The 144,179-nt window shown below is 43.0% G+C and overlaps 1 protein-coding gene and 1 long non-coding RNA gene across 2 annotated transcripts; one reads left to right on the top strand and one right to left on the bottom strand.

The window, feature by feature from the left end:
• Positions 1 to 55,893: 55,893 nt before the first annotated feature.
• Positions 55,894 to 119,039, bottom strand: LOC120028475 (chloride channel protein 2-like). The gene is made up of 24 exons (XM_038973680.1): positions 118,995 to 119,039; positions 110,081 to 110,234; positions 103,916 to 104,047; positions 100,030 to 100,158; positions 99,712 to 99,845; positions 98,442 to 98,519; positions 97,005 to 97,083; positions 96,282 to 96,407; positions 87,982 to 88,066; positions 85,414 to 85,515; positions 84,274 to 84,358; positions 82,119 to 82,274; positions 74,018 to 74,087; positions 72,853 to 72,963; positions 69,827 to 70,040; positions 68,574 to 68,707; positions 67,715 to 67,902; positions 65,496 to 65,613; positions 65,137 to 65,207; positions 64,771 to 64,866; positions 63,486 to 63,524; positions 59,413 to 59,517; positions 58,594 to 58,680; positions 55,894 to 56,126 (listed from the first exon to the last, which is right to left on the bottom strand). The coding sequence occupies exons 1-24, from the start codon at positions 119,037 to 119,039 to the stop codon at positions 55,920 to 55,922; spliced, it is 2,745 nt and encodes a 914-aa protein (XP_038829608.1). The 3' UTR covers positions 55,894 to 55,919.
• Positions 76,129 to 78,024, top strand: LOC120028766. Its single transcript, XR_005473529.1, has 3 exons — positions 76,129 to 76,455; positions 76,755 to 76,887; positions 76,997 to 78,024. It is a non-coding gene; the product is annotated as an uncharacterized LOC120028766 (long non-coding RNA).
• Positions 119,040 to 144,179: the final 25,140 nt, after the last annotated feature.

The raw sequence follows: 144,179 nt of genomic DNA, 5'->3' as shown, positions 1-144,179 counted from the left end.
CTAAAACGGAACCTTGAGGAACACCGAAATGTACAGTTGATTTGTCAGAGGACATACCATTCACAGAGACAAACTGATATCTTTCCGACAGATAAGATCTAAACCAGGCCAGAACTTGTCCGTGTAGACCAATTTGGGTTTCCAATCTCTCCAAAGAATGTGGTGATCGATGGTATCAAAGGCAGCACTAAGGTCTAGGAGCACGAGTACAGATGCAGAGCCTCGGTCTGACGCCATTAAAAGGTAATTTACCACCTTCACAAGTGCAGTCTCAGTGCTATGATGGGGTCTAAAACCAGACTGAAGCATTTCCTATACATTGTTTGTCTTCAGGAAGGCAGTGAGTTGCTGCGCAACAGCTTTTTCCCAAAAAAATGAGAGGAATGGAAGATTCGATATAGGCCAATAGTTTTTTATATTTTCTGGGTCAAAGTTTGGCTTTTTCAAGAGAGGCTTTATTACTGCCACTTTTAGTGAGTTTGGTACTGTAACGGCTTTCCTCCTCCTCTTCATCCGAAGAGGAGGAGCAGGGATTGAACCAAAATGCAGCTTCTTGATATGACATGATTTATTAAATAAAAGACGAAAAAACACGAAAACACTAACAAACTACAAAACAACAAACGATGTAGACGCACCTGAACATAAGAACTTACATGACACGAAGAACGCATGAAACAGGAACAGACTACATAAACCGAACAAACAAACCGAAAACAGTCCCGTGTGGCGCAACGTACATAGACACAGACACAGGAGACAACCACCCACAAACAAACAGTGTGAAAACACCTACCTTAATATGACTCTCAATCAGAGGAAATGAAAACCACCTGCCTCTAATTGAGAGCCATATCAGGTCACCCTTTAAACCAACATAGAAACAGAAAACATAGACTGCCCACCCAAACTCACGTCCTGACCAACTAACACATACAAAACTAACAGAAAACAGGTTAGGAACGTGACAGGTACACATCCGGTGGATAGAGAGACGTTTATTATGTTCAACATAGGAGGGCCGAGCACAGGAAGCAGCTCTTTCAGTAGTTTAGTTGGAATAGGGTCCAGTATGCAGCTTGAAGGTTTAGAGGCCATGATTATTTTCATCATTGTGTCAAGAGATATAGTACTAAAACACTTGAGTGTCTCTCTTGATCCTAGGTCCTGGCAGAGTTGTGCAGACTCAGGACAGCTGAGCTTTGGAGGAATATGCAGATTTAAAGAGGAGTCCGTAATTTGCTTTCTAATGATCATGATCTTTTCCTCAAAGAAGTTCATGAATTTATTACTGCTGAAGTGAAAGTGATCGTCACTTGGGGAATGCTGCTTTTTAGTTAGCTTTGCGACAGTATCAAAAATAAATTTTGGATTGTTCTTATTTTCCTCAATTAAGTTGGAAAAATAGGATGATCGAGCAGCAGTGAGGGCTCTTCGATACTGCACGCTACTGTCTTTCCAAGCTAGTCGGAAGACTTCCAGTTTGGTGTGGCGCCATTTCCGTTCCAATTTTCTGGAAGCTTGCTTCAGAGCTCGGGTATTTTCTGTATACCAGGGAACTAGTTTCTTATGACAAATGTTTTTAGTTTTTAGGGGTGCAATTGCATCTAGGGTATTGCTCAAGGTTAAATTGAGTTCCTCAGTTAGGTGGTTAACTGATTTTTGTCCTCTGGCGTCCATGGGTAGGCAGAGGGAGTCTGGAAGGGCATCAAGGAATCTTTGTGTTGTCTGAGAATTTATAGCACGACTTTTGATGCTCCTTGGTTGGGGTCTGAGCAGATTATTTGTTGCGATTGCAAACGTAATAAAATGGTGGTCCGATAGTCCAGGATTATGAGGAAAAACATTAAGATCTACAACATTTATTCCATGGGACAAAACTAGATCCAGAGTATGACTGTGGCAGTGAGTAGGTCCAGAGACATGTTGGACAAAACCCACTGAGTCGATGAGTTGATGAAAGCCTTTTGGAGTGGGTCTGTGGACTTTTCCATGTGAATATTAAAATCACTAAAAATTAGAATATTATCTGCTATGACTACAAAGCCTGATAGGAATTCAGGGAACTCAGTGAGGAATGCTGTATATGGCCCAGGAGGCCTGTAAACAGTAGCTATAAAAAAGTGATTGAGTAGGCTGCATAGATTTCATGACTAGAAGCTCAAAAGACGAAAACGTCATTTTTTTTTTTGTAAATTGAAATTTGCTATCGTAAATGTTAGCAACACCTCCGCCTTTGCAGGATGCATGGGGGATATGGTCACTAGTGTAACCAGGAGGTGAGGCCTCATTTAACACAATAAATTAATCAGGCTTAAGCCATGTTTCAGTCAGGCCAATCACATCAAGATTATGATCAGTGATTAGTTCATTGACTATAACTGCCTTTTAAGTGAGGGATCTAACATTAAGTAGCCCTATTTTGAGATGTGAGGTATCACGATCTCTTTCAATAATGGCAGGAATGGAGGAGGTCTTTATCCTAGTGAGATTGCTAAAGCGAACACCGCCATGTTTAGTTTTGCCCAACCTAGGTCGAGGCACAGACACAGTCTCAATGGGGATAGCTGAGCTGACTACACTGACTGTGCTAGTGGCAGACTCCACTAAGCTGGCAGGCTGGCTAACAGCCAGAATTGGTTTCCAGTTGACCAACTATGCAGGAAGTGGATTTCCCCAGTGTCTGCTGTAACGTTAAAAGCAGGATATAAAGCATCCTCTAAAACTAGACCCAAAAGAGCCCTACTCCATAGTTCTGCAGACCTGTTTTATACATGGAGATCCTGTAGTAATGTTCTATTTATTAATGTGGTTTTTATCTGTTCAGATGCAGGGTCTTGTGGTGGACACATCTTGTTTTAGGCTGATCATTGACACTTGTTTATTCATTATAAGACATGAGAAATATTGGTTACAGTATTAAAAACAGAAAAGAAACTGGAGATGTTAGTTTAGTTGAGTTTTAATATGAAATAGATTTAAACAATAACAGACATATACACATAACCATTGCAACACATTGTCAGGACAAATGATAGAAATCAGGTAATTTAAATGCTGCATGTATGCTGTTTGGCCTGTGTAAATCTCCCGAATGGAACAATACATTCAATCCCACATAAATCTTACCTCACCATTACAATAAATAATCCTTAATTTCTCCCCAGAAGCATCACACATTCATCCACAGTACATAGTAATAAATGCTAATTTAGACTTAATTCAACATCAAGTGTCACGCCCTGACCATAGAGAGCTTTTTATTCTCTATGTTGGTTAGGTCGGGGTGTGACTAGGGTGGGTCATCTAGGTGATTATATATCTATGTTGGCCTGGTAAGGTTCCCAATCAGAGGCAGGTGTTTATCGTTGTCTCTGATTGGGGATCATATTTAGGCAGCCATTTCCCCATTGTGCTTTGTGGGATCTTGTCTAGGTATAGTTGCCTGCGAGCACTACATTGAGCTTCACGTTTAATTTTGCGCTTTATTGTTTTTTTTCTTTGTTTTCTCTTCCAAATAAAGAGGATGGAAACATACTACGCTGCATCTTGGTCCACTTATTATAACGAACGTGACATCAACGTATTATGGTGTTTCTAACCTAGAGTTTTCTGGTCGCACTTTATTACAGAACAAAAATCTAACATCAATCTAGAATTCACAACATCTGTATCGTACCTCTAAAACTACAACAAATATACTGAATACATAGGTCATTTCCTTGATTAAAACATTTGTTATAACAATAAGGTCAGCAAAGATTGCATTTGGCTTTCACTACAGTCTTCTCATCACAACGAATTGATTAGCATTCAGTTAGCCCAACATTACAACAATTATGCCACGTTTTTACACTCTCACATTTAATCTTCAAGAGAACACTCTTCATTGGCTGGTGGCCTGAGATGTGTGGGTCCAGTATCTGATCTGAGCATCATCATTGGTCAACATAGGATGGGGGAAGGAGAGGATGGAGTGGGAAGGTCCTCTTCATAGCATACTGCTCTTCACCCTCTCAAAGATCTGTCGAACCTTGATAGCCGGTACACAGCCCTCCCTCACGATGCTAATCGTACCTGGGGGAGACGGAAACAATTCTGACTAAGTGATCATTGACACACAAGGAACCATTGGGTGGGACTAGGGTTGCAAAGTCTCAGTAACTTTAACTAAAATCCTGGTTGGAGGATTTTGGAAATTCCTTCTGAAATCCAGGAATCTTCCAACTAGGATATCTGGAAAACCTGGGAATTTGGGGAAAGTTATTGGAATCTTGCAACCCTAGGTGGGACAACACACAGCCTAAGAGGCTTTAGTTATGACTTATTGTAGTGGGCTTCTGTACTGTACTGTGACATCATACCTTCATCTATCTTGAGGCAGTTGACCACTGTGGAGGCTACGACCTCGTTGGACTCCCCGTCACACAAAACACCCTGGAGCTTATGGCCCAGACGACTGAAACACACACAGATAGAGGAGACAGTGTCACTATCAGTATTAGGAAGACAGTTTGAGAGTAAGTTCAGGTATAGGTTCAGGTTCAGAACAGCATCAAGAGTAAAGAACATCATCTACATTATGACCCAATAACTAGTAGAGGACTAACACAGATACATTAGCATAACTGTACATTTACACAGCAGGCTGACTGATACTGATGACATGTTATAAATGGTGATCATTTACCACTATAATGTTTTATGAATAACCACCAACACGCTTGAGTACAGGTGAGTATTATGCTAGACTGTTACCTGATGACCATGTCGTGGTGCGTGCTGTCGGGTTCTCCGCTGGGATTGGCTGAGGTGATGGCGAGTGGGCCGGTGATGTCACACAGGTGTCCGGTAACGGTGTGGTCAGGGACTCGGATCATAATGCTGTCCTTGGTCCCCACGCGGTCGTAGGCCGGACCCACACCTGGACAACACATGTAGACCATCACCTCAGCCAAAGTTGACCGACACAGGTGCGAACACAACGATTAAAAACACTATTTTAGTTTAGATAAACCCCCAAAAGTCAACATGTAATTCAAATAATTTCTGTTAACCTATCCCAGTGCAGCAGAAATAAAATAACTGTAATTTGCAGTGGAGGCTGCTGAGGGGAGAACGGCTCATAATAATGGCTGGAATGGAGTCAATGGAATGGTATCAACCACATGTTTGACACCATTCCATTCACTCCATGCCATCTATTACACTCCATTCAAAATATTATTATGAGCCATCTTCCCCTCAGCAGCCTCCACTGGTAATTTGCCACCATGGTACTGACCCAGTCTGAGTAGCCAATCTCCCTTGCAGACGATGCAGCTGATTCCTCCAGGGTAGACGTTCCTCATGAACTCCCAGAGTAGAGGACTGAAGGGGGGCTTGGCAGCCACCAGCTGCTCCACACTGGAAATACAGATACAGATCGGCTTCTCTGCTGGGCGGTCCTGGTTAGGGGTCAGAGAGACAGGTCAGGGGTTAGAGGTCAGGGGTCAAGGGGCTTGGCCCAGCTGCTCTACACTGGAGATATAGATTGGCTTCTCTGCTGGGCAGTCCTAAAAGGGGTCAAAGAGAGGTTAGAGGTCAAAGATCAAGTGTTATCTAGTTTCATCCAAAAACAAAATGTTGTGAGCCAGTGCATGACAATTCACAGTATAACATTAGGATTGTTCCAGGACAATTGTTCATATCAGGCTCTAAGGACCAGTAGCCTACTTGCTGGAGTAACATTGGCTTGTTTAAGAGTATGAGGACAGTATGTTACTGATAATGTGAGTGTTACCTTGATGTTGTAGATGCTCTCGATGGCGTGAGGGTTCTTGCAGGAGGCAGCCAGGGCGTAGACAGTGTCGGTGGGGATTCCACAGACCCCACCGTCGTCTAGCAGTCTGTTGATTTTCAGGAGTCCACTAGTCAGCCTGGAGTCTGCTACGGGACAGGGCGAGTCAGGCGACAACGCCTTCCTCTGCTTCACATCCTGAGACACAACACAGAGAGAGAAGATATGGAGCAGAACAGAATGGAGTAGGACATAATGGTATGGAATGAAATGTACCAGAACAGAAACAAATGGAATGGAACGAGAACCGAATGGAATAGAATAGAATGGAACGGAATGGAATGGAGTAGAATGAAACGGAACGGAATGGAATGGAGTAGACTGAAACGGAACGGAATGGAATGGAGTAGAATGAAATGGAACGGAATGGAATGGAACAGAATGAAATACGGAATGGAGTGTATTGTTCTCACCTTGAACAGTGGCGGGCCGAGGGGCAGCAGTCTCTGAGAGAAGGTACAGTTGACCAGCGATGCCAGGGCTCCATACACACAGATGATAGAGAACACAGCTAGCATGGCAACTGTAGGAAGAGCGCAAGAGCAATGTTAGAACAGTGACATTCAACTGACATCTAGGTCTCAAAACAATGTGTACATGATGCAATGTTTTGAACAGAAAGCGTACATGTTCACTATGGTAGAGATACTGTGCAGTAGGTCTGAGACCGTAAGGGTAGTGAGGTGAGAAGCAGGTTCCTTTTACTCTCCAACTGGTAGGGGAGCTGTTGGAGGGTGGACAGGAGGAAACAGACCAGGACTACCTCCATGACTGTGGTCAGAGACAAGAGGACCAGGTTCCCATACGCAGCTGGAGGGTGGACACATGGAAATATGGAGAGATATAGAAATGGAGAGGTGGAGGGGAGAAGACATGGAGAAAGTTAGCAATACAGGATGAATACACTGCATGTGTCCCTAATGCTCACCTATGACCTATATCAGGCTTCCTCAACGGCGGCCCGCGGACACATTTATTTGGCATATACATTTTTCTGAGCAAAAACAATTGTTGGATATAAAAGACTGTAAAAACACCAGCAAATCAGCTCTAATTGATTTTAATTTTGGATATCTGTTCCAAGGTATTCCCACGCATAATAGAGAGATATATGTGATTGTGTAGAAATGTAAACAATGTTTGAAATTACTATGTTTTAGTCAAATGTTATATCTGTTCGGGCTTCTTGCGGTTCATTTGCAGTCTACAAATGATTTGTATTTTGCCCTCGGCTGAATATAGTTGATGATCCCTGCACTATGGTGAAGCACTACTTGTGACCAGGGCCCATAGGGCTACATAAGGAATAGGGTGCCAAACACAACCTCCGTTTTTCACTCTCTTTATCTGTTGAAGCAGGTGAACAGGTAGATTTTGGTCATTTCATGAAGAGACTGACCGATGAGCATGAGGAAAGCGTTGATGACCAGGAAAGCGATGGTTCCAGCTGTGAACCCTAAGGACCCTGCTGGAGAGATCTGTAGCATGAGGCCTGAGAATAGAACAGAGAGTACTGGTTACTAAACAGGTCACAGAGCATGGAGACAACAACAACAGTAACACTGACTAACTGTCCTACAAGACTCCTCTGGACATTATTGTATGATTTAGGCTAAACTTAAAGGCACATTCTTCCTGTTAGGATCTGTCAATGTGTGAAATGTGTAAAATTCTATATGTATGTCAGCACCAAAGCCAAATTTCCATTTTGCGTAAACCTAATGGATAATAAAGTCTTCTAATCTAATCCTTCAGGGTACATCCCAAATGGTACCCTATTCCCTATATAGTGCACTACTTTTGACAAGAGCCCTGTATAAGGAATAAGGTGTCATTTAGGAGGCAGCACAAGTCAACCATGTACCTGCGAAGCGGTACCATGTCCATGTAGCCCAGACAACCATGTAGAAGGATGGGATGACGGACCCAAATCTCTGTCCTCCCCTGACCTGCAGTCTGCTGACCAATCCCTGTACCAACGCTCCTGACACCAGCACCCACGGAACGCTCAGCCGCAGGAACACCCCACTCTGACTGGACGAGGCCGAGTGGAGTGCCGAGAGAGCTGCCACCCCGTTGGTCAGGTAGAATAGGGTGTCAGTGATCTGAATTGTCGGTGGTGATGATGACAGCGCCCCCTGGAGTTTCCCCGGGGAACAGCAGCAGCACAGGATGGAGCGGAGGCGGTCAGAGGAGACGAGCTGAGAACCCACAGGGATCAGAATCTTCTCAGCAATGGAGTTGATGAGGCGGCAGAATGTCCCGTAAAGCGAGGCAGCGGCAAACAGGGAGCAGGACACCCCGAAGAACATGTAGTACCCCTGGAGGGGGATCTGGGGGACCGTGGACACGGACAGCAGCAGGAACAATGCATTGTGGGCCACCTCCAGGGTGTCATTACTGAAACTAACCAATAAAAGGAGCAGCGCTGCCGTCACAAAGAACCAATCACCAACCATTGCCTGTCTCCCAGCAGCCACCTCTACCTTCGGCTCCGACACGATCAGGGGCGACAACACAAACTCCTCCCACGCCTTGGTCAGCCAGTAAGTGGCATGCAGCCCGGCCTTGATGGCCAGGTAGCCATCATGCCGCAGGTGAGCATAGTAGCTGGAGAGGAGCTGAGCAGCAGAGATGATGGACACCCACACGGCCCCCAGGGAGAAGGATGTGACGTAGCCGAAGCTGTAGAACAACAGGATGAATGGAGACACGGTGTCGCAAAAAAAGCAGAGCGCTTGGGGTTCAGCGTACTTCGTGTTCTTCTTCTTTTCCTGTCCCAGGCTCTGAGCGCTGGCCGTGGGAGTTTGATTGGTCCCCAGTAGGAGCACGTTAAACAGGGGGTTGCCGAACCCCTTCAAGACGTAGCGCTGTGCCAGGCCTTTCACCAGCAGGGCTGCGCTGCCGTACACGGCGAAAAGAAGGATGAGGAGTTCTAGAATACCGGAGACGATCAGTGGCCAGGCGGAGGACACTCCCAATATCACGGCCTCGAACAGCAGCGTCAGCGTGATGGCGCCGAACACAAAGGGCATGATGACGTTTACCGTGGCCGAGCAGAAGGCCAATAGGAAGGAGAGGAGGATGTACGGGACCAATCCCGCGATGGCAGTCTGGGGAATGTGCAGGAAGAACAGCCAATCAGGGCTCCGCGAGGTGCCGTTGATGAGTTCCGCTGACAGGGATAGGTTGGTTATGAGGGAAGTGTGCATTGTCATGTTGCTCATCAGGTCATGTGACAGGGTCAAGTTGGTTGTGATTTGTTGGGAGGCACCCTGGAAGATGCGTGTGGCGCCATAGCTCCCCCAGAGCGCTGCGTAGCCGATGAAGGCAGTGCTGCTTAGGTGGTCGTATTTGCGGAACGACAGGAGGCCGGCGATCAGCTGACACACACCACCTATCAGAATCAGGTGAACACCTGCAAGCACACAACACAGTTAGTGATGTTGAACAACCACCTACAAACACACAACACTGTTACTGATGCTAAACAACCAACTGAAACACAACAGCAAGAACATACAGTAGAGTTAGATAGTGATCATGATGAATGGATGGATTGATTAGCGTACCTGCCAGAATGTTTTCCACCCCCTGTACCGGTACTCCGGTTCTAGCGGTGTTGAAGTTCTGCAGTAGAACCAGGAACGCACTGATCCCATTGGATAACATGCCCAACACCCCTGGCTCACCATAGAAACTGGCGGGAAAACCATCCACGGTTGCCATGGCGTCTGTCGTTTCAGCTACAGCTGTAAAATACTAGCAAAAGTAATAATATTATATGAACATGAGAGAGAGGACAGCGAAGAAAAAAATTATGAGAAAATAAATGATGAAAATACAAGCTATTCAGTAGCATATTATTCCAGCATCAGTCTGGGGCGAAGTGTTTAACTATAAGGTTCTAGCTGGGGTCCCAAATGGCACCCTATTCCCTATGGGCCCAGGTCAAAAGTAGTGCACTATATAGGGAATAGAGAGCCATTTGGGACACAACCCTAGACTGGTGTGGTTGGCTGGTCTGTCTGTCAACAGTCTCCTCCAACCCAGGGCTAAGACTTCCTCTTGCTCTAAATTTAAACCCAATATTGGCTCATTCATGTCCTGCCTGTTTCTTTATTCTGTGGAATGGAAATAAAGTATGACTGTGTTTCTAGTATAAATGTGTTTTGGACAATAAACAAGCAGAGGATATATTTGCAGAGTTTATGATGTCACTGGCCCAGTCATGGAGGATAAATGTTATGTTGACTGGGACAGATGAGTTGAAACAGGTCATCACCAGAGAAACAGGTGGCATTGGAGCTTACTGTCTAGAACGGGCTCTGGTTAAGATTCACCTCAGTACTTATCACTGAACATAAAGATCCCATCGCCCTCTACAGTGGGGCAAAAAAGTATTTAGTCAGCCACCAATTGTGCAAGTTCTCCCACTTAAAAAGATGAGAGAGGCCTGTAATTTTCATCATAGGTACACTTCAACTATGACAGACAAAATGAGAAGGAAAAAAATCCAGAAAATCACATTGTAGGATTTTTTATGAATTTATTTGCAAATTATGGTGGAAAATAAGTATTTGGTCAATAACAAAAGTTTCTCAATACTTTGTTATATACCCTTTGTTGGCAATGACAGAGGTCAAACGTTTTCTGTAAGTCTTCACAAGGTTTTCACACACTGTTGCTGGTATTTTGGCCCATTCCTCCATGCAGATCTCCTCTAGAGCAGTGATGTTTTGGGGCTGTTGCTGGGCAACACGGACTTTCAACTCCCTCCAAAGATTTTCTATGGGGTTGAGATCTGGAGACTGGCTAGGCCACTCCAGGACCTTGAAATGCTTCTTACGAAGCCACTCCTTCGTTGCCCGGGCGGTGTGTTTGGGATCATTGTCATGCTGAAAGACCCAGCCACGTTTCATCTTCAATGCCCTTGCTGATGGAAGGAGGTTTTCACTCAAAATCTCACGATACATGGCCCCATTCATTCTTTCCTTTACATGGATCAGTCGTCCTGGTCCCTTTGCAGAAAAACAGCCCCAAAGCATGATGTTTCCACCCCCATGCTTCACAGTAGGTATGGTGTTCTTTGGATGCAACTCAGCATTCTTTGTCCTCCAAACACGACGAGTTGAGTTTTTACCAAAAAGGTCTATTTTGGTTTCATCTGACCATATGACATTCTCCCAATCTTCTTCTGGATCATCCAAATGCTCTCTAGCAAACTTCAGACGGGCCTGGACATGTACTAGCTTAAGCAGGGGGACACGTCTGGCACTGCAGGATTTGAGTCCCTGGCGGCGTAGTGTGTTACTGATGGTAGGCTTCGTTACTTTGGTCCCAGCTCTCTGCAGGTCATTCACTAGGTCCCCCCGTCTGGTTCTGGGATTTTTGCTCACCGTTCTTGTGATCATTTTGACCCCACGGGGTGAGATCTTGCGTGAAGCCCCAGATCGAGGGAGATTATCAGTGGTCTTGTATGTCTTCCATTTCCTAATAATTGCTCCCACAGTTGATTTCTTCAAACCAAGCTGCTTACCTATTGCAGATTCAGTCTTCCCAGCCTGGTGCAGGTCTACAATTTTGTTTCTGGTGTCCTTTGACAGCTCTTTGGTCTTGGCCATAGTGGAGTGTGACTGTTTGAGGTTGTGGACAGGTGTCTTTTATACTGATAACAAGTTCAAACAGGTGCCATTAATACAGGTAACGAACGGAGGACAGAGGAGCCTCTTAAAGAAGAAGTTACAGGTCTGTGAGAGCCAGAAATCTTGCTTGTTTGTAGGTGACCAAATACTTATTTTCCACCATAATTTGCAAATAAATTCATTAAAAATCTTACAATGTGATTTTCTGGATTTTTTTTCCTCATTTTGTCTGTCATAGTTGAAGTGTACCTATGATGAAAATTACAGGCCTCTCTCATCTTTTTAAGTGGGAGAACTTGCACAATTGGTGGCTGACTAAATACTTTTTTGCCCCACTGTATATGTAAAACACTAACCTACACTTTTTTGAATCAAAACACATTTGTGAATTACCACATCGCTCCCTGCCTTTCTCTCTCTCACTCACTCTTCCCCTCCCTCTCACTCCCTCTCTCTCCCACCTCCCCTACCTTATTCAGCAAAGTAACCTCTCTCAGAGAGCCCATCAGTGCCTCTCTACTCCCTGTCTTGCTTAGTGCCAGATAAACGCTGAGATAGGAGAGATAGGAGGCTGGTGCCTCGAGAGATAGGAGGCGGGTGCCTAGATTGATAGGAGGCTGGTGCCTAGAGAGATAGGAGGCTGGTGCCTAGAGAGATAGGAGGCTGGTGCCTAGATTGATAGGAGGCTGGTGCCTAGAGAGATAGGAGGCGAATGCTTAGAGAAATAGGAGGCTGATGCCTAGAGATATAGGAGGCTGGTGCCTAGAAAGATAGGAGGCTGATGCTTAGAGATATAGGAGGCTGGTGCCTAGAAAGATAGGAGGCTGATGCCTAGAGAGATAGGCTGCTGCCTAGCCAATCTTATTTTCTTCCTCGCTCTCTCCTTCTTCTCTCTCTCCCTCTTTCGCTGAGTCAGTGACAGGAGACAGAGCAGAGCACACTTACTTACCCTGTATATGTCAGCCTGTCTATCATCATATACAGTCTATCACATATATCTATTAGACTTCCATACATATGTGTTTACACGTCTATTATCAAGCAGCTGATTCTAGTAAGTAATATCAGACCTCTCTCTCTCCATCACTATCTTACCATCACAACACTAATAGCCTCCTCTAACTGTTCAGACAACTTCTCCACAGTATCATAAGCTGCTCTTTACAAGACAAATATTTACATAAGATACCAGTTATTTCTGCCATGAATGTCATGCCATGAATGTTTGAGTATAATATTCTGCTGTCCTGAAACTAGCCTACACAGTGCATTAACACAGAGAGGAGAAGAGATGGATACAGCACGCAGTTAAAAGAGGAGTATTTACCTTCTGATGATGAGGACAATGATGATGATCCTCAGACAAAGAAAGAGAAGGCGAGATGATCGGACAGAGAGAGAAGACGTTGTTTGACATATGTTTTGGAGGAATGTCCTGAGAGTGGGAGGACTTCCAGATGTCCCCCCCCTCACCCCTCCAGAGGTGACATCAGACCTTACCTGGGTTGTTCCATGAAATTAGTACCTTTTGCTTCCCTTTGATATTTTAAAGGTCCAATGCGGCTGTTTTTATCTGAATATCAAATCATTTCTGGGTAACAATTACATACTTTACTGTGATTGTTTTCAATTAAAATATTGGATTATTTTTTTTTTGCTTCTTAGCAAAGAACCATTTCTGAAGCAAAAATGTTGCTGGGACTATATGGGAGTGGTCTGAATTGAAAGGGGGAAAATGACAATGTGTTATTGGCAGAGAGGTTTGGAACTCTCTTTCTTATTTGTCTATTAACTAATTTATCGATTGATGATGTCAACAGGTAGGCCAAAACTATATCCCGTTAAAACTCCATCTCACCAAAACATTTTTCAAACAGCTCTTACACTAAAAGGGCATTATCATCATTTTCACAATTTCACAGTATTATTCCAACCTCAGTGTGGAACACCTTCTTAATATTGAGTTGCACCCCCTTTAGCCATTAGAGCAGTCTCAATTTGTCAGGGCATGGGCTCTACAAGGTGTCGTAAGCGTTACACAGTGATGCTGGCCCATGTTGACTAAAATGCTTTTCACAGTTGAGTCAAGTTGGCTGGATGTCCTTTGGGTGGTGGACCATTCTTGATACACACAGGGAAACTGCTGAGCGTGAAAAACCCAGCAGCGTTGCAGTACAGGTGACATCAGTAAGGGATCATAGCTTTCACCTGGTTTCACCTGGTCAGTCTATGTCATGGAAAGAATTATGTACACTCAGGGAATATAAAACACAGGGAAATCATGTTTTTGATTGCAATGAGCCTTTAAGTAGAAAATCTACACCAATATTGCATTTTAAAAGCCTTTCATATTTAATGACATGCCCTTTAATATAGACCACATGGAAAATTCAATAAATCTGATATTTTTATATGAATAGACTCCAGAATTTTACAAGTCCCTCTCTGCACAGGAAGAGTTTAACCCACTTGACACCAACATTTCTCAAAATGTTCACTATCATTGTAAAACCTTTTTGTTGCTTTGACAATGTAAGATTCTGAAGATTAGTGAATATCCATTTTTTTTTTTTTTTAAGATCAACCCTGTTACCTGAACTGAACTCTTGTTTTAATATGGTGGAACTATTCCTTTTAAATATTTACTTCAAAAGAAACACTGAACATCTATTAGTGAAATCCTAGTGTAAAAGCAGGTGGGTTGGTTCTACTCTTTTTGGCCTTTTTGTGGTGTAATACTGGGTGGGTCGAGTATAACACGTCAACCCTGTTGCCCATAGATAGACAGGCTAGACATGTTTTAACAATTTAAATTATTTTTGGTGAAACTTGCATTCAATTGCCCCTCCCTGTTGCACACAACAAGCTTCCAGGGGATTTACGGACGATTTAAGGTGAAATCGTCAACCCTGTTACAGTCAAACCTGTTACTTTAATTGGCACTTAATAGGCAGTTACTATAGACATTTTTTATTTAACCTCTTGAGAGGTTATTATAGGTTGAACATGTGCTTTTTATGACAGAATGTTCAAATTAGGTGAAATCAAAAGCTTTTTTTCACCAAGTTACACATCTCAAAAGGCACTGAATTAGTGGAACGTCCGCAACTAAGAATGACTTCCTGTCCCTCTGTTCTGTATAAGGGATCTTTGTCTCTCTGGAGGATAACATCACACCTTACCTAAGAAGAAAATACCTTCCTCCTGATGATGATGATGATGATGATGATGATGGTGATGATGAGGGAAAATCCCAGCATGTGATGGGAGTAGAGGTTCATGTTTTGGAATTTCCTCCCTCTCCCTGCCTCTCACTGTTTCATGATTCATGATATATTGATATATGTGGGCCTCTCTCTATTCAACTGTCAGTCAGTGTGTGAGGTTAGAAGCCCAGAGAGAATGTAGTTGTCTTTCTTTCTGTCTGTCTGTCTGTCTGTCTGTCTGTCTGTCTGTCTGTCTGTCTGTCTGTCTGTCTGTCTGTCTGTCTGTCTGTCTGTCTGTCTGTCTGTCTGTCTGTCTGTCTGTCTGTCTGTCTGTCTGTCTGTCTGTCTGTCTGTCTGTCTGTCTGTCTGTAAGATTAATTGATGTGTCAAATAAGCTTATTGACCTCTCAGGACTTGAATATTACTGCCAGTCACAAAATAATTTAACAAGTAGACCTACATAAAATGTTTACGTAGTGATAACACTATCACTCGTAATTCATACGTCACAATGATTAACTGGTACGTATGCCAGAGGTGGCACCACAGGTCCCTGAGTGGTTGGCCAATTTTTTTCACCTGATGGTAACCAGGTATAACTTTGGAACCTAGTTGTAGCAGGGACTGTAAGGGTTGCCCTACTGCCTGGGCAAGTGAACTGAGCAGTCTGGCAAGTTGAGCCTGCTCTAAAGTTTCCCCAGGTGATTTTTCTTTAGTGAGAACAACAAACTGTAAGGAATTCCCCTAGGCCTAAAACTGAAGAAAAACTAGAGTATGATAAAGAACATTTCATGGTTTTGCTGTTTAATGTTTTCATTCTTTCTCTCTATCTGTCCCTCAGGACTGTTTTACTGACATACTCTACTGTCCGTCTGTTTGTGTGTTTGTCAGAGATCTTTCAGACCCATGTCTGCTACACTGAGAGGACTCCACCAGTCTGCCCTGGACAGTAAGCTCTGCTCAGCACTCTACTCTGTACTGTGTACTCTCTGCTGTCTCCTTCCTGTGTTAAGATTTTCCTTTACCACAATATCAAAACACACACACATATATACTGTACACAAGCACATTGGCTAAGTGTTTCTTTCTGGCTTGGATATGAGGAAGCTGATGTTTGACATGAGTAAATATTGGTCTGATCTGTTCTATTCATACAGGCTGTCTTGTTGAGGTCTACAGTATACTGTATATAGACCTACATTGACACAGGCTGTCTGTGTTGGTTGTCTACCTCTCCTCTGGTTCTTCGTCTCAGTTCAGACATGAGTAAACTGAGCTAAGAACATACTGAGGAGGTTTTAAACATTCCTGTCTCCTCTTGTCCTCGTCTCCCTTCTTCTCCCCTCCCCTCGTCCTCTTCAACACTCCTCTCCCCTCTCCCTCCTCTCCCCCCTCCTATCCTCCTATCCTCCTTCCCATTCCCTCCTCTCCTCATTCCCTCCAGTGACAGACCATCCAGGCTCAGAGGACAGTGTGACAGACAGTTTTGGACAGTTCATCCAGGGTGTCCAGTCCTACCAAATTCCCCCATCCTGCTCCCCCGGAGCAAGAGGATGGTTCTGGACTCCATCGGAGTGGGACTACTGGGCAGCACCACACACATCTTCCAGTTGGCCCTACAACACTGTCAGGTGAGATAATCGAATATATACTTTATTGTCCATTGGTTACAATGTATACTTGTCTTCTGCCTTTCCCAACACCCCTAGATATACACACACACACCCATTGAGAGGCACAGGGTCAGCCGCACAGAGCGCCCCTGGATGGAGAGCAATTGTGAGGGGTTAAGTGCCATGCTCAAGGGCCCAACGCCAGGGGATGGTATATGGGATCAGAGACCAGCAGCCTTTCATCTACTAGTTCAGTTCCATTCCCATTTTTGTGTCACCTGGGACTTGAACCAGCACCTTTCAGCTTCCTTTTCTCCTCGTCTCCTTCCCTTCACACTACCGCTAATTGATGTGAAAGCAGATAGCTTGTAGTGATATCAATCTACCAAGTTGGCAGAACAGTGCAGATGAAGGAGAAGACACAAGGAAACGAGGCAAGGGCTTTTCTCCGACTGACAACTCTATGAATCCAGTCGAGTGCTGTAACAGTCTGTAAGAGGCAGAGACAGCCTGCAGACAAAACACAGTAACTGGACGCAGGGTTAAGGTTAGACAGAGACAGTTGACAGACTACATAACTGTTAGAGGCAGACACTCTGTCATCCATTAAATAGTCAGGACAGGAATGGAGGAATAGAGTGTACTCTGTAAAGATTGGTCACTCACAGTCCCCATGGTGACAGTTCCTGTGTAGATGTGTGGAAACACATTGTGATATGGACACAGTGTTGTTAGGAAGAGGAGAAAAATTGGTTGTTTTAACAGTTATGTTGTCTCCGTTCTGTCTCTCTAATGCCCCCTACTGTCGATCCTCTGTCCTGCAACATATGTACGCTCCGGATGACATCAGTTCTGTGTACAGATGCAGAGGAACCAGACTCTCCCCAACCCTCGCTGCCTTTATTCAAGAGAGTGGCTGTGAGTAGATGCATCTACAGTAGATCTGCATACACATAAGTCTAGATATGCAGTACCAGTCAAGAGTTAGGACACACTTCCTCATTCAAGGGTTTTTCTTTATTTTTACTATTTTCTACATTGTAGAAAAAGAATGAAGACATCAAATCTATGAAATAACACATATGGAATCATGTAGTAACCAAAAAAGTGTTAAAGAAATCAAAATATATTTTATATTTGAGATTCTTCAAAGTAGCCACCCTTTGCCTTGATGACAGCTTGGAACACCGTTGGCATTCTCTCAACCAGCTTAACCTGGAATTATTTTCCAAAAGTCTTGAAGGAGTTCCCACATATGCTGAGCACTTGTTGGCTGCTCTTTTCATGAATGAGTAGGTGTGTCTAAACCTTTGACTGGTACTGATGTGGACACTATGTGGCTCCTATTACCACAGACAGAAAGACAGACAGACAAAGATACATATAGAGAAATACAGAGAGACAGACAGAGAGACAGAGAGACAGACAGAGAGACAGACAGAGAGACAGACAGAGAGACAGACAGACAGAGTGACAGAGACAGACAGAGAAACAGACAGACAGGTCATAAAGACAGAAAAAACATCCAGCAACAGACATATAATTGTCAGTATTTGTCACTATTTACTGTCTCGTGGTAAACCAACTGTGTACACCTACTGTCTTCATTTGAATTGTAATAAACATAACATTTGAATCTTTAAAGCAATGAGTCTGTTAATAACTGTGGTCTTTCCAGTGTCTGTCTCCATTGTATGTCTGTTGTCCAAGAAAACTACTGTGTGCCTGTTGTGTGTCGGTTGTCCTGTCCAGGCCCACTCCATGGACTTTGACGACGCCTGGCACCCTGCCATTTACCCGTCGGGGGCGGTCCTTCCCGCTCTACCGGCGGTCAGCGACATACTGCCCAATAACAGAAAGCCTAGTGGGTGGGACTTTCTGTTGGCCTTCAACATTGGAATAGAGTTCCAGGGATGACTGATGAAGTTCTCCAACGAGGCTCACAACATCTCCAAGAGGTGAGGACTGGACCATTGCTCTGGTGCTCTCTATGGGGCTGTGACATAAGTATTATAAATGTTTATAGGTCTGTTTGTGTGGTATTCTACCAGCCTGTCTTTGGGATAGGAGAGGCTCAGTGGCTAGTCTAATTAGTTTACTTTAAACAGTGGATTCCCTCAGAAGTCGGAAGTTTACGTACACTTAGGTTGGAGTCATTAAAACTTGTTTTTCAATACTCTACAAATGAATTGTTAACAAACTATAGTTTTGGCAAGTCGGTTAAGACATCTACTTTGTGCATGACACAAGTAATTTTTCCAACAATTGTTTACAGACAGATTATTTCACTTATAATTCACTGTATCACAATTCCAGTGGGTCAGAAGTTTACATACACTAAGTTGACAGTGCCTTTAAACAGCTTGGAAAATTCCAGAAAATGATGTCATGGCTTTAGAAGCTTCTGATAGGCAAATTTACATAATTTGAGTCAATTAGAGGTGTACCTGTGGATGTATTTCAAGGCCTACCTTCAAACTCAGTGCCTCTTTGCTTGACATCATGGGAAAATCAAAAGAGATCAGCCAAAACCTCAGAAAAAAAATTGTAGACCTTCACAAGTCGGGTTCATCCTTGGGAGCAATTTCCAAACGCCTGAAGGTACCACGTTCATCTGTACAAACAATAGTACGCAAGTATAAACACCATGGGACCACGCAGCCGTCATACCACTCAGGAAGGAGACGCGTTCTGTCTCCTAGAGATGAATGTACTTTGGTGCGAAAAGTGCAAATCAATCCCAGAACAACAACAAAGGATCTTGTGAAGATGCTGGAGGAAACAGGTACAAAGTACCTATATCTACAGTAAAACGAGTACTATATCGACATAACCTGAAAGGCCGCTCAGCAAGGAAGAAGCCACTGCTCCAAAACCGCCATAAAAAAGTCAGACTACGGTTTGCAACTGCACATGGGGACAAAGATCTTACTTTTTGGAGAAATGTCCTCTGGTCTGATGTAACAAAAATAGAACTGTTTGGCCATAATGACCATAGTTATGTTTGGAGAAAAAAGGGGGAGGCTTGCAAGCCGAAGAACACCATCCCAAACGTGAAGCACGGGGGTGGCATCATCATGTTGTGGGGGTGCTTTGCTGCAGGAGGGACTAATGCACTTCACAAAATAGATGGCATCATGAGGTAGGAAAATTATGTGGATATATTGAAGCAACATCTTAAGACATCAGTCAGGATGTTAAAGCTTGGTCACAAATGGGTCTTCCAAATGGACAATGAAACCAAGCATACTTCCAAAGTTGTGGCAAAATGGCTTAAGGACAACAAAGTCAAGGTATTGGAGTGGCCATCACAAAGCCCTGACCTCAATCCTGAATAATTCAGGGTGTTGTGGAGGCAAAAGGGGGCCCTACCCAGTACTAGATAGATGTACCTAATAAAGTGGCCGAAGAGTGTACAGTAATGTCAAATCTGAAAACATGGTCTGGAAAAGTGGTACATGGGACCATAGAAACAGCGTCTGATAAAGAATGATGATGAAATATTACATCCATAGATAATGTAGTCCACTTGGTTCATGTTCCACGGTAATTGGTGTCAATGGATCTCGTTATCCTGAAAGTTTAATGATCTAAACATAGAATATTGTTTGTCAGTTTCCATAAAACTGCATTAAGAGTAATGCAACAGTTACTTATCATTTTGAGCAGTTGTATCAATTGATACTTAGATCATTGTAATGAAATGAATAGACAGTCATGTAATGTGTGAATTGCATTTTGAAATGGTAATGCATTTAGGTTAAGTTGTGTCACTTTGAACAGGTGATTTTAGTTCAATGAACAAATGATCTTAGCTTTATGTGTATTGTATCCAAACAATTGGAAAAAGTGTTAAGAGTTTTGAAAAATGTGCATTTTGATCATCGGTTGTGAGTTTTGTGTCTAGAGTTTTGAAAAATGACATCAAGGTTCTGACATTAGTGCCAAAGTGATCGTATTTTTTATTTATTTACCACAGGTGGACTCCAAACAAGTTGTAGAAACATCTCAAGGATTTTCAATGGAAACAGGATGCACCTGAGCTCAATTTTGAGTCTCATAGCAAAGGATCTGAATAATATACATTTTTTCAATCATTTTTATTAAATAATTTTTTCTCCCCTTTTTTCTCCCCATTTTCATGATTTCCAATTGCGATCCAATTACGATCTTGTCTCATCGCTGCAACTGCCCAACGCTCTCAGGAGAGGTGAAGGTCAAGTCATGCGTCCTCCTAAACATGTCCCGCCAAACCGCTTCTTAACATCCGCCCGATTACCCCGGAAGCCAGCTGCACCAATATGTTGGAGAAAATACTGTTCAACTGACAACCGAATTAAGCCTGCAGGCGCCCGGCCCGCCACAAGGAGTCGCTAGAGCACGATGAGAAAGTAAATACTTTCCGAATGCACTGTATTTCTCTGTCTGTCTGTTGTAACAGATATTGCATTTGCACAAGCAGGATGCAGTTCCTACACTTTGGAGAAAAAACTATTGAGCGTTTTATGTGATGCTGTAGACTATCTTTATAGTTGCTGCCATATCGTACTTCTTGAAAAAAGAACACTACTTGACTGCCCCCTGTGCGGCTTAGCCAATGTTTGCAATAATGACGGACAAATATATTTCAATCGCTAATTAGACTGCATGTCTGTAAGCAGGTTTTCATCCAACCTTTTTATGGGAGTATAGTACTACATGTCGGATAAAAAATGCCATGACAGGCCTGATGGAAACAGAAGCATTTTCGGTAACATTTCCAAATGTTGACGAAACAAAATACATTAGATGAGGTGGGATCTTTTTGTGTCAGTAAAATTAATTATGCAAAAAATGTCGGTAGAAATGAATGCTGTTATGCACAAATATTGATATAATAACCATCAAAGTACACTTTCAATCATGCAATAACGTATGTGTGGTGTAATCAAACTTGTCTGTATGTGAATAAAATAACTACTATCTACTAACTAGAGGTCGACCGATTATGATTTTTCAACGCCGATACCGATACCCATTATTGGAGGACCAAAAAAATAATATATATATTTGTAATGAAGACAATTACAACAATACTGAATGAACACTTCTTTTTAACTTAATATAACACATAAATAAAATCTATTTAGTCTCAAATAAATAATGAAACATGTTCAATTTGGTTTAAATAATGCAGAAACACAGTGTTGGAGAAGAAAGTAAAAGTGCAATATGTGCCATGTAAAAAAGCTAAAGTTTAAGTTCCTTGCTCAGAACATGAGAACATATGAAAGCTGGTGGTTCCTTTTAACATGAGTCTTCAATATTCCCAGTTAAGAAGTTTTAGGTTGTAGTTATTATAGGAATTATAGGACTATTTCTCTCTTTACCATTTGTATTTCATATACCTTTGACTATTGGATGTTCTTATAGGCACTTTAGTATTTCCAGCCTAATCTCGGGAGTTGATAAGCTTGAAGTCATAAACAGCGCAATGCTTGAAGCACAGCGAAGAGCTGCTGGCAAACGCAGGAAAGGGCTGTTTGAATGAATGCTTACGAGCATGCTGCTACCTACCACCGTTCAGTCAGACTGCTCTATCAAATCATAGACTTAATTATAATATTATAACACACAGAAATACGAGCCTTAGGTCATTAATATGGTCAAATCCGGAAACTATCATTTCGAAAACAAAACGTTTATTCTTTCAGTGAAATATGGAACCGTTCCGTATTTTATTGAACAGGCGGCAACCCTAAGACTAAATATTGCTGTTACATTGCACAAACTTTAGTTTAATACTAGCTAGCAAGTTACCTTGGCTCCTTGCTGCACTCGCGTAACAGGTGGTCAGCCTGCCACGCAGTCTCCTCGTGGAGTGCAATGTAATTGGCCACAATCGGCGTCCAAAAATGCAGATTACCGATTGTTATGAAAACTTGAAATCGGCCCTAATTAATTGGTCATTCCGATTAATCGATCGACCTCTACTACTAACGGTGTATCTTTATGAAGGCACATTTATTGCTAATTTGACATTGCTTCACATTACAAACCACATGAGAGAGAGATGCTTTCCTCATAAACCCCACATTCTCACAGGTCTGCCTTAGCATATGGCCAATCAGGTTACAATATGCAAATAACACCACAGTGTGGTCCCCCCACTACAACTCATCAGGAAAGCATGCAGTCCCGACCCCTCCTGTCTCAGCCTCCAGTATTTATGCTGCAATAGTTTATGTGTCGGGGGGCTAGTGTCAGTCTGTTATATCTGGAGTATTTCTCCTGTCTTATCTGATGTCCTGTGTGAATTTAAGTATGGTCTCTCTAATTCTCTCTCTTTTTCTCTTTCTTTCTTTCTTTCTTTCTTTCTTTCTTCCTCTCTTTCTTTCTTTCTCTCTTTCTCTCTCTCTCGGAGGACCTGAGCCCTAGGACCATGCCTCAGGACTACCTGGCCTGATGACTCCTTGCTGTCCCCAGTCCACCTGGTTTTGCTGCTGCTCCAGTTTCAACTGTTCTGCCTGCGGCTATGGAACCCTGACCTGTTCACCGGACGTACTACCTGTCCCAGACCTGCTGTTTTCAACTCTCTAGAGACAGCAGGAGTGGTAGAGATACTCTGAATGATCGGCTATGATAAGCCAACTGACATTTACTCCTGAGGTGCTGACCTGTTGCACCCTCGACAACCACTGTGATTATTATTATTTGACCCTGCTGGTCATCTATGAACATTTGAACATCTTGGCCATGTTCTGTTATAATCTCCACCCGGTACAGCCAGAAGAGAACTGGCCACCCCTCATAGCCTGGTTCCTCACTAGGTTTCTTCCTAGGTTTTGGCCTTTCTAGGGAGTTTTTCCTAGCCACCGTGCTTCTACACCTGCATTGCTTGCTGTTTAGGCACTTTGTGACATCAGCTGATTTAAGAAGGGCTTTATAAATACGTTTGATTGATTGATTAATATTAGGTTACAGATTAAATAAATTATGATGATCTTCACAGGGTGGTGAATGTGCAAGGTGATGAGCTTGATGCTCCTTTCCAATAAATATCGAGAGTTTTATTCTGGTGACATGATAATCGATGCTTGGTTGACCTTTGACAGATGAAAATAATCTCGCTCTTTGTCCATAATAATAATCTGAGCATGTACACTACTTGTGGGTTTTAGCCAACAGCGCACAGATAGCGCGCGCTGTTGGATGGAGCGCACGTGACGGAAACCCATTTATCTTGAATTTAACCGCAAAATGTATTTTATGTGCACTACGTCACACACTGCCTTCTCTCTGCAACAAGTCCATTTTATAGAAACATCTCTGGTGGTATTGTTTTTATGCGGATTTTAGAATATTCATATGAAAACATGTCGCCAATTGGATGGAAACCTAGTGTCACACCCTGGCTTCTGTTATATTGATTTTTTTTATTAGTTTAGTTAGGTCAGGGTGTGACATGGGGGATGTTTGTGTGTTTTGTCTAGTTTAGGGTGTGTGTATTGTTTAGGGGGTTGTGTATGGGGTTGTGTTCAGTATAGAGGTTTAGGAAAGTCTATGGTTGCCTGGTTTGGTTCTCAATCAGAGACAGCTGTTTATTGTTGTCTCTGATTTGTTAGGGTTGCGAAAGTTCAACTGAGATAGGAACAGTAGCACACCTGAACTTGGTTAAAATAATTGTTTAATTCAAAAGTTAATAAATGGCAAATACATTTTTCGTATATACGGGTTCACTGCACCACCCCGCAGGGTGGAACAGAGAAGACACTTGTTCCTGACAAAGATAGTATATTATACTCGTGACAGAGATTAGTTCCCACTTCCGAGCCGGCCTGTCAGAGTAGAGACTGGGCGTGGTTTAGACTCACCCAGCCTATCGTTGGTGTTGGCACATAAGCTGGTCCCAGCCCCTTTGCTCTCTCTGGTGTCCTTTCGCTGTTGCTGTGTAGATTACGCTCCTTCACCCCAGAGACTGGGGTCAGACAGTTTTATAACATTGTCTGAGATATCTGCACCTGTTATACAATGTCCACTGTTCTCGCTCAAGGCCAACTACAGCTTCCCAGCACTCTTATCTGAGCTAACTGTTACTTCCAGCACACACACAGACACCCAGGCGCCCAGGCCAACAGTTTGTCAATATCCAATCACATATGATATAGTTGCTAATCACGTTTGTTATAGTATTCAATCACATATGATATAGTTGCTAATCACGTTTATAGTATTGGGTTATAGTGCATGACTCAGAACCTCACATATGTTTTTCGTGTGTATAGTTTATCTGTTATTGTCTGGTCAGCAGTCTCCTGATTCACCCCCCTCCTGTGTCTCTCTAAGATTAGCACAGTCTCGGTCACACAGTACAGCGCCCACACTACTGATACTTTGTTGCATACACACACATATTTCATACACACACACATTTCAGGCTGTGGCCTCATGGTTAGACAGAGCACTGGTAAGAGTAGAGACTAATGGAAAATACAGGTTCACATGAGTCAGTAATTTAAACTTTAATGCATAAGAAGCCCTACTAGCTTATAGTTAGTTAAGCAGGTCAAAAAACCTTATAAAACCCCACAGATTGGGAGCCATATTTAAGGCAGCCATAGGCTTTAGGTGATTGTGGGTAATTGTCTATGTCTAAACGTTAGTAGCTTGTGTGTGCACTTTCGTTTTGTAGCTTCATGGTCGTTTGTTGTTTTGTATAGTTTGTAAAAGTGTTTCGTTTCGTGTTCATCTTCGTTATAAATAAAAGGGAAGATGTATTCATATCACGCTGCGACTTGGTCCACTCTTTCACCAGAAGACGATCGTGACAGAATTACCCACCATACCAGGACCAAGCAGCGTGATACAAGGCAGCAGCAGCGATCGCAGGACTATGGGAATTGGGAGGAAATATTAGACGGCGGAGGACCCTGGGCACAACCAGGGGAATATCGCCGCCCCAAGGCAGAGCTGGAGGCAGCGAAAGCAGAGAGGCGCCGGTATGAGGAGCTAGCACGGCAGAGCGGCTGGCAACCCCAAAAATTTCTTGGGGGGGAGGCTCTCGGGGAGTGTAGCTGGGTCAAGTAGGAGACTTGATCCAGCTCCCCGTGCTTCTCGTGAGGAGCCGAAGAAAGAACCAGAGACAGTCGGGCTGATATTGGAGGTGAGCAATGGGAATGAAGCTGAGACTGTGGATGAATTAATGGGGAAATTGGAGGAGAGAGAGAAGAGGGATTTGCTGTTGTGGAGCATAAAGCACCGCATCCGCTTGAAGGAGCGTGTGCGGGATTTGATGTCACCTGAGTCAGCTCTTCATACTCGTCCTGAGGTGCGTGCTAGCAGTCTGGTGAAGACTGTGCCAATACCACGCACTAGCCCTATGGTGCGTGTCTCCAGCCCATTACCACCAGTGCCTACACCACGCACCAAGCCTCCTGTGCGTCTCCAGAGTCCTGTTGCTGTTTCCCACACTAGCCCTGAGATGCGTGTCCCCAGCCCGGTACCACCAGTTCCGGCACCACACACTAGGCCTAATGTGCGTCTCCAGAGCCCTGTACGCACTGTTCCTTCTCCCTGCACTCGCCCTGAGGTGCGTGCCCTCAGTCCGGTACCACCAGTTCCGGCACCACGCACCAGGCCTATAGTGCGCTTTGAGAAACCAGTGTGCCCTGTTCCTGCTCCCCGCACTAGCCCTGAGATGCGTGTCCCCAGCCCGGTACCACCAGTTCCGGCACCACGCACTAGGCCTAATGTGCGTCTCCAGGGTCCAGTATGCCCTGTTCCTTCTCCCTGCACTAGCCTTGAGGTGCGTGTCTCCAGTCCGGTACCACCAGTTCCGGCACCACGCACCAGGCCTACAGTGCGCCTCAGCCGACCAGAGTCTGCCGTCTGCCCAGCGGCGCCTGAACTGCCCGTCTGCCCAACGGCGCCTGAACTGCCCGTCTGCCCAACGGCGCCTGAACTGCCCGTCTGCCCAACGGCGCCTGAACTGCCCGTCTGCCCAACGCCGTCTGAACTGTCCGTCTGCCAAGCGCCGCATGAACTGCCTGTCTGTACTGAGCCTTCAAAGCCGCCCGTCTGTACTGAGCCTGCAAAGCCGCCCGTCTGTACTGAGCCTTCAAAGCCGCCCGTCTGTCATGAGCCTTCAGAGCCATCTGCCAGACAGGAGCCGCTAGAGCCGTCCGCCAGACAGGAGCCGCTAGAGCCGTCCGCCAGACATGAGCCGCTAGAGCCGTCCGCCAGACAGGAGCCGCTAGAGCCGTCCGCCAGACAGGAGCAGCCAGAGCCTTCCGCCAGACAGGAGCAGCCAGAGCCTTCCGCCAGACAGGAGCAGCCAGAGCCTTCCGCCAGACAGGAGCAGCCAGAGCCTTCCGCCAGACAGGAGCAGCCAGAGCCTTCAGCCAGCCGTGAGCAGCCAGAGCCTTCAGCCAGCCGTGAGCAGCCAGAGCCGTCAGCCAGCCGTGAGCAGCCAGAGCCGTCAGCCAGCCGTGAGCAGCCAGAGCCGTCAGCCAGCCGTGAGCAGCCAGAGCCGTCAGCCAGCCGTGAGCAGCCAGAGCCGTCAGCCAGCCGTGAGCAGCCAGAGCCGTCAGCCAGCCGTGAGCAGCCAGAGCCGTCAGCCAGCCGTGAGCAGCCAGAGCCGTCAGCCAGCCGTGAGCAGCCAGAGCCGTCAGCCAGCCGTGACCAGCCAGAGCCGTCAGCCAGCCAGGATCCGCCAGAGCCGTCAGCCAGCCAGGATCCGCCAGAGCCAGCCAGCCAGGATCCGCCAGCCAGCCAGGATCCGCCAGAGCCGTCAGTCAGCCAGGATCCGCCAGAGCCAGCCAGCCAGGATCCGCCAGAGCCGTCAGTGAGCCAGGATCCGCCAGAGCATAGTGACTATGGTGGAGGGGGGTCCACGTCCCGCACCCGAGCCGCCACCATAGGAAGGCCCACCCGGACCCTCCCCTTCTGTGTCAGGTTTTGCGGCCGGAGTCCGCACCTTTGGGGGGGGGGGTACTGTCACACCCTGGCCTCTGTTATATTGATTTTCTTTATTAGTTTAGTTAGGTCAGGGTGTGACATGGGGGATGTTTGTGTGTTTTGTCTAGTTTAGGGTGTGTGTATTGTTTAGGGGGTTGTGTATGGGGTTGTGTTCAGTATAGAGGTTTAGGAAAGTCTATGGTTGCCTGGTTTGGTTCTCAATCAGAGACAGCTGTTTATTGTTGTCTCTGATTGGGAGCCATATTTAGGGCAGCCATAGGCTTTAGGTGATTGTGGGTAATTGTCTATGTCTAAACGTTAGTAGCTTGTGTGTGCACTTTCGTTTTGTAGCTTCATGGTCGTTTGTTGTTTTGTATAGTTTGTAAAAGTGTTTTGTTTCGTGTTCATCTTCGTTATAAATAAAAGGGAAGATGTATTCATATCACGCTGCGACTTGGTCCACTCTTTCACCAGAAGACGATCGTGACACCTAGCTACTGTCTTGCTGCTTTCCACATGACGAATGTTCTACGCAGCCGAGCGTGTATCAAGACAAGTGAAAGAGTCTGTCAGGGCTCAGTCTGAGTATAGGCGGATTTGTTTTGCATCGCCGGTGCCATAGTTAAGCCATATATGCTGATATTGTGGCGAGAGTAAATAGCTGCATGTAGCTCAGGAACTAAAAACAACATGAAATCGCTAGACTGCCTATTTGTGTTGTGCCTACAGTATAGTAAACTTAAAGAAAACAGAAGGAAAAATACGTTTTTTTTATTGATGACAGTAATAGCACGTTAGTTAACATTAATAAAGGAAACAAGAGTGTGAAGAAAGTAATTAAAATAGGAAAGGAGTTGTCACGGCCGTTGAAAGGAGAGGACCAAGGTGCAGCGTGGTGAGCGTACATTTTCCTTTTATTAATAAAAATGACGCCGAACAAAAAAATAAACACCACAAAAACAAACCGTGAAGCTAAAGGCTATGTGCCCTAAACAAAGTAAACTTCCCACAAACACAGGTGGGAAAAAGGGCAGCCTAAGTATGGTTCTCAATCAGAGACAAGGATAGACAGCTGTCCCTGATTGAGAACCCTACCCGACCAAAACATAGAACTAAAAAACATAGAATACCCACCCACCCCAGGGCATGATATGAGTTTCGGGGGGTAGGTTACATGTTCATTGTGGTTATGTTGTGTTTATAAGTGAGGTCTGTTGATGTGGTATGGGATGTGAGGTTAAGCTTGTATCAGTCTGGCTTTGACATCTGGAGCATGACTGACAGGTGTTTCTGTGGCCCATTATGCTTCTTCTACGGTTTTCTTGTGATGTGTTGTGGATTGCGCTGTTCAGGTATTTCTGTCCTATTATTGTCTGTCTTTCTGTGATGGTCTTGACTCCAGATACAGTATGTGTTGAATGTATTGTGTTTATGAAGCCGGGTAATCTGTATGCCAGTTGTATTAATTCGTTCTGTATTTTTAGTAGTCTGTTCATTTGATGTGTGGAGGCTGTAATCCAGTGCATATTCAAGAATTGATCTGATTTTAAAATAGTTTTGCGTGCTGCTCCATGTTTATTTCCACAAAGTGCTTTCAAATGATTGATCCTCTTCTGTCCTCTCTCAATGTTCCCAATATGGGTGGTCCGCAGCATGTTTCTTTGAAATGTTACCCCCAGGAACTTATTTTTAAATTGTTATTGTTTTGATGTACATTTTTACATGCTGACTAAAGCGCAGGCTAAAGCGCAGGCTCAGCAAAAACGATAAACCTAATTAGTTTTTCTTCATCTCTCCTCCTTCCTTCAGGCTTCTTTTTCTTCTTTGGACTTTATTTGGCGGTTGGCAACCAACTTTACAGCATTACTACAACCGACCAGAGTGTGGACCTAAGTTCATCTTTCAATCCCCCACATGGGTATATGCTCCTAAAAACCAATGAGGAGAAGGCACGTGGGTATATGCTCCTAAAAACCAATGAGGAGATGGCACGTGGGTACATGCTACTAAAAACCAATGAGGAGATGGGAGAGGCCGGACTTGCAGCGCGTTGAACGTCACAAATAGAACCAATTCTATTTTAGCGCCTGGCCACGCAGACGCTCGCTAGCACTGTGGATGCAATGATTGAATAACATGTATGTGTACATTTATTTTGCCAAGCTCGCGCAAGCGACGCAAGTGGTGTGGTCAGCATGTAATAGGGTTACGAGTTTCTTTAGTTATAGGTTTGTGTTTTTGGTTAATAGGATGCACTCTGTCTTTTTGGGGTTTATTTTAACTTGCCAGTTGTTTGACCACTGTTCTATTTTTTTATATGCACTTTGTGAGTATCTTTGAGGCTAGCTGTGGGCACTTGGAGCTGGTCCAATGGCATAGGTCATCAGCAAATTGTGCTACCTGTTCAATGGAAGGTGGGGGGTAGTAAATGTCTGAGATGTAGATGATGAATAGGAGTGGGCTGAGGACTGTACCTTGGGGGACTCCAGCTTCTGGGGTAAATGTGGAAAGATGGCTGTGGACACCTTAACTTTTATTTGGCGGTTATGGAGGAAGCTTGAGATGATGTTTCTGATTGGATGTGGGAGTTGGAGGTTATTGTCGGCTAGTCTGTAACGTAGTCCGTTATGCCACATTTTGTCGAATGCTTTCTCTATGTCGAAGAAAACAACAAGATTTTTATTTTAATTTTGGACATTTCTCAGGATGTCCTCTGATAGCCATAAAATATTGTCAGTCTTGGATCATCCAGACTGATACACTACATGGTAAAAAGTATGTGGACACCCTTTGGCTATTTCAGCAACACCCGTTGCTAACAGGTGTATAAAATCGAGCACACATGCACTCTCCATAGACAAACATTGGCAGTAGTATGGCCCAAGTTCAGTGACTTTCAACGTGGCACCGTCATAGGATGCCACCTTTCTTCCCTGCTAGAGCTGTCCCGGTCAAATGTAAGTGCTGTTATTGTACAGTAGAAACGTCTAGGAGCAACAACGGCTCAGCCACGAAGTGGTAGGCCACACAAGCTCACAGAACGGCACCGTTGAGTGCTGAAGCACGTAGTATGTGAAAATGGCCTGTCCTCGGTTGCAATACTCACTACCGAGTTACAAACTGCCTCTGGAAGCAAAGTCACAAGAACTGTTCATCGGGAGTTTCATGAAATGGGTTTCCATGGTTTCCAATGGATAACATAAATAGGAAACACATAAAATAATAACAGTAAGCTACACCAACATTAGTTATCATTCATACAAAGTATTGGGTACATTTCCACAGTAGATTTGCTGTGGTGAAAGAGGGAATACTTTATGCTTGTCAAATAGATACTGTAAATCACGCTTAGTCTGTTTAAAAAGGACTAAATTGTTACGATAATTCCAACCAGAGGGCGAACATATATTGAAAGACTATGTTTGCAAACTGGAGTAAGGTTACACTGACATCATCTATTAGGGAGCTGTAATGAGATGACTACAAATTGTTGCAAATGAGATCAGCCATGTTCGGGTGAATTTAGAATGTATTGATGGTTTAAGGAGACATCAGCTGGCAATAATCTAGTGTTAGCGATAGTTATTTGCAGGGGTGAAACTTTCACTGGGGACGGGGGACATTCGGACAGGGGGGACATCTGAAAATTGCATTTTTGTCCCCCCCCAGTTTTATAATTGGAATGTGATACAAAATTAGTCCAGGGGTGCTTTAGGACCATGCAGACTCCTCCGAGCGGTCGGGTAGGCTGTTTGGAGTGTTTATTCAGTACATTTAAAAAAAAAAATTATGCCCACTCACTTATAAAACCAAAGTTGCGCCCCTGGTTATTTGATTATATTCCAATTCATTCTGTAAGCTACCTGTTACCCTAGCCATTGTTGCATAATAAAAGGTGTGCTCACAATCTATTGTTATTTGTCCAATGATTTAATCTTTATTAAAGGTATTTTATTAAGGAGTGGGTAACTCCCATTCCTTTCATAATTTTTTAGCTTCAATTGAAGAACATTGTTGGTGTCACGAACGTCGTAGTGAGGAGACCAAAGCGCAGCGTGATGTGAATACATACTTTTAATGTAAGACGAATGACCACAAAGAACACTAAACAAACTAACAAAAGTGAACGCTATAAACAATGAGTGCAGACATGCAACTTCACGTAGACAATAACCCACAAACCAAACTGGAAAATGGCAACCTAAATAGGATCCCCAATCAGAGACAACGATAAACAGCTGCCTCTGATTGGGAACCAATCTAGGCCACCATAGACCTACATATGTCTAGACTAGACACACACACCTAGACATACAAAAAACCCTAGACAAGACAAAAACACACATACCACCCTCGTCACACCCTGACCTAACCAAAATAATAAAGAAAACAAAGAATACTAAGGTCAGGGCGTGACAGTTGGGAAGATAGGGGTCAAAGGGCAGTGGGCCTATTGCTTACCTTGAAATACACTGAGTATAATAAACATTAGGAACACCTGCTCTTTCCATGACATAAACTGACCAGGTGAAAGCAATGATCCCTTATTGATGTAACTTGTTAAATCCACTTCAATCAATGTAGGTGATGAGGAGGAGACCGGTTAAAGAAGGACTTTTGTGTTGTTGAGACAATTGAGACATGGATTGTGTATGTGTGCCATTCAGAGAGTGAATGGGCAAGACAAAAAATGCTGGAGTTTTCATGCTCAACAGTTTCCCGTGTTGATCAAGAACGGTCCACCACCCAAAGGACATCCAGCCAACTTGACACAACTGTCGGAAGCATTGGATTCAACATGGGCCAGCATGTGGAACGCTTGCGACACCTTGTAGAGTCTATGCCCTGACGAATTGAGGCTGTTCTGAGGAAGATACTCCTAATGTTTGGTATACTCAGTGTATAATAAAACAATTGATATATTAAAAAAAAAATGTATTTTCCCTAATTAAAAATACATCTACCCCCTACGAATGTCAATTTATTATAATCCACATACGAATTCACACGAGACGGGCTGTAGCCTGCATATGCTACTTGAACTGACGCCCAGTGGACTTTCAGTCTAAGGTACAATGTAGGTACGGCATTGTATAGCCTACAAACACCACTTCCAGCTGCCCCCTGGCGGCAAATACTAAATATTCAATATTCATTCAAATCCTCCTGCTGCAGGATTATTTTCTTCCTGCGACGAAATGGTTCAAATTAAGATCCAACATCTGTAGAGCACCCCTCACCCCCCACATACTGCTCCGAGGCAGGCCTCTGACCTGTTTTACACATACTGTAGAAGAGATGTCCTGAAATGCGATAGATAAAACATTTATGATTCGATTTCAGTAGATTTTTTATTGGTTTGTTTAGGTGTTGATGAATTAATACATTTTGTTACATACATTTTCTGTCCTTTAGCAGACGCTCTTATCCAGAGCAACTATGGATAAGTGCCTTGGTGAAGGGCACATTTATAGATGTCAGCGACCTTTGGGCTACTGTCAGGGCACTCTTAACCGCAAGGCTACCTGCCGCCTAATAATATATAAATGGATGACCTTTATAAAGAAAATGCATAAAAAAATACAAAATGTATCTTTAACATTGCACCATATTAAAGTAAGTAACATGGGGTTTGGTTTATTACATACACAGTACATCCTGGTCAAAGAAAAGTTCAGACCAGGATACAGATAGACCCCCCCCAAAAAAACTCCAAACTGAACACACTGGGTAGACCTGAGAGAGAGAAAACGGGTTACTTTCATGAACAACAACAAATACTTGTCCAGAGCCATAGAGCCAGCAATATCCTGGTAACCTATGTAACTACATTGTTCTTACATTACACTTGATTTGGTATAGCCTTTGAGCCAGCTCATAACATAGAAATAAACTAATTGAAAATGACCAGTAGTTAATGACAGGGGGTGCCTTGTTACAATTGTTGTTACCAGGTCCTAGCCTATTTATCAACCTTGGTATTACATGTGGATTCGATGGTAGTGGCACCTTGTAGTTACATGTAACAAGGTCAGATGTTGGTTAGAGTTATTAACATGGTAATTCACAGGTGATTTTCAAATGTGTAACTACAAAACATTACTTACATAGTTAAACAAGAAAATGTGTAATAACATCAGTAGTTACACCATGTGGAATAACTTTCAGCAAGAGGATGTGTAATTACACATTCATTGCTCCAATTGTGTATTCAAGGGACATTTCAACTTCATACTCATCATCTCCAGAGGAGAGGAAGATAAGTGTTTCCAATGACATCATCAACCAATTAGTAGACAATTAGTAGTGTGGAAGAAAATGTAATTTGTTATCTTATTTGGCCTGAAGAAGAGACAGGTCATCCTGTTTCTCTTAGATTGCTAATTCTTACAGAAAGTTGTCCATTTACCTTTTTGTAGTCTGTTTTATAACTGTTTCTAACTTTCTGTGAAACGATCTTTCATAGCTCCTGCTATCCCAGGATGTGTGGGGGAGTGGTCATGTCCTTGGAATGATTAGTCGTTCTTTTTCCTTTACTATCTGTGGTGATGAGCAGAAGGACCGGACTCATTCGTAGTGCATGTGTAACACCCCACCCATCCTCAGTCTGTGAGAACAAAGAGCGAGTTGAATTGTTTTCCCATGCATGTTCAAATAAAGCTTTTGAATATTGAGATTGGACTGCCTTATGACTGGTTTTTCCACCACAGTAGGCAAAGTCTACTCATAATTGCTAAAATCACACGGCACACACCCATGATGTCATTGGAAACACTTATCTTCCTCTATTTTTTTACTACAAAACATAACAAATGCGCCATTTTCACATAATGCTGATGTTGAGGTGGTGCAGAGTATGTGTGTGTGTGACCAAATGCAGAGACATGGGTAGTCATTTCTATCCCTTAAAATTATCACATTCATTTACAGAGAAACCTATCCTACCCCTGTTACCATGCAGGGGCCAGGATGATGTAGGCACTTGTGAAATGCCGATGTCATACGGACCACGAGAACACCCGTGGGTCCTTTAAACATTCTATAAACGTTGGTTAAATGTTCCTGTTACTTCAGGTAGTGGGTCTCATTCTGCTTACTTTATAGTGTTATTTGCATTATACAAATTACATATATAAACATTGTAGAAATGTTGGGTACATGCTGCAAGGCTGGAAAAACATTGAACATTGGACCTTTTTATAACAATCAGACAGGGAAGAGCAATACGCAACAAAAACTAAAAAGGAGTTGCAGGAAGAGCAACTCGATAGATAGCAATGTAGATCAGTTAGATTTTAAATTAACAATCATGTATTACAGCAATGATGTTAAATATGTTAAATCTGTAAACCTATAGCAAAGTTTTAAATCCACACATTCCCCAAAAAGCCCCATCCCCATTCCAGTGGTGGAAAAAGTACCCAGTTGTCATACTTGAGTAAAAGTAAAGATACCTTAATAGAAAATGACTCAAGTAAAAGTGAAAGTCACGCAGTAAAGTCCTACCTGAGTAAAAGTAAAAAAATATTTGGTTTTAAATATACTTAAGTATCAAAAGTAAATGTAATTGCTAAAATATACTTAAGTATCAAAAGTATAAATCATTTCAAATTCCTTATATTAACCAAACCAGACGGCACCATTTTCTTGTTTTTTTTCATTTAAGGAGCCAGGGGCACAGTTCAACACTCAGGCCTAATTTACAAACGAAGCATTTGTGTTTAGTGAGTCCAGATCAGAGACAGTAGGGATGACCAGAAATGTTCACTTGATAAGTGTGTGAATTAGACAATTTTCGTGTCCATTCAAAATGTAATGAGCACTTTTGGGTGTCAGGGAAAATGTATGGAGTAAAAAGTATATAATTTTCTTTAAGAATGTAGTGAAGTAAAAGTAAAATATAAATAGTAAAGTACAGATACCCAAAACAACTACTTAAGTAGTACTTTAAAGTATTTTTACTTAAGTACTTTACACCACTGCCCCTTTCCCAAAATAAGCCATGATTAAAGCTCATTGAATGAATGAATGATGCCAATCAAACCTAGATCAAAATTAATTCAATGAGAAAAGATACAAAATAAACAAGAATAAAAACATATAAAAAAAAATAGCCATTATCATAATGATATTGTCCATTAAAATGATATACACAACAGCATACTTATCATATGTGTGCATCTCTCTGCATGTCAGTCTGTGAAGATGTTAATGTGTGTGTGTGTTTTCTTTTCAGTGGCGGTGAACAAGGCAAGAACTCACCACTGAAATTAAAACGTATTTATGCAATAACACATCCAGGTTGCAGAAATGTGTATGTGTGTGTGTGGACGTGTCTAACTATACTTGTGGGGACAAGAAGTCCTCACAAGAATTGTCCAAAACATTTTTTGACCAACTGGGGACATTATGTTGGTCCCCACAAGGTCAAATGCCATTTCTAGGGGGTTTAGGGTTAAGGTCAGAATTAGTGTTAGAGTTAGAATTTGGGCTAGGGTTAGGAGCTAGGGTTAGGTTTAAGGTTAGGTTTTTGGGTTAAGGTTAGGGTTTGGAGCTAGGGAGCTACATTGTAGAAAAAGAATGAAGACATCAAATCTATGAAATAACACATATGGAATCATGTAGTAACCAAAAAAGTGTTAAAGAAATCAAAATATATTTTATATTTGAGATTCTTCAAAGTAGCCACCCTTTGCCTTGATGACAGCTTGGAACACCGTTGGCATTCTCTCAACCAGCTTAACCTGGAATTCTTTTCCAAAAGTCTTGAAGGAGTTCCCACATATGCTGAGCACTTGTTGGCTGCTCTTTTCATGAATGAGTAGGTGTGTCTAAACCTTTGACTGGTACTGATGTGGACACTATGTGGCTCCTATTACCACAGACAGAAAGACAGACAGACAAAGATACATATAGAGAAATACAGAGAGACAGACAAAGAGACAGACAGAGAGACAGACAGAGAGACAGACAGAGAGACAGACAGACAGAGTGACAGAGACAGACAGAGAAACAGACAGACAGGTCATAAAGACAGAAAAAACATCCAGCAACAGACATATAATTGTCAGTATTTGTCACTATTTACTGTCTCGTGGTAAACCAACTGTGTACACCTACTGTCTTCATTTGAATTGTAATAAACATAACATTTGAATCTTTAAAGCAATGAGTCTGTTAATAACTGTGGTCTTTCCAGTGTCTGTCTCCATTGTATGTCTGTTGTCCAAGAAAACTACTGTGTGCCTGTTGTGTGTCGGTTGTCCTGTCCAGGCCCACTCCATGGACTTTGACGACGCCTGGCACCCTGCCATTTACCCGTCGGGGGCGGTCCTTCCCGCTCTACCGGCGGTCAGCGACATACTGCCCAATAACAGAAAGCCTAGTGGGTGGGACTTTCTGTTGGCCTTCAACATTGGAATAGAGTTCCAGGGACGACTGATGAAGTTCTCCAACGAGGCTCACAACATCTCCAAGAGGTGAGGACTGGACCATTGCTCTGGTGCTCTCTATGGGGCTGTGACATAAGTATTATAAATGTTTATAGGTCTGTTTGTGTGGTATTCTACCAGCCTGTCTTTGGGATAGGAGAGGCTCAGTGGCTAGTCTAATTAGTTTACTTTAAACAGTGGATTCCCTCAGAAGTCGGAAGTTTACGTACACTTAGGTTGGAGTCATTAAAACTTGTTTTTCAACAACTCTACAAATGAATTGTTAACAAACTATAGTTTTGGCAAGTCGGTTAAGACATCTACTTTGTGCATGACACAAGTAATTTTTCCAACAATTGTTTACAGACAGATTATTTCACTTATAATTCACTGTATCACAATTCCAGTGGGTCAGAAGTTTACATACACTAAGTTGACAGTGCCTTTAAACAGCTTGGAAAATTCCAGAAAATGATGTCATGGCTTTAGAAGCTTCTGATAGGCTAATTTACATAATTTGAGTCAATTAGAGGTGTACCTGTGGATGTATTTCAAGGCCTACCTTCAAACTCAGTGCCTCTTTGCTTGACATCATGGGAAAATCAAAAGAGATCAGCCAAAACCTCAGAAAAAACATTGTAGACCTTCACAAGTCGGGTTCATCCTTGGGAGCAATTTCCAAACGCCTGAAGGTACCACGTTCATCTGTACAAACAATAGTACGCAAGTATAAACACCATGGGACCACGCAGCCGTCATACCACTCAGGAAGGAGACGCGTTCTGTCTCCTAGAAATGAATGTACTTTGGTGCGAAAAGTGCAAATCAATCCCAGAACAACAACAAAGGATCTTGTGAAGATGCTGGAGGAAACAGGTACAAAGTACCTATATCTACAGTAAAACGAGTACTATATCGACATAACCTGAAAGGCCGCTCAGCAAGGAAGAAGCCACTGCTCCAAAACCGCCATAAAAAAGTCAGACTACGGTTTGCAACTGCACATGGGGACAAAGATCTTACTTTTTGGAGAAATGTCCTCTGGTCTGATGTAACAAAAATAGAACTGTTTGGCCATAATGACCATAGTTATGTTTGGAGAAAAAAGGGGGATGCTTGCAAGCCGAAGAACACCATCCCAAACGTGAAGCACGGGGGTGGCATCATCATGTTGTGGGGGTGCTTTGCTGCAGGAGGGACTAATGCACTTCACAAAATAGATGGCATCATGAGGTAGGAAAATTATGTGGATATATTGAAGCAACATCTTAAGACATCAGTCAGGATGTTAAAGCTTGGTCACAAATGGGTCTTCCAAATGGACAATGAAACCAAGCATACTTCCAAAGTTGTGGCAAAATGGCTTAAGGACAACAAAGTCAAGGTATTGGAGTGGCCATCACAAAGCCCTGACCTCAATCCTGAATAATTCAGGGTGTTGTGGAGGCAAAAGGGGGCCCTACCCAGTACTAGATAGATGTACCTAATAAAGTGGCCGAAGAGTGTACAGTAATGTCAAATCTGAAAACATGGTCTGGAAAAGTGGTACATGGGACCATAGAAACAGCGTCTGATAAAGAATGATGATGAAATATTACATCCATAGATAATGTAGTCCACTTGGTTCATGTTCCACGGTAATTGGTGTCAATGGATCTCGTTATCCTGAAAGTTTAATGATCTAAACATAGAATATTGTTTGTCAGTTTCCATAAAACTGCATTAAGAGTAATGCAACAGTTACTTATCATTTTGAGCAGTTGTATCAATTGATACTTAGATCATTGTAATGAAATGAATAGACAGTCATGTAATGTGTGAATTGCATTTTGAAATGGTAATGCATTTAGGTTAAGTTGTGTCACTTTGAACAGGTGATTTTAGTTCAATGAACAAATGATCTTAGCTTTATGTGTATTGTATCCAAACAATTGGAAAAAGTGTTAAGAGTTTTGAAAAATGTGCATTTTGATCATCGGTTGTGAGTTTTGTGTCTAGAGTTTTGAAAAATGACATCAAGGTTCTGACATTAGTGCCAAAGTGATCGTATTTTTTATTTATTTACCACAGGTGGACTCCAAACAAGTTGTAGAAACATCTCAAGGATGTTCAATGGAAACAGGATGCACCTGAGCTCAATTTTGAGTCTCATAGCAAAGGATCTGAATAATATACATTTTTTCAATCATTTTTATTAAATAATTTTTTCTCCCCTTTTTTCTCCCCATTTTCATGATTTCCAATTGCGATCCAATTACGATCTTGTCTCATCGCTGCAACTGCCCAACGCTCTCAGGAGAGGTGAAGGTCAAGTCATGCGTCCTCCTAAACATGTCCCGCCAAACCGCTTCTTAACATCCGCCCGATTACCCCGGAAGCCAGCTGCACCAATATGTTGGAGAAAATACTGTTCAACTGACAACCGAATTAAGCCTGCAGGCGCCCGGCCCGCCACAAGGAGTCGCTAGAGCACGATGAGAAAGTAAATACTTTCCGAATGCACTGTATTTCTCTGTCTGTCTGTTGTAACAGATATTGCATTTGCACAAGCAGGATGCAGTTCCTACACTTTGGAGAAAAAACTATTGAGCGTTTTATGTGATGCTGTAGACTATCTTTATAGTTGCTGCCATATCGTACTTCTTGAAAAAAGAACACTACTTGACTGCCCCCTGTGCGGCTTAGCCAATGTTTGCAATAATGACGGACAAATATATTTCAATCGCTAATTAGACTGCATGTCTGTAAGCAGGTTTTCATCCAACCTTTTTATGGGAGTATAGTACTACATGTCGGATAAAAAATGCCATGACAGGCCTGATGGAAACAGAAGCATTTTCGGTAACATTTCCAAATGTTGACGAAACAAAATACATTAGATGAGGTGGGATCTTTTTGTGTCAGTAAAATTAATTATGCAAAAAATGTCGGTAGAAATGAATGCTGTTATGCACAAATATTGATATAATAACCATCAAAGTACACTTTCAATCATGCAATAACGTATGTGTGGTGTAATCAAACTTGTCTGTATGTGAATAAAATAACTACTATCTACTAACTAGAGGTCGACCGATTATGATTTTTCAACGCCGATACCGATACCCATTATTGGAGGACCAAAAAAATAATATATATATTTGTAATGAAGACAATTACAACAATACTGAATGAACACTTCTTTTTAACTTAATATAACACATAAATAAAATCTATTTAGTCTCAAATAAATAATGAAACATGTTCAATTTGGTTTAAATAATGCAGAAACACAGTGTTGGAGAAGAAAGTAAAAGTGCAATATGTGCCATGTAAAAAAGCTAAAGTTTAAGTTCCTTGCTCAGAACATGAGAACATATGAAAGCTGGTGGTTCCTTTTAACATGAGTCTTCAATATTCCCAGTTAAGAAGTTTTAGGTTGTAGTTATTATAGGAATTATAGGACTATTTCTCTCTTTACCATTTGTATTTCATATACCTTTGACTATTGGATGTTCTTATAGGCACTTTAGTATTTCCAGCCTAATCTCGGGAGTTGATAAGCTTGAAGTCATAAACAGCGCAATGCTTGAAGCACAGCGAAGAGCTGCTGGCAAACGCAGGAAAGGGCTGTTTGAATGAATGCTTACGAGCATGCTGCTACCTACCACCGTTCAGTCAGACTGCTCTATCAAATCATAGACTTAATTATAATATTATAACACACAGAAATACGAGCCTTAGGTCATTAATATGGTCAAATCCGGAAACTATCATTTCGAAAACAAAACGTTTATTCTTTCAGTGAAATATGGAACCGTTCCGTATTTTATTGAACAGGCGGCAACCCTAAGACTAAATATTGCTGTTACATTGCACAAACTTTAGTTTAATACTAGCTAGCAAGTTACCTTGGCTCCTTGCTGCACTCGCGTAACAGGTGGTCAGCCTGCCACGCAGTCTCCTCGTGGAGTGCAATATAATTGGCCACAATCGGCGTCCAAAAATGCAGATTACCGATTGTTATGAAAACTTGAAATCGGCCCTAATTAATTGGTCATTCCGATTAATCGATCGACCTCTACTACTAACGGTGTATCTTTATGAAGGCACATTTATTGCTAATTTGACATTGCTTCACATTACAAACCACATGAGAGAGAGATGCTTTCCTCATAAACCCCACATTCTCACAGGTCTGCCTTAGCATATGGCCAATCAGGTTACAATATGCAAATAACACCACAGTGTGGTCCCCCCACTACAACTCATCAGGAAAGCATGCAGTCCCGACCCCTCCTGTCTCAGCCTCCAGTATTTATGCTGCAATAGTTTATGTGTCGGGGGGCTAGTGTCAGTCTGTTATATCTGGAGTATTTCTCCTGTCTTATCTGATGTCCTGTGTGAATTTAAGTATGGTCTCTCTAATTCTCTCTCTTTTTCTCTTTCTTTCTTTCTTTCTTTCTTTCTTTCTTTCTTTCTTTCTTCCTCTCTTTCTTTCTTTCTCTCTTTCTCTCTCTCTCGGAGGACCTGAGCCCTAGGACCATGCCTCAGGACTACCTGGCCTGATGACTCCTTGCTGTCCCCAGTCCACCTGGTTTTGCTGCTGCTCCAGTTTCAACTGTTCTGCCTGCGGCTATGGAACCCTGACCTGTTCACCGGACGTACTACCTGTCCCAGACCTGCTGTTTTCAACTCTCTAGAGACAGCAGGAGTGGTAGAGATACTCTGAATGATCGGCTATGATAAGCCAACTGACATTTACTCCTGAGGTGCTGACCTGTTGCACCCTCGACAACCACTGTGATTATTATTATTTGACCCTGCTGGTCATCTATGAACATTTGAACATCTTGGCCATGTTCTGTTATAATCTCCACCCGGTACAGCCAGAAGAGAACTGGCCACCCCTCATAGCCTGGTTCCTCACTAGGTTTCTTCCTAGGTTTTGGCCTTTCTAGGGAGTTTTTCCTAGCCACCGTGCTTCTACACCTGCATTGCTTGCTGTTTAGGCACTTTGTGACATCAGCTGATTTAAGAAGGGCTTTATAAATACGTTTGATTGATTGATTAATATTAGGTTACAGATTAAATAAATTATGATGATCTTCACAGGGTGGTGAATGTGCAAGGTGATGAGCTTGATGCTCCTTTCCAATAAATATCGAGAGTTTTATTCTGGTGACATGATAATCGATGCTTGGTTGACCTTTGACAGATGAAAATAATCTCGCTCTTTGTCCATAATAATAATCTGAGCATGTACACTACTTGTGGGTTTTAGCCAACAGCGCACAGATAGCGCGCGCTGTTGGATGGAGCGCACGTGACGGAAACCCATTTATCTTGAATTTAACCGCAAAATGTATTTTATGTGCACTACGTCACACACTGCCTTCTCTCTGCAACAAGTCCATTTTATAGAAACATCTCTGGTGGTATTGTTTTTATGCGGATTTTAGAATATTCATATGAAAACATGTCGCCAATTGGATGGAAACCTAGTGTCACACCCTGGCTTCTGTTATATTGATTTTCTTTATTAGTTTAGTTAGGTCAGGGTGTGACATGGGGGATGTTTGTGTGTTTTGTCTAGTTTAGGGTGTGTGTATTGTTTAGGGGGTTGTGTATGGGGTTGTGTTCAGTATAGAGGTTTAGGAAAGTCTATGGTTGCCTGGTTTGGTTCTCAATCAGAGACAGCTGTTTATTGTTGTCTCTGATTTGTTAGGGTTGCGAAAGTTCAACTGAGATAGGAACAGTAGCACACCTGAACTTGGTTAAAATAATTGTTTAATTCAAAAGTTAATAAATGGCAAATACATTTTTCGTATATACGGGTTCACTGCACCACCCCGCAGGGTGGAACAGAGAAGACACTTGTTCCTGACAAAGATAGTATATTATACTCGTGACAGAGATTAGTTCCCACTTCCGAGCCGGCCTGTCAGAGTAGAGACTGGGCGTGGTTTAGACTCACCCAGCCTATCGTTGGTGTTGGCACATAAGCTGGTCCCAGCCCCTTTGCTCTCTCTGGTGTCCTTTCGCTGTTGCTGTGTAGATTACGCTCCTTCACCCCAGAGACTGGGGTCAGACAGTTTTATAACATTGTCTGAGATATCTGCACCTGTTATACAATGTCCACTGTTCTCGCTCAAGGCCAACTACAGCTTCCCAGCACTCTTATCTGAGCTAACTGTTACTTCCAGCACACACACAGACACCCAGGCGCCCAGGCCAACAGTTTGTCAATATCCAATCACATATGATATAGTTGCTAATCACGTTTGTTATAGTATTCAATCACATATGATATAGTTGCTAATCACGTTTATAGTATTGGGTTATAGTGCATGACTCAGAACCTCACATATGTTTTTCGTGTGTATAGTTTATCTGTTATTGTCTGGTCAGCAGTCTCCTGATTCACCCCCCTCCTGTGTCTCTCTAAGATTAGCACAGTCTCGGTCACACAGTACAGCGCCCACACTACTGATACTTTGTTGCATACACACACATATTTCATACACACACACATTTCAGGCTGTGGCCTCATGGTTAGACAGAGCACTGGTAAGAGTAGAGACTAATGGAAAATACAGGTTCACATGAGTCAGTAATTTAAACTTTAATGCATAAGAAGCCCTACTAGCTTATAGTTAGTTAAGCAGGTCAAAAAACCTTATAAAACCCCACAGATTGGGAGCCATATTTAAGGCAGCCATAGGCTTTAGGTGATTGTGGGTAATTGTCTATGTCTAAACGTTAGTAGCTTGTGTGTGCACTTTCGTTTTGTAGCTTCATGGTCGTTTGTTGTTTTGTATAGTTTGTAAAAGTGTTTCGTTTCGTGTTCATCTTCGTTATAAATAAAAGGGAAGATGTATTCATATCACGCTGCGACTTGGTCCACTCTTTCACCAGAAGACGATCGTGACAGAATTACCCACCATACCAGGACCAAGCAGCGTGATACAAGGCAGCAGCAGCGATCGCAGGACTATGGGAATTGGGAGGAAATATTAGACGGCGGAGGACCCTGGGCACAACCAGGGGAATATCGCCGCCCCAAGGCAGAGCTGGAGGCAGCGAAAGCAGAGAGGCGCCGGTATGAGGAGCTAGCACGGCAGAGCGGCTGGCAACCCCAAAAATTTCTTGGGGGGGAGGCTCTCGGGGAGTGTAGCTGGGTCAAGTAGGAGACTTGATCCAGCTCCCCGTGCTTCTCGTGAGGAGCCGAAGAAAGAACCAGAGACAGTCGGGCTGATATTGGAGGTGAGCAATGGGAATGAAGCTGAGACTGTGGATGAATTAATGGGGAAATTGGAGGAGAGAGAGAAGAGGGATTTGCTGTTGTGGAGCATAAAGCACCGCATCCGCTTGAAGGAGCGTGTGCGGGATTTGATGTCACCTGAGTCAGCTCTTCATACTCGTCCTGAGGTGCGTGCTAGCAGTCTGGTGAAGACTGTGCCAATACCACGCACTAGCCCTATGGTGCGTGTCTCCAGCCCATTACCACCAGTGCCTACACCACGCACCAAGCCTCCTGTGCGTCTCCAGAGTCCTGTTGCTGTTTCCCACACTAGCCCTGAGATGCGTGTCCCCAGCCCGGTACCACCAGTTCCGGCACCACACACTAGGCCTAATGTGCGTCTCCAGAGCCCTGTACGCACTGTTCCTTCTCCCTGCACTCGCCCTGAGGTGCGTGCCCTCAGTCCGGTACCACCAGTTCCGGCACCACGCACCAGGCCTATAGTGCGCTTTGAGAAACCAGTGTGCCCTGTTCCTGCTCCCCGCACTAGCCCTGAGATGCGTGTCCCCAGCCCGGTACCACCAGTTCCGGCACCACGCACTAGGCCTAATGTGCGTCTCCAGGGTCCAGTATGCCCTGTTCCTTCTCCCTGCACTAGCCTTGAGGTGCGTGTCTCCAGTCCGGTACCACCAGTTCCGGCACCACGCACCAGGCCTACAGTGCGCCTCAGCCGACCAGAGTCTGCCGTCTGCCCAGCGGCGCCTGAACTGCCCGTCTGCCCAACGGCGCCTGAACTGCCCGTCTGCCCAACGGCGCCTGAACTGCCCGTCTGCCCAACGGCGCCTGAACTGCCCGTCTGCCCAACGCCGTCTGAACTGTCCGTCTGCCAAGCGCCGCATGAACTGCCTGTCTGTACTGAGCCTTCAAAGCCGCCCGTCTGTACTGAGCCTGCAAAGCCGCCCGTCTGTACTGAGCCTTCAAAGCCGCCCGTCTGTCATGAGCCTTCAGAGCCATCTGCCAGACAGGAGCCGCTAGAGCCGTCCGCCAGACAGGAGCCGCTAGAGCCGTCCGCCAGACATGAGCCGCTAGAGCCGTCCGCCAGACAGGAGCCGCTAGAGCCGTCCGCCAGACAGGAGCAGCCAGAGCCTTCCGCCAGACAGGAGCAGCCAGAGCCTTCCGCCAGACAGGAGCAGCCAGAGCCTTCCGCCAGACAGGAGCAGCCAGAGCATTCCGCCAGACAGGAGCAGCCAGAGCCTTCAGCCAGCCGTGAGCAGCCAGAGCCTTCAGCCAGCCGTGAGCAGCCAGAGCCGTCAGCCAGCCGTGAGCAGCCAGAGCCGTCAGCCAGCCGTGAGCAGCCAGAGCCGTCAGCCAGCCGTGAGCAGCCAGAGCCGTCAGCCAGCCGTGAGCAGCCAGAGCCGTCAGCCAGCCGTGAGCAGCCAGAGCCGTCAGCCAGCCGTGAGCAGCCAGAGCCGTCAGCCAGCCGTGAGCAGCCAGAGCCGTCAGCCAGCCGTGAGCAGCCAGAGCCGTCAGCCAGCCGTGACCAGCCAGAGCCGTCAGCCAGCCAGGATCCGCCAGAGCCGTCAGCCAGCCAGGATCCGCCAGAGCCAGCCAGCCAGGATCCGCCAGCCAGCCAGGATCCGCCAGAGCCGTCAGTCAGCCAGGATCCGCCAGAGCCAGCCAGCCAGGATCCGCCAGAGCCATCTGCCAGTCCGGAGCTGCCCCTCAGTCCGGAGCTGCCCCTCAGTCCGGAGCTGCCCCTCAGTCCGGAGCTGCCCCTCAGTCCGGAGCTGCCCCTCCGTCCAGTGGCGCCCTCTGGGATGGTATTCAGTCCGGGACTCGCCGTTCCAAAGGCGCCACCAAAGCGGTTAGTGACTATGGTGGAGGGGGGTCCACGTCCCGCACCCGAGCCGCCACCATAGGAAGGCCCACCCGGACCCTCCCCTTCTGTGTCAGGTTTTGCGGCCGGAGTCCGCACCTTTGGGGGGGGGGGTACTGTCACACCCTGGCCTCTGTTATATTGATTTTCTTTATTAGTTTAGTTAGGTCAGGGTGTGACATGGGGGATGTTTGTGTGTTTTGTCTAGTTTAGGGTGTGTGTATTGTTTAGGGGGTTGTGTATGGGGTTGTGTTCAGTATAGAGGTTTAGGAAAGTCTATGGTTGCCTGGTTTGGTTCTCAATCAGAGACAGCTGTTTATTGTTGTCTCTGATTGGGAGCCATATTTAGGGCAGCCATAGGCTTTAGGTGATTGTGGGTAATTGTCTATGTCTAAACGTTAGTAGCTTGTGTGTGCACTTTCGTTTTGTAGCTTCATGGTCGTTTGTTGTTTTGTATAGTTTGTAAAAGTGTTTTGTTTCGTGTTCATCTTCGTTATAAATAAAAGGGAAGATGTATTCATATCACGCTGCGACTTGGTCCACTCTTTCACCAGAAGACGATCGTGACACCTAGCTACTGTCTTGCTGCTTTCCACATGACGAATGTTCTACGCAGCCGAGCGTGTATCAAGACAAGTGAAAGAGTCTGTCAGGGCTCAGTCTGAGTATAGGCGGATTTGTTTTGCATCGCCGGTGCCATAGTTAAGCCATATATGCTGATATTGTGGCGAGAGTAAATAGCTGCATGTAGCTCAGGAACTAAAAACAACATGAAATCGCTAGACTGCCTATTTGTGTTGTGCCTACAGTATAGTAAACTTAAAGAAAACAGAAGGAAAAATACGTTTTTTTTATTGATGACAGTAATAGCACGTTAGTTAACATTAATAAAGGAAACAAGAGTGTGAAGAAAGTAATTAAAATAGGAAAGGAGTTGTCACGGCCGTTGAAAGGAGAGGACCAAGGTGCAGCGTGGTGAGCGTACATTTTCCTTTTATTAATAAAAATGACGCCGAACAAAAAAATAAACACCACAAAAACAAACCGTGAAGCTAAAGGCTATGTGCCCTAAACAAAGTAAACTTCCCACAAACACAGGTGGGAAAAAGGGCAGCCTAAGTATGGTTCTCAATCAGAGACAACGATAGACAGCTGTCCCTGATTGAGAACCCTACCCGACCAAAACATAGAACTAAAAAACATAGAATACCCACCCCAACTCACGCCCTGACCAAACCAAAATAGAGACATAAAAAGGATCTCTAAGGTCAGGGCATGATATGAGTTTCGGGGGGTAGGTTACATGTTCATTGTGGTTATGTTGTGTTTATAAGTGAGGTCTGTTGATGTGGTATGGGATGTGAGGTTAAGCTTGTATCAGTCTGGCTTTGACATCTGGAGCATGACTGACAGGTGTTTCTGTGGCCCATTATGCTTCTTCTACGGTTTTCTTGTGATGTGTTGTGGATTGCGCTGTTCAGGTATTTCTGTCCTATTATTGTCTGTCTTTCTGTGATGGTCTTGACTCCAGATACAGTATGTGTTGAATGTATTGTGTTTATGAAGCCGGGTAATCTGTATGCCAGTTGTATTAATTTGTTCTGTATTTTTAGTAGTCTGTTCATTTGATGTGTGGAGGCTGTAATCCAGTGCATATTCAAGAATTGATCTGATTTTAAAATAGTTTTGCGTGCTGCTCCATGTTTATTTCCACAAAGTGCTTTCAAATGATTGATCCTCTTCTGTCCTCTCTCAATGTTCCCAATATGGGTGGTCCGCAGCATGTTTCTTTGAAATGTTACCCCCAGGAACTTATTTTTAAATTGTTATTGTTTTGATGTACATTTTTACATGCTGACTAAAGCGCAGGCTAAAGCGCAGGCTCAGCAAAAACGATAAACCTAATTAGTTTTTCTTCATCTCTCCTCCTTCCTTCAGGCTTCTTTTTCTTCTTTGGACTTTATTTGGCGGTTGGCAACCAACTTTACAGCATTACTACAACCGACCAGAGTGTGGACCTAAGTTCATCTTTCAATCCCCCACATGGGTATATGCTCCTAAAAACCAATGAGGAGAAGGCACGTGGGTATATGCTCCTAAAAACCAATGAGGAGATGGCACGTGGGTACATGCTACTAAAAACCAATGAGGAGATGGGAGAGGCCGGACTTGCAGCGCGTTGAACGTCACAAATAGAACCAATTCTATTTTAGCGCCTGGCCACGCAGACGCTCGCTAGCACTGTGGATGCAATGATTGAATAACATGTATGTGTACATTTATTTTGCCAAGCTCGCGCAAGCGACGCAAGTGGTGTGGTCAGCATGTAATAGGGTTACGAGTTTCTTTAGTTATAGGTTTGTGTTTTTGGTTAATAGGATGCACTCTGTCTTTTTGGGGTTTATTTTAACTTGCCAGTTGTTTGACCACTGTTCTATTTTTTTATATGCACTTTGTGAGTATCTTTGAGGCTAGCTGTGGGCACTTGGAGCTGGTCCAATGGCATAGGTCATCAGCAAATTGTGCTACCTGTTCAATGGAAGGTGGGGGGTAGTAAATGTCTGAGATGTAGATGATGAATAGGAGTGGGCTGAGGACTGTACCTTGGGGGACTCCAGCTTCTGGGGTAAATGTGGAAAGATGGCTGTGGACACCTTAACTTTTATTTGGCGGTTATGGAGGAAGCTTGAGATGATGTTTCTGATTGGATGTGGGAGTTGGAGGTTATTGTCGGCTAGTCTGTAACGTAGTCCGTTATGCCACATTTTGTCGAATGCTTTCTCTATGTCGAAGAAAACAACAAGATTTTTATTTTAATTTTGGACATTTCTCAGGATGTCCTCTGATAGCCATAAAATATTGTCAGTCTTGGATCATCCAGACTGATACACTACATGGTAAAAAGTATGTGGACACCCTTTGGCTATTTCAGCAACACCCGTTGCTAACAGGTGTATAAAATCGAGCACACATGCACTCTCCATAGACAAACATTGGCAGTAGTATGGCCCAAGTTCAGTGACTTTCAACGTGGCACCGTCATAGGATGCCACCTTTCTTCCCTGCTAGAGCTGTCCCGGTCAAATGTAAGTGTTGTTATTGTACAGTAGAAACGTCTAGGAGCAACAACGGCTCAGCCACGAAGTGGTAGGCCACACAAGCTCACAGAACGGCACCGTTGAGTGCTGAAGCACGTAGTATGTGAAAATGGCCTGTCCTCGGTTGCAATACTCACTACCGAGTTACAAACTGCCTCTGGAAGCAAAGTCACAAGAACTGTTCATCGGGAGTTTCATGAAATGGGTTTCCATGGTTTCCAATGGATAACATAAATAGGAAACACATAAAATAATAACAGTAAGCTACACCAACATTAGTTATCATTCATACAAAGTATTGGGTACATTTCCACAGTAGATTTGCTGTGGTGAAAGAGGGAATACTTTATGCTTGTCAAATAGATACTGTAAATCACGCTTAGTCTGTTTAAAAAGGACTAAATTGTTACGATAATTCCAACCAGAGGGCGAACATATATTGAAAGACTATGTTTGCAAACTGGAGTAAGGTTACACTGACATCATCTATTAGGGAGCTGTAATGAGATGACTACAAATTGTTGCAAATGAGATCAGCCATGTTCGGGTGAATTTAGAATGTATTGATGGTTTAAGGAGACATCAGCTGGCAATAATCTAGTGTTAGCGATAGTTATTTGCAGGGGTGAAACTTTCACTGGGGACGGGGGACATTCGGACAGGGGGGACATCTGAAAATTGCATTTTTGTCCCCCCCCAGTTTTATAATTGGAATGTGATACAAAATTAGTCCAGGGGTGCTTTAGGACCATGCAGACTCCTCCGAGCGGTCGGGTAGGCTGTTTGGAGTGTTTATTCAGTACATTTAAAAAAAAAAATTATGCCCACTCACTTATAAAACCAAAGTTGCGCCCCTGGTTATTTGATTATATTCCAATTCATTCTGTAAGCTACCTGTTACCCTAGCCATTGTTGCATAATAAAAGGTGTGCTCACAATCTATTGTTATTTGTCCAATGATTTAATCTTTATTAAAGGTATTTTATTAAGGAGTGGGTAACTCCCATTCCTTTCATAATTTTTTAGCTTCAATTGAAGAACATTGTTGGTGTCACGAACGTCGTAGTGAGGAGACCAAAGCGCAGCGTGATGTGAATACATACTTTTAATGTAAGACGAATGACCACAAAGAACACTAAACAAACTAACAAAAGTGAACGCTATAAACAATGAGTGCAGACATGCAACTTCACGTAGACAATAACCCACAAACCAAACTGGAAAATGGCAACCTAAATAGGATCCCCAATCAGAGACAACGATAAACAGCTGCCTCTGATTGGGAACCAATCTAGGCCACCATAGACCTACATATGTCTAGACTAGACACACACACCTAGACATACAAAAAACCCTAGACAAGACAAAAACACACATACCACCCTCGTCACACCCTGACCTAACCAAAATAATAAAGAAAACAAAGAATACTAAGGTCAGGGCGTGACAGTTGGGAAGATAGGGGTCAAAGGGCAGTGGGCCTATTGCTTACCTTGAAATACACTGAGTATAATAAACATTAGGAACACCTGCTCTTTCCATGACATAAACTGACCAGGTGAAAGCAATGATCCCTTATTGATGTAACTTGTTAAATCCACTTCAATCAATGTAGGTGATGAGGAGGAGACCGGTTAAAGAAGGACTTTTGTGTTGTTGAGACAATTGAGACATGGATTGTGTATGTGTGCCATTCAGAGAGTGAATGGGCAAGACAAAAAATGCTGGAGTTTTCATGCTCAACAGTTTCCCGTGTTGATCAAGAACGGTCCACCACCCAAAGGACATCCAGCCAACTTGACACAACTGTCGGAAGCATTGGATTCAACATGGGCCAGCATGTGGAACGCTTGCGACACCTTGTAGAGTCTATGCCCTGACGAATTGAGGCTGTTCTGAGGAAGATACTCCTAATGTTTGGTATACTCAGTGTATAATAAAACAATTGATATATTAAAAAAAAAATGTATTTTCCCTAATTAAAAATACATCTACCCCCTACGAATGTCAATTTATTATAATCCACATACGAATTCACACGAGACGGGCTGTAGCCTGCATATGCTACTTGAACTGACGCCCAGTGGACTTTCAGTCTAAGGTACAATGTAGGTACGGCATTGTATAGCCTACAAACACCACTTCCAGCTGCCCCCTGGCGGCAAATACTAAATATTCAATATTCATTCAAATCCTCCTGCTGCAGGATTATTTTCTTCCTGCGACGAAATGGTTCAAATTAAGATCCAACATCTGTAGAGCACCCCTCACCCCCCACATACTGCTCCGAGGCAGGCCTCTGACCTGTTTTACACATACTGTAGAAGAGATGTCCTGAAATGCGATAGATAAAACATTTATGATTCGATTTCAGTAGATTTTTTATTGGTTTGTTTAGGTGTTGATGAATTAATACATTTTGTTACATACATTTTCTGTCCTTTAGCAGACGCTCTTATCCAGAGCAACTATGGATAAGTGCCTTGGTGAAGGGCACATTTATAGATGTCAGCGACCTTTGGGCTACTGTCAGGGCACTCTTAACCGCAAGGCTACCTGCCGCCTAATAATATATAAATGGATGACCTTTATAAAGAAAATGCATAAAAAAATACAAAATGTATCTTTAACATTGCACCATATTAAAGTAAGTAACATGGGGTTTGGTTTATTACATACACAGTACATCCTGGTCAAAGAAAAGTTCAGACCAGGATACAGATAGACCCCCCCCAAAAAAACTCCAAACTGAACACACTGGGTAGACCTGAGAGAGAGAAAACGGGTTACTTTCATGAACAACAACAAATACTTGTCCAGAGCCATAGAGCCAGCAATATCCTGGTAACCTATGTAACTACATTGTTCTTACATTACACTTGATTTGGTATAGCCTTTGAGCCAGCTCATAACATAGAAATAAACTAATTGAAAATGACCAGTAGTTAATGACAGGGGGTGCCTTGTTACAATTGTTGTTACCAGGTCCTAGCCTATTTATCAACCTTGGTATTACATGTGGATTCGATGGTAGTGGCACCTTGTAGTTACATGTAACAAGGTCAGATGTTGGTTAGAGTTATTAACATGGTAATTCACAGGTGATTTTCAAATGTGTAACTACAAAACATTACTTACATAGTTAAACAAGAAAATGTGTAATAACATCAGTAGTTACACCATGTGGAATAACTTTCAGCAAGAGGATGTGTAATTACACATTCATTGCTCCAATTGTGTATTCAAGGGACATTTCAACTTCATACTCATCATCTCCAGAGGAGAGGAAGATAAGTGTTTCCAATGACATCATCAACCAATTAGTAGACAATTAGTAGTGTGGAAGAAAATGTAATTTGTTATCTTATTTGGCCTGAAGAAGAGACAGGTCATCCTGTTTCTCTTAGATTGCTAATTCTTACAGAAAGTTGTCCATTTACCTTTTTGTAGTCTGTTTTATAACTGTTTCTAACTTTCTGTGAAACGATCTTTCATAGCTCCTGCTATCCCAGGATGTGTGGGGGAGTGGTCATGTCCTTGGAATGATTAGTCGTTCTTTTTCCTTTACTATCTGTGGTGATGAGCAGAAGGACCGGACTCATTCGTAGTGCATGTGTAACACCCCACCCATCCTCAGTCTGTGAGAACAAAGAGCGAGTTGAATTGTTTTCCCATGCATGTTCAAATAAAGCTTTTGAATATTGAGATTGGACTGCCTTATGACTGGTTTTTCCACCACAGTAGGCAAAGTCTACTCATAATTGCTAAAATCACACGGCACACACCCATGATGTCATTGGAAACACTTATCTTCCTCTATTTTTTTACTACAAAACATAACAAATGCGCCATTTTCACATAATGCTGATGTTGAGGTGGTGCAGAGTATGTGTGTGTGTGACCAAATGCAGAGACATGGGTAGTCATTTCTATCCCTTAAAATTATCACATTCATTTACAGAGAAACCTATCCTACCCCTGTTACCATGCAGGGGCCAGGATGATGTAGGCACTTGTGAAATGCCGATGTCATACGGACCACGAGAACACCCGTGGGTCCTTTAAACATTCTATAAACGTTGGTTAAATGTTCCTGTTACTTCAGGTAGTGGGTCTCATTCTGCTTACTTTATAGTGTTATTTGCATTATACAAATTACATATATAAACATTGTAGAAATGTTGGGTACATGCTGCAAGGCTGGAAAAACATTGAACATTGGACCTTTTTATAACAATCAGACAGGGAAGAGCAATACGCAACAAAAACTAAAAAGGAGTTGCAGGAAGAGCAACTCGATAGATAGCAATGTAGATCAGTTAGATTTTAAATTAACAATCATGTATTACAGCAATGATGTTAAATATGTTAAATCTGTAAACCTATAGCAAAGTTTTAAATCCACACATTCCCCAAAAAGCCCCATCCCCATTCCAGTGGTGGAAAAAGTACCCAGTTGTCATACTTGAGTAAAAGTAAAGATACCTTAATAGAAAATGACTCAAGTAAAAGTGAAAGTCACGCAGTAAAGTCCTACCTGAGTAAAAGTAAAAAAATATTTGGTTTTAAATATACTTAAGTATCAAAAGTAAATGTAATTGCTAAAATATACTTAAGTATCAAAAGTATAAATCATTTCAAATTCCTTATATTAACCAAACCAGACGGCACCATTTTCTTGTTTTTTTTCATTTAAGGAGCCAGGGGCACAGTTCAACACTCAGGCCTAATTTACAAACGAAGCATTTGTGTTTAGTGAGTCCAGATCAGAGACAGTAGGGATGACCAGAAATGTTCACTTGATAAGTGTGTGAATTAGACAATTTTCGTGTCCATTCAAAATGTAATGAGCACTTTTGGGTGTCAGGGAAAATGTATGGAGTAAAAAGTATATAATTTTCTTTAAGAATGTAGTGAAGTAAAAGTAAAATATAAATAGTAAAGTACAGATACCCAAAACAACTACTTAAGTAGTACTTTAAAGTATTTTTACTTAAGTACTTTACACCACTGCCCCTTTCCCAAAATAAGCCATGATTAAAGCTCATTGAATGAATGAATGATGCCAATCAAACCTAGATCAAAATTAATTCAATGAGAAAAGATACAAAATAAACAAGAATAAAAACATATAAAAAAAAATAGCCATTATCATAATGATATTGTCCATTAAAATGATATACACAACAGCATACTTATCATATGTGTGCATCTCTCTGCATGTCAGTCTGTGAAGATGTTAATGTGTGTGTGTGTTTTCTTTTCAGTGGCGGTGAACAAGGCAAGAACTCACCACTGAAATTAAAACGTATTTATGCAATAACACATCCAGGTTGCAGAAATGTCAGTCAGTGTGTGTGTATGTGTGTGTGTGGACGTGTCTAACTATACTTGTGGGGACAAGAAGTCCTCACAAGAATTGTCCAAAACATTTTTTGACCAACTGGGGACATTATGTTGGTCCCCACAAGGTCAAATGCCATTTCTAGGGGGTTTAGGGTTAAGGTCAGAATTAGTGTTAGAGTTAGAATTTGGGCTAGGGTTAGGAGCTAGGGTTAGGTTTAAGGTTAGGTTTTTGGGTTAAGGTTAGGGTTTGGAGCTAGGGTTAGGGTTAAGGTTAGGGAAAATAGGATTTTGAATAGGACTGAATTGTGTATCTCAACAAGGTTGTACAATACTGTGTGTGTGTGCTTGTGTGTGTGTGTGTACTTTATTCAATGTGTCACTGAATAAGGCATATGAATGTGTAAAACCACAACCATCTGAGCTTGCATATGTGAGCAGACATCTTTACATCGCTGGCAGAAATCAACACCAAGCAGTGGTTTCCTTAGTCATTCAAATAACTAAGGAAACTATGCAGCACATTAAGCCAGCGACTGTCATGAGGAAAATACATGAATAAGTCAAAATCACAGAGGTCAGACTCTTAATCATCTAACCAGACCTCCTCTAGGCAGCTCTATATATCAGTAGGACTATTGATAACTCATACTGTAGTAGGAATGGAGTGCTTTATCATTGGTCATGTATAGATCATCGATCGGTAATGCTGACGGCTTCTAATTGGTCAGTATGGATGGGCTGTAGTGTTTGATCATTGGTCAGTTAGTTCAGATATCTAGTTTCAGTCAGTTGGCTACTGGTCAGCATTATTTAAACTGGTTCTATGTGGTCTGGGTCTGACCTTACTCTGATCACCGTAGTGTTACTGGATAGTGAACATATAGAGTGGGGATGTGAAGTTGGCCAACCAGAAAGCTACCCTGGGTTCTATTGGGGGGGGGGAAGAAACACCCTAAAGCAGCAGATTAGATAACAGAAAACACTTTCATATTGTCATATTTTAGCCTTTTTCACTCTCCCTCTTCCCCCTCTCCTTCTTCTTCTCTTCAAGGTTATAAAGAGCTATTTTTAGAGAAAACTCCATTGTCTTGTGTGCAGACTGGCTCTTATTAAAACTTGTGCGTGTGTGTTTGAGACTGTATTTTCTGAGAGGGTATTACACATAGGATTTTATTTTTTAAATTTCCTCTCAAAGTCAGACCAATAGCCAAGTCTGCAAAATGTGTATGAAAATGCAATTCCTTTTATAGTCAAACCACGCATATTCTATACATTTTGCTCTGACCACCTTTGTTAAGCAGTGACACCTTAACCCATCCCTCCTCTCCTCTCCTCTCCTCTCCCCTCCCTAACACCCAGATCTCTTCTGTTCTGGTTGGGCCAAGCGCAGGGTGAATCCATCCCTCCTCTATAAGAGCTGAGTAACTGTAGGGCCCAAAGGCCAACCGGGAGGAGGGGTAAAGGAGAGAGGGATGGAGAGGAAGGTTAGGAGAGGAGTAAGAGGAGAGAACTCTAGTCCAGAATTAAATATTGATCCAAGCCATGAGTTTGCAGCATCGGTTGTGGTTTTGAGTTAGAGGGGGTCAACGCTCCTCCTACTCCTCGCCAACACACCTGTCCCCATCCCTGTGTCACCTGTCCCCATCCCCGTCCACCTGTCCTCATCCTCGTCCCCGTCCACATCCCCGTCAACCTATCCCCGTCCACCTCACTTGGACTTCTCGTCAGAGTCGGAGGCTCGGTGCTCCTGGGGGAGGGACATCAACTTTCGGCGGTTCCACAGCTTGTGGAGATCTCTGGCTTTGTTCTCGTTGTTCATAATGGTGCCACTGGTGCCGCTGTCCCGGAAACTGGCCAGAGGGGGGCGCACATTCACCCCCTTCACTGCCACAGAGCCCTCGATGGCCTTCTGCAGCTATAGAGATAATGACAAAGAAATAGTGGGTCAACAAAGGTGAAGCGACTTGCCCAATCCAAACCCAACCCCTAGCCTGGACACTTTGACACTTAGGGACTACAGGTCACAGTTATTGAGTACCAGTCAATTTGGGATTGAGTATAAATTAGGCTCAGTATCAGAGAGGACAGCTCAATCTGTACAGTGACTAATAATGTGTGTAAACCCTGGATTGCTGATGCTATGTATTTGCCAATGAAAGACTTTGAAGCCACCGGCCAGCCATATTGGCACTCCCCAGAAGGAGCAATCCTCCATAGGAATGAATGGAATTTTATAGTATTTCAATGAAATAATTCAAGGACAAAATTACATCTATTTAAGTATTCTTTGTTGCAGTGGGGACCAGGGTTGCAAAACTACCGGTCATTTACCAAAGTTACTGGAATCTTGTAATTAACAGAAAATCTATCGTAACTTTGGTAATTTATACTTGAAAAACATGAATAAAATTGTTAAATTACGAGCCTAGTTGGTTAAGCCACAGAAAAAGCAAGCAACCTTCCCGCTAGCCATGATTGGCTGAGATAATGAGATGGCTGGACATGCCCGAGAGATGAGTTTGGATTGGTCTGCCATATAGCACACTTCTGTCTATTTGAGCTGGTCAGTATGTGTAGGTAATCCTGTCTAACGCTGTTTAAAAAAAATATGGATTGCTTAGTAGAACTGCATAAGTGTTGCTCTCCACTTTCTGGAGGACCAAGTTTTGAAATCAGTGGAATTAGAGTATGATAGCTAAGGAGATGGAGAAAACACCTGTCTCCGGATTACATCTTCAAACCAAGGGAAACCATGGCATCCATAACAGGGAGAAGCGTCCATCCATGATGTACACTACAGGTCAAAAGTTTTAGAACACCTACTCATTCAAGGGTTTTTCTTTATTTTTATTATTTTCTACATTGTAGAATAATAGTGAAGACATCAAAACTAGGAAATAACACATATGGAATCATGTAGTAACCAAAAAATGTTTTAAACAAATCAAATAATATTTTATATTTGAGATTCTTCAAATAGCCACCCTTTGCCTTGATGACAGCTTTGCACACTCTTGGCATTCTCTCAACCTGCTTAACCTGGAATGCTTTTCCAACAGTCTTGAAGGAGTTCTCACAGATGCTGAATTCTGGTAGTTTACTGGTAGTTTCCAATAATATACCCTCCCTTTGCAACCCTAATGGGAACAGTACTTAAAAAAATAAATACAAATTAATATATTTTTTTAATTTGTATGTTTAGCTTACATAATATATTTTTAAAGTATGCATTAAGGTGTCTGTAATAGAATTAACATGGCAAAACAAAAAATTAAATTAATAAAGGCATTTCTATAGCTTCCAAAATAGATTTTTTACAACGGTGGGGGAGTGCCAAGATGGAGGCGCGGTGGCTTCAAAACGGCGCCCCTAGTCAGTCATCTAGTGCATATATAAACCATTGACAGTCTTAGGCAAGTGTAGACCAAAGTGGAATGGTGATGTTTAACAATGGCAATATTACAGGGCGGTTGCTATGGTGATTCTAGGTGATAATATAGGGAGTGTGGCTATGCTACCATGGTAATAAATTAAAGATGATGAACAATGTTGTTTTGAACTCAACATATATTGGCCCCAACAATAGCCATAATCAGACGTCGTCATATACTCCACCCCTCTCCTCCCCCAACCATGACAGACATCTGGGAAACAACAGTTTCTAGGCAGACATGTTTCTCACTTACACACACACACATACACACACTCCCCAGTTATTAGAAAGCATAAGGAGAGCTGAATGCAGCAGTGCTGTGTGACAGAGACGAGGAGAGGAGGTGAGGCGAGGAGAAGCAAAGAGAGGAGAGGAGACGAGAGGGCGAGAAGAGGAGAGGCAAGGAGAGGTGAGGCTCATCTCGCTGCTGTTTAACACCAAACAAAAGGCCTAAATGTCAGCCAGTGGAACAACACTGTGCTTAGCAACAATCCCCTGTTTTCCAGCCAACTGACAAAGACAGAGTGCCGCCGCCTGCTTTGTTTGTGAAGAGAGCGAGAGCGAGCGAGAGAGAGCGAGAGAGAGCGAGAGAGAGAGAGAGAGAGAGAGAGAGAGAGAGAGAGAGAGAGAGAGAGAGAGAGAGAGAGAGAGAGAGACAAATATAGAAAGAACAAGAGACAGAAAGAGGAGAGACTGCAAGGAACATTAACTAGTCATTTGTCTCGCTGTCTGTCACATAACAAGGCACGGAAGGAGCGAAGGTCATTGATACTGACGGTATGTGTGTGATGGTGGTGACAATTATGCTGATGATTGTGACAGTGAGAAAGATGATGATGATGGAGAGGTCTATGACAATGGTGGCTGTTGTTATGTTGTAATCGATGATGATGATGATGGGACAGTGCCATGTTGATGTGCTCAACCCCAGGTGATCTGCATCACTCACCTCTTTGAGGGACACCACTCCGATGAGTCGTCCAATGCTGGTGACGTAGGCATGGTCCAACCCCAGCAGAGAGAAGATGGTGTGGGTCTGGGGACAAGAGAACAATACACTTAGAACCCACATTTAGAACACTTAGAACCAACATCTAGAACACTTAGAACCATAGATTCCTTTTTGACATTCATATGGAGGCCCCTCTGAATCACAAAACAGTAAACATCTGAAAGCAGCTATTAAACTACAGCAGTTAGCGCATTAGAACAGTCAGCTCAGTGGTCACTGGAGAGCTGAATGGTGTGCAAGTTCCTTCCTCATTCAACTAATGAAGTAAATCAGCAAGTCATCAAAAGTAATCACCTTGATTAGCCTAATCGGGTGTTTGAGCACCACAGAGCTAGATTGTTGTGAAAGGTACAACATCCCTACTGATACTGTAGGCTACTAGAACCTCAAGTGAACCACACAGACAGCAGCTTGAGCCTAAACCCAAATCACAGGAAATAGAATAACCTTATTGTTATTTAAATATTTAATGCAATGGGAGTTAACCATTACAATGTACCAGGAAACAAACACATAAAACAGCATGGAATACACATTACCCAGACTGATAGACGCAAGAGAACAAACACCAGTCTCCATAAAACACACACAAATGCGAGTGTGTGTGCTTGCACTGCAGTGGCTATAATAGCAATAACACTGGACTATCCATCTACAAAGCGCATTTTACAAAATAATCCTGGATTTATTTAGTGAAAAGTGGGTACTGAGCAGTATAACGGAGATAAACAGACAGACAGACAGACAGACACAGACCTTATGTAGTGAGGTGCTCTCCACCAGTTGGATGGGGGCGGGGTCGATCATGCAGTTGTCGAAGTTCACCTGCTCGTCAAGCTGGTTCTCCTCCCACTCTGCAATCTGCAAACCCGAGGAGGATAAAGAGGAGAGTGGAGAGAAACATTATGGAAGTACTCAACCACTCAGACATTGGGCTGGCACAATTACCGTATAACCATGTAACCGACGGTTATGGATGAAGACCGTCATGGACAGAAAGTTGTCATAACTGTAATAAATAAATTGATAAAATAAAAATACAAATCCTAACAAACAGCTGACTGAATGACTTCAATTCAGCGGCAGCACATATAGAAATAGGTGAATAGAACAGGCTTGGAACCTGTAACCCTGGCAAGTTGACAGGTAAAGTCATGGGTGCACTCACAATGGCTACCTGGTATTGTGATGCCATAATTTGCTTTGTAATATATGCAGAATGTTAATTCAAATGATGTTAACTGATGTGGCTCATGCACTGGAAAGTATTTTTTTGTAACGTTAGTGGAGTTGAATTACATTTACATTTTAGTCATTTAGCGACTTATGATAGTGAGCGCATACATTTTCATACTTTTTTCATACTGAACCAACAAAGCACAGCACATATTTGAGCAAATATTTTCCTTTCTGCTTTGCTCTGTTGGAATCGGCTAAACTTTGATCATTGAGGTAGTAAATGAATGATAGGAAATGAAAGAGACGATGTTAGAAGTTAATGGTTCTCTGAAGAAAGACAGAAGGCTTTGGAATGTATTCGATGGAGGAGAGGAGAGCTATGTGTTGATATAGGGAAAACAGATGGATATCTGTGGGTCAGAAGGTGAGGAATAAGGTCAGTTCCCCTTAAGGGAGTAATCAGGGTTGCTATCTGGTTACCTTCTTTCCTGTGGAGCCATAAACTGTAAGGAAGAGGAGTGTCTTAAGTAAGATGTATATAAACTGTGATGTCTGAAATGTTTTGCTGTCTGATTTCAGCTGTACAGAACCTTTGGGAATGATTAAACTTGGTTAAAGCTTCTCTAGTGTCCGTGAGTTATTTACTCTGAAAAATAAGACCCTAACAGCTCCTATGGATATGCTAGCTATGACTGCCAGTCCACCCATTATGCTGTCATTGACTTGAATGGGTGGGACACCTGTTCTCTTCATTCTATTTCTATGGCAGCACATGCAGTCAAGAGCGGAGGAGAAAATGTGTTTAAAAAAATAAAAAAGAATACACATTTTTTTAAATGCTATTCGAACGGTTATTACGGTGACAGCGGTCATTTGGCTGGCCAGTTATCATCATCCAAAATCCCATGATCGTCACAGCCCTACTACACATGGTGAGAAAGAACGGCTATGGCTTATATTTTCAATTCCTTAAAAGGACCCCCCCGAGGAAGTTGCCACCACTATTTAAACTTAATTTCCTGTCCTAGAGAGGAAATCAATGTTTAGGTTCCACCTCCAAAGAATGACAAAGCCTACTTGTACATATTCACAAATTGGATGTGGGAATTTCCACATGGAGTTGATTAACATCAACAAATAGGGCATTGACACCTGTCTGTGTAGCTGGCTAACATGCTAACTAACCATATTTAGCTAGCGAATGTTATATGTTGCTGTTTTTTTAACTACACAATATTCAAAAGATCAGCCAGCTGGCTCTATAGCTAGTTCTGGAACTGGATTTGTCATAAGCATTGATTTAGGAAAAACTTCGCCACAGATGGAAACCCCTGTCATCTTTGACTTCGTCATCTATTGTTATCGCCAAACCTTTGGCATTGTCCATAAATTGCGGCCACGAATCCGCCATAAAGATAGTTAGAAAGAATAAGATGAAGCTCCAGTAATGTGGATAACCATTGAAAGATAGCTGATATGCGTTTTCTACATTGTAATGGACACGGTGCAACCCTTGATAGGTAGACTGCTGGCAGGCTGCAGTACAGCAAAGCCAAATCAACCCGTGCTCACAGGGGACGTGAAATGATAGGCTACAATGACTTTGCTCATGATCATGTACTCCGCAGATGACGTGTAACTATACATTTTATTTTTCGGGTGCCTTTTCATTACCTGGATAGACACTTGTGGTTTCTAGCTAACTTTACACCAATCAAAGCAGTGGAGCGTCTAGTGAAGCAAAACTTTAGTGGTCAAAACCATTCATCTTGGGGCGACGGGGGGAGCGGGTTTGCAAAATGCTATCATATCACGCAATTATACCCTTAATAAAACGGTCAGATATATGCAGTATATTTTTAATACAGACTAGCTCAAAAATAAGTGAAAATTTACAAATTATCCAATGGATTATGTACATTTTTTCTGGGGGGAAAAAAACATACATTTGCACCGTCCATGGCTCAGGCGGCCAAGTGGACACAAGGCTGTTTCGCTCATCTCAGTCACAAAGAGGAATAACTTTGCAGCTGTTTCTGATTAATAAACAATGTCATGTTGGTGGCTGGCAACATTCAAATGAAACCCAGTGCTGAAATTAAACGTAGGCTGAAAATAATTTCTTTATCATATTTTAGGAAAAGATACTGCATTCACAAGGATTTGCACGAAATGGGCTCTCCGGATTTGTCTATTCAAGCCCAAATATATCATACTTTGACCAAAACCATGATTTATTGGCTTCAATCGTTGTGCAACATCATGGGTAAACATCGTATTTCAGTTGAAAAATGTTTTTCTGTGGGTCACTCATTAATATTTCAGAAGACAAAATCATTCCTTTTGGAATAGACATTAAACTCCAGTGATTGTTACCTATATAGGCTTCTGCAAATCTAAATGCTAATAGTTGAGCAAATATGAGAGTGATATGCATAATAAGCATGGTAGCAGTTGAAACGGAAATGTGAGATTAAAGGAATTATAGATTATGGAATGCAGTGAAAAAATCTCTGAATATTTCAATTGAGGTACCACCAATAATTCCTGCATTAATCTAAAATCCAATCATTCCTAATACCAACCAAATCACTTTGCAAACCCCAACGCTAATTTAAATCCCTACCCAAACATCAACCCTAATTTCAATCCCTACCCAAACATCAACCCTAATTTCAATCCCTATCCAAACATCAACCCTAATTTCAATCCCTACCCAAACATCAACCCTAATTTCAATCCCTATCCAAACCCCAACGCTAATTTAAATCCCTACCCAAACATCAACCCTAATTTCAATCCCTACCCAAACATCAACCCTAATTTCAATCCCTATCCAAACATCAACCCTAATTTCAATCCCTATCCAAACCCCAACGCTAATTTAAATCCCTACCCAAACATCAACCCTAATTTCAATCCCTACCCAAACATCAACCCTAATTTCAATCCCTATCCAAACATCAACCCTAATTTCAATCCCTACCCAAACATCAACCCTAATTTCAATCCCTATCCAAACATCAACCCTAATTTCAATCCCTATCCAAACATCAACCCTAATTTCAATCCCTACCCAAACATCAACCCTAATTTCAATCCCTACCCAAACATCAACCCTAATTTAAATCCCTACCCAAACATCAACCCTAATTTCAATCCCTACCCAAACATCAACCCTAATTTCAATCCCTATCCAAACATCAACCCTAATTTCAATCCCTACCCAAACATCAACCCTAATTTAAATCCCTACCCAAACATCAACCCTAATTTCAATCCCTATCCAAACATCAACCCTAATTTCAATCCCTACCCAAACATCAACCCTAATTTAAATCCCTACCCAAACATCAACCCTAATTTCAATCCCTACCCAAACATCAACCCTAATTTCAATCCCTATCCAAACTCCACTTCCTTTAAGCCTAGGTGGTTTCCTGTTTTATGTGGCTACAGTGTCTGGCTGTGATCCCTGGTGCAGAGATAATAGATGCCCATAGAGATTCCAGCTTTGATGAGGCTATTCATACACAGTGACTAATTATTCCCCTGATAACCAGTAAATACACTGTAGCATAGACAGACAGCACTGAAACATCCTGAGAGAAAAGGGTGAAAGAGGGAGAGAAAGTGTTGTAGGGTCTCACCTCTCTGATGGTCATGTCATCATCCACATCGAAGTCATCCTGAGAGGAGAGGGACAGGAAACAGATCAACACACTTACACTGCAAACACACACCAAGCGATAAATGGTTGAAGGTTTTATTTCTACAATCTAGCTATATGATGAATGGATGCTTTTATGATATGGATGTGTCATACATATAGTCTATGGATATGAAATAAAATCAATGTTTAATGACATAAAACCTTGAACTATTTAATTTCCAGATTGCTGTTCTCTTGACTATTTATGAATAACACAATTACCATTTTATATTTTGTCAGTGGGGTAAATACAAAATGTTATCATGTTGTATATGTTGTAATCATCATTCTTAATTCAGAATTGGTCAGTTGTTTCATTGATAGACATGAATGGCTGTTTGAGCGTAGCAGCGTTGGTAATTAGACAGTGTATCATGGTTTATGGTGTCATTTTCCAGATACTTCAAATAATTCCTCCTCTCATGCATTATGGGTTCCTTGGTGGTTGTAAGTGTAATTGCTTTGTCATTGAACAGGAGGATAAGAACTGCCCGTCTTACCAACAGGATGTTCTTCTGATTTCTGTTGTCCTCCATAGATAGACATGCATGGTAACCCCCCCCCCCCCCCCCCCCCCCCCGCTCCCATCACAACCCCCACCCAGCCTTCCATCTTCAGTATGACATATGGTTTCATGGCAAGTGGTATGAACAACTATAGAAGATGAAAAGGGGAGGAGTTTGGTTCTGTGGAGGGGCGGGCCCCACCCACAAACCAGGAGAAGGTCACTGATTGGACGCCTCTAATGACATGGCTGATGATAGACAGCGTAGCAGCATGCTTTGCTTGAACTGCGACGTCCCTTAAGTTGCCCGCAGCTTAACCCCACCACCCTGACCATGGAAAGACCACGTTTGGACCACATAGACACGGTTTGTAGTCTTTTGGGGTTTAGGGTGTCATAGCTAGAGAGGCGGTCGAGTTCTCCACGACCACTACTGACTTCTTGACCAATCAGTTTGCATTCTGACGATGAGGTCAGAGTTAAAACTACCTAACAGCCAATCAGAAGAGTATGACTATGTGTCAGAGGTCAGTAAGAGTTCACAGACAGGGAGGAGGGCGTTCAACACATTTGTCTCAATGGCACAGATCGGCATGGCTCAGCTCGGCACAGATCAAAGTCCACAGGCATGGATTAGCCCTGCAGCGGATGGCGAATGGTTGATTGGATGGCTGACCAGTTGCTGGGCAGTTTCCTTGGGCATTCCCAGCATTCTTACCACAACGAATATCCTGATGCGCTTGGGTGGCCTCCTAAACTCAGGAGACGCAGAGCTCGATGCAGTGCCCTTTATGTTGATGTTGACATTGTTGTTCTTCCAGTGGCCAAAGACAAGAACAACGTTAACACAACATCTCTGCCACGCTGGGCAAATGCACCCCCAACTCTGAAGCTCCCCCAACTCTCAAAAAATAGAGTCATGCCTAACCTAAGTAGAGGTGTGGAGGCTTAAGTTGGAGGTGTCACTCAAAGAGATTGAACAGGAAGTGATTATGTATCGGAGAGTGATTGATGGTGAACTTCTAGAAGAGGGAGAGTTTGTAAAGGAGGTAGGAGTGTGTGTGTTTTCTGACAGGTGTCTCACCTCCAGGCCTTCTATATCAGGTCTGGCACGGAAGAGGTTCTTCAAGGTGCTGCCAGAGTGGTCCTGTGGACCTGAGAAAGGGAGAGAGAGAGACTATTGAAGAAGCTCTAAGTAATTCAAAAAGTACTTAGTTGTTTAATAATTTGCAAAAGTCTAAGCAGTTGAGGGGGGTTCTAAACTGACTTATGGAATTGTTTTAAGAAGGTCATACTATTGATCATTTAGCTATTTGATTTAGAATTTTAGGACCCTTTCAGAATAAAAAATAAATTAAATACAATTATTTGAGAGACATGGAAGGAGAGATAGAGACCATTGATGTTGGTAATACAAGTTCCTCTGTGTGTGTTTCCTCTTACTTGTAGGCATGGGTATCTCAGTAGGGCGGTCCACCACAGAGGGTCTCTTCAGGGCCGGCTTCAGTGGCTTCATGGAGGGGGTAGGAGTGGAACTGAGGGAAGACTCCTCTGTGGAGATCTATACACACACACACACACACACACACACACACACACACACACACACACACACACACACACACACACACACACACACACACACACACACACACACACACACACACACACACACACACACACACACACACACACACACACACACACGTTACTATTCATGGGTTGCATGTTTCGTCACAATATTGTTTTGAACGCTTGTTTGGGTCTGATGCCCGACTGAGCATTCTACTCAATGCATTGTCAATGAGCGCTAATGAAGATTTCCTCAAAAGTGCATTCCAATGGCTTGGAAATACTATGACATTCAAAAGGAGGAACATAATTAGTAGGAAAACATTTTGTCATAATTTTGATGTAGCCAGATTAACTGAGAGGCCACCGGATTGTAGCTAGCTAGCGTTAGCATTGCTAGCTATTTTTGATTAACTTAGCAAGCTAATGACAACATTGGCATCTGTCTAAAGTAAATTTGACAGCATGATAATGCTGATAAAGTTGTTTCCTACTAAATATTTTACTACTTTAGCAATGTCATCATATTTTTAGGCACTATAGTGTAATTTTGATGAAATAATAGTTAGCCTCTGTCCAGAATGACTGGGCGGCAGAGGACGGCTGAAGAACGTTCATAACAATGACATGACGCGACCAATTCACAATGGTGCAACCTATGAATACACTCTGAATACATATAATCAATAGTACAGTTCATGCTGTACCTGTTGCCTAAATAAAGGAAACACTTGAGTAAATGAGGGATACAAAGTATATTGAAAGCAGGTGCTTCCACACAGGTGTGGTTCCTGAGTTAATTAAGCAATTAACATCCCATCATACTTAGGGTCATATATAAAAATTCCCAATTGCCCATTATTTTGTCTACAATGACTAGAAGAGATCTCAGTGACTTTGATAGAGAGGTCTCAAAGTAGCATAGGGGGTTTAAAGGGTGTGTTTGTGTGTGTGTGTGTGTGTGTGTGTGTGTGTGTGTGTGTGTGTGTGTGTGTGTGTGTGTGTGTGTGTGTGTGTGTGTGTGTGTGTGTGTGTGTGTGTGTGTGTGTGTGTGTATGTATGTGTGTGTGTGTGTGTGTGTGTGCGTGTCTCAGTCACCAGATCTCAACCCAATTGAACACTTATGTGAGATTCTGGAGCGGCGATCTGTCTGTTTCTCGTTCTCTGTCTCTCTCTCTGTCTGTTTGTTTGTTTCTCTCTGTCTCAGTCTGTCTCTCCCTCTCTCTGTCTCAATTCAATTCAATTCTAGGGGCTTTATTGGCATTGGAAACATATGTTAACACTGCCAAAGGAAGTGAAGTAGATAGTAAACTTTACACTCATAGAAGTTCCAAAAGAATAAAGACATTACAAATTTGATATTATGTATATATACAGTGTTGTAACGATGTGCAAATGGTTAAAGTACAAAGGGGAAAATAAATAAACATAAATATGGGTTGTATTTACAATGGTGTTTGTTCTTCACTGGTTGCCAGTGGAAGTGCAGCTCAGTTTCCACCTCATTTTGTGGGCAGTGTGCACATAGCCTGTTTTCTCTTGAGAACCAGGTCTGCCTACGGCGGCTTTCTCAATTGCAAGGCTATGCTCACTGAGTCTGTACATAGTCAAAGCTTTCCTTAAGTTTGGGTCAGTCACAGTGGTCAGGTATTCTGCTACTGTGTACTCTCTGTGTAGGGCCAAATAGCATTCTAGTTTGCTCTGTTTTTTGTTAATTCTTTCCAATGTGTCAAGTAATTCTCTTTTTGTTTTCTCATGATTTGGTTGGGTCTAATTGTGTTGCTCTCCTGGGGCTCTGTGGGATCTTTTTGTGTTTGTGAACAGAGCCCCAGGACTCTATCTCTCCCTCTGTCTGTCTCTCTCTCCTGGCCTCTTACTGATGGGACAGTAAAGGCTTGTTAAAACTCTTTCTCTCACAGATACAGCCAATATCAACCATGAGACTAGAAGAATTTCATATAGTTTTATTTCCCCTTTCACTATGAAAAGTGCCTAGGTTCTCTTACCCTCCTTCACTGATCCAGTCTTCAAGACTGTGAGCGTATGCACCACATCTTATACAGATGTATTTGTACTTTTACCTTATTGACCTGGAAGTGGACCTCCTGGTTGACCATGGTGGAGCGGTCCTCGCTGCTTGGGTGGGAGACCACCGACAGGCGCTTATCAGCTGTGGCCCGGTCTCTCAGGTACTTCAGCCTCCGTGGCCGGCCCAGCTGTAGGGACAGGAGGGCCTGGAGCTGGGCACGCTCAATAGAACCCAGCAGGATCATCGACTCTGAGGGGGGGACGAGGGGGTAGAGGTGGAGAGGGAGAAAAAGTAAGTAGGGAGTGAGGGGTGAAGAGAGGACATAGATGATGGGCAGAGGAGAAGAACAATGATGGAAGAGAGGAGAAATGGAGAGAGGGGCCAGGAGATTAGAGTGAGAGAGGAGGGGGAGGACAGAGTGGGAAGATGGGATGGAGGAGAGGAGAAGATGTATTTTAGAACAGTAGTTAATGTGCAGACTGCAGGGGACTCCTAACGAATCACAACAACATGGTGAGTGATGTAACTGAGAACAGCCAGGAGTCTGAGTGTGTGTGTGTGTGTGTGTGTGTGTGTGTGTGTGTGTGTGTGTGTGTGTGTGTGTGTGTGTGTGTGTGTGTGTGTGTGTGTGTGTGTGTGGCATACAGTACAGTGTGTATGAGGGGGTATGTTTGTTTGTTTTAAATAATTGCCTTTTTGTGTGGAATTTGTTTATTATATCTTGGTTAAATGCCCCAGCTAATTGCTTTGGCATCGCTTCACAATTACAACAGACTTGGCATAAGAATACATAACTTGAATGTGTGTGTGGGGGAGCATTTATTTGACTGAAAATGTTCTGTAGTGTCTATAATGTGTCTGCATCTGTAAATGATGAGTGTGTATTTGTGTGTGTTTGTGGGTGTGTGCGTGTGTCTCACCACTGGACTCGAGCAGGGCTAGGGTCTTGAGGTGTCCGGACAGCAGTACATCATGCAGGTCTCTGTAGCAGCAGTTGAGGGTGATGTACATCACATCACTGATCATGATGTCCTCCACACAAATGTTATACTTCCTGAAGGACGAGAGGAGGAGTGGAAGAGAGGGAGGGGGTATTAGCACCACCCATACAGTCAGTACAGGTTTCCATTGACTCAGGTTTATTAGACAAAAGCAATGTCACAAAAGAAGAAATGTTCTAAAGATCGACAACATTTGTAACTGTTCAACAGGGGGGGATTTTTATTTTGCCAAACTTTCTTTATTGCGAGAAATGATGGAATCTGTGTTTTTCTAATAAATAAATAAAAATGTCCAAATCATTTTGAAGGTACGCGGGCCATGTTTTGCCATCACGTAACTATAAAACTCCACTCCACATTTCATTCTAAAGGCATACTGCTAGCAAAATCTATTGTTCAACTATAAAAATAATGTTTCTTTGCAGGACATGGATTGTCCTGACTCAAGAATGACTGAATTGCTTCACCTTGCTTTTCTGGTTGGCTGGCAAGTTTCACCATCCAATTATTTCAGATCTAGGCCTATAGGAGTGCAAGTTTCACCGTGGCAATATGTTGGGACATGAGAATTATTAGAATATGGCAAATATTAGTAAATTAATGCATTCTATCCATGCTGGTGTTCGCGGACTACCTGAGACGTGAAACAGATAGGTGGGAGGGCATACAGGCAGTCACCAATTTATTCATGCGCAATTTGTCTAAATGGGTAACGGAAACACTTCAACCACTTCATTATTCAACACTAGGTTTTTGTGAAAAACTTTTTTAAAATTGTACGTGTGACGTCATCACGTCCAGCTGTTTTTTGGACAAAAGATAGTTAAATGGAAATGCACAGTAGCAGGCAATTGTCACATCGATTTTCTATACAAACTTTCTAAATGTCGACCAAAAGTAATTGGACAAGTTAATGGAAACATAGCTTGTTAATGGAAACATAGCTTGTTAATGGAAACATAGCTTGTGAGTGATGACTGTTAGAAAATGGGCACAAAAGGTTAACCCTCAGGTAGCGTAGTGGTTAGAGTGATGGGCCAGTAACTGAAAGCTTGCTGTTTCAAATACCAGAGCTGACAATATGAAAAATCGGTTGATTTATCCTTGAGCAAGGCACTTAAACCCTAATTTGCTCCAGGGATAGATAGACAGATAGGTGTAGTCCTACATACTCGTGGTGTCCCCATCCCAGCTCAGGGAGGTAAGGTAGTTTCTTGATCATGATGAGGGAGTCATATAGCGAGGGCTGGAGGGACTGGGCCACGGCGTTGGCCAGTATCACCGCTATCATCACCGGCAGGATGTGGCTGATCTGACCTGTCAGCTCAAACACAACAACTGCCGTCGACACTGTGTGAGTGACTGCTCCAGACAGGGCCGCCGCACCTAAGAGGAGCAGGGGAGAGGAGGAGAAGAGAAGGGAAGAACAGAGGAGAGGCGGGAGAGAAGGGGAGAGGAAAGGAGAGCAGGGAATGGGTACAGATGAAGGTTGAGGTTACTGTCCATTGACATGACTAAAGTAGTAAAAGCAATATCAGTGTAATCATACTTCTCATCACCTCAACTCTATACTGAACCTTCATCAATAATACTGGAGCAACAAAGTGAGGAGGGAGGGATGAGAGGGGAGGGAAGGAGACGGTAGGTAGAGACAGGTGTTGGATTGAGATTACATTGTACCTCACACATTTAAAAAAAATTAAGAACCGTTATTGAAGCGAAAAAGAGATGAGTGGATAAAATGAGAAAAAATAAGGAGTTGAGAGAGTGGGTGGGAGGGGGGGTGCAGAGATAGAAGGGAGGGAGGGGGGGTGCAGAGATAGAAGGGAGGGAGGGAAGGTTGATTATTCCTAACTTTATTAGGAGGGAGGAGAGAGGGCGTGAGAGAGCAAGAGAGCGAGAGAGTGAGAAAAAGGGAGTGAGAGTGACTGAGAGAAAGAGAGAGAGAGAGAGAGAGAGAGAGAGAGAGAGAGAGAGAGAGAGAGAGAGAGAGAGAGAGAGAGAGGGCAAATCTAGCCATGCTGAAATGAAAGAGGGCTCATCAGAGAGAGACAGAAAGCTGAGGTGAGTGAACATCAGCACCCATTAGACACAAACACAGATGACATCAACCCCAGCACTGAACAACAGCATAATCAGCACAACAGTCAACAACAACGCTAACAGAATCACTCATAGCAACAACGTTAAAGGAAAATTCAACCCAAAAACGATCTTTTGGTATTTGTTGCATTAGTCAATTGTTGATATAGTCCCAAATGTTTTGCTTGTCAGCAATCAAGTTTTCAAGATTTGAAACTTTCAAAATACAGAAATCATCCACGTATGATGCAATTTGATTTCTGTACTTTGAAAGTTACATATCTTGAAAACTTGATTGCTGGCAAGCAAAACATTTGGGACTATGTCAACAATTGACTAATGAAACAAATAACAAAAGATTGTTTTTGGTGGAGTTTTCCTTTAAGAGGCATCTTACCAAATGGGACATCATATTGTTTTTGTCTGTGACATAAAGGGCTTTCTGGCTTTATCTGGCTTTGCACTACCTAATTGTTACAATAATGGTGCCTAGTTGTGTCTAGTCTTGAATAGGTATTGATAATCTTGTCTATCTGTACTGTCATGACGTTGCCCTCTTTGGACACAGCGAGCACCATCCCCCTACCTCTGCACCATCTCTCTCTCTCTCTCTCCTACACCCAGGCTGCAGTTAGGTAGGTCATAAATTCCTGGAGGAGATTCTTCCTCATGGCCACAGTATAGAGAGAGAGTGAGTTTTCATAGAGAGTACAAAGGAATTTCTTCCACCTCACAGAACTGGAGGTCCGAAAAATATTTATGTTCTGGAGAATGTATAAAAGATCGGTGAAGAATCCAGCTACGAACTGGTCCGTTTGGTACAATTTGTGAAACTCATGAGAGACAATACGGCCACATTACCATAACACTGTTTATATAATAGCCTCAGTTATGAGGCTTACATCTAATTGTTGTACAAAATGAATGAGTAAAGATGATACCATTTGTGAAATGACGGATGCTATGTAATGATGTTAATGTGAGAGAATTGTATTTCTGTTTAAAGTTTCACTAAGTCATTGGCACGCCCCCAGGGGCACAGACAGGACCTGGCGTCATGAGACAGCCCTTTTCGATGTTCCGAATAAAACCCCCACCTGGGTTTTCTATCACCAGACCAGCTTACCTCGATAACGAGAGGGCCAAGGTTTGAGACCGAAGACCGAGCTTACCTCAATTACGAGGGGGCTAAGGGTTGAGACGAGACCAGTACCTCTATCATAGAGGGAAATAAGGTTTAAGTAGATTGCTGAATCTTTTAACCATCCCACGTGGTTAAACTCTTAGACCATCGATACCGACAGAATAAGAACAAGTCTTTGATTTAATTACTAGTCTGCAGCTAGGAATTCGGTATCATTGAACGCGAAGACCGACAACCGCCAAAACATCTATTCTGTCACTCTGAGCTATCCATTCTAACCACAACAGAGAGAGGGCGGACAAACTCTCCAACAGAAACAAACTTTTCAACAGAGATCCCGACGACACACTGAGCATAAATATATATATTGATTGCAATTATTCCCGAATGAGTGAGCGTTCATGTGCAAAGGATTAGCATTTCAATTGTTATCATTATCAACTTTGTAGTGTCTCTTATCTTTCGTGCCCTTATCAGTCCCTCTGTCTAACAAGCCGCCATGCCGGTTTAGCCCACTAGGGCACATTCCCCTATCATTTCTTTGTAACCATATCTACTTTGTTTGTTTGTGTTACGCATTTCTGTGAGTACTTAGTTAGTAAATAAATGATTTTAAGACAATTGATGTATGGATGACTCATAGTGAAGACTGGGTTAGTGCAGATAACCAACAATTTACGACGTTTGGAATGAGACTAACGTGAGGTAAAGAATAATTCATTAATCAGCAGACCAAGTGATCAGATATTAAAATATCTGAAAGTTATATTAGGAAAATTATAACTTTTTAATCTGAATATTTTTCTTGGTGCCCCGACTTCCTAGTTAATTACAGTTACATGATTAAGTAGTTTAATCACGTAATAATAATTACAGAGAATTTTTGATAAAGATTAATATTCAGTTTAATGATGCCAAAGACACGACAGTACCAAACTTTGTCTTTGTGTTTATATTTCTACAGTAACTCACCTACGGCTGCGTACACTCCTGGCTCTATGGGGTAGATGGTGCCATCAGAGTGGACGCCATCAGGGAACCAGGTGGCCATGCTCTCCCCGACCAGACGGCCAAACGCTGCCCCTAGAACACACAAACACACACACATTGTTAATCAGAAAGTAACATATTGGTACACAGACACTCACAAGACTGAATAGCATATCCGCAGGGTTAACATTATTGTTGAAACACACAAGTTGTTAATGAGAGAGTAACATATTGTTACACAGACACTCACAAGACTGAATAGCATATCCGCAGGGTTAACATTATTGTTGAAACACACAAGTTGTTAATGAGAGAGTAACATATTGGTACACAGACACTCACAAGACTGAATAGCATATCCGCAGGGTTAACATTATTGTTGAAACACACAAGTTGTTAATGAGAGAGTAACATATTGGTACACAGACACTCACAAGACTGAATAGCATATCCGCAGGGTTAACATTAATGTTGAAACACACAAGTTGTTAATGAGAGAGTAACATATTGGTACACAGACACTCACAAGACTGAATAGCATATCCGCAGGGTTAACATTATTGTTGAAACACACAAGTTGTTAATGAGAGAGTAACATATTGTTACACAGACACTCACAAGACTGAATAGCATATCCACAGGGTTAACATTATTGTTGAAACACACAAGTTGTTAATGAGAGAGTAACATATTGGTACACAGACACTCACAAGACTGAATAGCATATCCGCAGGGTTAACATTATTGTTGAAACACACAAGTTGTTAATGAGAGAGTAACATATTGGTACACAGACACTCACAAGACTGAATAGCATATCCGCAGGGTTAACATTATTGTTGAAACACACAAGTTGTTAATGAGAGAGTAACATATTGGTACACAGACACTCACAAGACTGAATAGCATATCCGCAGGGTTAACATTATTGTTGAAACACACAAGTTGTTAATGAGAGAGTAACATATTGGTACACAGACACTCACAAGACTGAATAGCATATCCGCAGGGTTAACATTATTGTTGAAACACACAAGTTGTTAATGAGAGAGTAACATATTGGTACACAGACACTCACAAGACTGAATAGCATATCCGCAGGGTTAACATTATTGTTGAAACACACACATTCGCACACAATTCTTACCAATGACGAAGACAGGCATGAAGGCTCCACAGGGCACAGGCATGGTCATGGCCAGAGCAGACATCCAGAACTGAGACAGACAGAGACAGAGTCACACAGGGAACAGTGTGGCATTTCAATAAGGGAACAGGACAATCTTTAATTTAAAGAGATGTTACCAGAAGTTTTGGAAACTTTTTTGACAGTTTTTCTGAAAGTAGCGCAAATGCGCCAAAAGTGGTCCCCGAAAATCACGTACGGTGTCACATACAGTTGAAGTCTAAAATGTACATACACTTATGTTGGAGTCATTAAAACTAGTTTTTCAACCACTCCACAAATGTCTTGTTAACAAACTATAGTTTTGGCAAGTCGGTTAGGATATCTACTTTGTGCGTGACACAAGTAATTTTCCCAATAATTGTTTACAGACAGATTAATTAACTTATAATTCACAATATCACAATTCCAGTGGGTCAGAAGTTTACATACACTAAGTTGACCGTGCATTTAAACAGCTTGGAAAATTCCAGAAAATGATGTCATGGATTTAGAAGCTTCTGATAGGCTAATTGACAGCAGAGTCAATTGGAGGTGTACCTGTGGATGTATTTCAAGGCCTACCTTCAAACTCAGTGCCTCTTTGCTTGACATCATGGGAAAATCAAAAGAAATCAGCCAAGACCTCAGAAAAAAAATAATAGACCTCCACAAGTCTGGTTCATCCTTGGGAGCAATTTCCAAACGCCTGAAGGTACCACGTTCATCTGTACAAACAATAGTTCGCAAGTATAAACACCATGGGACCACGCTGCCGTCATACCGCTCAGGAAGGAGAGGCGTTCTCTCGCCTAGAGATGAATGTACTTTGTTAAGAAAAGTGCAAATCAATCCCAGAACAACAGCAAAGGACCCTGTGAAGATGCTGGAGGAAACAGGTACAAAAGTACCTATATCCACAGTAAAACGAGTCCTATATCGTCATAACCTGAAAGGCCGCTCAGCAAGGAAGAAGCCACTGCTCCAAAAACCATTAAAAAAGCCAGACTACGGTTTACAACTACACATGGGGACAAAGATCGTACTTTTTGGAGAAATGTCCTCTGGTCTGATGAAACAAAAATAGAACTGCTTGGCCATAATGACTATCGTTATGTTTGGAGGAAAAAGGGGGAGGATTGCAAGCCGAAGAACACCATCCCAACCATGAAGCACGGGGGGTGGCAGCATCATGTTGTGGGGGTGTTTGCTGCAGGAGGGACTGGTGCACTTCACAAAATAGATGGCATCATGAGGAAAGAAAATTATGTGGATATATTGAAGCAACATCTCAAGACATCAGTCAGGAAGTTAAAGCTTGGTTGCAAATGGGTCATCCAAATGGACAATGACCTCAAGCATACTTCCAAAGTTGTGGCAAAATGGCTAAGGACAACAAAGTCAAGGTATTGGAGTGGCCATCACAAAGCTCTGACCTCAATCCTATAGAAACATTGTGGGCAGAACTGAAAAAGTGCGAGCAAGGAGGCCTACAAACCTGACTCAGTTACACCAGCTCTGTCAGGAGGAATGGGCCAAAATTCACCCAACTTATTGTGGGAAGCTTGTGGAAGGCTACCTGAAACGTTTGACTCAAGTTAAACAATTTAAAGGCAATGCTACCAAATACTAATTGAGTATATGTAAACTTCTGACCCACTGGTAATGTGAAGAAATAAAAGCTGAAATAAATCGTTCTCTCTACTATTATTCTGACATTTCACATTCTTAAAATAAAATGGTGATCCTAACTGACCTAAGACAGGGAATTTTTACTAAGATTAAATGTCAGGAGTTGTGAAAAACTGAGTTTAAATGTATTTGGCTAAGGTGTATTTAAACTTCCGACTTCAACTGTATTTGCAGATATGTGCACCACGTCATTAGTCTTTTTCTTTGTCTGATGTGTGTACATGTGCATGGAATTTGCACTGAGCCATTGGGCCCACCCTTCAACCTCATTGGGTAACGCTTGGTAGGCCTGGGCCAGCCTTCTTCTTTCACTGTGCAACCTCATTAGACCTGATCACATGATTGTGCCTTCTCCGGAAAAAAATGCCATGCACGTAGCTCTCTTTCTCTCACTCACTCACTCAAGCCGGCCATAGATTGGAACTGGCCTACCTGGTTAAATAAAGCTGAAATAAAATAAATGTAAAGAGGTAGCTTAATCCAGCCATAACTCTGCTAATAATGTAGCTAGAATGCTATTAATAATGTAGCTAGAATGCTATTAATAATTAATACTATTAATGATGTCAGGCCCGAAAGAGAACTATATCTAAATATTGAATTATAGGGTCGTTCATGAAAGACAAAGGCAGAAAAATTATGGATACCGGATGTTTTTCCGAGATGGCCTCAAGGATGAGAAACCTTGTTGCCTCATCCAGTCCATAAAAGTAATCTTCGGTCGAAAGGTAAGAGACTAAGCTTTAGCATTAGCTAGGCTAGTCAACAGTTTGTGTAGCATGCTTTCAAAGCTAACGTAGATAGCTAGCATTAATGGTAAATGCATCATACTGTCCATCTAGCTAACTGAAATCTGTTTCAAAATGGGAAATCACTCTACTAATATCTGTATGTTGTGTATTTTTGTAGCTGCATAGAATCTCTTATTGCCTGGCTAAAATGGTGACATAGATGTTTGTAACTACCAGTGTCTAGCTAGCTGGCTAGGCTATGTTTACAACTGGTTGTCTTTAACTATATGAAACAGTAGTAAAGGGTGTCAAGGACCTGAATTCAACAGTGTGGAAGATGCTACATTGCATTATGTCAAACATGCTTGCCATCGCCACAACCTGGACTGGTGCAGGGGATAAGGCCTGTTCTAAAGACTATGCTTCACAGTAAGTTTTGTTATTATTAAATGTGTTACTTTTAAGTAAATTTTTTTAACTCGTTGCGTAAGACCTTGTGCAATTGAAATGTAACTAAATGTTCATTCTTTGTGTATAGGAGCCATTAGAAAGAACCCTGCAACCCGGGATGCCATGGACGATGGGTCCAGATTCAGGTCACCCTTTACCTGAAAGGGGCGTCCGATTGAATGCGGGAGAAGGCGGTGCACAGGGGAGAGGGATCCGCTGCAGTGAGGATTCAACATCAAGTCTCCGACCACCTATCTCAAAACCAGCCCACTTTAGTCTTACGGACCAATGCAATAGTTATGTCACCTAACTCCACTATGTAGATATACTTTAATTATAATTCTATGCTGCTACTGCACTGTAGTTATTCCACTCTATGCACAAACAATGTCCATACTACATGCCTATAGGTCTTTTTTTCTTCTTCTTTTTTGTGTACTTTTACAATGTCACTTATTTTATTCCTTTACTATGTCACTTTGAATACTATGTCACTTTTGTTGCGATTGCACTGTGTGATTTGACTGGATGTATTTGTTGTCACCTGTTGATCCAGGGAACATGGACTGGCACTCTTCATCTGATCATTTACGCACACATAATCATTTACAGTTGTTGTACATACTTATTTTAAATCACAAAACGTTTTTTAAATGGACATGGCATCCAATGTCTTAAATAATACAAATATATAAATATATTTAAAAAATACTGGAAAAATGTACGCACGCCGCTGGGGTTACAGCATGTCACTGAATTGCCATAGAAATCCTTAGTCATATCTTGTGCATATAATTTTTGACAGTAAAGAACCTGATTGTGAACTGGGCTTTGTTTGTCATGTCATAGCCATGTTTTGTTACTTTAAAAGGATGTGTCACTGTTATGCTATATTTGTAATGGGGAAGGGATACAACAAAAGAGAAACAATTAGTGATGCATTTTCCAGCAAAGATTCTGTGTTATTACATAGCAACTACCATATCTGTTTCCAGGTAACACTGTGGGCTAGTTGGGATGTTTAAAGGTATTTAACAGTATAACTAAAGATAAACAGGTAATGTTGCATTTTCCAGCACTGATTCAGCGTAAGAGACCAAGAACGCGCCAACAAAAAGGCCCACCTCGCTTCTAGTCCTTAGGAAACTTTGCAGTATTTTGCTTTTTTAATGTATTATTTCTTACATTGTTAGCCCAGAAAATGTTATGTGTTATTACATACAGCCGGGAAGAACTATTGGATATCAGAGCGGTGGTAACTCACCAGCATTACGACCAGGAATACGACTTTCCCGAAGCGGATCCTTTGTTCACACCAGCCAGGGCATTTGAACTGATTCCAGAGGCCGACCCAAAACAACGCCGCCAGAGGAGAGGAATTCAGAGCGGTCTTCTAGTGAGACTTAGGAGGTGCGCACACCACCCACTTCTTCCAAGTATATTACTCGCTAATGTTCAGTCCCTAGACAACAAAGTTGACGAGATCAGGGCAAGGGTTGCTTTCCAGAGAGACATCAGGGATTGTAACATATACTGTTTCACGGAAACATGACTCTCTCAGTGCATCGTGCTGACAGGAATTAACATATCTCCGGGAAGAAGAAGCACGGGGGTGTATATTTCATGATTAACGACTCATGGTGTAATTGTAATAACATACAGGAGCTCAAGTCCTTTTGTTCACCTGACCTAGAATACCTCACAATCAAATGCCGACCTTATTATCTCCCTAGAGAATTCTCTTCGGTTATTGTCACAGCCATGTATATCCCTCTCAAGCCGATACGACCTAAATTATATTGGCATATCGACTGTAGCACTCGCGCTGAAAAAAAACTGGACCATTGTTGCTCTAACTTCCGGCTTTCATACAAGGCCCTCCCCCACCCTCCTTTCAGCAAATCAGACCACGCCTCCATTTTCCTGCTCCAGCAGGTATATCTCACTGGTCACCCCCAAAGCCAATTCTTCCTTTGGCCGCCTTTCCTTCCAGTTCTCTGCTGCCAAAGACGTGAACGAACTGCAAAAATCACTGAAGCTGGAGACTCATATCTCCCTCACTAGCTTTAAGCACCAGCTGTCAGAGCAGCTCACAGATCACTGCACCTGTACATAGCCAATCTGTAAATAGCCCATCCAATTTATTTATGTATCTTGCTCCTTTGCACCCCAGTATCTCTACTTACACATTCATCTTCTGCACATCTACCATTCCTGTGTTTAATTGCTATATTGTAATTACTTTGCCACCATGGCCTATTTATTGCGTTACCTCCCTTATCCTACCTCATTTGCCCATGCTGTATATAGACTTTTTCTTCTGTATTATTGACGGTATGTTTGTTTATTCCATGTGTAACTCTGTGTTGTTGTATGTGTCGAACTGCTTTGCTTTATCTTGGCCAGGTCGCAGTTGCAAATGAGTACTTGTTCTCAACTAGCCTACCTGGTTAAATAAAGGTGAAATAAAAATAAATACAAATTTTGCTCCTTCCTTCCTATAAGCAGAAACTTAAACAGGAAGTACTCGTGCTAAGGACTATTCAACGCTGGTCTGACCAAGTGGAATCCACGCTTCAAGATTGTTTTGATCATGCGGACTGGGATATGTTCTGGGTAGCTTCTGAGAATAATATGGATGTGTACACTGAGACGGTTACTGAGTTTATCAAGAAGTGTAGAGAATATCTTGTACCCACTGACTATCAAAACCTACCCTAACCAGAAACCATGGATAGATGGTAGCATTCACGCAAAACTGAAAGCTCGAACCACCACATTTAACCATGGCAAGGTGATGGGGAATATGGCAGAATACTAACAGAGTAGTCATTCCCTCCGCAAGGTAATAAAACAGGCAAAATGTCAGTATTGAGACAAAGTGGAGTCGCAATTCAATGGCTCAGACAAGAGAAGTATGTGGCAGGGTCTATAGACAATCACGGACTACAAAAGGAAAACCAGCCACGTCGCGGACACCGACGTCTTGCTTCCAGACAAACTAAACACATTCTTTGTCCGCTTTGAGGACAACACAGTGCCACCGATGTCGCCTGCCACCAAGGACTGTGGGCTCTCCTTCTCCATGGCCGACGTGAGTAAGACATTTAAATGTGTTAACTCTCGCAAGGCTGCCGGCCTAGACTGCATCCCTAACCACATCCTCAGAGCATGCACAGACCAGCTGGCTGGAGTGTTTACGGACATATTCAATCTCTCCCTATCCCAGTCTGCCGTGCCCACATGCTTCAAAATGGCCAGCATTGTTCCTGTACCCAAGAATGCAAAGATAACTGAACTATCATCCTGTAGGCACTCACTTCGGTCATCATGAAGTGCTTTGAGAGACTAGTCAAGGATCATATCACCGCCACCTTACCTGTCACCCTAGCCCCACTTCAATTTGCTTACCGCCCCAATAGGTCCACAGACGATGCAATCGCCATCACACTGCACACTGCCCTATGCCATCTGGACAAGAGGAATACCTATGTAAGAATACTGTTCATTGACTATAGCTCAGTATTCAACACCATAGTACCCTCCAAGCTCATCATTAAGCTCGAGGCCCTGGGTCTGAACCCGGCCCTGTGCAATTGGGTCCTGGACTTCCTGACAGCCCGCCACCAGATGGTGGGTAACAACATCTCCACTTCGCTGATCCTTCAGAGCAAGCCTTCTTCTTCATGAAACAGCAGAGGGAGCACCCCCCTATCCACATCAACGGGACAGCAGTGGAGAAGGTGGAAAGCTTTAGGTTCCTCAGCGTACATATCACTGACAAACTGAAATGGACCACCCACACAGACAGTGTGGTTAAGAAGGCGCAACAGCGCCTCTTCAACCTCAGGAGGCTGAAGAAATTAGGCCTGTCACCTAAAACTTTTACAGAAGCACAATTGAGAGCATCCTGTCATGCTGTATCACCACCTGGTACGGCAACTGCACCGCCCACAACCGCAGGGCTCTCCAGAGGGTGGTGCGGTCTGCACAACGCATCAGAGGGGGCAAACTACCTGCCCGCCAGGACACCTACAGCACCAGATGTCACAGGAAGGCCAAAAAGATCCTCAAGGACAAGAACCACCCGAGCCACTGCCTGTTCACTCCGCTATCATCCAGAAGGTGAGGTCAGTACGGGTGCATCAAAGCTGGGACCGAGACTGAGAAACAGCTTCTATCTCAAGGCCATCAGACTGTTAAATAGCCATCACTAGCAAAGAGAGGCTGCTGCCTACATACAGACTTGAAATCATTGTTCACTTTAATAAATGGAACACTAGTCACTTTAATAAAATTTACATATTTGTCATAAATCATCTCATATGTATATACTGTATTCTATACTATCTACTGTATCTTAGCCTATGCCGCTCTGAAATTGCTCATCCATATATTTATATATTCTTATTCCATTCCTTTACTTAGATTTGTGTGTATTAGGTATTTGTTGTGAAATTGTTCGATATTACTTGCTAAATATTGCTGCACCTTCGGAACTAGAAGCACAAGCGTTTCGCTACACTCGCAATAACACTGGCTAAACACGTGTATGTGACCAATAAAATTTGATTTGATTTGATTGCATAGAAATTACCGTCTAGTTAGCAGTAATTAAGGCCAGCTGCCAGTGTGATCTAATAGATCTATGTCAGTAACTCTACACCCTACGCTGCTTTCACACCTATCACACATACATACACACACACACACACTGGGGATTACTAAAATAGTACCTCTATTGAGAACAATGGGCACAAACACAAAGTTAGTGACAACGTCAAAATATATGCCAGAAATACTGCTACATATACAGTAGGGGGCTGGACACACACACACACACACACACACACACACACACACACACACACACACACACACACACACACACACACACACACACACACACACACACACACACACACACACACACACACACACACACACACACACACACACACACACACAGAGAAAATTGGCTGTGTCAACCTTGGAAGTGACATTGGAAGAACAGAGGGGTTGGGATGGGACAGCACCACCAGAGGAGTGAAAGTAAAGGTGTCTGATTTTAGGACAGAAGAGAGAGGAGAGAGGGATGGGACAAGAGGACAAGACAGGACTTTTAAGCAGTTTTGGATAGGAAATTGTTTCTTTAACTCCTGTCCTTCAAGACCACTAACAGGAGAAAGGTTAGGCTCCTGTGTGCCTACCTTCATGACGACAAAGAGGGTGAGGGTGACGAAGACGTTGACCTGGGGTTGTTTCCAGGCCTGAGAGTTGCTGTCGCTGTCAAACTCCTCGGGTATGCCCTGCTTGGACCACGTCTGGTTGTCTAACAATGTCTCCAGGGACTCCATCTGGGTCAGCTGCATGGGGGAAACAGGAAGTGACATCATATCAGACAGATGGAGACCTAAAGACAGCAGGCATTTATGTAATTTTTTATATATCCCATATTGGTCCCAAGCTCCTACCCAAAGCATTGAAGCAGATATGAAAGGATTGGATAGGTATAAGTCCCGTGTGGCTCAGTTGGTAGAGCATGGCGCTTGCAACGCCAGGGTTGTGGGTTCAATTCCCACGGGGGGACCAGGGTGAATATGTATGAACTTTCCAATTTGTAAGTCGCTCTGGATAAGAGCGTCTGCTAAATGACTTAAAATGTAAATGTAATGTAATGCAACACAGCAAGAATTATTCCTTTCAGAGATCAAGGAGAAGCTATTACATTAGTGCTATCCCAATCTACATGAAGTGCTAGGGGATAGGGTTGCAAAGGGTCATAAATTTCCGGAATGTTTTCAGAAATTTTCCATGGGAAGTTAAGCCCGGGAATTTGGTGAATTTTGCTTAAATTCATCAAAAACTTTAGCTTGTAACAGTGAACTTATTGTGGGATACACAAGGCAATTCGAGGTCTTGTGTCATATTTTGGTTAAACTTTCCCCAATTCAATGGAATTGCAACCCTCTGCATGCACAGTGCATTCTTCCATCACATGTACAGCTGATTCTCAAGATCTTGCACACTAATGAGATGCTATTGAGCCCACACTACTATACTGTCTGAGCCAAGGACTACATATTTTCTGGTTTTGATTACAATACTGGGTGGGGTGAATATATTTTATATGACATACATGATTTTTTGTTAACTAGTAAATAGTAGCCTCCAGCAAAGTGTTTAAATCATTTCTAACTTTTAACAATTTCTGCTAGTTAGTTTTTGCTACCATGTGGGTTTTAGCTTGCTTGCTTGAGCCTGCTCACTGAGGAGTGTTAATTCACCTGTTTCCATACATGTTTCATTTAAAAAAATGTATCTTACAAAGGAGTTGTTTAATCTAACTGCTTAACTATTTATCTGTACATGGAATTGTATTTTTTTTTTAAACTCATTTCTTCTAATCTTTATGATTTTTTTTATTGTTTAAGCAAAAAGAAAAATTGCAGTTTAAACGTTAAGAGACTAAATCTATTTGTCACATCCCTAGAATCAACAGCAGAACTGCACCAATAGTTTCACTCCCCCTCTCATTACAGAGAGAGGGGGGGGGGGGGGGGGGGGTAGGGAGGCAGGAAAACATAGGAAGAAAAAAATGAGATGGAGGGAGAGACTGTGCCTCTATGTAAATGTGTGATTGTGTGTTAGGCCGGAGGACCCGCTGAATTTTCTGCTGTTAATTGTTTTAATTTCACAGATGAGAGGAATTTAATCAGAGAGGCATCTACATTAGTCACCCCTAAGCCATCTCTACAAGCGCACACACGTGTAGACACACACACACCTCCATCCTCTCTCTCTCGCTCTCTCTCTCCTCATATAATTTAAGCCAAATGGCACTGCTCTCATCTAACACTTGCAATGAAGCTGCATGTACAGACACACACACACACACACTCACACTCACACACACAGTCTTGTACAGCTAACTTTGTGGGGACACACAATTCAGTCCCATTCAATATCCTATTTTCCCTAACCCCTAACCCTAAACCTAACGCATACTTTTACCCTAACCCAAACCCTAACTTTAACCCAAAAACCTAACCCTAAAACGAACCCTAGCTCCTAACCCTTAACGTAATTCTAACCTTGTGGGGACTAACAAAATGTCCCCAGTTGGTCAAACATTTTTTGTTTACTATTCTTGACACACACACACACACACACACACACACACACACACACACACACACACACACACACACACACACACACACACACACACACACACACACCGGTCACATAACCAATAGACACAGTACGTATCTGTGTTTCTAACTATCAACTCTCCTCTGATTTCACCTGTGTTATCCACAAAAACCCACTGGCCATGGTTTGGAAGGGTGGAACTAAACTAACCTTGGCTGCCATGAACTGTCCGAAGCCGGGGGGAAACGTTAGCGTAGACACAAGCAGAGTGACCAGGGCTGGGTACAGCAGACGCCTGAGAGGAGAGAAGAGGAGGGAGGGAGGGAGGGTGAGAAGAGAGAGAAGGAGGGAGGGTGAGATGGAGAGAAGAGAGAGTGAGGGAGAAGAGAAAAGAGGGAGGGTGAGAGGTGGAGTAGAGAGAGGGAGGGAGGGAGGGTGAGAGAAGAGAAGGGGGGGGAGGGAGAGGAGAGAAAGGGAGGAAGGGAGGGAGGGGGGTGAGAGGAAAGAGGGAGGGAGGGTGAGAGAAGAGAAGGGTGAGAGAGAGAGAGAGGGAGGAAGGGGGTGAGAGGAAAGAGAGAGGGAGGGAGGGTGAGAGAAGAGAAGGGAGGGAGGATAAGAGGGAGAGCAGAGAGGGTGTTTAGTCAAACTGTCCCCAAACCCTTCCCACAGCTGAGTGATATACAGAACATCACATTAATTTAGAAGTCGGTGTCACGCCCTGGCCTTAGTTATCTTTGTTTTCTGTAATATTTTGGTTAGGTCAGGGTGTGACAGGGGGGATGTTTGTGTATAGTTGTCTCGTCTGGGGTGGTTGTATGGTATAGGGGGTTTTGGTAGAGTGTATGGGTTTGTGTTGAGTGTAGGTGTCTAGGTAAGTCTATGGTTGCCTGAATGGTTCTCAATCAGAGACAGCTGTCATTCATTGTCTCTGATTGGGAGCCATATTTTAGGCAGCCATAGGCATTAGGCTATTGTGGGTAATTGTCTATGTGTAGTGTTTAGTGTCAGCACTATTTGTTTGAATAGCTTCACGGTCGTCTGTTTGTTGTTTTTGTTCGTTTGTTTCGTCTTCATAATAAAGAAGATGTCTTTCTATCACGCAGCGCCTTGGTCCACTCTGCCTCATTACGACGATCGTGACAGTCGGAGGATTGTTAATGCATCAGTCTGGTAGGGAGATGAGTAAACACCATTCATTAATAAACAGTTGTCAAGATGAATGTCTTCATTTATCTCTGCTGTGGAGAGATCTGCATCATTGGAGCTAAATCTGTGTGTGTGTGTGACACTGGGATACAGGTACTCTCTCTAGGACCCAGTAGGGGCCACTGTCTGATGTTGATGACTTACTTCTTCATGAGGAACTTTTTGATGGTCTTCTGGTTCCTGATTAACTGGACTATCTGTCTGTTCAGGCAGACAAACAATGCCCCGCCAAGACCACTGGCAATACTGTGGCGAGAGAAGGGAGGAGTGGGGAGGGAGGAGGGACAGGGAGAGGGAGAGATTAAAAGGAGAAAAAGACGGGTGTAGAAAGAGAGAGAGGCCAGTTTATATAAGCTTGTATTTTGTGGAAGTTACAGTAGGACAGAGAGGCAGAGTTTCTCCAGAACCAAGTGGTAGCAAAGCCTAGAGCTGGGACGATGAACTGAAAATTACTGACACCCGCATGTTCAGTGACTTTGCTACACAACGTTCTTGTAGAATGTTCTAAAATCATTATTTGGTCAATAGTAATAGCCTATACATTGTGTTGATTCCTGCTATGAAAGTATCTGCCTGTCCCGTTTCGCTGTCGGCTGCTGTGGGAAACTCTCACTCCCTCCCCCCATTATGCGAGGAGAGAGAGATGTACAAGTATACAGTGCATTCGGAAAGTAATCAGACCCCTGGACTTTTCCCACATTTTAAAATTGATCAAATAAAAAATGATCCTCATCAATCTACACACAATAGACCATAATGATAAGGCAAAAACATGTTTTTAGACATTTTTGCAAATGTATAAAAATAAAAACATAAATTCTTTATTTAAATAAGTACTCAGACCCTTTGCTAGGAGACTTGAAATTGAGGTCAGGTGCATCCTGTTTCATTTGATCATCCTTGAGATGTTTCTACAACTTGATAAGAGTCCACCTGTGGTAAATTCAATTGACTGGACATGATTTGGAAAGGGGTCAAGGGGTCTAAATAGTTTCCGAATGCACTGTATGACCATTGATCAGTGTAGGCCGTAGTATGGTTTTGATGCGCTCGAAGAGCAGAACACGCCATTTTCAGTGGATAGAAATGGCCTACATCAAACTGGAAAGTTTTTTTTAGGACATTAACCTATATTTACTGATAGATGAATCAATTAGCCTACATGGCTATATAGCCCAAAATAAATCATGTTACCCATCAAAATATCAATCATGCATTCCCTGGATGTTAGATGAAATAGATGACTTTTTTAACCATAGGCTACCATCTCAGTTGTCCTACTTGACACTGGAAAAAACGTGTCTAAAGCCCTGCCCCAAAAACGCTAACTTTTTTGTTTGTCGTTGTATTTACTGTTATCAAGCAAATAGTTACATTTATCACAATATGGATTTTGTTCATATCACCCAGCTCAAAGTTCCCCCTCAGTTACAGCCAATTACTGTATATGAATGCTCATAAATTCATGTTCCTGAATAATTAAATATGTCAAATACTCCTGAATAAATGATGAATAGATGATATTTCACAGTACCCCTCCAGGTTTCCCTTATCTTGGGGGGAATGGAACTGTCAGTTGGGTAGTGATCAACTGTGGTGAGAATTGTAGAGAAGTAGATAGGATAGCTCTCCTAGGGTTAGTGTGTATGTATGTGCGTAGGTTAAGAGAATGTTATAAAAGGAACATCTTTGTATATGCACGACAGAGCTCTCGCGAATAAAATTGGATTTGACTAATTGTGAGTTGGGAATTCTGTCTGTTTCATTTAAACCAGAACTTTACACACTCTGGGTTGCAGACCTATAAAGATAATTGAAATTTATGAACATTGATTACAAAATTCTACAACACCTACTTTCCCAAAAGACATCAAGGCAAGGGAGAGGTTACCAAAATACACACCTACAGGGGCGTGCGTGCGTGCACACACACAAACACTCTCTCTCTATCTCTCTCCCCTATAGAAGTGTGATAAGACTGCTGTTTTGTTTGATTGTGAGTCAAAGCTCCACTCCTCAGATGCTGAGTGGGAGGACATCCTCCAGACAAGAAGGAAAGAGGAAAAAAAAGAGGGGGATTTTCTTCTCTTTGGGAGCCCACGCAGTTAAGCACAGGGCTCGTCTTTCATCTGAGATGGAAATAGAGAGAGAAAGAGAGGGGGCTCTGGTACTATTCAGTTCTGTGGTAAGCCCGGAGGCTACGCTACCACGGTAACAGCAAGCTAAAATAAGACGTCCTAAATGCACCACCTCACTGGCTGAATTATCCATGTTAGGTGACTAACGTCAGGAGGCTATCCTCCTGTACACCAGCTTTCACTGGCTAACAGAGGCAACAAAGAGCTCACTGGCTAACAGAGGCAACAAAGAGCTCACTGGCTAACAGAGGCAACAAAGAGCTCACTGGCTAACAGAGGCAACAAAGAGCTCACTGGCTAATAGAGGCAACAAAGAGCTCACTGGCTAACAGAGGCAACGAAGAGCTCACTGGCTAACAGGGGCAACGAAGAGCTCACTGGCTAACAGAGGCAACAAAGAGCTCACTGGCTAACAGAGGCAACGAAGAGCTCACTGGCTAACAGAGGCAACAAAGAGCTCACTGGCTAACAGAGGCAACAAAGAGCACACTGGCTAACAGAGGCAACAAAGAGCTCACTGGCTAATTGAGGCAACAAAGAGCTTACTGGCTAATTGAGGACAGCTTAGACTCACCCAAGGATAGCGAAGGCTGGAAGCTCCTGGAGGTCAAAGGGGAAGTCCTGACGGAAATTGGTTGGCAACACAGCTGTGATGGTCACTGTGTAGGAGGTAGGGATAGAGAGAGAAATAAAGTGATTAATCGTTATCAAAATGTTTTTAAAGGGCTATATCAGTGTTTCCCAAACTCAGTCCTGGGGCCCCCTGGGTGCATGTTTTGGTTTTTGCCCCAGCACTACACAGCTGATTCAAATAATCAACTAATCATCAAGCGTTGATTATTTGAATCAGCTGTGTAGTGCTAGGTCAAAAAACTAAACGTGCACCCCTTGGGGTCCTGAGGTCTGAGTTTGGGAAACACTGGGCTATATACAGTACAGACCTTACCTCAATGTTTTATTAAGGCAATATACAGTATACATAGCAAACCAAAATTGGTTCTATGAAAGTTCCCAGAACATTTGTTATGTAGTGGCAAATGTTCTCATAACACAAAGACTGTCCAGTTGTGCTGAGGATTATACAATGTTCGTATAAACCACTAGCCTGACAATGCAAGGATGTTACCAGAACACATACTGTATAGTCTGTTCTTTAAAGGTTTCCAGAATGTTTCATTAGGTTGTGGTAACAGTCTGGTGGGAACATTGTGGGGACATCACAAAAGATATGTGACCCGTTTCAGGAAACTAGGCGTATGTTGCGGGTCACTACTTCAAACGAGAGCCATTTAAATGTAATCTTTTTTTTAATCAAAATGTGTTTTAGCCACAGAGCCTAGTTGGTTTAGCCACAGAAAAAGCAAGCAACCTTCCCGCTAGCCATGATTGCTGGGATAATGAGTGGGCTGGACATGCCGAGAGATGAGTTCGGATTGGTCTGCCATATAGCACACTTCTGTCTATTTGAGCTGGTCAGTATGTGTAGGTAATCTTGTCTAACGCGACTTAAAAAAAATATATATTGCTTAGTAAAGCTGCATAAGTGTTGCTCTCCACTTTCTGGAGGACTGAGTTTTGAAATCAGTGGAATTAGAGTATGATAGCTAAGGAGATGGAGAAAACACCTGTCTCCGGATTACATCTTCAAACTAGCTACATTTTCAGATATTATATGTTCTATTTTTTGACAAAGTCATTTTCATTTCAAGTTAAAGTGCACTGTTAGCTAGCTAGCTAACGTTATGCGTATGATCTTATTATTCGTATCTCAGAGGCATTAGCTTGGCTAGTTATAGCCTAATGTTAGCTAGTTGGTTAGCTACCTGCAGATTCATGCACGGTAGTAACGTCATGAGTTGGGATTATGGTTCATTGTTTGGCTAGCTAGCTAGCTACATGTCTTAACAAAAGACTCCACTATGCAAGTATCCATTTCAATAGAATGTCACTGCGACAACTGTTGATAGACATAGCCAGTAAATTCGCTCTGGCTATCTACTCCGATTTCAAACGGGTAAGAAAGTCTAGCAGGCTAAATTTTCAGATATTACACGTTTCTTTGTGGGGATATGACGAGAGATAGGTTCCCTAAACACAAAATATGTCCAGATGTGATGGCATACTTACAATGTTTGCATCAGGGTGCACAAAACATTCCCTCAATGTTCTTTCTATGTTCCCAGAATGATAAATTACATTTTTTTAAGTCCATGGAGGTTTCTTTCATATGTTAGTGTTATCTTACTGTTGAGAAAGTTAGTTGTACAACAAACCATGTAGAAATTTGGAGTCACATGACAATATATTAAACATTTATTGTACAAACATAGTTTTTCTGTATCTTGTTGATCGACTCAAGTTGAGATCGGACCTGGGAGATTTTGAGTGTTAACCCTTGAAAAAATCCACTGAGCCACTGGGATGGGACTGACACCAATATGAAGCTGTTAACACCTTTACTGTGACTTCCAGGTTGTGGTCTTTGACTTTGCAAAAGAGAGGATAACAATCTAGAAAAACATTATCCTCTATTATTTCTTACTCTACCAATCTTCTTTATACACTCAGTGGCTAGTTTATTAAGTACACCCATCTAGTACCGGGTCGGAACCTCCTTGCCTCCAGAACAAACTGAATTCTTCAGGACATGGAAACGTTGCTTAATTGGTATCAAGGGACCTAACGTGTGCCAGGAAAACATTCCCCACACCAGTACACCACCATCAGCCTGTACTGTTGACACCAGGCAGGATGGGGTCATGTACTCATGCTACTTACGTCAAATCCTGACTCTGACATCAGCATGATACAACAGGAACTGCGATTCTTGGACCAGGTAATGTTTTTCCACCCCTCAATTGTCCTGTGTTGGTGATGGCGTGCCCACTGGAGGCGCTCCTTCTTGTTTTTAGCTGATATGAGTGGAGCCCGGTGTGGTGGACGAGGATCAACGAGTTTTGCGTTCCGAGATGCCGTTCTGCACACCACTGTGGTAATGCGCTGTTATTTGACAGTTTGTAGCCCGCCTGTTAGCTTGCACAATTCTTGCCATTCTCCTTCGACCTCTCATTAACGATCTGTTTTCGCCGCCAGGACTGCCGCTGACTGTATGTTTTTTGTTTGTCGCACCATTCTCTATAAACCCTATACGTTGTCAGGCTTGAAAAGCACAGGAGGCCGACCTGGCACCGACGATCATACCACACTGAAAGTCGCTTAGGTTACTCGTTTTGCCCATTTTAATGCTCAATCGAACAGTAACTGAATGCATCGGTGCCTGTCTGCCTACATGCCACGTCTGTAGGAGCGAACCATTTTCGTGTACCTAATACACTGGCCACTGTTGGGATTTTTATTTTTTTTCCACTACAAACTTCATTTCAGAAATCATGTAAAATTACTGCCTGGCAGATTGCGGTGAGATGTACATAGATGCGCATATGTTCTAAGACACATACTACTACTACTACTACTGTACTACTACTACTACTGTACTACTACCCACTGTACTACTACTACTACTACTACAACCTCTCCCTCAAAGTCAGCAAGACAAAGCAGCTGATTGTGGACTACAGGAAACAGATGGGGCGAGCACGCCCCCATCCACATTGACGGGGCTGTAGTGGAATGGGTCGAGGGCTTCAAGTTCCTCAGTTTCCACATCACCAAGGACTAAACACAACAGTGCCCCTCATAAGGTTGAAAAGATTTGGCTTGGCCCCTCAGATCCTCAAAAGGTTATACAGATGCACCATTGAGAGCATCTTGACTGGCTGCATCACTGCGGGTCCCGACAAAGATCATTGCAGCCCGTTCAGCATTTTTCATGCTGTGGTTGGGAGCGGGGGCGGTAACATAAATACACATACAGGTCCAGTTTTGGCCGTTCTGCTGCACTAGGTGAGAGAAGAAAATTCCTTCCTCCTATACCCCACAAAACTAGAAAAGTCCTAGTAAGCAAATTGACATTGAAAAAAAATCTAAAATATGTATTTTCCAGAAGTTGAAGTTAGGTTCATTTTAGAATCTGTGAAAGGTGAAAATACGTATTTCCAGACGTTGAAAAATACGTATTTTCCGGACATTAAAAAAACGTATTTTCCAGACGTTGAAAATATGTATTTTCTGGTCGTTGAAATCAGGTTCATTTTCAGTTTTGAATGAAAGTTGAAAAGGTGTTCTTTCCGGATTTAGAAAAAACATATTTTCAGTTTGTAATGAAAGTTGAAATTAGGTAATTTATTGAACCAAATCAAGGCTGGTCCAGACCCGACCAAATCTGAACCAAACATAAACGATTTTGATTGGTTCAAATTTGGCCTTCACCGGACCAAAAATCTATGTCAGAAATCAAGGCTGGTCTGGACTGGACCAAAAAAAGACGCCCAAAAGACATTGGTGTCAGTCCGTACTTACTGGGGTGCAGCTTACAGTGTCATCCCGCAATGGAATTTTATGAATGCCCATCCATCTGGTAGACCTATCATTTGTAAAACACCAAAAAAAGACGGACTGTCCGGAAAGGACCAGAACAAGACATTGGCGTCGGTCTGTGCTTACTGGGGTGTAGCCTACAGTGTCGGCCGCAATAGAATGTTATGAATCTATGTGGTAGGACTAACGTTTATAAAACAGGCCGTTGCATTGTCTTTATTAGTCCTGATTCCTGTGACTAATCAATTTGGCTATTTAAGCTCTGAATATCAGCTACACAACTTTTATCAAGAGTTATCCTCAGCCTATTTGCCATTTTTACACCCCCGGGAAATGCAGAAGTACGCCTTTTTTCTTTCTCCCTATGATCAGCTCGTCAAAAATGGGATGGATACAAACTTTAAACCACTGATCATGACAATTTAGCCCATGGGGTAAAACTCCTGGACAGCAGTTGTGTGAACCCTGAATGGTCATTCCATATTGTCCTTTTTACTTTGACCTGTACTGTTTTTAGGATATGGTGTTTAACATGTCAGCACATTTTTTATTTGATTGGGCGCCATTTAGGTTTAGCTATTTAGGTCATTTAGGTTAGGCTATTTGCGTCATTTAGGTTAGGCTATTTGATGGAAGAAACGTGTATGATGTAAAAAGTGTCTGTCTCATTACATTGTCATACATTTTATCTCCTGCATGTAGGCTACATAAAAGGCTGCATACTCTTTTCTCTTTCATAGGCTACATGATTTATGTTTGATAATTTTTTGACGGAACGTTGGTGGAGCGCCGCAGCGATGAGTCTCTCCAACAGCACCCTGGAGAGGCACACTGGGAATGGACAAGCAAAATATTTTGTGCCCTTGCCTTTGACAAAGTGGCCACTGCTTATCACAGTATGGCATCAGTGCTCACCTAAAAAGCCCATATGCCACTGGTTGAGAGAAATTGTCATTGTTTTTGGGAAGAAATATGTGAGGTGTTATGTGTTGTTGGAGGTTCTGCTTGGTCAGTTTAGCTCGGAAAATGCCATCTTCGTCAAGCTGCCACCATAATCCTGCCTAATGGGCGGGCCGGCCGGCCCTGTGCATATACTTCAGTCAAGGATATTCGTATTATAACTAAATTTGGTACACATGTTGCAAACATTGTCAAGACTCAACTTATGCAAGAACATTCATGGTGGTTCTATAACGGGCACATCTCTTGATCTATTTGACTCAGAATGATGACATTTGGCACACATGCTCAGGGATATGAGTCTAGCTAAACCACCCTATATCTCAGACACCACTGACCCGATATTGACGAAACTTGGGTGAATGATGCATCTTGCCATAGAGATCCTGCATATACAATATTACACTAATTAGCCCAAGGGGGGGGGGGGGGGGGGGCGCAATAGTAATCCACTGTAAGTTAGTCACACGAGATATCTCAGAAACTACTGGCCTGATTTTGGACAAAACTGGGGTGAATAATGCGTCTTGCCATAGAGCTCCATAATTTACTAAATTACACTGATTGGCCCAAGGGGGGCACGGCATCATTCATGGGGGAAGACATGTTCTCTGGTCTGATGAAACCAAGATTCAACTCTTTGGCCTGAATTCCAAGTGTCACTTCTGGAGGAAACCTGGCACCATCCCGACAGTGAAGCATGGTGGTGGCAGCATCATGCTGTGGGGATGTTTTTCAGCGGCAAGGACTGGGAGACTACCGTAATTTCCGGACTATAAGCCGCTACTTTTTCCCACGCTTTGAACCTTGCGGCTTATACAATGACGCGGCTAATTTATGGATTTTTCCCGCTTTCACAAGATTCATGCCGCCAAAAAACTGAGCACCGTCACATAATGTGACGTAAATCGAGCACGCTCAAACTTCCCATCATTCTGATTACGGTAGTTATTTTGTCACCCTCATCATGGCAAAGACACGGAGAAATGCATATGATGCAGCTTTCAATTTGAAGGCGATCGATCTGGCTGTTGGAAAAGGAAATAGAGCTGCTGCAAGGGAGCTTGGCCTTAATGAGTCGATGATAAGACGTTGGAAACAGCAGCGTGAGAAACTGACTTAGTGCAAAAAGACAACAAAAGCTTTCAGAGGAAAGAAAAGCAGATGGCCCGAACTAGAAAATGAGGCTTGGATGACAAGTGGGGAGAAATCCTTCACTAAAACGGGCCGCATGCGAAGAGCAACTTATGGTCAAGTCTGCCAGTGGGTCCTGACAGCGTGGAGCATTGTCAAAAAATAAATAAATCCACTATCATCAACGGGTTTCGAAAGGCTGGACTGCTGCGTATTGAAGAGGGCAGCATGAGCTCAGCGGGGAATTTGCCTCCGGATGAAAGTGACGAGAGCGACAATGAAAACGATCCAACATCGGATGAAGCAATTCTGAGGCTATTCAACTCCGACACCGAAGGAGATGACTTCAGTGGTTTCAGTGCACAGGAGGAAGATAGTGACCAATGACTTTCTTGGTAGGCTACTGTTTACTGCTATTTTTTTTAATTTTTGTTACAAGCCGTGTTTCGTTAAAGCCTATTTATTTTTGTTACAAGCCGTGTTTCGTTTAAAGGCCTATTTATTTTTGTTACAAGCCGTGTTTCCTTTAAAGGCTGTGTAAAGTTCATTTGTTTCAATGTACTGGTAGGCACCTGCGGCTTATAGACATGTGCGGCTTATTTATGTACAAAATACATATTTTTTTTTTAATTCAGTGGGTGCGGCTTATATTCAGGTGCGCTTAATAGTCCAGAAATTACGGTAGTCAGGATCGAGGGAAAGATGAACAGAGCAAAGTACAGAGAGATCGTTGATGAAAACCTGCTCCAGAGCACTCAGGACCTCAGACTGGGGTGAAGGTTCACCTTCCAACAGGACAAAGACCCTAAGCACACAGCCAAGACAACGCAGGACTGGCTTTGGGACAAGTCTCTGAATGTCCTTGAGTGGCCAAGCCAGAGCCCAGACTTGAAACCGATCGAAAATAGCTGTGCAGCGACTTCCCAAATACAGGTGTTCCAAGCTTGTAGCGTCATACCCAAGAAGACTTAAGGCAGTAATCGCTGCCAAACTACTGAGTAAAGGGTCTGAATACTTATGTAAATGTAATATTTCAGTTTTTTATTTGTAGTACATTTGCAAAAATGTCTAAAAACAGGGTATTAATGTACACATTATTTGTGTGTACAGTAGATTGATGACGTAATAAAATGTGTAAAAAGTCGAGGGGTCTGAATACTTTACGAATGCACTGCAGAACATTGTAGCAATGCTTTGAGAAATACTTCCATTATCGTTGAAGTTTGTTTTTAGAACAATTCTGGATCATCATGTCATAACCTTACAGAATCATTTTACAAGAGTCTTGCAAGAAGTTTGTTGTTATAGGTGTTAGTAGTAAGGTCTCCCTCAACATTAACTGAATATTTCAGGAATATTTCTTGTTTGTTGTTATAGGTGTTAGTAGTAAGGTCTCCCTCAACATTAACTGAATATTTCAGGAATGTTTCTTGTTTGTTGTTATAGGTGTTAGTAGTAAGGTCTCCCTCAACATTAACTGAATATTCCAGGAATGTTTCTTGTTTGTTGTTATAGGTGTTAGTAGTAAGGTCTCCCTCAACATTAACTGAATATTTTGGAAAGAATATTGTAGGTTTAAAAATTATTCTAAAGTTTCTTATTTAAAAGGTCAGACTTGATTTTCCCTAATGAAAAATGTATCAACCCATACAAAAATGTCCATTAATTATAATCCACTTATTAATTCACATTTCCTGTTGCTGCAAGATTATTTTCCTGCTGTGAGAAACTGGTCAAATTAAGATCCTATGCCTGGATAGGTGTCTCGGATATCCATTAATGTTAGTGAAATATTCCAGTGATGTTTTCTCAGAACTAATATAATTGAATGCAGACATGATTGCTGAAGAAGGTTTAGGGAACATTATTGGAATAATCATGTCATAATGTCACACTGTAACACACTGAAACTTTGTCACACTGAAACTTCATGAAAGCATAGTGGGAATATTCCCTGCTTGTTGTTATGCATGTTTTTGATAACATCTTCATCAACATTAGCAGAACGTTCACGTAATATATTCTCAAAGCCATTTCTATTGCTCTCATATTTTGTTGTGGCAGTATGTTTTAAAAGTACTTGTACATTGTGTTATTACATTACCTGGAAACCTAATGACAATGTTTGGGGAATGTTCTGCAGTGGTTGTTACAGATGTTGTGAACAACATTTTAGTGAACGTTATGAGAAAATTCCAAGTATAATACATTTTAAACACCTAATAAAAAACATTTGGTTATCAAAAACATTATTGGAATGGTCGATAAAACCCTAACTATAACATAAGTTAATGTTCTGGGAATGCTCCCAGTTTGCTGGGTACACATGTAAACATGTCTTACCCTCGTCTCTGTTCCACACGGCCAGGACTCTGTACATGAAGGCAGTGACGGTAGCAGCGAAGAACCCTCTCCAGTAGTTCCTCACAGTGAAGAAAGTAGACATTGCCTCAATACTGAACAGCAAACCTATCTCACACACAGGCACACACAAACACACACACACACACACACACACACATATTACTCAGAAACACACAGGAAGATAATTAGTAACTATGCCTCAATCAGGGGAGTGACGGGTGTAAGACTATTTCAAAGATAAATACACAACGAAGAGGACTAAAGGTCAAGAGGACTAAAAGTCAAGAGAGGACTATGGAAATAGTGTTTTTTCTGTAATAGGGAATTATTGATCAATGGGTCAGAGACATGGAATGAATTTGTCTAGGCATTGAGCCTGAAATAGGATACTTGTTATTTGGCCATTGGCCCAGTTTTATTGCAAGGAATTCTAATTGGTCAACCACAGGCTAGGGCTGGGTTATAAAACTACATCCTGTCCCTTTGTTCTGTGGAGAGAATCAATGAGGACAGGGGAGAATGAACATCTACCTCTCAGCATAACATCCTCTTGAATAAACCTATTTTTCTCCCCCTGATTTGCTTTGGGGTCTGTGTTATTGAAGAGTAACATCAATTGCTAACAGGGGGGAAGAAGTAAACCTTACAATCTCCGACCCAGCCAGTGTATCAGTCAGTAAGTGTTATGTTGGTGCCACTCACCTCCAATAGGGGCAGCGAAAACACAGCTCACCCCCACAGCACAGGCAACTGACAACAGCTCAATGTTCCTCGACTCATTCTGTAAGCACATAGGGAGAGGTGTGTTTACATTTACAGACACACACACACAGCCTGCGAGGTAGGCTGTTGTCAGGATGGATGTAGGCCTAGTAGTGTGGAAGGAGGCAGACAATGATGCTACATTTTTCTGCACAAGGTCAGGGCTTTTATGAGCAAAAATGGGGAATAAATAAGCACAAAAAGTAGGCTACTACATTATTTACAAAATAATCAACAGGACGAAGAGCAATATCAACTGGATTTAAATCAATAAGTCAGCCAACTGACCTCCCCCAGGGCAGGCCTCAGTAATGACTGATAGCAATTAGCATGCACAGCAGCAAGTATAGCCCAACCTATCACTGTCACAGCTGTTGTGACAGGGGAGAATTGGGATAATGCATTTCACTATGGAATATACAATTTCACACCAACAGGTTGGCATGAACAGTTAAAACATTGCGCTCTCCAACACACCTCTGTTTGCCTGTCACAACAAGGAAATATGAAGAATCCTTCTCCAACTACCAGAACAAATAAAGTAAGCAAGCATTTATATTTCTTTAGCTTTGCAAGAGCGCTAAAGTGTTTATTCCTAAACATGATTACTTTGTAGGTAATATTTGAATGAACAAATGCATGGATGGAAGAGTAATTCATGTGGAATCGCAAACAAAAGCCATAAAATGCGGCATATTCATATACAGTACAGATACAACACAGAGAGGAGGGAGGAAGAGAGAAGGGATGAGGGAAGGAGAGAGGCGAGAGGGAGCCGAGGGAGAGAAGGAAAAGATTAAGGGGAGATGGACGGACGGACGGACGGACGGACAGACAGACAGACAGACAGACAGACAGACAGACAGACAGACAGACAGACAGACAGACAGACAGACAGACAGACAGACAGACAGACGTACAGTATGCAGCAAAGGAGTGGTCAACTCTTGAGGGAACTTGGGGGTTTGGCTCAAAGATTCCCCCAGGACCCCGGCCCTTCAAACACACACACACACACACACACACACACACACACACACACACACACACACACACACACACACACACACACACACACACACACACACACACACACAAAAAACCTACAGTACAGTTCTGTCATTAGGGAGAGAGGAGTCTGTTCGGTGATTTATGGATTTAAGCATCTCAACTACAGTGGAGTTGGTTTGACTGCACGAACAGTGGCTACAGTAGATGATAAATAGATATAGTGATAGTGATGAGATGTACTGTGCTTTAGTTGTGAAGTTAGGGTATGGAAGTGAAATACTGACAGAGGCATGTATAGTGTTGAAAGCTTATTAAGAACATATTGGTAACAATGTGGTAACATGTGTGTGTACAGGTGTAGTTTACCTCATATATTCCTCCAAACAGAGACATGAACTTGCAGAGAAGTGCAGCACCAAGACTAGCAATGTGAACAAACGGACTCTAGAGAGGAAGAGAGAATGACTTGTGAATTATTTCTTAAAACAATTGGTATAAAAAAAAAAAATGGTTACATACTTAAAGAAAACCACATCACACTTAAACTTCAGTTTCACTCACCCCGGAATAAAAACAAGTCACATTGTGCCAAAAGGGTCAATGTAGTCCAGAGGTTTAAAACAGAAACATATCGGAAAGTGTGACACCCTCCAGGAGACTAACCTACTCCTGGTGTTGAGAAGCAACACTTCTCCCCAATACAACTAGTCCCCTTCTCTCTCTCTCCCTCTCCCTCCCTTTCTCCACTTTTTTTTTACTCTCAGAGGAGGAAAGGTGTCCAGTCTTTCTTTCTTTACCTCTGTTTCCCTCCCTGTTTTTACACTCACTCATGACCTCTCTCTCTGTCTCTCTCTCCACTTTTCAAACTCTCTGAAAGGAGGGAGAGGTCTCCAGTCTTTTTCTTTCCAAAATGTATGCACTCAATGCTTACTGTAAGTCACCCTGAATAAGAGCGTCTGATAAATCACTAAAATATCAAATGTAACATGTGTGTACACAAACACCCTCCTCAGTGTGTTCCTACACGTCTCCTCTCCTCCAGTGTATCATCGATTAATCTCAGGTCTTTCAAGATTACAATGATCTAATTTTCTTTCCCTCTTCCACCCCCCGTCTCCTCTCCACCCTCCTTCATCCCCCTCTCCTCCCCACCCTCCTTCATCCCCCTCTCCTCTCCTCTCTCATTCATCCCCCTCTCCTCTCCTCCCTCATTCATCCCCCTCTCCTCTCCACCCTCATTCATCCCCCTCTCCTCTCCACCCTCATTCATCCCCCTCTCCTCTCCTCTCCTTTCCTCCCTCCTTATCCCCCTCCCCTGTCCTCCCTCTCCACTGTGACCAACGGGGTGGCCTGAGTGCAACGTGTGTGGCTGTATGACAGGGACACAGGACACGTGTAACCACAACCACATGCCTGTGTGTGTGTGTGCTTCACCGTGAGAACCACTTGTCCTGTGAATGGAGTGTGTGTCTGCATAACAGTACTGTACTGTCAGCAACAAGTGACAACTACCCACACTCACACAAGCCTGACTGTGAGAAGAGGATGTGTGTGTATGCGTCAGAGGACTGTTGAGAAGAATGTTTACAGAGTGTGTGTGTGTGTGTGTACTGTGTGTAGAGAGTGCGTGTGTAACCTCCTTGCCCAGAGGCATGCCACTGCCCAGGGCAAACGTGAGACCGATGACTTTGGCCACAAAGGTTTTAAAGGTGAGGTATTCTTTCAGCACTACACCCCTCAGAATGGTCTTAATCTCTGGGATACCTGAACCTAGAGGGGGAGGGGGAGAGGGGGTTAGTGTGGGTATGCTATGGTCAGTATGTGTGTGTGTGTGTGTGTGTGTGTGTGTGTGTGTGTGTGTGTGTGTGTGTGTGTGTGTGTGTGTGTGTGTGTGTGTGTGTGTGTGTGTGTGTGTGTGTGTGTGTGTGTATGATTGTGTGAGTGTGTGTCTTACCTACGGCCTGTGGGGCCAGTATCTGTGTGAAGCCAGCTGAGAAGGTGATGAGCACCACAGGGTAGGTGACCCAGGCCAGGTACTGGAGAAACACATTACTCTCCAGGTTCACATACATCCACTTCTGTGCTGTGGACACACACACACACACACACACACACACACACACACACACACACACACACACACACACACACACACACACACACACACACACACACACACACACACACACACACACACACACACACACACACACCAATATCAACTTGATGTCAATCATAAAGTAAAAGTACATCTAAAGTCATGCTTCAACTGAGACGGACAGAAAGATTACTTATGAGTACCTCAACAACAGTAGAACACGCAGGACTCCTCTCCCTAAAAGGACTGCTTTACAGGGAGAGATCAAAAGTGTGTGTGTGCATGTGTGTGTGTGTGTGTGGAGAAAGGGGATAAGAGGATGTGTCTATATGAGTTCTTGCTTCTAGATTACTCTCTCTTCACTTTCTCCACATGCATCAGTCTCCCCCTTGGCACACACACACAATAACGCAGCAATGTGTGTAAATGTCTGTTTGACTGAAGAAACTATGGATTTCTAATGGCAGAAAAAGACACACACACACACCTGCATGCAGCTTAGGGAGACAGCAATTTGCACTGCAGATCATCATGAACACACACACACACCCTGGTTTGACGGGTGTGTGTACGTAAACCACAGTGTCTGAGATTATCTTGAGTGTGGTTTAATGTCTTCTTTAGCTGCATGCAGGAGATGTGTCAGATTCAGCCAAAGGAACAGTGTTTCAAGTTTCAAGATTTATTAGTTGTATGTACAGTTGAAGTCAGAAGTTTACATACACTTCGGTTGGAGTCATTAAAACTAATTTTACAACCACTCCACAAATTTCTTGTTAACAAACTATAGTTTTGGAAAGTCGGTTAGGACATCTACTGTGTGCATGACACAAGTAATTTTTCCAACAATTGTTTACGGACCTATTATTTCACTTATAATTCACTGTATCACAATTCCAGTGGGTCAGAAGTTTACATACACTAAGTTAACCGTGCCTTTAAACAGCTTGGAAAATTCCAGAAAATGACATCATAGCTTTAGATGCTTCTGATAGGCTAATTGACAACATTTGAGTCAATTGGAGGTGTACCTGTGTATTTCTTGGTACCACATTCATCTGTACAAACAATAATACGCAAGTATAAACACCATGGGACCACTCAGGAAGGAGACGCATTCTCTCTCCTAGAGATGAACATACTTTGTTGATAAAAGTGCAAATCAATCCCAGAACAACAGCAAAGGACCTTGTGAAGATGCTGGAGGAAACAGGTACTAAAGTATCTATATCCACAGTAAAACGAGTCCTATATCGACATAATCTGAAAGGCCGCTCAGCAAGGAAGAAGCCACTGCTCCAAAACCGCCATAAAAAAGCCAGACCACGGTTTGCAACTGCACTGTTTGGCCATAATGACCATCGTTATGTTTGGAGGAAAAAGGGGGAGGCTTGCAAGCCGAAGAACACCATCCCAACCGTGATGCCCGGGGGTGCTTTGCTACAGGAGGGACTGGTGCACGTCACAAAATAGATGGCATCATGAGGAGGGGAAATTATGTGGATATATTGAAGCAACATATCAAGACATCAGTCAAGAAGTTAAAGCTTGGTCGCAAATGGGTCTTCCAAATGGACAATGATACCAAGCATACTTCCAAAGTTGTGGCAAAATGGCTTAAGGACAACAAAGTCAAGGTATTGGAGTGGCCATCACAAAGCCCTGACCTCAATCCTATAGAAAATTTGTGGGCAGAACTGAAAAAGCGTGTGCGAGCAAGGAGGCCTACAAACCTGCCTCAGTTACACCAGCTCTGTCAGGAGGAATGGGCCAAAATTCACCCAATTTGCGGAATGCTACCCGAAACGTTTGACCCAATTTAAACCATTTCAAGGCCAAATACTAATTGAGTGTATGTAAACTTCTGACCCACTGGGAATGTGATGAAAGAAATAAAAGCAGAAAAAAATCATTGTCTCTACTATTATTCTGACATTTCACATTCTTCAAATAAAGTGGTGATCCTAACTGACCTAAGACAGGGAATTTTTACTATAATTAAATGTCAGGAATTGTGAAAAACTGAGTTTAAATGTATTTGGCTAAGGTGTATGTAAACTTCCGACTTCAACTGTACATGGTATAAACCGTCCAACGAAATGCAAACTTGCAGTTTCCTTCTCAACAATGCAACAACAATAAGAAATAATAAAAGACAATAATACGAACATAAAGTAAATGGCTCAGTAGAATAAAATAAACATTTTAGCATAAGTATAATACAGGACAGCACAATTTATAGTCCAATATGTACATGTGTTCTGGGGAAGGGGGGGTGGGGAGCAAGTGTTTAAATTGTGCAGTATTTAGCCATCATAATAAGAGTCTGGTAAAAGCAGTGGTGTGTGTGTGTGTGTGTGTGTGTGTGTGTGTGTGTGTGTGTGTGTGTGTGTGTGTGTGTGTGTGTGTGTGTGTGTGTGTGTGTGTGTGTGTGTGTGTGTGTGTGTGTGTCTGTGTGGGTTTGTGCATGAGTGAGTGAGTGCATGTGTGCGAAGGTGCAGAGAATCAGAGCAGGTGGCCAGTCCAATTAAAGTGTTCTGCAGTATGATGGCTTGTAGATAGAAACTGTCAGGGCGCTCTCGATGGTGCAGCGGCAACATTCGAATTTCTTCAGCCGCCTTAGGAAGTTAAAGACACTGTTGACAAGAGTGGTGACAAGTCCTCAGTGATGTGGACGGTGAGGAACTTTAAACTGCTGACTCTCTCTCTCCAGTCCCATTGATGTGAATCAGGGCATGTTCCCTCCTCTGCTTGAACTCCTTGGTTTTGCTGACGTTGAGGGAGAGGTTGTTATCCTGTCACCACAATGCCACTTCACTTACCTAACTGGTTATCAGGCCTACAACTCTGGTGTCGTCACCAAACATTATGATGGAGTTGGTATCGTGCAAAGCCACGCGGTTGTGGGTGAACAGGGAGTACAGCAGAGGGCTGAGGACACACCCCTGGGGGGCCCCTGTGCTAAGAGTCAGTGTGAAGGCGGTGCTGTTACCAATCCTCACACGTCAGGAAGTCCAGGATCCAGTTGCAAAGGGTGGTGTCCAGACCCAGGGCCCTGATCTTGGTGTCGAGCTTGGATGGAACAATAGTGTTGAATACTGAACTGTAGTGTATGAACAGCATTCTTACATAGGTGCTCCTCTTGTCCAGATGTGTTACAGCCGTGTGAATAGCGATGGAAATGGCATCTTCTGTGGATCTGTTGGAGAGGTAGGCAAATTGGAGTGGGTCCAGTGTGCCTGGCATGCTAGCCTTGATGTGGGCCATGACCAGCCTCTCAAAGTATGTGTCCTAATGTGTGTGTGTGTGTGTGTGTGTTCTAGTGCGTGGGTGTAAGCGGAGGTGGTGGGTAGTCCCTGTTGGACAGGTGGTTAGTCATCATGTATCCAGTTGTAAAAGCTGTACAGCTCGTTTGTGTCAAGATAGAAGACTTCAACCTTGACAAGATATACACACAAAAGATACATTCAAACCTAATGGGAGAACACTGACAATGTGCTTACACACACCATGGGGTCTAAGTAGTCTGTGCACCATTTGGCTTCCCCGCATCCTCTCCCGACAACCCTCTCTCCTCCTCCCTCCCTCTCTCTCTCCTCTCTTTTCCCTCCCTCCCTCACCTTGTAGACAGGTTGCGATAGTGAAGTCGATGACCCAGCTGACTAGAGCCATCAGTAGACCAAGGAGTCTACCTCTCTTTCCCTTCCTAACTCCCTCCTTCCCAACTCCCTCCCTCTCTTACATTGTAGACAGATGCCGATACCGAAGTCGACCAGCCAGCTGAGCAGAGCCATGAATAGACCCAGGAGGATGAGGAAGATCCAGTCTTCACCAACACAAGAGATGAGGAACTTCTGACAGCGCACCGTACAGACTGGAGGGAAGAGAGATACAGGTGCACACTGTTAGACGACAACAACAACACTTACTAGAACAGTACCAGTGAGTCAAGTCAGTCAGAACTACAATACAAACAAACCAACACATCTTACAGACTGAGGAGAGAAGTGTAGCATTGTTAAAACTACATTACCCACCTTGGAGTCAAGACCACCCATACCCACCATACAATGTAACACCCTCACCATGTTTTACTAAGTTAACTTTTGCACAGACTAGTATCATTTAACACAGTGATGTTCTGCTCTGTCTCCCGTCCTCTCCTCTAACTCCCCCTCCCCTCCCCTACACACACACACACACACACACACACACACACACACACACACACACACACACACACACACACACACACACACACACACACACACACACACACACACACACACACACACGCACACACACACACACACTGACTCTACCAGTTCTTCCCCTACTTCCCTCCACTGTCGTAACATTATTCCTGCTCCCCAGTCATCTTATTCAGTCTTCTCCCATCTCACCAATGTACTAAACCACACTAATGCTACTTTACCACAGTACAAGATTCTTTCTTTTCCTCATCTAAAGCATTACTACTCTCCCCATTTCTGTCTCTACACTTTCCTCCTCCTCTATAGTACGGCCTGTGTGTGCTATTGTATAGGGCAACAGGTTGTAATGTTGATGACATGGATAGGGGTGTACAGTCATGGCCAAAAGTTTTGAGAATGACACAAATATTAATTTTCACAAAGTCTGCTGCCTCAATTTGTATGATGGCAATTTGCATATACTGCAGAATGTTATGAAGAGTGATCAGATGAATTGCAATTAATTGCAAAGTCCCTCTTTGCCATGCAAATGAACTGAATCCCCCAAAAACATTTCCACTGCATTTCAGCCCTGCCACAAAAGGACCAGCTGACATCATGTCAGTGATTCTCTCGTTAACACAGGTGTGAGTGTTGACGAGGACAATGCTGGAGATCACTCTGTCATGCTTATTGAGTTCGAATAACAGACTGGAAGCTTCAAAAGGAGGGTGGTGCTTGGAATCATTGTTCTTCCTCTGTCAACCATGGTTACCTGCAAGGAAACACGTGCCGTCATCATTGCTTTGCACAAAAATGGCTTCACAGGCAAGGATATTGCTGCCAGTAAGATTGCACCTAAATCAACCATTTATCGGATCATCAAGAACTTCAAGGAGAGCGGTTCAATTGTTGTGAAGAAGGCTTCAGGGTGCCCGAGAAATTCCAGCAAGCGCCAGGACAGTCTCCTAAAGTTGAGGCACCACCAGTACAGAGCTTGCTCAGGAATGGCAGCAGACAGGTGTGAGTTCATCTGCACTCACAGTGAGGCGAAGACTTTTGGAGGATGGCCTGGTGTCAAGAAGGGCAGCAAAGAAGCCACTTCTCTCCAGGAAAAACATCAGGGACAGACTGATATTCTGCAAACGGTACAGGGATTAGACTGCTGAGGACTGGGGTAAAGTCATTTTCTCTGATGAATCCCCTTTCCGATTGTTTGGGGCATCCGGAAAAAAGCTTGTCCGGAGAAGACAAGGTGAGCTCTACCATCAGTCCTGTGTCATTCCAACAGTAAAGCATCCTGAGACCATTCATGTGTGGGGTTGCTTCTCAGCCAAGGGAGTGGGCTCACTCACAATTTTGCCTAAGAACACAGCCATGAATAAAGAATGGTACCAACACATCCTCCGAGAGCAACTTGGAACAGTTGAACGGTTTTCCTCCAACACATTGGTGCGGTTGGCTTCTGGGATAAGCGGGTGTTAAGAAGCGCGGTTTGGCGGGTCATGTTTCGGAGAACGCATGACTCGTCCTTCGCCTCCCGAGCTCGTTGGGGAGTTGCAGCAATGAGACTAGATCAGAATTCGGGATAAATAAGACTGACTTTGAGTGTCCCTGTGTCGAACTTCCACAACATATCCCTTTGAGCATGGTGAAGTTATTAATTACACTTTGGGTGGTGTATCAATACACCCAGTCCCCTCCTAACTCAGTTGCCAGAAAGGAAGGAGATGGTGTAGGGGTTTCATCATGAGACCAATGGTGACTTTAAAACAGTTACAGGGTTTAATGGCTGTGATAGGAGAAAACTGAGGCTGGATCAACAACACTGTAGTTACTCCACAATACTAACCTAATTGACAGAGTGAAATTAAAGAAGCCTGCACAGATAAAAAAAAATATTCTAAGGCACTGCAACAAGACACTAAAGTAATACTGAAAAAAATGTGGCAAAGCAATTCACTTTTTGTCCTGTAAGTGAAACTCACAGAAAACAATAAAGCGCAAAACGAAACGTGACGCTAATGTAGTGCTCGCAGGCAACTATACATAGACAAGATCCCACAAAGCACAAAGGGGAAACGGCTGCCTAAATATGATCCCCAATCAGAGACAATGATAAACAGCTGCCTCTGATTGGGAAACATACCAGGCCAACATAGAAATATAATCACCTAGATGACCCACCCTAATCACACCCCGACCTAACCAACATAGAGAATAAAAAGCTCTCTATGGTCAGGGCGTGACACTGGGACTGGGCACTGGGAGATGAATTCACTCTTCAGCAGGACAATAACCTAAAACATGAGGCCAAATCTACAATGGAGTTGATTACCAAGAAGAAGGTGAATGTTCCTTAGTGGCTGAGTTACAGTTTTGACTTAAATCTGCTTGAAAATCTATGGCAGGACCTGAAAATAGTTGTCTAGCAATGATCAACAACCAATTTCACAGAACTTGAATCATTTTGAAAAGAATAATGGGAAAACGCTTCTACTAAGCTAACATATGTATTTTTTTAAAGATGGTTATGCCAACGATGATTTAGCTATTTGATTTTGAGGACCCCTTTAGGTATAAGAAAAAATAATAATTTGATGAAACATTGAATTTGGCCTACTATTAGCACATACAAATAACAGATTCATACATGGAAAAACAGATAGTCCAAAAATAACTCAAAAGAAAGTTTGTTTTAAAATGTCTGTCCTATATCTGAAAGACATAAGAAAGATCAGGATTTTTAAATATTTTTTTACCCATATTTAACAACCCAAAAATTTGCCCTAAACTACTTCTATATACATTTTCGTTCCTTTTTTAAACTGGTACAGGGCTACCTTCAGACGAGTCTCGTGAGGCTTGTGTGCATCCTAGAGCAAAACATCTACTGACATGTACGTGTTTGTGAGAGTCTCACCTTTCCACAGAGGGGTCATATTAGTGTGTAGCCCAAACTGTTTGGTCGCTACAGACTGAAGTTGGCAGATCGGCGGTACTGACTTCGGCGGTACAGACTTGTGACGCTTGTGGGAGCAAAACGGAGAACACCATCGTGTTCATGAGAGTCTCATCTTTCCATAGAGTGGTGTACAGTGCCTTCAGAAAGTATTCAGACCCCTTAACTTTTTCCACATTTTGTTAGGTTACAGCCTTACTCTAAAATGGATAAAATAAAGAAAAAATATCTCAACAATCTACACAATAACACATAATGACAAAGCAAAAACAGTGTTTTATAATTTTTAGCAGATTAAAATAAAAAATGAAATATTACATGTACATAATTATTCAGACCCTTTTTACACATTACTTTGTTGAAGCACCTTTGACAGCGATTACAGCCTCGAGTGGTCTTGTGTATGACACTACAAGCTTGGTGTAACGAGTGCGCTGAGAGTCGGGAAGCAAGTACAGGGAGTGTTTTAATAAATAAACAAAACAATAAACACGAAACACAAACAACGCACCAACATGAAACAGAGTCAATAACACCTGAGGAAAGAACCAAAGGGGAGTGACAGATATAGGGAAGATAATCAAGGAGGTGATGGAGTCCAGGTGAGTGTTATGAGGCGCTGGTGCGCTTGACGATGGTGACAGGTGTGCGGGATAATCAGCAGCCTGATGACATAGAGGCCAGAGAGGGAGTATACATGACACTTGGCACACCTATATTTGGGGGTTTCTCCCATTCTTCTCTGCAGATCCTCTCAAGCTCTGTCAGGTTGGATGGGGAGCGTCGCTGCACAGTTCTTTCAGGTCTCTCCTGAGATGTTCGATCGGGTTCAAGTGTGGGCTCTAGCTGGGCCACTCAAGGACATCCAGAGACTTGTCCCGAATTCACTCCTGCGTTGTCTTGGCTGTGTGCTTAGGGTCGTTGTTCTGTTGGAAGGTGAACCTATGCCCCAGTCTGAGGTCCTGAGTGCTCTGGAGCAGGTTTTCATCAAGGATCTCACAGAACTGTGCTCTGTTAATCTTTTCAGCAGTTCCTGCCGCTGAAAAACATCCCCACAGCATGATGCTGCCACCACCATACTTCACCGTAGGGATGGTGCAAGGTTTCCTCCAGACGTGATGCTTGGCATTCAGGCCAAAGAGTTCAATCTTTGTTTCATCAGACCAGAGAATCTTGTTTCTCATGGTCTGAGAGTCTTTAGGTTTCTTTTGCCAAACTCTAAGCAGGCTGTCATGTGATTTTTACTGAGGAGTGGCTTCCGTCTGGTCACTACCATAAAGGCCTGATTGGTGGAGTGCTGCAGAGATGGTTGTCCTTCTGAAAGTTTCTCCCATCTCCACAGAGGAACTCTTGAGCTCTTTCAGAGTGACCATCGGGTTCTTGGTCACCTCCCTGACCAAGACCCTTCTCCCCCGATTGCTCAGTTTGGCCGGGCGGCCAGCTCTAGGAAGAGCCTTGGTGGTTACACACTTCTTCCATTTAAGAATGATGGAGGCCACTGTGTTCTTGGGGACCTTCAATGCTGCATACATTTTTTGGGTACCCTTCCCCAGATCTGTGTCTCGACACAATACTGTCTTCGAGCTCTACGGACAATTCCTTCGACCTCATGGCTTAGTTGTTGCTCTAACATGCACTGTCAACTGTGGGACCTTATATAGACAGGTATGTGCCTTTCCAAATCATGTCCAATCAGTTGAATTTACCACAGGTGGTTAAGTTGTATAAACATGTCACGGATGATCAATGGAAACAGGAAGCACCTGCGCTCAATTTCAAGTCTCATAGCAAAGGGTCTGAATACTTATGTAAATAAGGTATTTTGTTTTTCATTTTTAATACATTTGCAAAAATGTCTAAAAACCTGTTTTCGCTTTGCCATTATGGGTCTAAATACTGAGTGGTTAAGGTTAGGGCTATGGTTGTTTCCATCAACTACACTATCATCAAGTATTCTCAGGCTTGCTAGAGCAATGTGAACTGCAGTGGAGCTGTGGTCTGAGCAGTGTGCTCTGACTCCGCCAATCACAACTTCGCGCCAACTGCTGGGAAATTATTCTTGGGGGTTGCACCATTCTTGACACACACAGCAAACTGTTGAGCGTGAAAACCCCAGCAACTTTGCAGTTCTTGACACACATTGGTGCGCCTGGCACCTACTACCATTCAAAGGCAGTAAAATATTTTGTCTTGCCAATTCACCATTTGATTGGCACATATACACAATCCATGTCTCAATTGTATCAAGGCTTAAAAATCCTTCTTTAGCCTGATTGAAGTGGATTGAACAGGTGACATCAATAAGAGATCATAGCTTCCACCTGGATACACCTGGTCAGTCTATGTCAAGGAAAGAGCAGGTGTTCATAATATTTTGTACACTCGCAGTCTATTTCTAGTTAACAGGCTATTCAGTCTACCAAAAACAAACATATTAATCATTATTATCACCATCAACAGTAAATAGCATGATGTGGCTCACACACCACAAACACTGTACTAGCAAATAAACATCAACACACACACACACTGACTGCACAAACACTCAAAAACTCTCCCTCCCAAATCCCTCCTTCAATACACTCCAGTTTATTTATGTTAGTAACAATGTAACTACATGGTATCTGGCAAAGTTTATGTGAAGTGAGACTTGTTTCACAGTAACAAAGAGAGACAGAGAGAGACCTGGTCAGAGAATATGGTCTGGTTACAGTATGTCCAGCTTGAGTGGTCAGTATTGGTCAGTACTCACTGCGACACTTGGCGCAGCAGCCCTTGTCATTCTCCAGGAGTTCCAGGGAGTGTGAGCGTTCTGTGACCGAGGGCCTCCGCACCTCCTCCTCCCTCAGGCGAGCTGCCTCTTCTTTAGCATACGCCCCCAACTCCTGTGTGTAGCGACCATACATCTGGAAGAACACACAGAAAGGGTTAAGGGAGAGCAGTAGGTAACACACACACATACACATATACAAAACATGCCATGTACTTACAGCAAGGACTGGGTATCACACTAGACAACCCTACCTACTACAACACTAGTTTACTTACACATACTGTGGAGGACATTTCTAGACATCTTGTTGAATGAATGGGTCCCACCGGCACATTGCAATGACAGTCTAAGTATGGTCTATGTATATGGTCCATGTATAGGACTGTATCAGCCAGAACAACTGATCCTATCTACAGTGTATAGGACTGTATCAGCCAGAACAACAGGTAGGATATATGAGAGAGGGGGAGGAAGAGTAGTGATGGGGGGGAATCGATAAAGTTACATACCGGAATATAATTTTTTACGAAATATAATATTGCAATATTATTTTTGCACTAGTTAGCTGTACCTGCACCAAAACTCCAGTATTTTTCCTTCATAGCTTGTTCTCCATCTTCTTTTTAAATAGGTAGCCAATTTGTTTTCTGCACTTTTATTTCCATGACTGATCAAAACTCGTTTTGTCATGGCTCTCTCTTGTCCCTCTGCAGCAGATATATGATGAGCAATATGTTTGTGCCTTTTACTAAGGAGTGGCTTCCGTCTAGCCACTCTACCATAAAGGCCTGATTGGTGGAGTGCTGCAGAGATGGTTGTCCTTCTGGAACAGGTATTCCCAAACTGGGGTAGCAATGCCGTCGGGGGTAAGCCAAATAAAAATGTGATTCACATTTTCAAACAGTACATTTATATTTTCCAATGGGGCTGTACATTTGGGTGAGATGTTTTTTTCTCGCATGAGTAGCCTCGTTTCACTGCCAAAATTAAAATTAAACCGTCTAATGTTCAGCGAAATAACAACACAATGTCAAATACAGGTAGCCTAGTCAAATAATTAACATCCAATCACATTAACTGTTACTCTCTCGTTGGAAACCTTCACTCTTGCACAGACATTTAGAAACGAAACTTGACAATTTGAAAAATAAGCCACAGAGTTTTTGGAGCGAGAATAAAGACGGCTTCGAGTAGTAAGACACGTATAAAAGCCACAGATATCATTAATAAGAAGGGTCTAGAAGCGTCTTATATGGTGAGCAACCGAGTGGCTAAGACAGTGTCACGTGTGCTCCCTATCCGGCCTCTAGGTCACCACTCCCAGCACACACGTTACAGACAGGTAAGCCCCATACTATTGTGGAGGACTTAACTCTTCCTGCTGCCGTGGATATGACTGGGACAATGCTGGGGGAAAAGGACAAAAAACTATACAGACAATGCCTTCATCAAACAACACTGTTTCACTACGCATCAGTGACATGGCAGGAGATGTTTTGAAACAATTACTGCTTCGCATACAAGCCAGTGAATTATATATGTTACAGCTTGATGAGTCAACAGACGTGGCAGGCCTGGCACATCTCTTGGTATATGTCCGTTACGTTTATGGGGTGTCAATTAAGGAAGACATCCTCTTCTGCAAACCACTGGAAACCAGGACAACATTTGACAATTTGAAAAATATTATATATTATTTTATAATTTTTAAAGTAATGGACTTTGGTGGTCAAGGTGTGTTGGTATCTGTACTGACAGAGCAAAAGCCACGATAGGGAGACATAGTGGAGTGGTAATGCGCATGCAAGCAGTTGCTCCCAACGCCACTTGGGTACACTGCAGCATCCACCGAGGGGCTCTTGCTGCCAAGGGAATGCCTGACAGCTTGAAAAACATTTTGGACAATACAGTGAAAATGGTTAAATTTGTTAGAGCAAGGCCCTTGAACTCTCGTGTATTTTCTGTATTATGCAATGATATGGGCAGCGACCATATAACGCTTTTAAAACATACAGAAGTGCACTGGTTATCAAGGGGCAAAGTATTGACACGTTTTTTAAAATTGAGAGACGAGCTTAAAGTTTTCTTTACTGACCATAATTTTCACTTGTCTGACCGCTTGCATGATGATTCGTTTCTCACACGACTGGCCTATCTGACTTGCCTAGTTAAATAAAGGTTAAATAAAAAAATAAAAAATGTGGGTGATGTTTTTTCTCGCCTGAATGATCTGAATCTAGGATTATAGGGACTCTCTGCAACTATATTCAATGTGTGGGACAAAATTGAGGTTATGGTTAAGAAGTTGGAGCTCTTTTCTGTCTGCATTAACGAGGACCACACACAGGTCTTTCCATCATTGTATGATTTTTGTGTGCAAATGAACTCAAGCTTACGGACAACGTCAAATGTGATATAGCGAAGCACCTGAGTGAGCTGGGTGCACATTTACACAGGTACTTTCCCGAAACGGACGACACAAACAACTGGATTCATTCTCCTTTTCATGCACTGCCTCCAGCCCACTTACCAATATCTGAACAAGAGAGCTTCATCAAAATTGCAACAAGCGGTTCTGTGAAAATGTAATTTAATCAGAAGCCACTGCCAGATATCTGGATACGGCTGCGCTCAGTTTCTTGCCTTGGCAAATCGCGCTGTTAAGACACTGATGCCCTTTGCAACCACGTACCTATGTGAGAGTGGATTCTCGGCCCTCACTAGCATGAAAACTAAAAACAGGCACAGATTGTGTGTGGAAAATGATTTAAGACTGAAACTTACTCCAATACAAGCCAACATTGCAGAGTTATGTGCATCCTTTCAAGCACACCCTTCTCATTAACCTGTGGTGAGTTATTCACCATTTTTTATGAACAAATAAGGTATTATATGTAAAATGGCTAAATAAAGAGACATTTTTTTATTTATTATTATTATTATTTGTGCCCTGGTCCTCTAAGAGCTCTTTGTCACTTCCCACAAGCTGGGTTATGACAAAAAACACACACTCATTCTTATGTTTAATAAATGTATTGTATAGTGTGTGTGTGTGGCAGGCTTACAATGATGGCAAAAAACAACATTTGAGAGTGCACTGACCCTGGTGCTAGAGGGGGTAGGCAGCTGGAAGTTTGGGAACCACTGTTCTGGAAGATTCTCTTATCACAGAGGAACTCTGGAGCTCTGTCAGAGTGACCCTCAAGTTCTTGGTCACCTCCCTGACCAAGGCCCTTCTTTCTCGATTGCTCAGTTTGGCCGGGCGGCCAGCTCTAGCAAGAGTATTGGTGGTTCCAAACCTCTTCCATTTAAGAATGATGGAAGCCACTGGGTTCTTGGGGACCTTCAATGCTGCAGAAAGTGCTTGGTACACCTCCCCAGATCTGTGCCTCGACACAATACCGTCTCTGAGCTCTACAGACAATTCCTTCGACCTCATGGCTTGGTTTTTGCTCTGACATGCACTGTCAACTGTGAGACCTTATATAGACAGGTTTGTGCCTTTCCAAATCATGTCCAATTAATTGAATTTACCACAGGAAGACTCCAATCAAGTTGTAGAAACATCTCAAGGATGATCAGTGGAAACAGGATGCACCTGAGCTCAATTTCGAGTCTCATAGCAAAGGGTCTCAATACTTATGTAAATCAGATATTTTTTTTTTTATACATTTGCGAAAAACATGTTTTCGCTTTGCCATTATGGGGTATTGTGTGTAGATTGATTAGTATTTTTTTTAATCCATTTTAGAATAAAGCGCAACAAAATGTGGAAAATGTCAACGGGTCTGTGTAACGTCCTGACCAGAGTTCTTATGTGTTTTGCTTGTTTAGTGTTGGTCAGGACGTGAGCTGGGTGGGAATTCTATGTTGTGTGTCTAGTTCGTCTGTTTCTATGTTCAGCCTGATATGGTTCTCAATCAGAGACAGCTGTCAATCGTTGTCCCTGATTGAGAATCATATATAGGTGGCTTGTTTTGTGTTGGGGATTGTGGGTGGTTGTTTCCTGTCTCTGTGTGTGTGTTCTGCACCAGATAGGACTGTGACGGTATGTTCTTTTGTTATTTTGTATAGTGTTTTTGTTTTGTCTAATTAAATATTCATTATGTCAAATTACCACGCTGCACATTGGTCCTCTGATCCTTCTCGCCTCTCCTCGTCTGAGGAGGAGGACGAAGTAGACTGCCGTTACAGAACCACCCACCAAACCCGGATCAAGCAGCGTGAGAACGGGCAGCAGCGACAGCAGCAGCGGTACCAGGAGGAATGGTCATGGGAGCAAATATTGAACGGAGAAGGACCCTGGGCTAAGGTTGGAGAATATCGCCGCTCTCGGGAAGAGATGGAGGCAGCTAAAGCCCAGGAGCGGTGGTATGAGGAGGCAGCACGGAAGCGTGGCTGGAAGCCCGTGAAGAAACCCCAAAAATGTCTTGGGGGGGGGCTAAAGGGTAGTGTGGCGAAGGTAGGTAGGAAACCTGCGCCCACTTCCCATGCTTACCGTGGAGAGCGGGAGTACGGGCAGACACCGTGTTATGCGGAAGAGCGCACGGTGTCTCCTGTACGGGTGCATAGCCCGGTGCGGGTTATTCCACCTCCCCGCACTGGGCGGGCTAGAGTGAGCATTGAGCCAAGTGCCATGAAGCCGGCTCTACATATCTGGCCTCCAGTACGTCTCCTCGGGCCGGTGTACATGGCACCAGCCTTACGCATGGTGTCCCCAGTTCGCCAACACAGCCCAGTGCGGGTTATTCCACCTCCCCGCACTGGACGGGCTACGGGGAGCATGCAACCAGGTAAGGTTGGGCAGGCTCAGTGCTCAAGGGAGCCAGTACGCCTGCACGGTCCGGTATATCCGGCGCTACCTTCCCGCTCCAGCCCAGTACCACCAGTGCCTACACCACGCACCAGGCTTCCAGTGCGTCTCCAGAGCCCTGTTCCTCCTCCACGCACTCTCCCTGTGGTGCGTGTCTCCAGCCCAGTACCTCCAGTTCCGGCACCACGCACCAAGCCTCCTGTGCGTCTCCAGAGCACTGTACGCACTGTTCCTTCTCCCCGCACTCGCCCTGAGGTGCGTGCCCTCAGCCCGGTACCACCAGTGCCGGTACCACGCACCAGGCCTATAGTGCGCATCGAGAGTCCAGTGTGCCCTGTTCCTGCTCCCCGCACTAGCCTTGAGGTGCGTGTCTCCAGTCCGGTACCACCAGTTCCGGCACCACGCACCAGGCCTACTGTGCGCCTCAGCAGGTCAGAGTCGGCCGTCTGCCCAACGCCGCCTGCACTGCTCGTCTGTCCAGCGCCGTCTGAGCTGCCTGCCTGCCCAGCGCCGTCTGAACTGCCTGCACTGCTCGTCTGCTCAACGCCGCCTGCACTGCTCGTCTGTCCAGCGCCGTCTGAGCTGCCTGCCTGCCCAGCGCCGTCTGAACTGCCTGCACTGCTCGTCTGCTCAACGCCGTCTGAGCTGCCTGCCTGCCCAGCGCCGTCTGAACTGCCTGCACTGCCCAGCGCCGTCTGAACTGCCTGCACTGCCTGCCTGCCCAGCGCCGTCTGAGCTGCCTGCCTGCCCAGCACCATCTGAGCCATCCGTCTGCCCAGCGCCGTCTGAGCCATCCGTCTGCCCAGCGCCGTCTGAGCCATCCGTCTGCCCAGCGCCGTCTGAGCCATCCGTCTGCCCAGCGCCGTCTGAGCCATCCGTCTGCCCAGCGCCGTCTGAGCCATCCGTCTGCCCAGCGCCATCTGAGCCATCCGTCTGCCCAGCGCCATCTGAGCCATCCGTCTGCCACGAGCCATTAGAGCCGCCCGTCTGTCCCGAGCCATTAGAGCCGTCCGTCAGTCAGGAGCCGCTAGAGCCGTCCGTCAGTCAGGAGCTGCCAGAGCCGCCAGCCAGTCAGGAGCTGCCAGAGCCGCCAGCCAGTCAGGAGCTGCCAGAGCCGCCAGCCAGTCAGGAGCTGCCAGAGCCGCCAGCCAGTCAGGAGCTGCCAGAGACGCCAGCCAGTCAGGAGCTGCCAGAGCCGCCAGCCAGTCAGGAGCTGCCAGAGCCGCCAGACAGTCAGGAGCTGCCAGAGCCGCCAGACAGTCAGGAGCTGCCAGAGCTGCCCTCCAGTCAGGAGCTGCCCTCCAGTCATGAGCTGCCCTCCAGTCATGAGCTGCCCTCCAGTCATGAGCTGCCCTCCAATCATGAGCTGCCCTCCAGTCATGAGCTGCCCTCCAGTCATGAGCTGCCCTCCAGTCATGAGCTGCCCTCCAGTCATGAGCTGCCACCCAGTCATGAGCTACCACCCAGTCATGAGCTGCCACCCAGTCATGAGCTGCCACCCAGTCATGAGCTGCCACCCAGTCCGGAGCTGCCACCCAGTCCGGAGCTGCCATTCAGTCCGGAGCTGCCATTCGTCCTGAGCTGCCTCTCTGTCCTGAGCTACCTCTCTGTCCTGAGCTACCTCTCTGTCCTGAGCTACCTCTCTGTCCTGAGCTACCTCTCTGTCCTGAGCTACCTCCTAAATCATGTGGGGGCCTTGGGGAGGATTCTTAGGCCAAGGTCGTGGGCGAGGGTCGCCACTCAAAGGACGCTAAGGAGGGGGACAAAGACAGTGGTGGAGTGGTGTCCTCGTCCACCGCCGGAGCCGCCACCGCGGACAGATGCCCACCCAGACCCTCCCCTTGAGTTTTAGGGGTGCGTTCGGAGTCCGCACCTCAGGGGGGGGGGGTACTGTAACGTCCTGACCAGAGTTCTTATGTGTTTTGCTTGTTTAGTGTTGGTCAGGACGTGAGCTGGGTGGGAATTCTATGTTGTGTGTCTAGTTCGTCTGTTTCTATGTTCAGCCTGATATGGTTCTCAATCAGAGACAGCTGTCAATCGTTGTCCCTGATTGAGAATCATATATAGGTGGCTTGTTTTGTGTTGGGGATTGTGGGTGGTTGTTTCCTGTCTCTGTGTTTGTGTTCTGCACCAGATAGGACTGTGACGGTATGTTCTTTTGTTATTTTGTATAGTGTTTTTGTTTTGTCTAATTAAATATTCATTATGTCAAATTACCACGCTGCACATTGGTCCTCTGATCCTTCTCGCCTCTCCTCGTCTGAGGAGGAGGACGAAGTAGACTGCCGTTACAGTCTGAATATTTTCAAAAGCACATTTATTGATGTATAATGTTAAATTATTATATGAAGTTGCCAAACTTTTAAAGAAATAGCATTTAAATCTTCATACATCATTAGATTACCTTCAGAATGCACTGTATAGGCTACATCATATACTTATAATCAAGTATGATGATGATAATAATATTAATCATAATAATAATAATCATAATTGTAATAATAATAAATAATCATGCTTAATGTTCCACAAAAATGCCTAAAGAATGTTTTAATACATTTAATTTGCATGAATAATTTAAGTTTATCATAAAAATATGGAAATGACTCATATAATCTCTAATTTATCCTTCTTTACAATAAAGAATTAAGTGTCCCACTTTGCCAATCATAGTGTCCCAATTTACCAGTATGGACTGCAAAAGATGTGGCCTCAGGACAATTTGTGTTTGAAGAAGAGTCATCCATTCTGTGTTAAATATTTCTTTAGTTTTCTTTTGGATAGTGTAGTAGAGTTCTTAAGAAATTTTGAACGGTATCATGTTGGGGGTTATGACAATGCGAAGATTCTGTAAGGTGTTCTGGTGTTGTGCCGAAAATCTCCCCCCTGCCAGAATCCCCCCCTTCGCGTGAACGGGCACACACTCAATTCTTAATTGCTGCGACTTGCTTGCTAGTAGAGAGTTCTGCTCTTCACTGAGTCAAATACTTTCTGTGGCACACACTACTGGTCAACATGAGCTACCAAAATGATAATGAAGTGTGCCAGGCCTTGCAGTCCCAAGATAGGGGTGGGGCAAGAAAATGGCCTAGCCGAACCCCCCCACCCCCCCTCCTTCTAATTTCCTTAATTTTGTCACTAGAGTCAAATACTTTCTGTGGCACACATCAGAGCCAAATACTTTCTATAGAACAAACATCACGTCAGGATAGGCAAACGAAATTAATACTTCATGTATGTGTGTTAAACATAGAGGGAGTAAAATGTTGGCAAGCAATAAACATTTCAGAACAACTACTAGTCGAATAAGACATGGGAGAGATGACGAATTTTGGCAAAGAGATTTATTTATAGACTAATACACTTTAAACAAATAGCCAAACCGAAAACTGCAGACATTGCTTGTGCCTCCCCCGCGATTCAAACCAGCAGAATTTTTTTTAAATATGAAACGCAGTCTGACGTGATCATTGACAGCTGCCTTGAAGGACACAAATAAAAATGCTTTCTTCTACTAAGATCAGTGAAATGTGGGCTAAACTGACAACGGAGTGAAGAGCAGAACTCTCTACTAGCAAGCAAGTCGCAGCAATTAAGAATTGAGTGTGTGCCCGTTCACGCGAAGGGGGGGATTCTGGCAGGGGGGAAATTTTCGGCACAACACCTGTTAGCACATTTTCAGAAAGTGTCCCACTTTACTGTACCTTATGTACATTGTGAAAAATGTAACGACCTTAGACCCATTTAATGCTGTGTTCTAAAATCGGCCTACCCCTTTTAATTGTATTTTTTAAATCTGTGAGAGAGAAATCATAAACCTCTCATAAGTATGTTGTGACCTCTCATTTTACCAAACGTAAGCACCAGCCCAGGTGCGAGTCCAAAACTTTGAAGCCGTTCTCGAAGTAAAGACAGTGAACGACACTGGCTCAAGTAGATGTAACGGACAACACACACCGATTTCACTGTGTAACGAAGTGACATTGAAGTGGCAACAACTTAGCTGATGAACGCTCAACTGGTCTTGTATATCGAGAGAACGGAGAAAAGCCTTCCTCAGCTAGCAACAAGTTAACTTACCAACGTTTGTTCATAATGGAGCCCCCGCTGATCGTCGCTGGCCATGGCTGCGCTGTGTGGCTCGCGCTACCGGCAGAGGGACGCGAGAGATGAGGATGAGGATGAGGAATTATTTTGAGGTAGGAGTGAGACACCAAAGCACTCTCTTGTTTGCTAGTGACTAGAACACTACGCTGATTAAAGTGTCGTGAAGCTGATGACGTTCACGAGATGAACTCAAAAGTGCTGCATAACAAAGTTCCTTCATTTTATATCCCCAAATCTCTTCAATCCAGAGGCGGGACTTGTGCAATAGTGTGTAGTGCTTTAGGTGCGGGAGCGTCCAAAAAAAAGTTAGTTACATCATTATTTCGCAATCAAAGTTTGTACCGACAGATGTAGCCTATTGTATATTATTATAGAATATTAATAAAATGTATCCTCCAATTGCAACGTCTGCCTATGCCCATACATATTGTCTCAAGAAACGTATATTTTTAATATCCTCAAACACCAAGTTAAGCATACCTACAGTGCCTTCAGAAAGTATTCACACCCCTTTCCTTTTTCTACATTTTGTTGTGTTACAGCCTGAATTTAAAATGTATTAAATTGAGATTTTGTGTCACTGATCTACACACAATACCCCATAATGGCAAATTGGAATATCGTTTGTAGAACATTTCAGAAATGTATAAAAAATGTAAAGCTGAAATATCTTGAGTCAATAAGTATTCAACCCCTTTGTTATGGCCTGAATAAGTTCAAGAGTAAAAATGTGCTTAACCAATCATATAATAAGTTGCATGGACTCATTCCGTGTTCAATAATAGTGGTTAACATGATTTTTTTATGACTACCCCATCTCTGTACCCCACACATACAATTATCTGTAAGGTCCCTCAATTGACTAGTGAACTTCAAGCACAGATACATCCACAAAGAGAGGGAGGTTTTTCAATCCCTTGCAAAGAAGGGCACCGATTGATTGGTACAAGTGTTAAATATAAAAAATATATATATTAAATATAAGTGCTGAATATCCCTTTGAGCATGGTGAAGTTATTAATTAGGCTTTGGATGGTGTATCAATACACCCAGTCACTACAAAGATACAGGCGTCCTTCCTCAGTTTCCAGAGCGTATTTCACCATGATGTCAATGATGATTTTAAAAGAGTTACAGAGTTAAATGGTTATGATATGAGAAAACTGAGGATGGATCAACAACATTGTAGTTACTCCACAATACTAACCTAAATGACAGAGTTAAAAAAGATTCAAAAACATGCATCCTGTTTGCAACAAGGCACTTAAGTAATACTGCAGAAATGTGCCAAAGATATTAACTTTTTGCTCTGAATACAAAGCGTTATGTTTGGGACAAATCCAACACAACACATCACCGAGTACCACTCTTCATATTTTCAAGCTTGGTGGTGGCTGCATCATGTTATGAGTATGCTTTTCATTGGTAAGGACTAGGGAGTTTTTTTCAGGATAAAAATAAACTAAATACAGCTATAAGCACAGGGAAAATCCTAGAGGAAAACCTGCTTTCCAAACCTACTTTCCAAGACACTGGGAAAATAATTCACTTTTCACCAGGACAATAACCCCACCCCAAAGAATTCTGTAGTCTATTTAATTCTCAGAAAAATTGCCAACATTTCGAAAAACATGTTTTCACGTTTTCATTATTGGGTATTGTGTGTGGATGGGTGAGAATTTTTTTTATTTAATCTATTTGGAATTTAGGCTGTAACACAATAACATTTGAAATAAGTCAAGGTTTATGAATACAAAGCGTTATGTTTGGGACAACATAGCTAGCCCGGCCAGGGCTCCTATGCTACCACCGAAGCCCACTCCTGGGCTACAATATCCGGAACCCTTCTACTGCCGGTACGGGGCACGGAATCCCGCCTATCCTCTACGACTGGAATACCGACATAATCTGCCCTAGGATTCCAACAGGCCCCTCAGGCGCGACGCCTGCTGAAGGCCCATTCTGCTAACCTGCTAGGCCTGCTAGCTACCTAGAGCTACTTGGAACCCTACTAATTCCACGACTGGTCTATCGACGTCACCGCACGAAGAGGCAAAAACAGACTTACCCCCATCTGCTAACTGCTAGCTTGCTTACCCCGGTCTGCTAACTGCTAACGTTAGCTTTTCTGCCCCGGTCTGCTAACTGCTAGCCCCTGCTAACTGCTTGCTTGCTAACCCGGTCTGCTAACTGCTATCTTGCCAGCCCCGGTCTGCTAACTACTAGCTTGTTTAGCCCCAGCCTACTAACTGTTAGCTTGTTAGCATCGGCCTGCTAACTGTCTGAATTGCCGTGTCCCCAGTCAGCCCAACCACTCACTGGACCCATATGTTCACTTGGCTACGCATGCCTCTCTCTAATATCAATATGCCTCGTCCATTGATGTCCTGGTTAGTGATTACTGTCTTATTTCACTGTAGAGCTTCTAGCCCTGCTCAATATGCCTTAATAGGATGAATATGTATGAACTTTCCAATTTGTAAGTCGCTCTGGATAAGAGCGTCTGCTAAATGACTTAAAATGTAAAATGTAAATGTTAACCGACCATGTTGTTCCACCTCCTACATATGCGATGACATCACCTGGTTTAAACGTCTCTAGAGAGTATATCTCTCTCATCATTACTCAATGCCTAGGTTTACCTCCAATGTACTCACATCCTACCTTACCTTTGTCTGTACACTATGCCTTGAATCTATGCTATCGTGCCCAGAAACCTGCTCCTTTTACTCTCTGTTCCGAACGTGCTAGACGGCCAGTTCGTATAGCATTTAGCCGTACCCTTATCCTACTTCTCCTCTGTTCCTCTGGTGATGTAGAGGTTAATCCAGGTCCTGCAGTGCCTAGCTCCACTCCCACTCCTCAGGTGCTCTCATTTGTTGACTTCTGTAACCGTAAAAGCCTTGGTTTCATGCATGTTAATATTAGAAGCCTACTCCCTAAGTTTGTTTTACTCACTGCTTTAGCACACTCTGCCAACCCGGATGCCTAAGCCGTGTCTGAATCCTGGCTTAGGAAAACCACCAAAAACCCTGAAATCTCTATCGCTAGCCATAACATTTTCAACTGCCAAAGGGGGCGGTGTTGCAATCTACTGCAAAGATAGCATGCAGAGTTCTGTATTACTATCCAAGTCTGTACCCAAACAATTTGAGCCTCTACTTCAAAAAATTAACCTTTCCAGAAACAAGTCTCTCACTGTTGCCGCTTGCTATAGACCTCCCTCTGCCCCCAGCTGTGCCCTCGATACCATATGTGAATTGATTGCCCCCCATCTATCTTCTGAGCTCGTGCTACTAGGTGACCTAAACTGGGACATGCTTAACACCCCAGCCATCCTACAATCTAAGCTTGATGCCCTCAATCTCACACAAATTATCAATGAACCTACCAGGTACAACTCCAAATCCGTAAACACGGGCACCCTCATAGATGTCATCCTAACTAACTCGCCCTCCAAATACACCTCTGCTGTTTTCAATCAAGATCTCAGCGATCACTGCCTCATTGCCTGCATCCGTAATGGGTCTGCGACCAAACAATCACCCCTCATCACTGTCAAACGCTCCCTAAAACACTTCTGCAAGCAGGCCTTTCTAATCGACCTTGCTGGGGTATCCTGGAATTACATTGACCTCATCCCGTCAGTAGATGATGCCTGGCTATTCTTTAAAAGTGCCTTCCTCACCATCTGAGCATGCCCCATTCAAAAAATGTAGAACTAGGAATAGATATAGTCCTTGGTTCACTCCAGACCTGTCTGCCCTTGACCAGCACAAAAACATCCTGTGGCGTTCTGCATTAGCATCGAATATTCCCCGTGATATGCAACTTTTCAGGGAAGTTAGGAACAAATATACACAGGCAGTTAGAAAAGCTAAGGCTAGCTTTTTCAAACAGAAATTTGCATCCTGTAGAACTAACTCAAAAAAGTTCTCGGACACTGTAAAGTCCGTGGAGAATAAGAGCACCTCCTCCCAGCTGCCCACTGCACTGAGGCTAGGAAACACTGTCACCACCGATAAATCCACTATAATTGCGAATTTTAATAAGCATTTCTCTACGGCTGGCCATGCTTTCCACCTGGCTACCCCTACCCCGGTCAACTGCCAGGCACCCTCCACAGCAACCCGCCAAAGCCCCCACCATTTGCCCTTCACCCAAATCCAGATAGCTGATGTTCTGAAAGAGCTGCAAAATCTGGACCCCTACAAATCAGCCGGGCTAGACAATCTGGACCCTCTCTTTCTAAAATTATCTGCCGAAATTGTTGCAACCCCTATTACTAGCCTGTTCAACCTCTCTTTTGTATCGTCTGAGATTCCCAAAGATTGGAAAGCTGCTGCGGTCATCCCCCTCTTCAAAGGGGGTGACACTCTAGACCCAAACTGCTACAGACCTATATCTATCCTACCCTGTCTTTCTAAGTTCTTCGAAAGCCAAGTTAACAAACAGATTACCGACCATTTCGAATCCCACCGTACCTTCTCCCCTATGCAATCTGGTTTCAGAGCTGGTCATAGGTGCACCTCAGGCACACTCAAGGTCCTTAACGACATCATAACTGCCATCGATAAGAGACATTACTGTGCAGCCGTATTCATCGACCTGGCCAAGGCTTTCGACTCTGTCAATCACCACATTCTTATTGGCAGACTCGACAGCCTTGGTTTCTCAAATGATTGCCTCGCCTGGTTTACCAACTACTTCTCTGATAGAGTTCAGTGTGTCAAATTGGAGGGCCTGTTGTCCGGACCTCTGGCAGTCTCTATGGGGGTGCCACAAGGTTCAATCCTTGGGTCGACTCTCTTCTCTCTATACATCAATGATGTTGCTCTTGCTGCTGGTGATTCTCTGATACAACTCTACGCAGACGACACCATTCTGTATACTTCTGGCCCCTCTTTGGACACTGTGTTAACTAACCGCCAGACGAGCTTCAATGCCATACAACTCTCCTTCCGTGGCCTCCAACTGCTCTTAAACGCAAGTAAAACTAAATACATGCTATTCAACCAATCACTGCCCGCACCTGCTCGCCCGTCCAGCATCACTACTCTGGACGGCTCTGACTTAGAATACGTGGACAACTACAAATACCTAGGTGTCTGGTTAAATTGTAAACTCTCATTCCAGACTCACATTAAGCATCTCCAATCCAAAATTAAATCTAGAATCGGCTTCCTATATCGCAACAAAGCATCCTTCACTCATGCTGCCAAACATACCCTTGTAAAACTGACCATCCTACCGATCCTCGACTTCGGTGATGTCATCTATAAAATAGCCTCCAACACTCTACTCAACAAACTGGATGCAGTCTATCACAGTGCCATCCGTTTTGTCACCAAAGCCCCATACACTACCCACCATTGCGACCTGTACGCTCTCGTTGGTTGGCCCTCGCTTCATACTCATCGCCAAACCCACTGGCTACAGGTTATCTACAAGTCTCTGCTAGGTAAAGCCCCGCCTTATCCCAGCTCACTGGTCACCATAGCAGCACCCACTCATAACATGCGCTCCAGCAGGTATATCTCACTGGTCATCCCCACAGCCAATTCCTCCTTTGGTCGTCTTTCCTTCCAGTTCTCTGCTGCCAATGACTGGAACAAACTGCAAAAACCTCTGAAGCTGGAGACTCATATCTCCCTCACTAGCTTTAAGCACCAGCTGTCAGAGCAGCTCACAGATCACTGCACTTGTACACAGCCCATCTGTAAACAGCCCATCTATCTACCTACCTCATCCCCATACTGTATTTATTTATTTATCTTGCTCCTTTGCACCCCAGTATCTCTACTTGCACATTCATCTTCTGCACATCTACCATTCCAGTGTTTAATTGCTATATTGTAATTACTTTGCCCCCATGGCCTATTTATTGCCTTAACTCCCTTATCTTACCTCATTTGCACTCACTGTATATATACTTTTTGTTTTCTTTGTTCTACTGTATTATTGACTGTATGTTTTGTTTATTCCATGTGTAACTCTGTGTTGTTGTATGTGTCTAATTGCTATGCTTTATCTTGGCCAGGTCGCAGTTGCAAATGAGAACTTGTTCTCAACTAGCCTACCTGGTTAAATAAAAGTGAAATATAATTTTTTATTTTTTATTAATACTTTCTGAAGGCACTGTAATTTCAAAATAGTGTAGGCCATCACTGTCAATCGTGAATGATAATTCTTCACGTTTTACCGGTGAAACGTCTAAACTGCATCTGCTTGCCAATCATTTGATCTCAATCGGTTTCATGGGAATATGCATTTAGATCTTCTTGAATTAGCTTTTCTTGTATTTTGTTTCAATCAAAGCATATATCTTGCATAGTCGCTCATTGTTGATTTTTGTCAGCATGAGAAAAGAAATGTGACTATTCAGCTTCAGCTAACCATCCTTAAATCTCACCAGAAATGAGGAGTTGTTTTTGTAATGTTATAGGCAATGTATACAGTAATGTTATAGGCCTACTATGCTATGCTATTATATTATATTAGATTCTGTTATGATCATCAAGGACATTAACCACCCGAGCTATTGCCTGTTCACTCCGCTATCATCCAGAAGGTGAGGTCAGTACGGGTGCATCAAAGCTGGGACCGGGAGACTGAAAAACAGCTTCTATCTCAAGGCCATCAGACTGTTAAATAGCCATCACTAGCAAGCCTCCACCCAGTACCCTGCCCGGAACTTAATCACTGTCATTAGCCGGCTACCACCCGGTTACTCAACTCTGCATCTTAGAGGCTGCTGCCCTATGTACATAGACATGGAATCACTGTTCACTTTAATAATGTTTACATACTGTTTCACTCATTTCATACGTATATACTGTATTCTACTATACTCTAGTCAATGCCACTCCGACATTGCTCATCCTAATATTTATATATTTCTTAATTGCATTATTTGACTTTGAGATTGATGTATATTGTTGTGAATTGTTAGATATTACTGCACTGTTGGAGCTAGGAACACAAGCATTTCACTACAACCGCAATAACATCCGCTAAATATGTGTATGTGACCAATCAATTTTGATTTGATTTGATTTTTGTATATATTATATATATATATATATATATATATATATATATATTTTTTTTTTACCAGCTTTGCGTATTCTCAAATTGAAAAAAGTTAGAGAGCCCTCATGCTTTGGCAGCACTACATCCCTGGATTTGTGTGGCTTGGAGATGTATGACACACCCCTCTAGCTCGTTCAAATGGTACAGTCGGTCCTCTTGTTTTCTGAACAGTGAAAGTTCAGGCAAAGATGGTGGATAAATAAAATTGTTTAGTTAGACCGTTTACCATTTAAAAAAATTGTCAAGGTTCCTGTCTGTGTAAGTGGGCGTTTCCTCTCTCTTGTGAGCACGTTTTTCCCGCTTGAGCTCACGGTTCCTCCACAGTTAAAAAAAATATGAATAAGAATAAGAGAATCAGTAAAAAATAACATTATATACAGGGGGGTGCCGGTACAGAGTCAATGTGCAGGTGCACTGGTTAGTTGAGGTAGTATGTACATGTAGGTAGAGTTAATTAAAGTGACTATGCATAGATGACAACAGAGAGTGGCAGTGGTGTGGAGAGCGGTGGGGGGTGGGGGGGGCAATGCAAATTGTCTGGGTAGGCATTTGACTAGATGTTCAGGAGTCTTATGGCTTGGGGGTAGAAGCTGTTTAGAAGCCTCTAGGACCTAGACTTGGCACTCCAGTACCGCTTGCCGTGTGGTAGCAGGGAGAACAGTCTATGACTAGGGTGTCTTTGAGTCTTTGACTATTTTTAGGGCCTTCCTCTGACACTGCCTGGTATAGAGGTCCTGCATGGCAGGAAGCTGTATTTTACCCCCTTTTTCGATCTTGTCTCATCGCTGCAAATAACCAACGTGCTCAGGAGACGAAGGTCGAGTCATGCGTCCTCCGAAACATGACCTGCCAAACCGCGCTTCTTAAAACCCGCCCGCTTAACCCGGAAGCCAGCCGCACCAATGTGTCGGAGGAAACACCCTTCAACTGATGACCAAGGTCAGCCTGCAGGCGCCCGGCCCGACAACAAGGAGTCGCTAGAGCGGGCTGAGCCAAGTAAAGCCCCTCCGGCCAAACCCTCCCGTGACCCGGACGACGCTGGGACAATTGTGCGGCACCCTATGGGACTCCCGATCATGGCTGGTTGTGATACAGCCCAGGATCGAACCTAGGTCTGTAGTGACGCTTTAGACCGCTGCGCCACTCGAGAGGCCCCATGACAAAGTGCTTTAATAGTAACCCGGCCTGAACCGGAGAAACCCAGGACATGCAGGGCACCACTGCTCCTGCCATCTCTTTCTCCCTGTGTGATGTCATATCCTGTTCCTGTTTAGGGCCAGCCGAATGCAGGTGTGCTCTCCCGTCAACATGAGGCTCCTGCTGCTCCCGCCCCAAATACAAACAGGTACACATAGACAGATACACACACAAACACACACACTATTAGGAATGGTCCCCTATTTACATGTCCGTGTGTATGTTTGTTGTGTGTCAGAGGTGAGGGATGACCAGCCAGTGTTTGAGAAGAGGCGTCTGGTGTGGGAGGTGGACATGTAGATGCACTCCAAGTTCCTGGACAGAAAGGTGACATTCGTTTTTCCCTACACCCTACCAAACAATTGTTGGTCGATACACAAATTGTAACTGAGAGAACCTCCATTCTGAAAGCCTTGAATCAGCATTTTTTAGATGCAGGCAGTTTATTTGAAAAGGTCAAAGGTATAATTGAGCCCCCTATGAATTTACCTGACACCCCGGTGCACTCCTTCACCAGGTTCTCCTTTTCATCCTTCTCTGTTTCAGAAGTGTGTAAAGCCCTGAAAGAAATTGGTTTAAAAAAAATCCCCTGGCCCTGATGAACTAAACCCCCGCCTCCTACACCTAGCTGCAGACATCATTGCTCCCCCTTAACATTTATTTTTAACCTCACGCTTGATGTTAAGGAAATCCCCAAGTTATGGAAATCTGCTTTTGTACTGCCTCTCCTGAAAGGTGGAGATCCTTCGCTACTTGACAACTATCGACCCATATCAACATTTGCTGTACTGTCAAAGGTACTGGAGTCCTTAGTTAGTAGGCAGCTAAAGGTCTACTTCCAAGAAAACAACATCTTAAATGGAATGCAATCAGGTTTTAGGTCTGGCCACAGCACTGTTTCAGCAACATTGAAGGTTTTTAAATGACATCCACTGTGCTCTTGATAAGAAGTTACATTGTGTGTCTGTTTTTATTGATTTGTCGAAGGCTTTTGACACCGTGGACCATGCTGTGTTAGTGCAAAGGTTAAAATGTTGTGGAATTACTGGTCATGCTCTAGATTGGTTTATAAATTACCTATCAAATCGTACACAATGTGTAATGGCGGATGGTTGTAAATCAGAGTCCATAGAGGTGTGCTCAGGTTTTCCGGAAGGTTCTATTTTGGGCCCACTGTTGTTCATTTTGTATATCAACAACATTGGGGATCTTATTGAAACAGCGGATGTTAATTTTTATGCAGATGATACTGTTCTTTATTCAAGTGGTAGTAGATTATCTTTAGGTTTTGAAAATGCCCAAAAAGCATTTAACATCATACAACAGAATCTGTATGATTTAAAGCTGATTCTAAATTCGGGTAAAACAAAATGCATGGTATTTTCAAATGCCAGGCATGTTACAAATCATGTCATTGCTACATTGGCTGGACATACTATAGAGCAAGTTAAAGTGTACACATATTTGGGTGTGTGGGTTGATGATAAGCTGAGCTTCACTGTGCATGTAGAGAACTTGATAAGGAAGCTCAAGCTGAAAATAGGATTTTATTACCGGCATAAGGCTTGTTTTTCTTTTGAGGCCAGGAAGGAGCTGGTACGATGTACATTACTGTCGGTTTTAGATTTTAGTGATGTTATATATATGCAGGCCTCAGCCACTACCCTGAGAGCACTTGATTCAGTGTATCATGCAGCCCTCAGGTTCATTACAAGTCAGAAACGTCTAACACATCATTGTGATCTCTACAGTGCTGTTGGCTGGTCATCATTGACCTTGCGTAGGCTTAAACACTGGTATACACTGATTTATAAGGCCATATTGGGTAAAAGGCCATTTTATCTCTGTTCTTTTTTAGTTAGGTCAGTAAATAAATATCAATTATATATCAATATCAACAAACAGTCCCATTCTGATTTGCTTCTAACAGTACCAAAAATTAGAACAGGTCATGGTAGAAATAGTTTTAGTTACTTAGCTCCGTGGTCCTGGAATTCTCTCCTGAACAATATAAAATGTGATGATCTAGTTTCGTTGGAGTTTAAACACTTGATCGATGTATATATCATAGAAGAGTGTCATTGTTTTTAGGCCAGCTGTTTTTAGTCAAGACGTTTGTGTTTTTAATGTAAAATGTTTTTGTTATATTGTATGTGTGTATATAGTTTTGTTTAATGTTGTGTTAGTGTAAGTAAGTTGTTTTGTCTGTAACGTTGTTGTGTCACGAACGCCGTCAGGGAAATGACCGGACCAAGGTGCAGCGTGATAAGCGTACATACTTTTATTAATTAGATGTCCCCAACAAAACAATAAACATTAAAAAAAACAACAACAACCGTGACGCTCGGTAAGGCTATACATGCCATTAACAAAGACAACTACCCACAACTAAGGTGGCAAAACAGGCTGCCTAAGTATGATTCCCAATCAGAGACAACGATAGACAGCTGCCTCTGATTGGGAACCACACTCGGCCAAACACACAGAAATACAAAACATAGAATGCCCACCCCACATCACACCCTGACCTAACCAAATAGAGAAATAAAACGGCTCTCTAATGTCAGGGCGTGACACTCTGCTGCTATTGGACCAGGTCTCTCTTGGAAAAGAGATGTTATCTCAATGAGAAAAAACCTGTATAAATAAAGGAAAAATAAATAAATAAATTACCATGTACTGTGACCTTAGCCCCTAAACTAAAAACCCCTACGTTTCCAACATACGTTTCCAACATGACCTGATTTGTGTGTGTGTGTGTTGAAGACAGAGCATGCCTCATACCTGTGGCTGGCAGCTCCACGCATGCCTCGTACCTGCGGCTGTCAGCTCCACGCATGCCTCGTACCTGCGGCTGTCAGCTCCACGCATGCCTCGTACCTGCGGCTGGCAGCTCCACGCATGCCTCGTACCTGCGGCTGTCAGCTCCGCGCCATGATGGCCGACTTCTTACAGTTCCTGTTACTACATAAACCAAGCAACGTCTTCATGGTCGCCCGTGAGGACTTCTCCCTTCCGCTCCCGCCAAACACCTTCAACACCTCCTCACCGTGAGGACACACACTGTAGCTGCATCTCAATTGTCTATTAGCTTCCTCTCACAGGCACTTAACTGAGATCAATACTCTTCTGGTTATCACTTGTCAGTAGTATGTACAGAGGCCCTCGAGATCATCAAATATGATTGTTTTTATGGATGTTTTGTATTTTATTTTGTGATTCTGTTGTTACTGTCTACTGTTTTTGTTTGTATGAGCTGCACTGAAACTAATTCAAATCAAGAGTTACAGTTATGTCAGTTGGTGTGAAGGAAATAAAATGTCTTATATATTTTCCATGCTTTATTTCTGTTAAGAACTTTATCATCGAGTGTGATCATTTCAGTAACTGCTACTTTGCTTTGGCTCTGAGGAGGTAATGAAAGTGCGCAAACATAAGACATCGCTTGGTTTTCATAGTAACAGGAACTGCAAGAAGTCTGCCATCATGGCGAGGAGCTCCGGGTTCTACTGCAGGTACAAGACAAGCTCCACCTTCAACTCCTCCTGTAACACACACGTCATGTTAGAAACTTAGGGGTTAGTGGTTTAAGGTTAAGGGGCAAAGGTGAGAGTAAGGGATAATGGTAGGGTGTAGAGAAAACTAATATGTCACCTTTCTGTCCAGGAACTTGGAGTGCATCTACATGTCCTCCTCCCTCACCAGACGCCTCTTCTCAAACACTGGCTTATCATCCCTCAACTCTGACACACAACAAACATACACATGGACATGTAAATAGGGGAACATTCCCAATAGTGTGTGTGTTTGTGTGTGTATCTGTGTATGTGTGTACCTGTTTGTATTTGGGGTGGGAGCAGCAGGAGCCTCATGTTGACGGGAGAGCACACCTGCATTCGGCTGGCCCTAAACAGGAACAGGATATGATATCACACAGGGAAAAAGAGATGGCAGGAGTAGTGGTGCCCTGTATGTTCTGGGTTTCTCTGGTGTAGGCCAGGTTACTGTAAAAGCACTATTAAACTAGGCAAGTCAGTTAAGAACAAATTCTTATTTATAATGACGGCCTTCACTGGCCAAACCTGGACAACGCTGCGCCAATTGTGTGCCGCCCTATGGGACTCCCAATCACGGCCGGTTGTGATACAGCCTGGATGTAACTGCTGATGTAAAATAAAATGCCGTATGTAATTGTGCTTGATTGATTGATTGATTTATTGATTGTATAAGTAGAAGTGATGTCCTCTTACCCGTCAGGTAGGAAGTAGCAGTGCCAACACTGCCAAGTGGCAGGTGTGTCCTCCACTGAGTCCACCGTCTTCTCCTCCCCAAACACCTCCACCACCTCCACTCCCACTGTCTGCCATCTGCACCTCAGCTCCCTCTGACCGCAGATCGACCACACATTAACCACACAAGATGGTCAATACATGGTCAAATCAAACATAACCTCATGTCCTGTCTATTGCGCACAAATTTGGCCTTACTGGGAGTGACCATAGAATTCTATTGGGACATACTGAGTAAAGTATTTGTCATAAATACATTTTAGCCAATCACACAACTGTGAGGTGTGCCTCTGTGCTTGTGGGGTGCTAGCGTACAAGGGAGGGTTAGGGGGAAGGTGTTGTGGGAGATGATTGGTTGGTAGATTAAGCTGTTTCATGTTTTGATGGATTTAATGAATTGATATGTGTTGGGAGTATACATGATAATATACCTAGGAAATCACTGCGGCAAAGTTATCCAAACATTATCATTACTTTCATTTATAATTTTATTCTTACTATTTTATGGGGGGGATCACATCAGAGCCAAAGCAAAGTAGCAGTTACTGAAATTATTACACTTAATGATGAAGTTCTTAACAGAAAAAAAAAAGGAAATATACAAGACATGAAACAATATGTTATTTTATTCACACCAACTGACATAACTGTAACTCTTGCAATTACCACATCAACAGAGTTGATTGGAATTAGTTTTACCTTCAGTATAGTACACAGTAAAAACAGTATCACAAAATAAAATACAAAACATCCATGGAAACATTAATATTTGATGATCTCGATGGTCTGTACATACTAGTGACAAGTGATAACCGGAAGAGTATTGATCTCAGTTAAGTGCCTGTGAGAAGAAGCTAATAGACTATTGAGACGCAGCTACAGTGTGTGTCCTCACGGTGAGGAGGTGTTGAAGGTGCTTCCCGAGGTTCGGTGGAGCCCAAGTGGGAGAAGTCCTCGGGGGCAAACATAAGATGTCGCTTGGTTTTTGTAGTTACAGGAACTGCAAGAAGTCGGCCATTATGGCAGGGAGCACCGGGTTCTACTGCAGGTACAAGACAAGCTCCACCTTCAACTCCTCCTGTAACACACACGTCATGTTAGACACTTAGGGGTTAGTGGTTTAAGGTTAAGGGGCAAAGTTGACAGTAAGGGATAATGGTAGGGTGTAGAGAAAACGAATATGTCACCTTTCTGTCCAAGAACTTGGAGTGCATCTACATGTCCACCTCCCACACCAGACGCCTCTTCTCAAACACTGGCTTATCATCCCTCACCTCTGACACACAACAAACATACACATGGACATGTAAATAGGGGAACATTCCTAATAGTGTGTGTGTTTGTGTGTGTGTATCTGTGTATGTGTGTACCTGTTTGTATTTGGGGTGGGAGCAACAAGAGCCTCATGTTGACGGGAGAGCACACCTGCATTCGGCTGGCCCTAAATAGGAACAGGATATGACATTACACAGGGAGAAAGAGAAGGCAGGAGTGGTGCCCTGCATGTCCTGGGTTTCTCTGGTGTAGGCCGGGTTAATGTAAAGGGTCTTTGTGACAACTGCTGATGTAAAATAAAATGCCATATATAATTGTGCTTGATTAAAGTATTTATTGATTGTATAAGTAGAAGTGATGTCCTCTTAACCGTCAGGTAGGAAGTAGCAGTGATGTCCTCTTACCGGTCAGGTGAGAAGTAGCAGTGATGTCCTCTTACCCTTCAGATAGGAAGTAGCAGTGCCAACACTACCAAGTGGCTGGCTTGTCCTCTACTGACTCCACTGTCCTCTCCTCTCCAAACACCTCCACTCCCACTGTCTGCAAGCCAGCTCCCTCTGACCACAGATAGACCACACATTAACCACACAACTGGGTCAATACACGGTCACACCAAACATAACCTTGCCCAGGTTATCGTACACAACACATGTAAGCCTGGGATATCAACCACTCAAAGTTGGCCTTCCTGGGAGTGACCATAGATATCTATGTGACTTACTGAGTAAAGTATTTGTCATCATTTAATTTTAGCCAATCACACAACTGCGAGGCATGCCTCTGTGCTTGTGGTGTGCTAGCATACGGGGGAGCGTTAGGGGGAAGGTGTTGTGGGAGATAATTGGTTGGTAGATTAAGCTGTTTCATGTTTTGATGGATTTAATGAATTGATATGTGTTGGGAGTATACATGATAATATACTGTAGCGACCCGCACAGACAGCTGTGTGTTATGTGTTAGGCTAGTAGGTGGTTGTGTTGTACTGACCAGTACCCAGTGTTCGCGGGGTCCGACATGTCAATCAACCTGCTATCTGCCAATCACGGGAATGCCTGGAATGTTCTGATGCCGGGCATCCTGGCGGTTGGCGGAGTGGCGTGGAGGGGGGTTGGGCAGGGGGATGGAGCATTGGAAGTTAAGACCAGGTTTAGCCTTTGTTCTCTCTCTTACGTCTGGCCTTCACAAGAGAAGGTCACGATTGGCTTGTGGGTTATCTGTCATTTATTTGGCGTGGACTACGGCCAAACAGTAGCCTGTGTAAAATTGGTTTATTAAACCGTCAATTCGCAAACTCAATCCTCTGTCTGGACAATTGTTCATTTATGATCTAGTCAGGTCATTACAATACCTAGGAAATCACTGCAGCAAAGTTATCCAAACAATATCATTACTTTCATTTATAATTTTATTGTTACTATTTTATGGGGGGGGGGGGGGGGGGGGGGGTGGATCACATCAGAGCCAAAGCATTTCTTAACAGAAATAAAGCATGGAAAATATACAAGATATGAAATAATACATTTAATTTTATTCACATCAACTGACATAACTGTAACTCTTGCAATTGCCATAGCAACAGAGTTGATTGGAATTAATTTCAGTGCAGCTCATACAAACAAAAACAGTAGACATTAGAAACAGAATCACAAAATAAAATACAAAACATCCATAAAAACAATCATATTTAATGATCTCGAAGGCCTCTGTACATACTAGTGACAAGTGATAACCAGAACAGTATTGTCCTAAGTAAAATGCCTGTGAGAGGAAGCTAATAGACTATTGCAGCCACAATGTGTGTCCTCAAGGTGAGGAGGTGTTGAAGCCCCCAGGGTTAGCTAACTAACTAACGTTACTTGTTGGTGGCCCTTATTATAGCTAACCTGGCGAAGGCTAGCTAGCTAGCTGGAGTGATTGTCAGGTAATATTAGTCACACAGCTTTTACTTTGAAAACTGCTAGCCCATGTATCATGCTGCAGCCCCTCCTCTCCACGCCCACACAGTCTCTGTTGATTATTCATTATTGTGGAAGAAATTAGAAAAATGAATTCAAGCAGTGGAAATAGTTATCCGTCTTCGTTGTTTAAGTTCGGATATCAGTTGAACGACCGTTACACAGATCAAATGAGTTAGCTATGAGTTAGCTATTTAATCTAACATGCTCAGGGAATGCATGATGGATATTTTGATGTGCAACCCTGTTTGCTGACCAAAAATCAGCTATAACTGGGCAAACTAACTAGCAGGAAATATCAACAAATGTGCACACATGTCTACATGCGGCAGTTTCTTTTTTCTGAAGCCCCAATGAGCTCAGAGTCTTGAAGCAGTCTAGCTAATGTCTTAGCTAGCTGGCAAAATGCTAGTTTTGTTTTAACAGAAAATGGCTGAGATGACTCAAACACTGTAACTAGCTAGCAAGCCCTTCTCGGCGACAATGTTATTGGGGTGTGGGAATGTTAGATTAATCTTTTAATTGAATTGGGTGGTTACTACTGGCTTCAGATAGCAAGAGAAACTGTCTGCCATGTTTGATATTCGGAGTGACGTCATACACCCAAGAAGCCTCAACCAATCACGTGACAGACGTTAATGACTTTGCCTCCTCAAAATACATTTTGCAACCGGATATGCAAAAACCATGTCTCCCAAAAATGGATGTCAAAGGAAAATAAATTATATAAGAAATATTAAAAAGTGAATTGCTAATAGTTTCCTTGTTTTTTTAAGATATCAAAGCCAAACGTAACATGGTTCATCATAAAAAGTAGGCCAATGGACAGGTAAAATCAAATTTCCTGATTTCTCAATAATTCAGCCATCTCTTAACCCAAAAATGTGACGGAGATGACTACAGTATTTCCGTTATATTGTGCTGCTGCTTAGTTGTTGCCACTGCGGCAATACATCTTTTTTTAAATGAACATCAAATAATACTTGAGGTGCGCCTCTGTGTGTGCATGTCATGTGCGTGTGCCAGTGCGAGTCAGGCCGTTGCCAGAAGAGAGACAGGAGAGCACGAGGTAGCGGGCCCAGTTCCACGAGGGGGCAAAAAGGGGCTTAGCCTCCTCAGTTGAAACTTGTGCCCCCTCAGTTTTAGTTTTATGTCCCTATATACAAATACCCCAAAAAGTTCAAATGATTGAGTGACAGTTTGGCGAAAAATCTGTATCTCTGCTGCGCTGTATCAGCACAATGGACCGAGCGCGCCACAGTGTGTGTAGGGGGGCTATGGAAAGCCATTGGGGTGGTTAGGTATGACTCCTTTGAGTTTGATTTATAAGGGCGGGGGCAAGTTTACAGTTGAAGCTGCTTCAATCAACTCTGCCTCACGCCCCACCACTACAGAGTTTAGTTAGGTTCTTAGCTAGCTGTAAAAAAGCGTTAGTGTTTTTAGCCTTAGCCTGAAGGGTAGGCCGTCATTGTAAATACGAAATTGTTCTTAACTGACTTAACTAGTTAAATAAAGGTTAAATAAAAAATTCAATTGCTAGCTTGTACCAGCTAATCTGCCACTTCCAAAAGGAGAAGGAAAGCGATGAGCAGCAGCATCAAACCACAGAGGCCGCTGGCAAGGTCAGCAGCGATGAGCTCCAGCTAGCTCCGCTAGCAGAGCCTACCCACCTTTCCACAAGCACCGCCAGGATAATCGCTCCACAGCATCCTCCACCTCTGACTGTTCCTGACGATCTTGGAACATAGGAGTCAGCCCAGGTTAACCTAGAATCCTACCCTATCCACCATTTTTATTTATTTAATAGCAACGGGTTCATAGGAAGAGTGTCTGGAGTATTCGTACTGCAGAATTCAATATAATTCCAATGCAAGAACCCATATGACGCCCCTGGGTATAGCTACATATCGGAATGTTTCATCATAGAAATAGATACATTCTATTATGGTTTTCTTGGTTGTTGGTTTTGGTTGTAAATGGAACTGTAAGTATTGGAAATGTGTTTATGGTAGGCTGGCAATGCTTAATTGATTACGTGGGTGAAATTTGATCCACAGAAGTGTATTGTGCCATATCACAACTTGTTGCTGTACTCATGAGCGGCATGGCTTTCCTATAAGTGGGCCTATAGGCCTATTTGTTTGTCAAGACAGCTGTACATGGCTGCATCTCAGTAGTAGTTTGTAGGCTATGTTTTGGTTATTTGGATCTCCATTTGTCTTTTATTTACTGCATTTATTTACTGTTAATGTAACTAGCCTAAATATAGATTGTGTCATGCCTTTATCGATCAGATATTTTGTTTACTAGGCCTACTTGGTACTGCTGTTTTGTTCTGTTCGCGTTCATCCGTTCGCATTCGCAGTTGTGTCGGTATTCTAAGCCAAACTGCTATTCAGTATTTTTGTTTGCATGCGTGAATAACTAGGTTACCACTTTCAGCATTTAGTTTGCGTTTTTTTGGTAAAACAGATGTGTGTACGGCTGCATTCACATGGGGTAAATCACCTATTGCAAACAGCCTAAATACTGTAACTTGTAGCCTATATTCATTACCTAAATGACCTCGCTTTAGTGTGTAGGGTGCTGGCCATTGTGCGGATACAGTACATTTGAGATAGGCTACAGATTTCGTGCCAACCTGTCACTTCAAAGCACTCAATCAATGGTCTCAGGGTCTCTGCACTTGAACTTAATGTTTGTGGTATAGCGTGATATAAGCAGAATTTAGTATTATGCCAATGCAAGAACCCTCCAAAATTGTGCCCAATCACCAATTTCAACTGCCCCCTTAGTACCTTTATCCTGGCGCCGGGTCTGCAAGGTAGCCTATACAATTTGATAGATGACAACACTAACAAGAGGTGGGACGATGAACCAAAAATGACCTCCTCTTACCTCATATGAAAGCAATTTTGCTTACATCGGTATTTTCAGTGATTTGGCTACAGAACATTCCTGTAGATTTTTTGGTTCTAAAACCATTATTTGGTCAACAGTAATGTACACTAACCTGCTTACTATAATGAAAGTATCTGCTCTGTCTAGCAGAGTATGTATTTGAGATGATGCACCAGCGGAACAGAGCGGAGCGTGCCATTTGCGGTGAATACATCAAGCAGCCTATAGGCCTACCAATGGAACATATGTGTTGGACATTTCATTTACTGTTAGATCAATTGCATGGCTATCTAACAACAATAACATATTCAGAGTTAGCAATCTAGCTAATGTGTTTTGAGTTCCTACTTCCTCAGGTGGTAAATTATGTAGCATATAGGCTAGGACAATATACACAATAAACATGCAGGCAAATTCATCTCTAAAGAGCCAAAAAGATACCCAATTATTCTGGATTCTATTTTGACATGTTGCAAATCAAAATGTCCATCGTGCATTCCCTATACATGTTAGATGACATAGCTAACTTCTTTTATGTCTTACTTGGCACTGGAAAAAGTCAGTCTAGAGCCCTACTTAGCTACCTTTCTTCGAAGTATATCCATTTGATACATGATTCACTGAATGAGTGCATTATTTTATTATACTTTTTGGTTGTAGGCTATAGCCTTAGGTGAAAGAGACACCCCTAAAAATACAAACTTTTGCCAACATGGGCTCATTTCTGGAGGAATATTATAAGGTGTGTGGCGTGTGCAGTCCTCAACATTTGTATTAAATTGCATTCCAAGTTGCATTAAAAAGGTCTTAAAAAGTCTTAAATTCAACTTGAAGTTACCTGCAGATACCCTGGCAAGGGGGAAAACATATTTAAGAATAACAAGCTTCGCTGTGAACCCCTAATCAGAAAACGTACCTAAATTCAGTGTCCAACAGTGTTGGGGTCAATTCCATTTCAATTGCAGTTAAATCAGAAAGAAATTCCAATTCCAAATTAAAAGTATTGAAGAGAATTGACTGGAATTTAAATGTAATTGACCCCAACCCTGGTGTCCAAGGGCATCTCCATCCGACTCAGGTAGGGCAAATTGAGAGAAACAAGAAGTACCCGTGGTAAGGACTGTTCAACGTTGGTCTGACCAATCAAAATATATGCTTCAAGATTGTTTTGATCACTCGGACTGGGATATGTTCCGGGTTGCGTCTGAGAATAACATTAAGGTATATATACTGAGTCGGTGACTGAGTTCATCAGCAAGTGCATAGACGATGTTGTTCCCACTGTGACGATAGCAACGTATCCAAACCAAAAACTGTGGATAGAGCAAAACTGAAAGCGCGAACCACCACATTTAACCACGGAAATGTGACTGGGAACATGGATGAGTACAAACAGTCCAGCTATGCTCTCCGTTAAGCAATCAAACAGGCAAAATGTCAGTGCAGAGACAAAGTGGAGTCGCAATTCAATGGCTCAGACACGAGACACATGTGGCAGGGATTCCAGACAATCGCAGATTATAAAGGGAACATCAGCCTTGCTCCCGGACAAGCTAAACACCTTCTTCGCCTGCTTCGAGGAAAACACAGTCACGACAACTGTGAGCTCTCATTCTCCGTGGCCGACATGAGTAAGACGTTTAAGCGTGTTAACCCTTGCAAGGCTGCCAGCCCAGATGGCATCCCTAGCCTCGTCCTCAGAGCATGTACAGACCAGCTGGTTGGAGTGTTTATGGGCATATTCAATCTCTCCCTATCCCAATCTGTTGTGTCCACTTGCTTCAAAATGTCCACCATTGTTCCTGTACCCAGAAAGCAAAGGTAACTTAACTAAATGACTATCGCCCCGTAGCACTCAGTTCTGTCATCATGAAGTGCTTTGAGAGGCTAGTTAAGGATCATATCACCTCCACCTTCGACTACAGCTCAGCCTTCAACACCATAGTGCCCTCCAAGCTCATCACTAAGCTCGAGGCCCTGGGTCTGAACCCCACCCTGTGCAACTGGGTCCTGGACTTCCTGAAGGACCGACCCCAGGTGGTGAAGGTAGGCAACAACACCTCCGCTACGCTGATCCTCGACACAGGTGCTTGCTCAGCCCACCTTAGAAACTGCTGCCTTATGTACATAGTCATTGAACACTGGTCATTTCAATAATGTTTACATAATGTTGTACCCACTTCATATGTATACTGAACAAAAATATAAATGCAACATATAAAGAGTTGATCCTATATTCCATGAGCTGAGGAGTATTTCTGTCTGTAATAAAGACCTTTTTGTGGGGAAAATTAATTCTGATTGGCTGGGCCTGGCTCCCCAATTGGTGAGCCTGGCTCCCAAGTGGGTGGGCCTATGCTCTCCCACTGTGCCCTTACCCAGTCATCTGAAATCCATACATTAGGGCCTAATGAATTTATTTCAATTGACCGATTTCCTTATATAAACTGTAACTCAGCAAAATCGTTGAAATTGTTGTATGTTGCATTTATATTTTTGTTCAGTATATAAACTGTATTCTAGTCAAGGCTCATCCTATATTTAGTAACTACTGCTGTACACACATTGTCTATTAATATACTGTCCATAATGTCTATACCCACCATCATATAAATACTGTATAGATTTATATTCCGGACTCTGACATTGCTCGTTCTAATATTTCTAAATTCCTTTATTTTTATTTTTGGGATTTACCTGTTAGGTTTTACTGCACTGTTGGAGCTAAGAAAATATGTTACGTGAACAATACAATTTATTCTATAGACACTCCCACTCAGACTAAACCATAGAGCAGCAACACATATGTTTATCTTTTCAATATCCATCTCATATACTGCATGTTTAATCCATAAAATATAGTATGTGTAATTTGGATCTCTGTGACAATATATTTTTGAAATTAATAATAGTAATAATAAAATACTATATTGTTTGTCATTGCACCGCCCTCTCCTCATTGACCTCCATTCTTTATACTGACTGGAAAGTACCCAACTCATTCTCTCTCCATAGTTCATTGTTAGGTTTAGCTATAAGGATGACAAATTCCAGTAACTTTCCCTAAATTCCCCAGTTTTCCAGAAATCCTGGTTGGAGGTTTCTGGATATCCTGCTAATTCAGGGAATCCTCCAGCCAGAAGTACTGGAAAACCTGAGAATATTTGGACATTTTGCAACCCTACCTGTACAGCATATTGACCATAGGGTATTGACCCATTCCTTTGTGTGTTTTCTCTACCTTTGTAAGTGGAGTGAATTATTGATTGGCAATGAACATTAAATGATTCAGTTAACCACACACACATGATGTACATCCCACACACACACCCTCACACCTTTAGTAGAAAAGAGAAATTACTATCAACAAGAACCCGTTTCTAGGTAATGGCAGTGTCATGTTATGGTTGCTAATTTAAAATGTTCTTCAGGTGTGTCCTCTCCTGGCTCAAAGCCATATCTCCTCCCAACTTACTCTCTGCTGGAGGCTACATACAAGATAGGCTGGCAGATGCTCAAACAAACAGATTAGTTCTCTGTATTAAGTTTGTTGATTGTATGCAGTATCCTAAATATGGACGTGACACTGTATTTCTAAGAAGGCAGAAGAAGACACAAAGATTAATTTGAATATAACAAGTTGAAAGGTTTATTGCTGACTGTATATTCATCAAAAGCAACATATAAAGCATTACACATCAGCTTTAAGTAAAGTGTTATCACAATTTTTTATGCACACAAAGAGATGGATCCTTGCTTAACCTTCAAAAGGACCTTTCTAGAATGTCTTCAGTCAAACCGCTCAAGGTGCCACAAAACTAACAGACAGACAGACAAATTGATACACACACACACACAACGTTGAAGAGACAATATGTATTTGACGAAAGTGGAACAGTTGCAGTATAGGGTTTACCAAATTTACCAGAATGTTCTGTAATTTTGGTAAGTAAAAGGTAATCTATGGTAACTTTGGAAATTAATTATTGAATAACTATATTTATATACACTACCGTTCAAAAGTTTGGGGTCACTTAGAAATGTCCTTGTTTTTGAAAGAAAAGCTACTTTTCTGTCCATTAAAATAACATAATATTGATAAGAAATACAGTGTAGACATTGTTCATGTTGTAAATTACTATTGTAGCTGGAAACAGCGGATGTTTTATGGAATATCTACATAGGTGTACATAAGCCCATTATCAGCAACCATCACTCCTGTGTTCCAATGGCACGTTGTGTTAGCTAATCCAAGTTTATAATTTTAAAAGGCTAGTTGATCATTAGAAAACCCTTTTGCAATTACGTTAGCACAGCTGAAAACTGTTGTGCTGATTAAAGAAGCAATAAAACTGACCCCAAACTTTTGAATGGTAGTGTATATAGTATTCCTTTTTTATATTTTGTCCATATTGTCCATTTGTTTCGAATGTATAGGCCATATTGTTCAAAAGAAAATAGCCTAATAATGAAAAAGCATCTAATCAACAATGGCATTATTTTCAATTAACTCTGGCAATTCGAAAGGTGGTCTTGAGGAAGCCCCTGTTGTGAATGATGAATCTAGGTGACACTGGCCCTGCAACAAACTTCGGGCTGCGGTCTAGGCCAACATAGGGTGGATGAAGATTTTGAAATCTGGGCCATCACATTACCCTTTGAGAGGTGTTGATCAGAGTCCTGCACTGATCTAGTCTTCGGCACCGGAAATACAGAAGTTGCGGGAGGAGAAGTTGGGCAGAGCGCTGCAGCGGGAAGCAGGCCTATGGCTATGAGTGGAAATAAGAGATGAAAGAAAAAATTGGCAGACTTCCGTCGGCAACAGTTGTTGTTTGACAAAGAGCAGTCAGAACTGGGCGCCCTAATCTTAGACGGAGAGGTGAGCAGTTCGTGTTGCCTGGTCTCATAGACTAGACGTAACATAGTAAAAAAATATCCGGGATACTGAAATTAGTATGATACAGGGGCACAACTTTCACTGGGGACGGGGGACTTGACCCCTCCACAATCTGAAATCGCATTTTTGTCCCAGCTCCAGTTTTATCATTGCACTGGGGTACAAAAATAGGTATTGTGTGCTTTCGGACCATGCGGATGCCTCAGAGCAGTCGGGTAGCTGTTCGGCGGTTTAAGTCGGCTCGATTTAGGACTGTGCAGACACCAGAGAGTGTGAGGACAAGCTGTGTGAAGGCAAAGCTTCGGAAACGCTGGCTTATAGGACCGTCACTGGATAGATGAATAGAGGCAGGTGCAGTCTGTGTTGGGATTTTTCTCAGAGTTGTAAAAGCAAGCAGAGCAGAAACTGGCTACTATTTATTTGACTGATAAAAGTCAACTACTGTTTGACTTAAGAGGAAAAATGTAGATTCACAGTGCTGAGCTAATAGTGTAGCTAACTGACCTGTAACATTAGTTGATGTTTCACAGTAGCTACTGTAGCTAGTACCTACCACAGCCAGTTCAGCTCTAGCCTCTAGCTGTCTCAGTATCTGTCAGGTAGCAGTATCTAACTGCTGTTGTGTGAATGGAAATGTTTTGTAGCCTTTGTTTTGTCCCGTTTCAACAGAAGTAAATGAACTTGGCTAGTTTTCACCAGTTGATGTACCATTAGAGCTAGCCAAATGTTGGCTAACGTCAGCTAGCATGCTCACTAACTTGATCTATTATTTTTGCCCTAATTACACTAGACCTGAATCAAATGATGAAACCAGTGGCCAAACGATTAAAGACCGTTGTTTTTACATTTTTTGACAGCACAATGAGTTTTTTTCATTAGAGCCAGTATAGCAATGTAACGTTATTGATCTGTCAGTTTCAGCTAATTCCCTACTTTTCACACTGACACAGCATTAACAGCTCTACAGGCTTCACTGTCATGACTCATTGTGCACAATCAGTACACACTACACAACACAATGCTCATCATGTCTTAGCAGTATTAGATGGTGACAGGTGTCCCAGCAGGGTCAGACAGCCAGGGAAGACCAGTTTACAGAGCTCAGGTGAATTTTGCAGTGTATTGTAACAATCAGTGAATAGATAAAAAGTTCCATCTTGAGTTGATAGGTAGGTCTATAGTAGCTACATGACAGCAGCTTAAAGCTTCAGTCTGGGATCTGGGAATACTGGTCATTTCAATTATTGAACCATTGTTTCTAGTCTTGGATAATATAATGTACACCGAGGTAATTATTTGTCATGCCTCATTTTAGCAGGATCAGATGGTGGTCTCAGTAGGGGTCTCAGTAGAGTCAGGCAACCAGGGTAGACCAGTCTGTGGTGGCGCTGAGGTGAACTTGCAGATGCAACACTATTCTCTCTGTGCATCAAACACTGGACAAGCCAGAAGCTTCAAATATTTACATTTACATTTACATTTTAGTCATTTAGCAGACGCTCTTATCCAGAGCGACTTACAGTAGAGTGCATACATTTTTATTACATTTATT

This window comes from Salvelinus namaycush, chromosome 34, assembly GCF_016432855.1.
Source record: "Salvelinus namaycush isolate Seneca chromosome 34, SaNama_1.0, whole genome shotgun sequence".
Taxonomy (NCBI): domain Eukaryota; kingdom Metazoa; phylum Chordata; class Actinopteri; order Salmoniformes; family Salmonidae; genus Salvelinus; species Salvelinus namaycush.
This window is presented reverse-complemented; position numbering and strand designations above follow the sequence as displayed.

Excerpts from the sequence above, each read along its gene's own strand:
- LOC120028475 (XM_038973680.1), bottom strand. The coding sequence starts at position 119,039 with ATGGCCAGCGACGATCAGCGGGGGCTCCATTATGAACAAACGTTG. Across the intron at positions 88,067-96,281 it reads CGTGTGGAACAGAGACGAGG|TGACCATCACAGCTGTGTTG; the intron begins GTAAGACATGTT and ends CCTCCTACACAG. Across the intron at positions 70,041-72,852 it reads AGGAGTGTACGCAGCCGTAG|GTGCGGCGGCCCTGTCTGGA; the intron begins GTGAGTTACTGT and ends TGCTCCTCTTAG.